Source organism: Oreochromis aureus, linkage group 12 (assembly GCF_013358895.1).
Source record: "Oreochromis aureus strain Israel breed Guangdong linkage group 12, ZZ_aureus, whole genome shotgun sequence".
Taxonomy (NCBI): domain Eukaryota; kingdom Metazoa; phylum Chordata; class Actinopteri; order Cichliformes; family Cichlidae; genus Oreochromis; species Oreochromis aureus.
The window spans coordinates 28,292,561-28,433,625 of record NC_052953.1 but is presented as its reverse complement, the minus strand read 5'-3'; the positions used below and the strand labels follow the sequence as shown (position 1 = coordinate 28,433,625).

Here is a 141,065-nt window from a genome sequence, read left to right as displayed (position 1 = left end):
GAGGACGGAGGAGGAGGAGGGGTTCTGGGATAAATATCCAAGGAAAATGCGAGGACCTCAAACGTAAACTTCATTATTTTTGGCGAAGTCCGCGCACAGATTGTTTCCCTCACCGGTAATTAAGTGGAATTATGCAGTGAGTTTTACTCTATCTGAGCCTGCATCGAAGGGTCTATTGGCAAAATCTGTTAACGTGGGTTTTTAATTAGGGCTTCGGCAGGTGGGCCTGTAACAAAAAGGTCAGCTTGTTAAGAAGTTGTTAAGGAGTTGGTGGTAAAATAAATCACACATGCAGCCTGCAGTCTGGCTTGTACAGGTAGGATGCAGGTTTTAGATCATATCTGTTAAACATTTCTCAATCTCCATATCGCTTTTATTATTTATTTTCTGAATTAATGTATTTTGCAATGAAGGTTTTGGTGACATTTTTAGTCAGACTGCTACATTAGCATTCCAAATGCTCTCTTTTGGTCTTATGATACATTTATGAGCAAGAAAAAGTGTAAAAATTAAGTAGGAGCTCAGTAGGAACTCTTTATTGGTAGTGATACTGAAATACATCATGCGTAAACAAAGGATGCTCTCAAGGCTTCATAATGGGACTTTGAGTCCGGGTCAAAGTCATCATTTCTAATGGGTCCCTCTGCCCCTGCACTTAATGAGCAGCGTAATTACCAGTAATGGACATTAATGAATATTTGAGCTCAAATCACAAATAGTTTGTGACAAAGAAATTGCTTAAACTAAAATAAAACGGATGCATGTAGCACTTCGCCATCAGTCACTGATTTAATTTCCAGTGTTAGATCGATAAGCTAACTGGAGGTGAAGGGCAGGGCATTAATCTACAGATACACACACTCACATACACAATCACGTTCTCTGGCATGGGCACATATGAAGCACTGAAGAAGTGGCAGTGACGGTAGCACAGCTTTTATCCTTCAGTGTGCTGTGCAGTCACCTCACAATCATCTGTGTGTTTAGAACCATCTGATGGTGCTTCCAAACTTTCATTTCTGAAATGTTTGTGTGTTCTTAAGCAGACGTGTGACACCGTGTGGTGCAAAACAGTAATATAAGCAGACGGCTCCCAAACGTGTACACGTGTAAAGCAGGGTTATACGTGGGGTTTGTTATCTGGGGAATGATTTGTGACAGCAGTGGTTCTATTTATTTGATTAGTGCAGCAGCACTGACCCAGTTTTGCAGTAATTTGAATTTAAAAGGATGGAAATAAACTTAAATCAAAAACTTTTGTGTGTATGCATTTTTTACACACCACTAATGTTCAGGCTTGGTGCTTTTTTTATGGGTTACCAACTTTTTCTGTTATCTACTTTTTATGCTCTTGGATTTACTTAAATGTATTTATCTTGAATATATATTGTGCATATTAAGAGCAAATATATCCTTTCAGCTTATATGAAGTCTGCTTCTTGGAGGCTTTAAACGTACTCTAACTGGTCACTGTATTAGTTACATCTTTTTTACTGTTACAATTTTTTACCTTCAGAACTGCTTTAAGTTTTCATGGCATAGATTCAATAAGGTGCTGCTTCTGAGATTTTCATCCATATTGCCATGACAGCATCACACAATTGCTGCAGATTTGTCAGCTGCACATACACGATGTGAATCTCCCGTTGCACCACATCTCAAACGTTCTCTACTGGATTGAGATCTGGTGACTATGGAGGCCATTTGAGTACAATGTTCAAAATACCAGTTTGAGATGATCTGAGCTTTGTGACATGTTGTCCTGCTAGAAGCAACCATCGGAAGATCGGCAAACTGTGGTCATAAAGGGATGGACACGGTCAGCAACAATACTCAGATAGGCTGTATGTTTTAACAATGCATATTTGGCACCAAAGTATGCCAGAAAAATATCCCAAACAGTATTACACCACCACTAGCAGCCAGAACAGTTGATATAAGGTAGGACGGATGCATGTTTTTATGTTGTTTATGCTTAATTCTGACCCTACCATCCAAATGTCACAGCAGAAATTCAGACATTTTGTGTGTTCAGAGATTCTCTTCTGCATCTGTTGGTTGTAACAAGTGGTTATTTGAGTTACTGTTGCCTTCCTATCAGCTCGAAGCAGTCATTCTCCTCTGACCTCAGTCATCAACGAGACATTTTCTCCCAGAGAACTGCCGCTCACTGGATATCTTCTCTTCTCAGACCATCCTCTGTAAACTCTAGGGATGGTTGTGAGGGAAAATCCCAACATATCAGCACTTTCTGGGAAACTCCAACCAGCCAACAGCCAGGCACCAACAGCCATCACAATCATCACCCCCACTCGGTTTGCAGTTAGCGGGTCATCCTCCCCATGTCTGCAATGCATCATGCTGTTGCCATTTGATTGGTTCATTAGATATCTGCATTAACAAGCAGTTGTTAGCTAACAAAGTGGCCAGTGAGTGTACAGTAAGTTTAAGATTAGTAAGTTTTGTCGGTGTGTGAATAAGAATGTGGAACTACGTCATCCCTTGAGACTGGCCATGAAAGTCTGCTAAAAGAAGCAGTAAGGACATGAAAAGAGTGATTCCCTGTCATCCATTTATTCACTTCTATACATTATAAAGACAAAATTAAAAGACACATTGATTTTTAATATCTATTTTATGGTGGATGGAAATGAAATGGAGAAGAGTAATATTAGCAATATAATATCGCAAGATCTCTCCCCATTGTTGGTGGCCCACTTTTGTGTTGAGTAATTTAAATCCAGAGTAAAACTGCACGTGTCTGAGGTGAAACGTACTGCACCGTTCTAGTCGGTCCATGAGGTCGATCCCCTTGGGGTCGCTTTTGTCCTCGTGCACAAACATCTCAAAAGTTTTTTCCACATATGGATGTATGGAATAAGAAGAAATTTTGATGTTTATGGTGGAAAAAGCTGTTATATCCTGTATTCCTATCCTTAAATTTTTAAAAAAAAATCACAGCATGTCCCTGCTGTACAATCATCCCAAGCTGGGTTCCTTTAAATCCCCTGTGGTCTGTGCATCACTTCTTATTTATGTTGTTGAACAAATCTAACATGACCCACTTTCACGTTTCATTCAGCTTTTTCTGGAATCTGCGAGAACTGGCATATGCAAGCAATAATTGAGTTTCACAGTACATTTATAGGCAACTTTTACACTGAAAAGAACGTGTCTACCTCAACTCCTTTAAGCCTTTCTCACTTGCATGTTTGCTTTGTGCTTATTCTTGCTTTCAAGCTGAAATCCATCTGCTTGCCAAACTGAGACGATCACGTGGGTTTCTCTGCTGCTTGATAATAGCACCTCAAGAGTCATCGGGAACAAGTTAACGCCATAAGAGACCAGAAGAATGGCTTTCTTTTGACTTTAAAAAGCACAGAGAGCTGGGCATAAACAACAAAAAGGTATATGCACTCACCTCACTTTGCAAATACCTCAGCCACCAAACTGCTTACTATGAAACTTTAATGACTGTCTGTGACTGACTGAACCCTGAATAATGGAGCAAGGGCGGAACTGCTTTTTTGCAGCATAATGAATCCCACTGAAACGGGATTTAGAAATGTATAGTAAAATAATTAGCACAAAGCAGATTCAAACAGATTTAATTTGCGCTGACCCTGACTTCTAAATTTTAAGTTTTAATTACCTCCTGAACATTAAAAAAACATCCTAGCAGCAAGTAAATATTTCTGAGAAAGAAGCCTGGTCCCAAAACATCTGCCACTCTACCCCCTGCTGCTCCTGTGACTCAAACAGCACGCTTGTTTCTGCCATTTAATCCACCAGAGAGAGCGTGTGCCGACTGATTGCTGTACACGAAGGCTGATTCCTCCAAAACCGATCCTCATCCTAACACAGCTCACTGGTCGCACCATCGTGCAGCCACTTTTCATTAACAGTTTTGAAGTTACGTGCTGATTTGAAGTTGGAAAGTCATTCATCTCACCTGGGTTTATACTCACTTTCACATCTTTCTCAAACCGAAACGTCAGCAGCTGCAACACTGATGCATTTAACGAGGGGGGGGGAAAGCAGGTTAAACAGCCGTTAAAATGCTTAAAACAAAACTCTTTGGCTTCTTTTCTCCAGGAAAAGATCATTAAAGCATCTCTCTATATTCTAAGTCTACCTTTTCAAACTCTGCTCTCATGCATAAGATAAACTTCTCCTTCTGCGAGGAGGCCTGTGAGGATCAGTTGGTAATGCATTATAGAGATGATGATAATGGGCTTGTGCATTCGAATCCTGAGTCAAACAACCATAATGTTCCAAATGAGCCTTTCCTTGCACCGCAAATATCAAGGTGCTGCTTTTAAAAATGGTTTATGTTGCTTTCATTTGTGTATTTCCTCATACATAATGCAGCGTACATAGAAAAGCTCTGCACACACGAGACAGCTGGGCAACAAGGATTCCCTATCATCAACAACCACGACAAAAAAAGCCGACAATGTAACGGTCCTACTTCCAACTGGGGACTGAAAAGACAACTTGAGTAGGCAACAGGCTTCGCTGTTTTATAAAGTATTGATATAAATATAAAAGAAAACAAAGGGCTGTGCTCTAGCTCACAAATGATTTGTGTTATTGTAGGTGATGCGACAAAGCAAATCCAGTCAGTGAGGAGAAACAGTGACTCTGTTCCTGTTTATCATCTTATCAGGGACCTGTAGAGGCCAGCTGAACAGCTGATCTCCCTACAACAGCAATTCTTCCTCATATACTTAATAATAGAGTAAAAGCAGGGTGACCATTTAAAACAAGATATTTCAGTAGAAGAAGGTTGGTATTTCGATATGTGGTCTATATTTGGCAATATGACTGGTATGAATGGTGGAGACGGGTTGCAAAGCAGCTTGCATACGTGGACAGGCTAAAGCAGTTTAAAAGCTATTCCAATTTTCTGGCTGGGTGTGCTGAAGGGCATCAGCTAAGCCATCACCAGATGTGCCCAGGCATCGAGATTAGCCGATCTGGCGGGATTGCAGCTGAGCTTTACTTTCAGGCATGCCTCAAATGACAATATACTCAATATCTGTATTTGTCAGGGTTGGCAGGACCAGATTCTATTTCGAGTATGTATTCTCTAAACAAATAAAAAAGATAAAATGAGAAAATGTCTGTAAATAATGAGCAGTTGAGGATCTCAGTCACTTAGATGTTTGTTTTTCCGCTGTGTAGTGTGTACCTTTTTCATTTTGTTCCCAATTGCGATAAAAGTGCTATATAGTTGTTTAAACCTTACGTGCAAATAAAATTTTAATGAACCTGCTGCTTTAGAGTGACTGAGAGTCATTTGTTTGCATGAGCAATGAGACGTTCTGGCCAACCTCCTCGTGCAACCGCTGAATACCTGGGCATCAAATTAATTTCAATGCAGTTTGAGATATAGCAGTAAAAAGCTGTCAAATACTAAAAGAAGGCCTGAAAAGTGCAACAGAAACTCAGTTTCTTTCTGCAGAGTTTCCCTCCTGTGGTTTTCAATATGTGCAGCAGCAGTCACGTAAAGGCAAATTAGCCATCAAGTTATCTCTGTGATGCATGTGACGCTGTAACAGAAGGTAACTACATTCAAACATCTACCCATCTTCTTCTGCTTATCCAGTTCCAGGTCTTGGGGGGGGTGGAATTCTTCCCATCTGTCATAGGACAAGTTATGAGGGGCGCACCCTGGACAGGTCGCCAGTCTGCAGAAGGGCACAAAATTACCATGAGAGGCAATTTCGAGAATATAAACATGGTTGATAATTTGTGGCCTAGTGAGAAGAGTAAAATGTCAGAGAAAGTTGACTGAGTGGGTGATTAAATCCATCCACCTGTGAGCACCAGATGTGCGTTATATTGACAACAATATGTGACTGCATGCAACTCGCTGTGCAGTCCACATGTGGCACAGTGCAGGCTCTTAACAAGTCAGTTCAGACACAAACGTATGCCCGTAAAGCCCAACTTTTCTTCATCTTCCACGCTGTAACATCCTGTTTATTAGCATCGTTTTGAAAAGGCGGGCTCGCATTTTTGATCTCTGAGAACGGGTTTGAAAATTGCCCAGAGGAGGATACGTCTGCTGTCACTGGCAGTTAAGAGATAGCGGTTGTCACATCTGATGACATCCACAATTATACTGTCAATACAGAAGATGGAGTCGGAGTGCATATGGAGTCATTTGCCATATACAAAGTGAGATCCGGCTGATAACCTGTTTGTGGAAGCTGACACCATCACTGACAAACAGCACAGCTCACACCCTAGCTGAAAGCAGGTTTCATTTTCTCTATAGTATTTATGTAGAAACTGGCACTTCTTCCACCTTAATGTTACAAATTGTCAAGCAAGCACTTTGCTCCCTAAACGACAAGTAATCTATGAGTTGAATAAATGCATTTAAATGACATTTAATTACAAAGACATAGATAGACATAATCAGCCCTCTCTTTAAAGAGCAGAAATACATTTCTCTTTAATGCGCTCCACAGGGATGGCAGGAAATATTGCTTTCCCAGTAATATTACGAATATGAATATGAATTCATCAGCTTGCTCTCGTTGCCCACAAGTGATCTGGTTGGTTACCGATCTCTCTCCAGTCTTTGCTGAACTGGTGAATTTGCAGGTCTCTGCAAGCCAGACGCTTCCCTCCGCGTGCACAAGGGGTTGCTGTTACCACACCTTACAACTCAAGACTCTCCGACTGCTGTGCATTTTCCACGCTGTTGTGTCCAATGAGGTGAGTGCGTGCTCTAAGCAGATTTAGCAGAGTATGAAAGATGAGCGTGAAACAACCACAAAATTAGAGGTACCCTCATCCCCTCCCACTTCCAGTATGTTTTGTTTCCCCTTTTGTTCCTCTGCCGTCTGTTGAGTGCACACTTCATAAAGGCCATTCATAATCCCGCTGTCTGGAACATTTCTAGCCAGCAAGAGGTGCTGACTGTTTATCTGCGTTAAAGTGTCAACATCACACTTCAGCTGTTAGAATAATTAGCATTTTTGACAAGCTACTGATCACCCGTTTTCTGTCACTACTTGGGGTTTTTTTTTTTCTGTTTTCCTGAATGAATGATTGCAAGTGCTGAATGAATGGTGAACGTGGATCACAGCCCCCCACCTCCACCACCAGCCCACAGTTTGTTGTTTTGATTACCCGCACCCGTCTCTTTGTCGTCTCTGTCATCATCATGTTCGGCACTCATCGGGACACCGGTGCAAGTGAACGAGGTGAAATCTTACTATAAATAAATACAAATAAAATACATAAAATAAAATAAATGCAAAGCTTGCTTTCAAAGCTAATTTTTAGAATTAATTTTAGGTAGCTTTTAATTCAACCCAGGTTTTTAAAAAAAAAAATACGAGCAATTAATAGATAAAAATACTAATACTTTGCTTTAATTAATTCATTAATTAATAGCTGGTTTAGGCATGCGTGGCTGGAGGTGAGCTTATATACTGTATGTGTGTTTGGAGACGCCTACGCCTCTGAGGGGAGAGAGAGAGGGGGGGAGAGAGAGCACAGAGTAGAGGATTGTGCATCAGTCTGTTGGCGCTCAAATGGGTAATTGCGCACACAGCCGACTGGACTATAGTGGCGACTCCAAGTACGACCCAGGTGTGAAGGCGTCCTATTTCTGAGCGGCATGCAGGGATCAGGGGGTTTGGACCGCTGCGGAAAACTTGCTTCTGCTGCTCAAGTCATGCTCAATGTGCAACTCTGAAGCCGCATAAACTGAGACTGAGAGCAGTTTAACGCGTCTCTTATCGTTCTTTCTTTTTTTTAACCCCCCCTAGAGGATTACTCCTTCCCTCGGTAACCATGGGTAAGTCATTATGTTCCTCACAATTTAGTGACACAGTTTCTCCCTCCTGAGGCTCCTCGTAGCCAAGACGACAGCAGTGATCATTTTTTAATGGCAGATTATTATTATTTCTGTTTAGTTCCTAAACTGAATTTTGCTTTTATTTATTTATTTATTTTTTCACCTAAGGATGAGGAGGGAGGATTTTCATTTTACATGTCTGTTCTTTTAAATGCTAATAATAATTGCTGTTATTTGCTTTTCTCTTTATGTGAATATGATCACATATGCATACCTTAAAAATAGCTGACGTCAGACTGTTATCAATTCTTCATGAAGCAGGTCTGGAGTCTGAGACATCAGACCTCAAGCTGCTCCTCTCTCCATGATCTCTTGTTTGAAGGATGAATTCATTACCTTTACTTATTTGAGCGTCCTTGAGCACGCATTTTCTTAAACCATGCCATCTCTTTGATTGCTTGTGCTCCACTCTACCCCCAACAGGTTCTGTGATGTTGGACTGGCGGTTATCATGTCTTCTTCTGCAGGCAGCTGTTTTGCTGCTGCTCAGCAAGGGGGAGAGGATGTGCCCCGTGAGTTGTCGCTGCGAAGGAAAGATTGTTTATTGCGAGTCGGGCATCTTCCACGACGTTCCAGAAAACATCACCACGGGATGCCAAGGTCTGTCTCTGCGTTACAACAACCTGCAGGTTCTGCTGCCGTACCACTTCGCTCATCTCGGTCAGCTTGTGTGGCTTTACTTGGACCACAACTCAATCAATGCCATAGATGCTTTAGCTTTCCACGGGGTGCGCAGGCTGAAGGAACTGATCCTGAGCTCAAACAAAATATCCCATCTGCACAACAACACATTCAGTGCCATACCAAACCTGAGAAATCTCGACTTATCCTATAATCAGCTGCAGTCTCTCCATCCCGGACATTTCTACGGGCTGCGCAAGCTACAGAATCTCCACTTCAGGTCCAATGGACTGAAACAGATCCTTGTTCGTACTTTTTTGGAATGCCGCAGCCTGGAGTTCCTCGACCTGGGTTATAACCGCTTGCGGAGCCTTACCCGCACCGCGTTTTTGGGGCTGTTCAAGTTGAGGGAGCTTCATTTAGAGCACAATCAATTTACCAGGATTAATTTCTTTATTTTCCCACGCCTCAGCAACCTCCAGGCTCTTTATTTGCAGTGGAATCGCATACGATTCATCAATCAAGGTGTGCCGTGGACTTGGCAGAAACTTCAGAAACTGGACCTCTCGGGGAATGAAATCCAAATCTTGGATCCCGCTGTTTTCCAGTGCATGCCAAACTTACAGATACTGAACCTCGAATCAAACAAGCTGAGTAGCGTGCCTGTGGAGGCTGTGGCAGCATGGACTTCGCTGACCACCATCAGCCTGGCAGGTAATGCCTGGGACTGCAGCCCCAGCATCTGCCCTCTCATGACATGGCTGAGAACCTTCAAAGACTCCAAAGACATCAGCATGATATGCAGCAGTCCCAAGTCTGTGCAGGGCGAAAGAGTGGTGGACGTAGTGAGAAACCACTCAGTATGCATAGACATGTTAAATGTGTTCTCGACCACTTTCATCATTAGGGGTTCAGCTGAAATTGTGAACATCACAGCTCCCCCGTCTCCCTCTGATGTTACAGACCTGGCTGCACAGACATCCACCGCTTCGCCTGTCCAGCCTGGCAGGACAGACAGAGAGACAACAGAGTCCACAACTGTGAGCTCTACAGCCCACAACTCCCCCGAAACCCCTACATCATTTATCCCTGAGCTACAGTTTGAACATATGGCTTTCCATAAAATCATTGCGGGCAGCGTAGCCCTGTTCTTGTCAGTGTCATTGATTCTGCTGGTTATTTATGTCTCGTGGAGGCGCTACCCCAACACCATGAGGCAGCTGCAGCAGCACTCAGTCAACCATAAGCGCAGAAAAAAGGCCCGCAAGCAGGAACAGGACCTTAACTCTCAGTTGCAAGAGTACTATCTGAGCTACCACTCAAACTCTGAGACAATGGACTCCTTGGTGAACGAGCCAAGGCCGTGCACGTGCACTATATCAGGATCAATCGAATGCGAGGTCTGAGCTGCCCACTAAAACACGAGATATAAAGTGCAATTGCTAAGCAGAGGTAGATAGGGTTTGTTTCCCCTCCGAAAAAAAAAAAGATTAAGTGGTTTTTATCTCTAATATGAGATGATAGATTCTGCAGCAGTGAATAAAATACTGGGGGGCATAGTACAATATAATTATATGCAGAGAAAAGAAGATTGGAATGGAGAGATATATTTGGAGAGCTAATTATCGCCCTGACTGACACAAGAACAGTGGCAGGGTCAGTCGGGTTAGCTGTGTCTGACCTTACAAAAAGACTGGATCTTTGCTAACGCGAAAGTCAGCTCCACAGAGAGACTGACCTTATTCTTAGTCAGAGTATATTGCCATAGAACATATGAGCCAACAAAGCCACTTTTTACTTGCAACTGTTTTTTTTTTTTTATTTATTACTATTATATAGCTTGTAAAGCATTTTGGATAAATGTCAGTATCTTTGAGTGTATGTGTGTATATGAGTGTGCTATGGGGATGAACTAATAGGACTGCACCTTATTCTCACAGATAGTTTTTGTCCAGTTAAATTATTTTTGCATTGGGCCCCACAGCAAAGCAGTAGCACTACCATAAAAATGGACGGGGGTGGGGGGCAATCACAGAGAACAATCTTGTCCTGAGATCATATGCATGAGGCCGTTCTCTTTACTTTAGATGCTTCTTTCTCCTGTAAAAGGATCTGTCCTGACTACAGAAAAAAAAGAGAAAAAATATGTGTGACATTTGATTTGTTGTGAGAAAAGCCACACAGATGAACCGTATTTAAATACCCATGAGTCTGAATCTCAGGACTGACGTTTTCCAAGCTGTACAAATCTGTCAGGTCCAACAGAAGGCCTTGTGTGTGTGTCAAGAAGTAACAATGTTGACTTTCAACATATTTTGTATTGATTACCGCTGTCATTGTATGGACTGTTTGTGTAAAGACGTAATAATGTGGATACTAGGAATTCTATGTGACTGTATAATTAAAAGAAACACTGACAACTGATGAAAAAAAAGAGAGAAGAAGATGTGTGTGTGATGAGAACGCTGACATCTGACGCGGCGCATGGCGAAAGAATATCTCTTGAAATCCATGCATTGTGATGTGGATGTTTCACATCTCATTGGATTTGCAGCTGCACGCGAGGGGGAGCTGACATATTTCCACGTGTCTCGTTTTCCTGCTGTCTTCTCTTACACCCTCTCCCGGCACTACAGTATTGATTGTATCTGGGTTACACACCTCAAACAGAGGGTAGGGGGGCCGTGTCAGTCCCTGGGACATAGCTGATCTTGTTAAAAAAAAAAAGAGGAGAGTAGTATTATACTCTCAGTTTTACTGTGGAAAGGTTTGCTTTAAGTGGAGCCCAAGTAGGCGATGCCATTCTTTGAGACAAAGAGACATTTTTGGTCCCTGAAACCAGAAAGAGATTAAGAATCTCTGCTTTATATAACCATGTATTCACTGTCAGTTTGAAAATACAGCTCTGGTGCAGTGAAAGGAAGGACAGAATAGAGGCAGGCTACTGAGGGACAGTGGGTGTTACAGGTCAAGGCAGTTATGCTATTATGAAGCTATGCTTTTTTTTCCCCATCTCCTCCTTTACGCATTCTCTTTGTGTGTGTGTGTGTGTGTGTGTGTGTGTGTGTGTGTGTGTGTGTGTGTGTGTGTGTGTGTGTGTGTGTGTGTGTGTGTGTGGTTTGTTTACTGTGATGACAGAAAAATGAACCCGTGCCAGGAGACATGCAAACGTTCACACGTTGAGCAAGACACACAGGCAGCACTAGTGTTAGCATATATGAGCAATAAAAAGGGGTTTTCATCCCAACGTGAGAGATTCAGCTGAAAAACGGCATCCTACAGTCTTTCCCTCGCAGCTGTCGCATTTTTTTGCTGTCTGCTTTTTTTTCTCTCCACCTGTTGTGTTTTGAAGTAAATGCACGCTTGAATCCCTCTTATTATCTGTCATTAGCCCGTTCGCACGTCTCGTGTGCTATACGTGGAAACTTTCTGACAGGTCAAAGGTTGTTTAGATGGGGATTTATGATCGCTCAAAATCCACTTTCCTTATCCTCCAGGCAGGCGTCGAGGCACGCTGCCAACAGAATTTATATCCATAAATCTGGTTTCTAGCCTGCATATATGATGAATTTCTTCTTGTGGGCCTGTGGGAAAATCTGCGAGGCCGTACAAAGAAAAAAAACGTAATATGAACAGGACAAACGATTTGTTGATCTAATTTTGGCAGCTATTGTAATTAGTGTTTGATTTGTCGTGTCGTGATTGATGAAAAGCAATTCCTTGTGTTTTGAAATGTTTTGGTGTTGTGCGGCTAAGAAAGGAATACTGATTAGAGAGCTGCGGCCTGCATCCTTCAGATCGCTATTGGAGGATATCTGTGCGGATGAACGATGCTAGGAATGCGCTGCATCGGCTTCAAGCAACAATGCACAAGTAGAATCACATTTCACTGGCGAAATCTGTAAAAAACTAAATCTTTACATACTAAAGTATCTCATACCTCTGTGAAGTTCAGCTCAGCAAGGCCAGAAATGCTCACTTGCTCGCCCCTCCCTGGTGGTCATGAAGTTTTGATTTACAGCAGTCACTGGGGATTTTTCCAAGGTAACGCATGTAGCTCTTTGCACAAGGTGTATGCTGGTTATTTAAAAGGTAAGCATGCTAATCCTAACGCAGCAGTGATGGTATTTTATCCCCTCAAACACATAATTTTCTTTTTATCTGGCTGCCTGATTTCTATTTTCGAGGGAGGTAATTTAAAGTAATCACTCAAAATTTGGGGAATAGCATATTAGCATTCGTGCCAAGAGTTAGATGAGAAAATTGATAACACTCCTGTGTTTGTCTGGTAAATATAAGGCAACAGCCAACAGCCAGTTAGCTCAACGTTGCATGAAGAATGAAAATGAGGAAACTAGCCTTGGTTTGTCCAAAGGTAACAATCGCCACCCAACGGCGTCTCTAAACCTCAGCAGTTAACATCCCATTTGTTTAATCCTTAAACAAGCCAAAGGATTAAGACTGTCATATGTAGTGGGTTATATCGCTGATGTAACTTCCTGGATCAGGTGGTGAGCCGACACCTTGTATAGATAAGGCTTCATCTCATTGTTTTTAGTTGTTGTTGTTTTTGTACATATCTAAGATACATGATGTGTGTTTTTACTGATAGTGGCTACATTATTAACCTGTTTACCGTTAGCTATATGGTGTAGAGGTTGCCGAACATATAAAAACTCCCTGGTTCAAGACCAGGAGGAAATACCAACCCAGCCTAAGAGAAGACACAGGCTAGTGTACTCCCAGTGCTGGTCCAAAGCCTAGATAAATGGGGTCATTGTGTCAGGAAGGGAATCCAGTGTAAAATTACAGTGCAGCCCTCCTGAGCCGGGCTCTGCCAGAGGTTTCTTCTTGGTAAAGGGATTTTTTTCCTTCCCACTGTTGCCAAGTGCTTGCTCATAGGGGGCCATCTCTGTATTACTGCAGGGTCTTTACCTTACAATACAAAGCATCATATGATGGCTGTGGTCGTGATTATGTTGTGCTATATAAACTGAAATGAACTGAAATTGAAAATGTGTGCTAAACCAAAGGTGTGGAATCATCTGCTGTGACGACCTCTTATAGGAAGTAAAGGAGTGTCTGAAAGTACTGATAGTAATATTTGCTGGTTTGTCGACTTTGTTTTCCTTTTGACAAAGCAGTGGGAGGTTTTTACGCTGGGCCCACAGTATTGCAGTAGCACTACCATAAAAATGGATGGGGGTGGGAGTGTGGGTGGGGGGGACAATCACAGAGAACAATCTTGTCCGGAGATCATGTGCTCTTTACTTTACTTTCTTTCTCTTGTAAAAGGATCCGTCCTGACTAAAGATTCCAGTATTTAAAAACAGGCTGGATCTTGATATTGAGGGTACAGACAGAAAAAAAGTGACATCTTTTAATCCAGCTCTCAGCAACCAAGTGAATTTCTCAATTAAATCAAAGACACGAAAAAACGACTACAAGCTATTTATATATGCAAATGACTGATAAATTCTTTCTCTTTTCCTTAAGCATATTTACCAGCTTTAATAGCATGGCTGGTTCTGCTTTCACCTTGTGTGTTTGTGTGTGTCGTGGTGATTGTCTAATGGGAACAACCACAAATGCATTTTGGATTTCTGCAGACATATTTTGTCAGCTAAATGCGGTTGTGAGACTTCAAATGTGTGTATTTGACTTCAAAATCAAGGTCAAGTCCGAAGATGAGCGCGATGAGACTCTTGGCTACTCATATAATAATGCAGTAATGACTGCTGAGTGCGCGCAGTTTAGAATATTAACATGTCAATGGGTGCCACAGCTGTAGGGTCCCATTGCAAAAGGGTCTTTCATTCAATATTGTGTTTTCTATTGCATTTGTGCCAGGCTTCCATCCAGTGGAAAGGATTTCTTCAAGGATGATTGAGTCATCCAAGTCTTTTATTGGACAAATGTGCTCAGCAGACAGGGAATTTCCTTTCTTTCTTTCTCCTTTAAAACAGGAGCATCACATCCACTCCTACATGCAATTTAGGACCAATGCTCAGGACCTTTAAGCTAGCATGTCGAGACTTTTACGCTAATATATTCAAATGATTACAATCAGTCAAAAATAGAGTCATTGAAGTATGAAAGGCTTCAAAGGCAGTTGTCACACTCTGGGGAGACAGAATTGCCCTGTCTCTAGTGTGCCACAACTGGATTTCTTTGTTACTTCACCTTTTGTGCACTGTATGTCACCTGTAAAATTCATTTCAATACTAATGCCTAACAGCTTTTGTCACATGTCCCAGTAGACCCTTTGAGCACAAAAAAAAATTCTCTCGCTGCTGCTTTTTATTTTTTATATGATCATGTGAAAGTGGTGATAGTCAGAGAGACCTTTCAGTGTTCAGTAAAAGCACGCTGTTTTTCGTTCAAACAAGACGACATTACTGAGCGAATTGCTGCAAAGAATTTTAAGATAACTTCAGAGAAAATGACTTTTTGCCATAATTTATTCCCTCACTTTCATCTTTCCGCTTCATCACTCAGTGGAAACTTAAACATATACTGGAAGTTTAAATGAAAAAAATCACAAAACTTTGATTTTCTCTGCCGTTTGTCCTGAAGCAGTAGGACGTAGAAACTTTTTTCATAGATATAGACACAGATATATTCATTGTGTGATCTTCTCTGGACAGTGTATGTAGACTAACGGCCTCTTTATTAACTACAGATTATAATTTTGTTCAGAATTATAAATATCTCATCAGTCAGTCACGTGGAAGCAACTCAACTCATTTAGGCATGTAGACATGGTCAGTACAACCTGCTGAAGTTCAATCTGAATGGGGAAGGAAGGTGATTTAAGTGACATTAAATGTGGGATGGTTCTTGTTGGTAGATGGGCTGGCTGAGTAATTTACAAACTGCTGATCTAACCGGATTTCCTTACACAACCATCTCTAGCATGGTCTAAAAAAGAGCAAATATCCAGTCAGTGGCAGTTGTCTGGGAGAAAATACCCTGTTGATGTTAGAGGTCAGAGAAGAATGGGCAGACTGCTTTAAGCTGATAGGAAGGCAACAGTAACTCAGACAGCCATTTGTTACAACCAGAGTCTGAAGAAGCAGAAGCCTATGCTGCACGCAGCTCAACAAAATCAGATGAAAGAAGACTGGAAAAATGATGCGATGGTGGTGTTTTGATTTCTGATGTTGCATTCAGATTGTGGGCTAACAATCTGGTGTAAACGACCTGAAAAAGTGGTTCCATCCTGCCTCGTATCAACAGCTCGGGCTGCTGGGGGATTATTTCCTGGAAGCCTCTTCGACCCAACTGGACATTGTTTAAGCATCGCAGCCTACCTGAGTATAAAGAATTAACCCAATACTAGCTAATGGTACCTAATAAAGTGACTGGTGAGTGTACTTGTATATGAGTAATGATCTGTGCTCCGAATCATTCCCATGTCTACTCATACATTAAGGTTCGCAATGAAACAGTTTGTCAGTACAGTAAAATCTTTCCAGCAGTGAGTTTTGATATTAGAGACGCTCAAAGTGAAAATGTTGTTCCAGGCACGAAGTATAGTGTGTTACGTTTTACGAGTTACTTTCTTATCCATGGAAAGTGATCCCAGAGCAGCTTTAGTTTACATAACATTAGGAAATCATTTCAGGCAGAAACCCAATTAACAGCCTGACCTTTATAGCTGCATTTCCACTTCTCTTTGACAACACGTCTGCTTCATTTAGAGTCTGAAGCAGTATTTATACATCTTGTAGCTGCATACTTAGAACTCAGATTCAATTATTTTGTATCTAACATGCTGTACATACAGACTGTATGATGTAACAGTAATATAGTGCATTCTTTTGAGGTGTCACCTCATTGTTTCACTGATTTATTTCCCCTGATTCTCCACCAGGTCTTCCTCCCACACCGGGGGAAATCAACCAAAAGCCAACAACAATTAAATGTATAAGATTTATAAGCACTGGGCCTAGTCATATTATTGTTTCCTGAGAAATACAACATCACCATGGAAACTCTAATAAAGAAGCCGTGGCCACAGAGGATTCATTTTGGGGCTAAAAAAAAATGTCATTTAGAATTGTGAAAGAAATTTTCACTTTCGGGTAGCCTTGCATGGGAGCACACACACACACACACACACACACACATACCGTACGCATCATTCAAACCCTCCTTTTTAAGACAGTGGTGATACGGCAGCTGCTTGTGTGACTGACAGACAAGCTGACTTAACAAAACTCAAACAAAAACAAAAAATGACAATCATAAATAAAATATGTGACATACATACACATCCTGTCCATCTTCCCTTCACTGTCATTGCTACTGTTACTGGAAAGGAGAGGAGCTGAAAGTAAATGCAGTCTGACTGGTTATGTGGAAGCAGGTTAGGTATTAAACTGTGAGAAAACAGGTCATATTCAAATTTCCAAGTTCACTGAATCCAGCATACTGAGTATGACAGCAGAGCTGCAAACAATGCCTGGCGGCTGTAAAATTTTGCTTCTAATAATTTTTTTTTTTTCTGTGCAGGAAGTAATTTTGGCCAGAGTCCCTGAAGAATTCCAAATACCAAATGCACATTTTCAGCAAATGCAGTGACTAATTAAGCTGACAGGTCTATGTACAAAGGCCAGCACCTAACTCTTTATTTATTATATATATTTTTTATGATAAAGTCCTATCCAGGGTGTACCCTGCCCTTCGCCCTATGGTAGCTGAGATAGGCTCCAGGCCCTCCAACACCCTGAATTGGATAAGGACAAGACAGCAGATGGATGGATGGATGATAAAGTAATCATAGTATAGAGTAGTACAGTACTGCCTTATCGTTGGCATAACCTCAGTATCATCAGTCTTCTCTTTTAGGGGGAAAAACATAATCAGAGTCATGTTTGTGCATGTTACAGACAGAACTAGGCTGAGCTTTATGACCTTTTGCATATGTACGGTGTAAGCTGTACCCCAGCGCTGTAGTACAGTGCAATTTAGTGTGGGGAACATTGTCTCATGAGGATAATCTAGAGCACAGAATGCTTAATACAGACGCAGGGATACGGAAAAGTGAGGCCTGACCTTCGGCCTACACCTATACACCTGTCGACTAAATTAGTCTCTGTGTTTGATGGAAAGGTTCGTATTTAGCTCTTACCCTCAAGCTCAGTGCCGTGGGCTTCTCTGCTGCTGCATGAATGATGGCAGCATTAGTGCAGCAGAGGCATACTACAGTGCCATGACACTTTAAAACATCCTAATAAAGATAAAAAAGTAGCTACCGAGCACATCTTTATCTCCACAGAGGCTTCACAGTGAAGGCTGTTAAAGGGAGGAAAGAAACAAGTTACATAGAAACGAATGGGCAGCGGATTGTCCTTATGAAGTTTGACTGCCTTTAACAACTTGAACTTTAAAGCTGCAGTAGGCAGAAATAACTCTCCCCACCTCCCCCTTTTATACTAGGCACCTCCCACCAGACCAGCTGAGGCTTCTATACAGCCCCCTTATTAAACCACTGGACCGCCACTAACCTATGTGGAGTTTTGTGCTGTCCTTACTACTTTATACACTCAACTAATTAGGTTTTAAAGGAGCTAAAGCCTGAGAACCAAACCCAGAAATAACTAGTTCTTCTGGTCAGGTCACTCTTAATAAAATGTTATGAAAGGTTATTATTATAAAACAGCAGCACTTTTGCACTTCACTCATGTGTAGCACAGACATATATGGTTAATTTATCTTGTTATTCTTAAGATTGTTTTGCCACTGTGTGTAGCCAGATGAAAAAACATCCTTTTTTATAAACTCTTAAATATATACACTTATATATGTTTTTAACTTGTTATTTTAAGAGAGACATTCAAGGGACATAGTACATGCACTGATTTCTAAGGTCAGTAATTTAAGATCTTAATTTTAATACAGGTTGGAACCGACTGGATTCCCATCTTCGTAGTGTAAATTTACCTAGATGCTGATGTTTTAACCTCAAATCACTACTGAGGAGTCAGCTGAACGGTAAGAACAAGATCCGGACTATCAACACCCACGCCCTGCACGTGGTCAGGTACCCTGCTGGGATAACAAGCTGGCCAAAGGAGGAGATAGAAGGTAACAGTGGTCCCAGTGGTAATCGGAGCACTAGATGCGTTGACTCCCAAGCTAGGCGAGTGGCTCCAGCAGACACCAAGAAAAACATCTGAGATCTCTGTCCAGAAGAGCGCAGTCCTAGGATCAGCTAAGATACTGTGCAGGACCCTCAAGCTCCCAGGCCTCTGGTAGAGGACCCGAGCTTGAAGGATAGACCACCCGCAGGGGCGAGTGGGGAATTTTTTTTTTTTTTTTAAATATATACTCTATATAATATAGAAATGATGAACAACACTCAAAATAATTCAATTTGAAAATAAAGTTTTATATAAAAGTTTTATATAAAAGTTCTGGCTGTCCTAACAGTCGTCAAAAGCGCCTTCAGCTTTCAGCTTCACCAGAATTAATTGTCATCTGTTAAGCTACAATGTCTCTGATATTTAAGGACTATATTTCTGATTCTTCATTCCATATTTAGTGGTGAGTCGAACAAAATTCCTTCGACCGGTAATAAAATATACTAAAGTCAAAAGAACTGGAATGTATAATAAATGTTTATTTGTTTTGTTTTTTAAATATAGAGATGTTACTAACTGCTGTATGTGTCAGGATGGGTTTCCAAAATGACTCTCAAATTAGAGTGTTTACTTTTGATCTAGTACTGCGTTAATTTGAGGTTTAACCATTTCATATTTGGTATCTGTGTCACTGTTCAAAGCTGACAAGCTATATACCTTGAAATATGTGCACAGCCCAGCTCTTAAGACTCTGGATAGTGTCTTCAGCGTAATCTTCTATGAGGTTTGAACATTTCCTGTTTGCTGTCTATGTGGGTCTTTTTTGGGGGGTGGGGGGGATTTTTATTCATTTATTTATTTATTGTGTACTGCATTTGAAGACCTCAAAGTGAGCTAATTTGCTAGGCAAACAATTCAAGTGTTTTGTGGTGAAAATCCTCGTGAGTGCTGGAAAGTGAACAAGAGGTTTGTGTGATACAAATAAAGGATCGTTTTTGGTGGGTATAAAAAGTATCTTTTTGTTTCAGTATGCAGTTTTGTTTGAATATGAAACTGTTATTAGCCTAGCCCAGGTCTTTCTTACTGAAGCTAGCAATAATGCTAATGTTAGCTGGCATGTTACGGCATTCTTTAGCTATCTGTCTCAGGCTGCCTGCTTGCTTTTGTAGCTATATATTAAATAAACAGTTATTAAATGCTAACTTAAATAACATATCTTCGTAGTGCACTTCCTGTTTCTTAATCAGTGGCTAAGAGCCTGGATTGGTCTCACTCTGTTTTAAGGTATCTAGTAGACATAAAATGTTCACGATATTAACTTTGTTGTATATACTGTTAGATATTTTCATGCTTATTGTATAAATCTACCTGTGTTTATTGTCTATAAGTAAGGTTAATTTGTGTGTGTGTAAAAGTGGAAATGCGCAGTATCATGACAGCCTTTTCATTGATTTCTCAGCTCTTATGGTGCATTTATGAATAGAGCACTTCTTTATGGCGCATCAGTTTAAGAGTTGATCTTTCTAGCTGAGGATGCTACAATTATAGATTTTTGTCCAATGAGACAAAAATAAGTTGCCTACCCCAGCTTTAAATCAACTGGAGTTCTTTACTCAGAGGTCCCTCCTTGTTTTCACTGCAGCAGATTCTTCTTCACTTGTTTATAAAGTGTCATTAAGTAATCTGTGGCAACTATCGACCTCTCTTGGCAGCCACAGAGCTGTGACAACATCAGCATCGGCCTGGCACAGCCCACATTGTGGCATAAATAATAAAGCCACATTTGCAGCAGAGCTTGTTGACTAATTAGAGCAAAGATCCATCAGCAGAAGTGGATGTGTATTACAATGTGTACAATAGAAAGAAGTGCCATCATAATCCTGCATTTTATGTGACATTTTTTTGGCTTATGAATCAAACCTCTGGGTTGTAAACAGCGTCTTCCAATTATCCATCTGTTAAGGTATTGCTGATTTTGGCCAAAAATACATCTCAGCCTTCCACAGAATGAAAATCGACTGTCATTGAACACAACAATAAGACTTTTTGTACTCTTCGCTTGTAGACAGCATATGTTTTGGCCAATATAGAGATTTGTTTTACATAATAAGCCAGGTAGCACACGAGTATGTCTGTTTAAATCAAGCTTTTATTTAAATTTAAGATTAAATTAGGAGCCAACCTCTGGGGCTTAAAAAGGAGTGCAAAAAACTGCAGTTTCTTTAATTGTCCCTTGAGGCTGGCTCCAAAATTAGAAAGTCCCCAAAGACTCCCATGTCATATTATCCACAATTAATGATCAAACTACCTGGTAGCAAAAAAAATGCAGTTTTTATTTCTAAAGCTAATTTCCTGTTTCACAACAAACAAGTAAAGACACGAATAAATGTGATTATCCCAGCTGGACATTTGTCAAAGCTGGGAAGGCGCCTAAAGAAAGCTCCAGCCGATCCAGGAGAGAAGGACAACTGCTGCCTAAGCGAAAACCCTTAGTAATCCCGTACGTGTCAGGAGTATTGGAACAGTTTAGACTAATTTTTTTCTAAATACCACGTCTCTGTGGCTTTTAAACCCCAAAACACGCTGTGCCAAAAACTGGTCCACCCCAAGCATCGGTAAACGGAGTAATGTAGTGTACGCTGTTAAGTGCCAGGAGGATTGCCATGATTTATACATCGGGGAAACCAAACAACTTCCGGCAAAGGGGATAGCACAACACTCATCAGGCCAGGAATCTGCAGTCTATTTACACCTACAGGCCAGTGGACACTCTTTCAATGATGAGGATGTACATATCCTGGACAGGGAGGACCGCTGGTTTGAGCGCGGAGTCAAGGAGGCCATTTATGTGAAAAGAGAAAGACCATCTCTGAATCAAGGAGGGGCCCTAAGGGTACATCTTTCACCATCTTACAACACTGTGATTGCAGACATTCCCCAACTCTCTGTGAATGGTCTTCATGGCCATTGATCAGTGGGTTTTGATCAGTGGTTGTTGATCAATGGTCATGAGAATTTGCATATTAATGATCAAGGAACTGACCGCACAGTCCATTGTTCATTCACTGGGCTGGTTTCAGTCATTGTGCAAATGTACTATTAGGTTGGGGAAACCTGCAGTCAGCTGAGACTGAAGAAGTCACTTGGATGAGTGACGAAACATTTCTCCCACTGAAAACGCTTCATCCAGATGAACAGAGTCAACTTTTTGGGGTTATGGCATAACGTTAGGGTATGTTGCAACTGGGCAGCTGTAGCTTGGAGTAAAATTCTAGTTCTTTTTTTTTAGAAAACTTATTTAGAACTGACAAACTGTGCGTCAGGTAATTGCACCCATTTAGTCTGTGGATTGATCCTGCTAACCAAGCTTGCTAGCATTGTTAGATAACATTCTGACCCAAATATGGTAACTTCAGGCTCCAAGAAAAGCAGCATGGCAGTTTCCAAAACACCAAAGCTGAAGCTTCAAAATGCAGAGTCCAGAAACAAATGGGTGGCCATTTTTTATCTTTTATAGCCTAAAACTTATAACTTAACCATTAACTTAGAATGAGGCTAATTAAATCCATGATGCCCACTAAGAAACACCTGAACTTGCCAACATATTCCCACATAGGCCCCTTCATATTTGTCGTTGTAGGATTAGATGTAAATTCTTTCTCACTGATTTTACATTTAGGTTTTCCTAAACTTCAAAATGTCGTCTTTACTTTAGCCTGGTTCACATTAGTGCTGCTCTTCCTACATGACACCCCCACACCACTACAGCTGACAACGTGAAATGACCCGCATCTAAGTGGCAGCCATGATAAGAACAGGCTGGCCCCTCTAAACACTAAGGAAAGGAGCCTGATTATGTCATTTCTTACTTTTTTACTCCTCAGCTGTAAAAGGCTGATGGGGTATTGTCGTCACCGTATCGGGCAGGTGCGCGGTTGGCGTGGACACCAAAGTTTGTGAATGCAATAAGTTGAGATGCAATGCAGGACTTAAATTCACACCATAGGTGGATCTACTAAAGATCTCAGATTAGTTCAAATCACGGTGATCTTGACCTCAAGAGGTCAAGTTCTCTGAAAATCTTGTGAATGTGATAACGTGAGAACAAGGCGACACAGGATTTTGAAATTGATACCATGGATGTCATATGAATTATTGCATTTCTCATCGTACGCTATAACTTGCTAATATGCTGATACATTTTGGACTTTCAACAATGAGTTATACGCACAGGGAAATCCTGCTGCATAATGTGCAAGTTGTGAAGCTACAAGCAACCCTGAAATGATCAAAGTCAGCAGGACTGTAGCTTAAGTCAGTTTGTACTGGTTATGTTCTTATATATTATAACCCTTTAGGATCATCACTAATTAACCTTACTTCAGTCCAAGCAGTAATCAAGGCAAGAATTAAATTCAGTGGGAGCAGAAAATCCGAATGAATATGAATGCAACCATTTTATTTTACATTCCAGCCACATGGTAAAAGAGCACGGGTCATTGAGTTCTCCCTAGCATCTTTTCTCTTATCTCAGGGATCTGATGTTTTCTATTAAGGTCAGAGAAAAGCATTTCACAGAAGACATGAGATGATGGGGTTGTTTTTTTTGGTTTGTTTTTTCACCATTTGTCCACAACCTGCATCTACATAGCACATTACCCACAAGTCTATGTTAATACATCCTCCAAATGCAGTCTCGATTGAAACCATAGGCGTGACAGTCCAATCAAACACTCCCAGTCATCATGCATCACAGGCATTGTTGTCACAGACCCACCCTCTTGGAGCTGATTTAAATTACCTGCTGCTGTTTTTAGATTCTCTCGGTAAGGGCAGAACATGCTTCAAATATTGATCTTTTTTGGTTCGGGTACATGTAAAAAGCTCCAGTCATCAGTTGACAACACAGATTTTGTTCTGGTCTGTTTCAAAATGTCACACACGCACAAAAAGAGATGTCACCGTATGTCATCCGTAGAGTACAATGACTTCTTTTCACTTCAGTAGTTTATTTGCATCCAGTCTGGTAGCAATAATGATCGGAAGTAATGCTTCTGCGTTTCTGCAGTCTAGTCTACAGCTCGTGATTGACATTGTGCTCCTGTGTCACAGAAGCGAACCTCTGCAGATCGCCACGTGTAGCGATTACTGCAGCTTCAACCGGTGAATTCATTAGCGGCTAGCTGATGAGAATATATTTTTGTTGGCCTCAGAGCCATGATTGCTCTTGAAATAATACAATTCTTCAGTGTTAAAGAATTTTTTTTGGTATGGTGCAATTATCATGATTTCCATTTTAATATCTTATGAAATATGTAAATATCTTTAATAAAATACATGACTGTAATATTCATGCACCCTATTCTCAGTGCAGTCAGCTTTGTGATGTTATGATAATTTATGTATCCATGTACAACGGGTGTTGTCATAGCAAATAGCTTTGCCTGGTTGACCAGGAGGAAGTTTTTAACATTTTAAACAGATTTTATTTATTTATTTATTTATTTATTTTAATCCATGCTTGGAAAAATGCATGCATGCATGCCGGAAGAGAAGTACACTGAGCTCACTTAGAGGTTGTAGCTGGAAATGTGTGTTTCACATGTCAGTGGCACTAAAAGAAGACTATAGTGTCTGTGAGTTTTGTGGAATTGTGGAAACATCTATATGACGTGTGCAGTGTGCATTTGAATTTCAAAACCAACATGCTACCGCCTAAAACACGCTCATGTAATAATCCACTGCAAGCAAACTAATCTGCATGTTTACAGAAGTGTCTTATTAATAATTAGAAGATGTTTAATAGATGTTTCTTGGCTGGTGATATTTCAATTTTAGCTCTTTGCATAAGCAAAGTGTAAAGCTGAGGTTAGCAGAGACTTTTTTTCATGAAGGCAAACAAAATATCTGACAAAATTCAATCTGCATCTGATGACGGACCAGATGAAAGGATCTGTACCCAATTTTATGGCAAATCATGTTGAGACATTTTACCCAAAAGCAGAAAAAAACAGGCACAAGAAGAAAAATCACAAAACTCGTTAACATTGATTCCCTATTTCCTGTAATTTATTCACTTGCTGTCTGACAAATTGACCAAGAGACACTGCTATACAGCCATGCCTGAAGCATAGCTAAAAAGGCCAAATAATTACCTTAATCTGCTTGGCACTGTCAATTTTCTATTAAATATTACTTCTTATTGAAAACTAATTTTTGCTGCAGATTCAGAGCTCTGTGCCAAGAAGATTGTGTATGTATGACTGACTCAAAATAAACCACAGCACCCATGTTTCACTGAAGGAACATGCCAGCCAGTGCAACAGTGTGACTCACTGATATCGTTAAAGAAAAACACATCATGCTTCAGAAAAAAACCACAGCTGGCACCTGTTCAAAACATCCTGAATGATTCATTTTTGGTCTTTGTAACAGATGCATTGACAGATGAAAAATATAGAATATCACATGACTGTTTAACCCTCTGTGAAAGAGCATGGCTCCAGTAATACAGATACATGAAGTAAGATAGCGTGGGTTGATTAGGAAGAAGATTTAATAAGTGGCACTTGTTACAGTTATACAGTTATTTAAAGCCCAGTTAAAGTGGGCTTTAAATAAGTTAAGTGGGGTTTCACAAAAATGAACCATTATACAGGAATTATACAGGTATTTTTGTACATGATTTCCCATTTTCAGAGCCTCAAAAGTAATTGGACAATTGACTGCTAATGTGACGGAGGACTGATGTAAGAGGATGAACTGTGAATTGTACCTTCAGCTACATGCTGAAAAATCAGACAGTGCTTCACCATCCAAATGGATAATGAGCCAAAAGCAACCCAAGAGTTACTAAAGCCAAAAACATAGGATATTCTTCAATGGCCAAGTCAGTCACCTGATCTCAGCCCAGTAGAGCGTGCTTTTCATTTAGTAAATACAAAACTTGAGGCAGAAAGACCCACAGACAAGCAGCAAATGATGGCTGGAGTAAAGGCCTAGAAGAGGATCTCAAGGGAGGAAACACAGCATTTGGCGATGTCCATGAATTCTGGACTTCAGGTAGTCACTGACTGCAAAGGATTTACATCTGAGTATTAAAAGCAATCCTTTCATTTAAAACAATGTTAGTTTTTCCGATTGCTTTCGAGCCTCTGAAACTGGGAGACGATGTATAAAGATGGCTTTAATTCCTAAACAGTTATTGCAAAATGAATGCTAAACTCCTTGAATTAAAACTGAAAGTCAGCACTTCAATCGCATCCTGACTGTTTGATTTAAATTCCACTGTGGTAGTATAGAGCCAAAATTAAAAATGTAAAAAAAAAACAACACATACTTATGAGCCGAAAGGTACCTAGGGTCCTAAAATATGTAACTTCTTGCTCAGATTAAAATTTGAGCATCGTTTATCAAGTCTATATTAGCAAAAGTTGAAGGAACAAAGATTTTTCAGTGGGATAAACACTGTGACATTCAACAGGACGTCTCTACAAGTCGATAACCTTATCACATCCTCTCAGCTCATTTTGTGCCGTGAATCATTAAAACGCTCATTAAAACTCTTGATGAGGACCGACCCATGCAAATGCGAGTGTACAGTACTTTATCACACCACCACAGTGGATACTGAACTTCATTGCAACAATGTTTATAGAGCCACATAATAAATAAGAGCTCGTATTCTTACCAGAACCTGCTTTATTTGAAGCAAGACACAGCCAGACTATTAATTGGGGTTCAGATGATAGTCTATAGTCTGATATTAATGACAAAGAGCACAGCTATTAGAAAGGGGGGATTTTTTGTGTGCGTATGTGTCTGCATATTTATCTTCGGGCATTGTTGTTGATTTTGTAACTTTGGAGAACAAGCTAACATCTTGAGAAACTTCTTGCCATATTTTTTTGTGTCTCTTATTGTTAGCCCGCATTGTTGTTTCTAATTTATCAGAACAGCACAGAGAAACTGCTCAGACCAGATGGTGCAGCCCACTTAATCTTTATCGAATTGTGTGCAATTCGGCATCTGTGTGTCTTAAAAAGCAATAGCTGGTGTCAAAACACTTTTTTTCTCTCCTTTCTCCCTTTTCTGCGGAAATGAGCTGCTCACTTCCAAGTGGGCAATCTCACTCATCACACTTTCATCTGGAAAGCCCTGTGGGGGAGTGTACATGTATGTGAGACAGTCCTGATCTTCACACAAGCGTAATGTGAGGTCATTCTGTAATGTCATTTCTTCTTAACAAGCTCGTTTATAGATCATCAGTTAGAGCCAGGGTTAGGCTTGGTTCAGATTAAGGGCCATGGCGGACAAATGGATAGGCTTCTGATCAATATTTTATAATAGCAACGGATGAAATCATTATGTGTAATGGCAAAGGTTACTTTCTGTGTAACAAACTAAACAAACACAGAATTATCACCGGACTCGGCTTCTCTCCAGGCTTCCATTGTTAGCATCTTTAAGGTCACTGCTTTCATTTTACAAAGTGCAACTTCACCGTTTTGGGTCATTCCCACCATAATTATCAAAACAGCCACAGCTACTCTGAAAACAGCTCCAAAAACCTGTACCTGCATCAGTCCAGGAGTTTTCAGACATTTAAAGCAGTTGTGTGGTTGCAGGCTAGATTTTCGCTATTAATAGCATTTATTTGTATAGGGATAAGATAACATGAACCACACCACACGCCACAGCTTTTATAGGCTAGACTCATTTGCAATGCCCATCCCTAGATGAGCTTTTAAAATGCATACAACTGAGCAGCACTTACACTAGCGCCAGTAGGATTCATGAGTTATACACTAAAACAAAAAAATGTATTCAGACAACTGTACAATGTGCAAACTGCAACCAGAAGACAGGAAACAGTAGATCATTCATGCTATCGTTAAAATCGGTTTTAGTTTAAAACAATCCAATTCAGGAAGCCAAACCCAACATCTGACTGGTAATAGACCAACATTTATATAGTCACATTTTAACTGCACATTCAGACAGTGCTTTATTCTTTATGTACCTCCTCACATACAGGACGAAGCAGGAGAACAACCATGCCGGTACAGAGAGGGTTCGAGCCAGGAACCTTCTTGTTGTGAGGTGGTTTTAATGAAGTCAGAGAACACATGCAGAGCTTAATGCGCTGATGTCTTGTGATAACCCAGTCGTAGTGGGTCCCACAAGCCAGTGTGCTCCTGGTGCTGGTCCCCAGCCTGGTTAAATGAGGAGGGTTGTGTCAGGAAGCATATCCAGTGTAAAATCATTAACAAATCAAATATGGAAATCATGAGGAATGTAGTTTCCATACTGGAATAGAATAGAATAGAATAGAATAGAATAGAATAGAATAGAATATCTCCTTTACTGTCATTGTACATGTACAATAAAATTGTGGAAATTGATTGCTATCCATAATGAACACTGACCACCTCTGGTAGCCAACATAGTACCAGTTCCCACTGGTACTGTGTACTACTGTATTCTCTAGAGTCTAGACAGAGGAAAGCAGACAAGGAGACTTGGTGGAATTGCAAAGTACGGGAAAGTTTTCAAAGGAAGAGGTCAGCAAAGAAAAGTGGGATAATCGGGTAGACGAAGAAAGTAGAAAGAAGTGCTGGGAGGCTAGGCATACAGCAAAGCCAGACGTGGCAAAGGCTAATGAAAGGGCTTATAGTGAGTTGTATGTTAGACTGGACACTAAAGAAGGAGAAATGGACCTGTATTGATTGGCTGCACAGAGAGATCGAGCTGGAAGGGATGTGCAGCAGATTAGGGTGATTAAGGGTAGAGATGGAAATGTACTAAAGAGTGAAGAGAGTTTGTTAAGTGGGATGTAGGAGTAGGTTGAGAACGGGTGATTGAGAAGCTGATGAATGATGAAAATGACAGCAAGAGGATCGTAGATGGAGAAAAGTTAGTGAATCAGGAAGTGCAGAGCTTAAGGAGGGAGTGAGGGCAGCTGGTTTGTTGGTTTGGATGGCATGCCTGTGACAGGGGTGAGGTAGGGGTGGGATCGGATCTGAGCCCTTTCGGACAGATTACACAGACAGATGAGGCCAGGCAGGATTGTCCGTGGACTGTAACGTTTGCAGACAGGATGCTGTGATCTGTAGTGAAAGTAGGGAGCAAGTAGAAGAGAGCCTCGAGAGGTGGAGGTATACATTGCTGAGAAGAGGAATGAAAGTCAGTGAAAGAGAGAGAGAGAAGTGGAAAGGTGAAGGAGTAAAAGTAGTGAAAATAGATGAGTTTAAATACCTGGGGCCGGCCAACGAAACAAAGCAACAGACGAGCTGAAGGAAAGAGAGTGGGCTAGAACGAGAGTCTGGGTGATTTGTGACAGAGTGAAAGGGAAGGTTTACAAGATGGTAGCACTAACAAGAAAACAGGTGGCAAAGTTGAAGATGTTTCAATTTTAACTGGCAGTGACCAGAAATGAGTACATCAGAGTAGACCGAGTTGGAGAGGCAAGACTGAGATGGTTTGAACATGTGCAGAGGAGTGATAGTGGATAAACTAAACTAACAATGCTGGACATGAAGCTGCCAAGCAGGGAAAAAAGAGGAAGACTACAGCGAAGATTCATGGATGGAATGAAAGAGGACACGCAGAGTGCTGGTGTGACAGAGGACGATGATAGCGATAGTGAGGAATTTGCATTTTGCTGGTGAGCATTAGATGACAGGATTATGGTAATACCTATTTCATGTCTGTGGTAAAGTAGGCAGGTAAGTAATTTCCTGTCTCATAAATATCAAACCAAAGCCAGCAGTCAGTTAGCTCAGCTTTGCACAGAGGCTGACACCTCAAAAAAAATCACCAATAAACACTTCATATCTTATTAAATCTGAAATCAAAGCGTAGGAGAAGAATTTGTGGATTTATGAGGGATTACTTTTGTTTTAGACTCTGAAGGCATGTAAGTTAATAGAGGGTGGCTGTCTGCTTAGGAGTTAGAGCAGGTCGTTCATTAATCACAGAGTTGGGCGTTTAATCTGCAGCTCCTCCTTTCCACATGTCAAAGTGTCCTTGGGCGAGAGACCAAACCCCAAATTGCTCCTGATGGTCAGGTCTTGCATGGTTCGTTGCCACTGATGGCATGTCTGTGTGTGGATGTGTAGGTGTGTGTGTTAAGCTGTTATTATGTCTAAGGCCAAACTTGTTTTAGATCAAGTCTAAGATCGAATTTGTAATACGGAAGGTTAAGTTGCACAGTAGCAGTTTGTAGATGATAACAGTGGATAGAGTGTCCTACCAAATTGTGAAATACATGCATGAGCGCTTGTGTAATCGTTGCATGAGTCTTGTGTTGTCTAAAGCACGCTTGTATTACTACCGAGCAACCGAACAAAGCCGGGTTCACTCGTTTGTAGCCGTGACAGGGAGCCCGGGCAAACAGCATCAAACGGATGCAAATTTTACTCCTCGAACTGTTAGTTGTTTGACAAAAAATTGCCATTGCAGTTATTTTCTCATTTTAAACATTTGCAGAATGTGTATATAAATCCATTCAAATGATATTCATTTCAGCAGAAAGCATTTTCTTTCCAAATGAATGCTTTTCTTTTCTTTATTTGACCCAGGGAAAGGATGCACGTGAAAGAAATTGAGCCCTGGCCCTATCTGCTGGGATGAGCCCAGGTCAGGTCAGTAAGGGATGATTTCATATGAATGCAGGCACACACACACACAGAGAGAGGGAGCCGGTAAGAGACGGACAGGGCTGGTGAAAACTTTATGGATTTTTTGACAGTCCACCGATGCAACGGTCCACTGGGATTTTCCAAGTATGCCTGGAGGCTACTACACCACTGACTGAAGATACAACGGCATAACGTCATTCTCAACAGCCTTCCTTTCAACACAGTTGTTATATGAGGCTGTTATTCGAGGAACATTTCCCTTAATTGGTCATTTTAGAGAAAAGGAAATTTCAGGATTAAAGTACATCATTATATCATAATTCCCCAGCGTGTGCGGGGAAAATGAGATATCACAGAAGCAAAGAGGGCAGAGACAGATCTGAAGTTCTTTATCAGAGAATTCAGTTTCCATCCTACTCCTGCAAGCGAGGCTTAGGGGACTCTGGTCTCTGTGGACTTTCTCTGTGTGCCAGACTTCACTGGGTTTAGCACAAGAAGCACAACTTATTGGATTATGGAGTCCAGCGTTTATGCTCATATTGCTAGAGGCTGTTAGTGTGTGTGTGTGTGTGTGCGCCATTGGTGTATGTGGGTGGGCAGCTTGTGAAGATAGAGATGGAACAGTAAATACACGATAAACTCCCGTTTACTTTCCCATTTTATAGGTGGGATTTCTTTATGGAGCCGTGCCTTTTCATGTTCACAGGTTAGCCGGTAAACAGGCCAGAGGGGGGCCGTACTGTAAATGAAGCGGGACTGTTCAGGCTTTTCTTGTTTCACGTGGATTTAACCGCACCTGCCTAATTTCATTCCTCGAGAAGTTTTGTGTCTGCCTGGACAGGATAAGGTTTTTGGCACTCGTCCTCAGTTAGATAGACTCTGGAGCTGCTGATAGAATGCTGCATAATTGTGCACATGCAGATTCGCAGTGGAAGTGATTTACTGGCACACTCTCTGTGTCTGTGGTGCCTGTAATTGCTGTAGCGTCGCATTGCATAAATGTTCTGTGTTTATGATGCCTGCTTGATAAATGAGACAATAATTTAATCTAATAAATAGATCTATATAATACTTTTGTTCTACTTGTAGAATGCCTTTTGTTTCATGGTTGATTCATCTTTTTTGTTTTCATGCTGTGCACTGTATCACTAGGTGATGCATAGTTAGAACTGCAGCCTTTTAGACTGCTATAAAAACTAGTTATATACCACAAGATTCCCAGTAAATCTCCAGTAAATCATCTATATGGTTAGTTACTGTAATGTGCATCACATTCTATGACAACACATTGAGTTATTGGATGTTTTGAAACTGCACTAATATCGTCTTAAGATATTAGCGACGCTGTGCTCATTCTTAAACACAGTTCCCACAGTGTGACTAGGGCACGGGCACATCAGAGTAAAACAATGTTGCTAAGGAACTGACCTATGTCTATCTAGTTATGAAGAGAGTTATGGTGCTTATTCCGTGTAGTAACCCTCCTCTGCTTTCACAGAGTTCAGCCTAGGTAGGGATTTTGTATCCTTAAGGCTGAAGTTAATCCTGATCTTATTCTTTTTCTCTTTTGCTCTAAACCACTTTCTGCTTTATATCCTCTATCAGTGTGTTATGACCTCGCTCACAGCTCCATAAGAGTTCAAATGGAGGGAAGACATAAGAAAAACACAACCAGAGGATGATGAGTGTAAGCAGCAACAAGTAAGGTATTCCATATAAGATTATGACACAGACAGCGTGGCTAAGCCATGATCGTAGTATCAAAATCTATCTAGATGTGATCTACATTTTAATACCATCTATCCCATTTCCTGAAATAGTTGGCAGTGGGAGTTGGTTTCAGGAAGTTGCCAGTAGTTGCTTGTGTGAAATTGATGTATATTTACTGCACGTATGGCAACAAGAAAGATGTGAATTCACTGACATGTTGCTAGCAGTTGTTAGTATGAAATTGATCACAAAGAAAGTGAGTGTTTGTGGGGAGTACAAGGTTTCCAAATGCCTTGCAGGTGAATGTTCTCTGTAAGTGGTTCAAGTCATTTTTTCAATGTTCACTATAGCTTGGATAGCCAATGACGAGTGTTTGCCTACAACTTCTGCAGCATCTTCCATGCAAAGTACTGTCAACTGCAGCAACCAAAGCAATCACAAAGAGGTTTTTGGTATATCCCCTGATAGATTTCACCCAGCAACAGCCACCAAACCCCAGCAATCACTCACCGACCTCTTGGGGATTATAGATTTTTCCCTGGTGACTGGAGGTTTCCAGAGAATTGCTAGCTGGTTTCTAGGCCTGTGTGACTGAGGCCTTAGGCAATGAAACCCATGGACCACAGAAAGATATGCACTACCACTGCACAGCCAGTACAGGTTGCAGAGGGCCATAACAAATGTAAGAGACATCAAAATAATGGTAATACTGTCTGCACCAGTTTCAAAATCATAAATATATGAGAATGAAAGCATAGCAGATAACTGATGGGATTTCATCCTGCTGTGTATAATGCCATTCAAGTACGCTCTGATGGTAGATATGCCCTTTCCTTAGTGAGTTACTTATTGAGAGGATGAATCACAGACGCTGGGAGGAATCCTTGCATTTCCCTTTTTATTATTTATTCGGCAGCATGGCACAAGGAAAGCATGCGGTGCTGGAGCAACAGGGAAAAAAAATTGCTTGGAGAGCGGGACTAATCATGCCAGTTTCACAGCATAACAAGACAACAGTTAGAATTGGATGACGACTGGAAACCCTTAAAAGCGATGCTAGCTCTGGTCCCATTACTGCACAGCCTAACAAACACCAACCGGGCTGTAGAGTGTATTTATGATCTGCAGGACATCTGCAAATACAGACTGATTGGTATAAAAGAAAAAGACCCCCCCCCCAAAAAATCAATTGCACTGTCAGAGTGGACATTTAATTGCTGAGTTTCAGGAGGTCATGAATAAAGTGTGTGGCCCAGATTGTGCTGGCCGTATTCCACTCACGTAGCTCTTTGAGGGGTTGAGTGACTGCTCCCCTCTGCCAGAAGCGCCATCCTTGTCCCAGTGGCGTTCCACCTTAAAAAGACGAATATGTGTGCCCAACTGGCTCCCTGACATTGACACACCGTGAGTCACGCTGCTGTGCTATTTCAGTATGGCTGCTGGCAAGCCCAGCCTTTCTGTAGCCTCTCCCCTCCCTGCTTTGGTCATTTGTTTGCCTCCCCTGCTATGCTGTTTTCTTGTAATTTGGACATCTGTCAAGGTGGTTTGTTTGCAACCCTGTGGTGTGATTAGGCTACCTGTGCCAAATCTGGTAAGAGAGATGTGGGTTGAAGCGAGCCTTGGCTCTAAAGACAGAGCCACAGCATGGCCGCTCCACATCTACCAAGTTTAGCGGGATAATTACAAAAGCACTGGGCGATCAAGATGCTGTGAAAGAGATGCAACAAGTCGAGAACATTCAGGTCAGTGATCACAAATGTATTCATCATGCTTGTCTACACGCTCTCCTGCAGTGTTAATGGTGGTCTTGTCAGTGTCCTAGTACTGTCTGTTCGGTCCCGCCTCGCCCTGTCACACAGCGTGCTCGACTCGGAGCTCCAGTGCCAGAACCTCCTCTTACACCAGGGGGAGGAAGTGGGGCAATTAACCACCTGCTGATAAAGCAGCCATACCGCACGGCCTCACACATACCCCGATATTTGGAGGATCACTCATGGACACATTCAAACCCAGACTTATGGGTGTGGTGTCACTCAGGCGCGCTGCGTGAAGCTCTAGCAGAAAGCTTGCAAACACACAGTGAGCACCAAATGAGAACAGGGTTGTGCTGATTTCAGATTTGCTTTCTGATCATGTTTCATACTGAGCGTTACTAATTTGTTCATCTCTTTAATGAACGTTATTGGCAGGATCACATTAACCCAGCACTTAAGTTTCCTAATGGTTAACGTCACGCTCCGCGCTCACATCATACTGTACGATGTCATTCAGTCAGTACTGAATGATTCCAACGGCACATCTCACTTCATTGAAAAGATGTTTTTTTTATTTTTACATCATTAGCCATAGAGATATATTGCATGTTAAAACAAATTAAATAAACCATAATGAGCCTCTTAAAGGGCACCCATTATCCTTTTTCCTTATTTTCTGTGATATATTTGTACTGTTACTGGTTCACGGTCATACACTGTATTGCCAAAAGTATTTGCTCATCTGCCTTCACACGAGTCTTGTTCTTAATCCTTTGGGTTTAATATGTCGTCGGCCCATTTTTTGCAGCTATAATAACTTCATCACTTCTGGGAAGGCTGTCCACAAGGTTTAGGAGTGTTTATGGGAATTTTTGACCATTCTTCCAGGTTAGACACTGATGTTGGATGAAATGTTCTAGCTCACAGTCTCCACTCTAATTCATCCCAAATCTGTTCTGTCAGGTTGAAATCAAGACTTTGTGCATGCCAGTCAAGTTCTTCCACATCGAGCTCGCTCATCCATGTCTTTATGGACTTTGCTTTGTGCACTGATGTGCAGTCATGTTTGAACAGGAAGAGGTTATCCTCAAACTGTTCCCACGAAGTTGGGAGCATAAAATTGTTCAAAATGTCCTGGTATGCTGAAGCTTTAGAGATCATTTTACTGGAACTAAGGGGCCGAGCCCACATCCTAAACAACCTGATTTCATAATCCCCCTCAACCGAACTTTACATTACGTTACATTTCGCACAATGCAGTCAGACAAGTGCAGTTCCCCTAGCAGCTTTTGAACCCAGACTTGTGAATGAGATTGCTAGACAGAGGAGTGTGAATCATCACTCCAGAGAAAACATCTACACTGCTCCAGAGTCCAGTGTCAGCCCGCTTTGCACCACTGCATCCAGTGCCATCTTTGGCCATGGAAACCTATTCCATGAAGCTCTATACACACTGTTCTTGAGCTTATCTGAAGTCCACATGAATTTGGATGTCTTTAGTGATTGACTCTGCAGAAACTTGAAAGTTATGCACCTCAGCACCCACTGACCCTGCACTGTGCCTACCACTTCATGCTCAGTGGCTGTCATTCCCTATGTGGAATATGCACTCCTGAGAACCAGCCTTATCATTTTTGTCCTCTGTAATGGACATTTGTTTCTGATCTTTTGACTTATCTGAGGTACCCTACTAATTCCTGATGTACTACATAGAGGACATCCTGGACTTTCCATTGATATCTCATGCATTTGGGTGGCCTCTTTTAGCTCCAAAGAGGCAGGAAATCACCAAAAAGTTCAATGGGAAAATTCTTTTTTTCCTCGGTGCTCAGGAGGATATAGTTGTTTTATGACTGAACTTGTTGCACAGGTGTCAAACCACACTGGAATTCCTTCGTCAGCTCCTGAGAGCGATCTTATAACATTTGGTTTCAGAAAGATTTTTTTGGTCTTAGACGTCACTGATGGTGGAAATTCCTAATATGGTGATCTCAGACTGTGAGCACAGGACTGTGTACCTGCTGGTCAAACTTTCTGTTTGCTAAGAGCAGCTAATCAGAAGTAAGATGGCTCAAACAGATGGGGAAGAAAGCTAAAATGGCATTTTTCAGATGGTGGATGAACTGAGGAGCTTCACTAAGCAACGGGATAAGAAAAATAGCACATTCATGAACTGTAAATCATAAAAGATACCACAGTTGAGCCAAAAAATAAAAGGAATTGATACTCTTCTGGCCTAAATCAAAATTTTCTACTCTGGTAAATCATTCATAGCTGATAAGCCATTACAACCTCACTAACAGCATGAACGGCAGTGGCAGCTGCCGCACTGCGCTTTGCTGCTCTGTCAAGTTAGTTGTCTTTTAGTCACAAATCAGCATGGATCTCACTATGTGCCCTGTGTGGCGAAGCAACAAAAACCAGTCAGTGTATGTTCGTGGGAGTGTCAGAAAGGCGTGTTACACAAGGGCTGGCAACATTTTTCTGGTCCATTCAGACTTAAACAAGTATCAAAACTTTCCTGTTACCTTGAAAATAAGCATACCACAAAGAACCTTACAGCACCAGCAGACTTATCATACCGTAGTGGTAGGAGCAGAGAGAATTTGCATTGTTATGAAATAACAGATGATAGATATGATAGATGGATGATAGATAAAACTGTGAAAAAAGCAAGGAAGTACATGTAGGTGTTCATTAAACTGTTGTCAGCTAACACACACACACAGAGGCTAGATACCTAAAACTAGCAACAGTTTCTTTTCATTACATTTGATTTCATATTTTTTGATTATCTTTTATTCAAACAAGAAAAAATAAAAACAAGTATGAAGGAGGCTTGGCGTGTTTCCAAGTCTAGGAGTGGCCAACAGATGCACTATGGACAGAGAGGGTGTGGCCATAGTTACTGCTCCTGAGTTTCACCTGAGGACAAAATAAGCCTGCTACACCTGTACTGTCACAGCCTCGAAGGACATACTTTTGTTGTGGATTGTGTCTTCACTTTAAGGTATGTCAGAGTTGTTTGTATATGTATTTCTTCCCTTTATAGCTTTTAGCGATCAACATCTGATTTGCTTGGTAGTTTGTACAGACAAACACAAAAAAATCAACTGTCAACATCGAGTTCTCAGGTGGATTTAAGTTTAAGATAAACAACTAAGTGAAAGAGATACAGACTGAGGGTGAGAGGTGGATGACGCCAGACAACTTTGCATTTTGATGCAAAAGACAGGCCTCTAGATTAAAACTCTAATTTTTTCTAATGGTACGTTTGCTCTCAGGTTGAAAATGGAGCCAGCGTTCACGAGCGTGAGGCTAAAGGTGGCTGTGCTGTTTCTGATAACAATTCAACTAAGAACAGGTGAGTGTGGGGTTTTTTTTTCTTTTTAATTACATCTAAGGAGTTTGCTTCAGTTTTCTCAGCATGTTGAGTCAGGGAACACAACGATCACCAGCAGAAGCGGCGTTTTCCAGGAATTCTGACCCTGAATTTGATCTGTGATCCTCACAGCAGATACAGTCGACTGTAACTCAGCTAATGACCATTTCTCGTACTCACTGAACCGTGCACATGTAATGGGGGTGGCTGAGAAGTACCCCGCATAGCATTCATACCTTAAGTTATTGTTGCTGAGGGTCAAACAGCTATGTGCATTTGCAAAGCGCGACCCTGAAGGATTTTATTGTCCCCAGAGGAGAAATTAGCCTCGGGCCCCCGTCCAAGCTGTCTGAATTAAATATAAGAGCAGCATAAAAACGCAAAGAAATTACATCAAATACGTCCAGAAAAACCCCTCAAACCTCAAAGTCCCCTTCATTATTCACATAATGCTTCCTAATTAGACCAAAAGTTCACCGCCTTCGTGTTAAGAGCCTCCACTGATTCTTTCGGCTCTATCGTCACTATTTGAGGAAAGCACCTGGGCGTGTGCATTTCCATTAACAGGAGGAATAAACAACATTAATGATGGCTGTATTCCAGCCATCATTTTATTTACGGTGAGCGACGTCCAGGGTTTGGCATTGCACGTGGCGATTCCTTTAAATCCATCTGTATTATGGATGTAAACACTTCTGCTTCTGCTTTTCCTGTTATGATTAGTCAAAAAAATTATTTCAGAGAAGAAGTAGGGGTGAGAGGAGGAAACACACACAAAACAAAAACAAAACAAAAACTGAAAAGGGCCATTGAATTAGCCAGTGAGGGAGGGCGCAGGGATGTGTATGTTTGCAGCTACTTGTACTGAGCTCAGTGACTGAACCTACTGGCAAGTTAGCTCAGTGGCCTCTTCACGTGGAAACCGCATCTTCTTTAGATCACAGTGTTTTGCCCTTGGGGGTGTTGGGAGTTGGGGAGGAGGGGGCCTTTCACGGTGTAAACATTTGACTGACTAATTTGGTCTTTTTCCACACTCACTTCGTCACATCTGCCATTGTGTACGCTTTCATAAATACCCCTGACATACTCTGCTTTGTTGTGGTGCCACTAAAGTGCATTCCGAGTGCTTTCAGAGGGTTATAGTAGATTTAATGATGAGCGATGTCAAAACAGAGGCTGATTTGATTTGAGCTCCATTTAGATATTTTCTGAAGGTTAGACACCCGAGCGAAGGGGGAGGGATGGCGAGAAGAGAGAGTCGAACATTATCGAGATAAATAACTCTGATCTGTTGAAATGTGTCGCCATGCTATCAGTGTTGACTCCAGCAACAGTTGAATAAAAATCCACGGCATTAAAGAGTGAGTCAGTAGGGAGTGTGTGTCAACTCAGAGACGACTCGTAACTGGCTCATGTGTTCAGCTTTCATCATTATTTGCCGATATATTTCAGACAATTAATAAGCCTCCAGAGTTTAATAAGTTAAATTTAATATGTAACCCCAACCCCAAAAAAAGAGAAACTTTTACTTTTATTCATGTCCAAGCCCTCAAAATCTTCAGTTTGACTTAAAAGGCCTATTAGTCTCACATCAGCACTTCTTCTCCTCCCTGAGATGGCACAGGAGCGCAGGCCCAGAGCTTGAATGCCATTAAGTGGGAGAAATATTAATACGTTTGAGAGCGAAATTCATTTTATTCTGTCTTCTTTCTGTCTCTTAACTTGGGTACACGATTGTAAGAATCCAATGGAGAAAGAAAGCGTTGTTCTAAGTTAGACGGAGCTTAATAGAATTTTTGGTTTCATCCCATGTTAACAGAGGCGATGCAGATAACATCCACGGGGCCGCAGACCATTCAGTATGCGACGGGAACGACTGTCAAACTGGAATGCACCTATACTCCAGCCACAGCAGACACAGGACCGCTGGATATTGAGTGGTCCAACGTCAGTCCGGACATGACACAGAAAGACAAAGTGGTATGTTGTATGTGTGATGACAGAGAGGAATTATAGAAAGAGAGAGGAAATATCAGAAAGATGACATAAATAATCACCTATTGTCTTTAGGCTCAGTTAGGTAACCTGATTCAAAAATAAGACATCACTCAGTGCAAATCTTGCCTCTCAGATCTTATCATATACAGGCGGCCAGACCTACTACCCGGACCCCAACCTCTCAAAAAGGCTCAGTTTCACAGGGAACCCCGACCAGGGAGACGCTTCGATCTCTATCACTGATGTGAGAGTCTCAGACACGGCCACATACCAGTGTAAAGTCAAGAAGATCCCAGGCATCGACATGAGAAAAATAACTCTGGTGGTGTTGGGTGAGAAGGAATTGCTTTTTTCTTTTCTTTTTTTTTTAACCGGTCTAACTTGTTTCATTTCTCAGCCGTCTACTTTTAAATGTGCTCATTCACATGGAATGCAAAGGCTCCTCCATTCTTTCTGTCTCAGTAGATTACCTCACTGCAGCCATACCCAGATGCTTCCGTGTTGAATCAGAGCATTGCACTAAAATAGTTTTTGTGCCATATGGGTTGTGTCTTTTTTCTTTTTTTCCACTAGTTCCCCCATCGATGCCAAAGTGTTGGGTTGAAGGTGGTGAGGAGAAAGGAAGCACAATCTCCCTCCGCTGCGTATCCCGTCAGGGATCCACTCCCATCAACTACGTGTGGACGAGAGAAAGCGGAGTTGCAATGGCATCCACTGCTACTCAAAGTAAGCAACTTAGCACCGGGATGCCTTTTTTCTAAGAATGCTCTTCTCTAAACACTAATGCTGCTGTGTTTATGTAGGTAATGTGCTTGTACTCAGTGCTGTCTTCTTTCATTAAGACCAACAGAGTGGGGAGCTTCTGATAAAGAACCATACAGACAGCAACACTGGAACTTATGTCTGCGAGGCAGCAAATGCTGTGGGCAAAGCACAGTGTAAATACGCACTGCGTGCATACAACCGTAAGTCTACAATGTCATCATCTTATTTTCATTTTAGCAGCTCTGAACACTCATATCCCGAAGGTACCTTTTTTTGACATGCTTTTATACCAAATCACATGTAATCCTCTTGTTGGATTTGGAATTCAAGCTGCACACGTTTGATTTCTAAGCACCACGTTGTCTCTTCCAGCTACCAATAAAGCAGGTGTGATAGCCGGCGCGGTGATAGGCGCTCTGCTGCTGCTGCTGCTCCTCCTGCTTCTCATCTGGCTCCTCTTCTGCTGCTGCCACAAGCGTCGCTACCAGAAGGAGGTCGCGAATGAAATAAGGTATTTTACGGCCGTTTGAGGCATCTGTCAAACGATCTCTGATCGGCGCAGCAGCTTAACCGAGAACCTGTGTGACTCTGCTTTCCCAGGGAGGACGTGCAGGCCCCAGAGAGCAGGCCCCCCAGCAGGAACTCCAGCATGCACTCCAGCCGGCACTCCAGCCTCCGCTCGGTGATGGGATACCGCACTCACCACGGCGTCATCTACAATTCCGTGAGGGGCAATCTGCCCACAGTCAACGAATCGGGTCCAGTCTTCACAAATGGAAGCAATGGGTCGACCACAGGAGGGGAGAAACCTGCTCATCTCACATATGACCCTAAATATGGATACGCCGTGTGACCGCAAGCCTCAAGCCTAACAGGCTCTTATTTTTATTTTTAGTGCTAAACTACACTTTATGATACAAAAGACTCAACACCTTTTAAATGATGTTCTGAGTTTGAAGTATATAAGGGCCAAGAGGTGCAATAATATATACATGTTTTTTTAAACCAGGGAACAATGGGAGTGTTTGCATAGCTACTGACTCATAAAATCCTACCCTCATGTGACGTATTCTATGTATCAGGTGACTTTCATGAAGCACTTTAGCACATCACTGCTATTGTAAAACAAACAAAAGAAGAACAGGTTTCCATAATCACAAATAAGATTTGCTTTCTTAGTTTTTTTTAATTTGTAAAACTATGTAAAATGTATATAGCAAAGCAATTATTTTTTATTATGGTGCTTTTTTTCCTTGTTATTTTTTCTATTTTGTACAGTTAAACGTTTTAATTGGCAAGTCAAGGCGAACAATAAATGTAAATGGCATTCGGGTGTTTGTGTTGTCGGTCCACATGGGTCACGTGTGTACAAATGTAACTTAATTAGAGAGATTAATGAATGAAGAGTCCATTAAAATAAATATCTAGTGCAAAGTTCTTGTTTGAAAACCCTCAAAACCATGGTGATTTAATATGCTCGGTGTGTTCTCACAGCTTTCACAGTTGGGGCTATTTTCAGGGGTGTAAGTGGCTCGATAATTGGGGACACTTTAGGATAGTTAGCTTTGCCTCTGACCCTCTTTATGTCTGTTTGCCTTCTGGGAAAAAAATAATAATTTGTAGAGCAAAACGAAGCAAAATTGCCTCGTTCATGTCGTGTGCATGGATGCATGTCTGATATTTTTGGGGAGGGGGTAGGAAGAAGGTAAACTAGCACTTAGTCTAACTTTGGAGGTACTGACCTGCAGCTGACACCTTCAGTAAGCAGAGTCAGCACTGTGCCTGCAGCCCCACCTCTCTTCAAAAGCGCCCCATCTCCTCCTGATCCCATCTTCAAAAGGTGCATATTGAATGAATAAGAGCTGCTGGTAGTGGTGTGGCTTGGTCAGTAATTTTGCTTCCAGTCCCCTTCAGGGCAAGGGGCACCCCAACCCACCACACAGCTACATCAACACACTCGCGTACACAGTGTTTGATGTGCCTCTGCTGTGCTTGACTTCGTCGTTTGTTTGCTTCCCAAGAAGACAAACACGTCCTCTGTGGGTCCGTGTTAATGTCTGTGACTTTCTGTTTGCTCTAACCAGTGTTTTTTCCCCCTTTCTTTCCCAGTAAATGCACATCCGTCAAGCTCTCTCATGTGCTCACACGTTAGCCTGTCCTTTGATCCGTGCATGAAGCAGGAAAACGGATACAATAATTAATTACAAATACTCTTCAGGAAGCCTTGTTGGAAAATCGCAGTCTTCCTTTGGAGGGCAGAAGTTTTAACAGGGCTGGCATAGTAATTATTTTTTTGTATTTTTATTTTCTTTTAGAAAAAAGAAAAGGCTCCCACTGCTTTCTGCTTTCAAAGAGCTTTTGTATGGAAAACTGCTTTTTAATGCTCTTGTGCAAAAAAAAGCAGAATCTGTCCTTGAAATTTGGCTTAAGGTGATTTTTTTTTTTTTTTTTTTTATAAAGAAAAGTGTGACTGCAGACTGGGAAAGCCATAGTGTGTGCTTATGAAATCAGCATCTTGCTTGTTTTGACTGGATAAATGGAGTAAACAAGAAATCTAAATAGAGTTGAACTATAATTTAAGTCAGCACCTCATTAAAAAGAAAGTTGGGGTGCTCCACAGCACAAGCTAAAGTGATAAGGCGCTGCATGAGCACGGCTTGTGAAGGTGACTTCAAGGTGATTTGCTGTTCTTATCGGGTAAATGGGCGCGTGGGCGGTTTGGTGTTTGTAAATATGTGGCGGACAGCAGGAATAAGTATTTGCATGCGGCGCGTGTTGGATTGTGGTTTGTGGATTGGCTGAGCTGCTGTGCTGCACTGACAGACGTACAGTAAAGTCATTGGATATCAATATCACTGCTCAAAAAAAATGGAAGGACTTTTTAATCAGAGTGCAGCCTGAAGTCAATTAAACTTGTGGGATATTGATCTGGTCAGTTAAGTAGCAGAGGGGGTTGTTAATCAGTTTCCGCTTTGTTGTTCATGAAATGAAACAAGAGGTGCAGGAGAGGGGCAACAATGAGACAACACCCAAAACAGGAATGCTTTACAGGTGGATGCCACTGACATGTTTTCCTACTCGTCTTTTCTGACTGTTTTTTCACTAGTTTTGAATTTGAAGTCAGTGTCATTATTGGTAGCATGAGGTGCCAAGGTTTGCTGTGTCTCCCAGCACAGTCTCAAGAGAATGGAGGAGATTCTTTGAGACAGCCAGTTACTCTAGGAGAGCTGAACAGGGTCATAGAAGGTTCTCACCCCATCAGGAGGACTGGTATCTGCTCCTTTGTGAAGGAGGAATAGGATCGGCACCGCCAGAGCTACAAAATGGCCTCCAGCAGGCCGCTAGTGTGAATGTCTCAGACCAAACAACCTGCAGCTCAATTGGACTTTACCATAGAGTCACAGAATTGGCAGGTCCACCACTGGCACGAGGTGAGAGTAGGTTCACCCTGAGTACTTGTGACAGATGTGAAAAAGTCTGGATAAGCCATGGAGAATGTTATGCTGCCTGTAACATCATTCAGTATCATTAGTTTAGTGGTGGTTCAGTAATGGTTTGGGAAGGCATATCCATCAGGGACACACAGACCTCTACAAGCTTGGCAACACCGCCCTAACTCCCTTTAGGTATCAGGATTAAATCCTGCAGTGGGTCCTGAGTTCCTCCTTGTGCGAAACTACACCTGGCTTCATGTTTAAGAACTGATACCACTGAATGGACGTAAATCCAACAGAGCACCTCTGGGACATTATGTTTTGGTCCATCCGATGCTGCCAGGTTGCAGCTCAGACTGTCCAGAAGCTCATTGATTCCCATTGAGATCTGATATGTTTTCAAATTGTCCCTTTATTTATTTATTTATTTATTTGATCTGTGTATAATGAGCACATATCCTGTCCACCTTATGTCAATGCAAACCAGCTGTCGCCACTACCTGTGGTCAGAGATGATGCAAATCGTACCCAACGTGAACATATAAATCCCCGTGAAAAGAAAACTTAGATCCAAGACTTTCACCTTGCGTGTGCATCCTGCAGACAACTCCAGGCAAGGATTAATGCTCGGATAAACAAAACAAAACAAAGGATCCCTCAGCTGCTGCCAAAGCTATTGAGCCAGACGGTATTGTCACAACTAACAGCCAAAGGGAACGTAGGCAGAAACCTTCAGTTGGATTCACGGTGATAAAAAAGCAACATCTGACCCAGGTGAGCTTCGCTAGTGTAGGAATTTCCTACACTAATTACTCTAACCTTCTTACCTCACTTGTTCGCTTTGCATGTGACCACCTTAAATTTCAGAATTCGCATAAAATTCGAACCGTGACCAAAGATTTTAATTGGGCATATTTGTATCTGTTTAATGAATTTCAAATGCTAAATGTGTGAATCTTTTCCTCGGGCCCTTCTGACAAGCTGTGACTGATTCAATTCTGTGACAGAAATGAAGAATCATCTGATTTTGGAGTGTGTGTATAATTTATTATTCCCCCCACCCCACCCCCCTTTCTTGTCATCTCTTTGAACGCAGCAAAAACAAAGCACTTCAGAAGCCCACACAGACTGCTGAGTGTTGCACAGAGATTTAAAGACTACGGTATCCTCGTTAAAGTTTACGGCACAGAAGAGTTTGGGGTGAAGGTTATTATGATTGGTTTAAATAAATTGGCCCTCTGGGTAATGACGGGTGTGCTGGGCATCACCACTGTCTTTTTTAATTCCTATATCTCTCTGATGAGTGTCTTGAACTACAAGGAGAAAAAGCAGTGGACGCCTTGTGAAACTATCACCATGGCTCTGTCGGTAGCCAGTATTGCTCACCAGATGACTTGCTACTTCTGGATGACCATGGATGAGGTGGACAGTGACTGCCAGATTGCCCAGATAGGCTACGCTATCCTGCTGGTGCTTACCTTCAGCTTCAAGTTCACCATCATGTGGAACAGCAGCTTTCTCACTTTCTACTACAGCACCAAGCTGGTTCACGAACCCAACCACTGCTACACACACGCTCAAGATGTCATCGTCAAGCACGTGACCGTAGCTGTGATTCTCATCCCTCTGTTTGGTTTTGGCACCTGTTTGCCAATGCTCGTGTTGTTTAACGCTGGCAACGCAGCTAGCAGCGCTGCTGGAAACGCAGTTGGCAACATCACCTACAAAGCAAATGGAGACTGTGGACTTGTATTTTCTGACACCACCTCTGTGAAGGTTTATCAAGTCATGTACTTGCTCCTCTCTGATGTATTTCCAGGGGTGGTCATGGTGAAATGCTGCATCTCCATCTCTGTTCACCTGGCCATCCATCTCCAGCACATGAAAGCTAGCACCAATGGAACCCACCCTCCAAAGCTGGGCACTCAGATAAGGGTCATCGAGATGGCCCTTGGTCTAGTGGCCAACTTCCTCGTCCTGCTCGTGGTCGACCTGTATGTCAACTACAAAATTGTGGCACACCAAGAGAGCACCCTCTCTCTCACAATGTTTTTCACATCGCTCTACACGACCGTTGCTGCCGTGGTGCTCATCTACGGCAAGAGGACTCTTTGGAAAACGCTGATACATGATTTTAACTTCTGGCTGAGTGAATAACTGTGTTTGTCTTGTCTGAAGGTGCCCGAACAAAAGACTCAAGCCAGCCTTCCTTCAAAAGTTAAAAACTGGGGGGGAAAGAAAAAGCCAATTTGCTTTCTGCTGGAGGTCTTTGTGCTGAAATCAATTGGTCATTGTCTGAACTTATTAAAAAACTTTGAAGTATTCTTTTATCTTTTGTGCTAGCAATTTCAGTAATGACTACTGTCCTGCTGCATCACCATTAATTACAGTTTCTTGCATCAGAATGGGATTTTAGCTGTGCTGGCCACTTAGAGCTCTGCAAGTGAACGCACACCGGGGCCAGATAACCAGCTGACCAGGACAGTACCTATGAATGTTAATATTTCAGTAGTACAAATAATAAGTCAGGCCTGTAAAACAGATCCCAAAGCATGCGTGCGTAGATATGATGTAACTCAGGGCCCATCTGAAAACGTTAAAAAATACATGTGACTGTGGTGAGAGTACAGAGCATATTAATAAAACAGGAACGTATGCAGAACCTGGCTTTAAGAGTTTTTACCCCCTCACTCAGGTTGCAGATACAGTGGCTTGCAAAAGTATTCGGCCCCCTTGAACTTTTCCACATTTTTTCACATTACAGCCACAAACATGAATCAGTTTCATTGGAATTCCACGTGACAGACCAATACAAAGTGGTGTACACGTGAGAAGTGGAACGAAAATCATACATGATTCCAAACATTTTTTACAAACAAATAACTGCAAAGTGGGGTGTGCGTAATTATTCAGCCCCCTGAGTCAAGACTTTGTAGAACCACCTTTTGCTGCAATTACAGCTGCCAGTCTTTTAGGGTATGTCTCTACCAGCTTTGCACATCTAGAGACTGAAATCCTTGCCCATTCTTCTTTGCAAAACAGCTCCAGCTCAGTCAGATTAGATGGACAGCGTTTGTGAACAGTAGTTTTCAGATCTTGCCACAGATTCTCGATTGGATTTAGATCTGGACTTTGACTGGACCATTCTAACACATGGATATGTTTTGTTTTAAACCATTCCATTGTTGCCCTGGCTTTATGTTTAGGGTTGTTGTCCTGCTGGAAGGTGAACCTCCGCCCCAGTCTCAAGTCTTTTGCAGACTCCAAGAGGTTTTCTTCCAAGATTGCCCTGTATTTGGCTCCATCCATCTTCCCATCAACTCTGACCAGCTTCCCTGTCCCTGCTGAAGAGAACCACCCCCAGAGCATGATGCTGCCACCACCATGTTTGACAGTGGGGATGGTGTGTTCAGAGTGATGTGCAGTGTTAGTTTTCTGCCACACATAGCGTTTTGCATTTTGGCCAAAAAGTTCCATTTTGGTCTCATCTGACCAGAGCACCTTCTTCCACATCTTTGCTGTGTCCCCCACATGGCTTGTGGCAAACTGCAAACAGGACTTCTTATGGTTTTCTGTTAACAATGGCTTTCTTCTTGCCACTCTTCCCTAAAGGCCAACTTTGTGCAGTGCACGACTAATAGTTGTCCTATGGACAGATTCCCCCACCTGAGCTGTAGATCTCTGCAGGTCGTCCAGAGTCACCATGGGCCTCTTGGCTGCATTTCTGATCAGCGCTCTCCTTGTTCGGCCTGTGAGTTTAGGTGGATGGCCTTGTCTTGGTAGGTTTACAGTTGTGCCATACTCCTTCCATTTCTGAATGATGGCTTGAACAGTGCTCCGTGGGATGTTCAAGGCTTGGGGAATCTTTTTGTAGCCTAAGCCTGCTTTAAATTTCTCAATAACTTTATCCCTGACATGTCTGGTGTGTTCTTTGGACTTCATGGTGTTGTTGCTCCCAATATTCTCTTAGACAACCTCTGAGGCCGTCACAGAGCAGCTGTAATTGTACTGACATTAGATTACACACAGGTGCACTCTGTTTAGTTATTAACACTCGCCAGGCAATGGCTATGGGCAACTAACTGCACTCAGACCAAAGGGGGCTGAATAATTACGCACACCCCACTTTGCAGGTATTTATTTGTAAAAAAATGTTTGGAATCATGTATGATTTTCGTTCCACTTCTCACGTGTACACCACTTTGTGTTGGTCTTTCATGTGGAATTCCATTAAAATTGATTCATGTTTGTGGCTGTAATGTGACAAAATGTGGGAAAGTTCAAGGGGGCCGAATACTTTTGCAAGCCACTGTAGTTTAAGCTGCACACAGGGACTGGAGTAACCTGCACGTTAGCTGGAAGGATGCCAGGCCAAATCCCCACACCATATGAGGGAAAAAACACAAACCCGATGAAGAGAGGCCCCCCCCAACATCCTCCTTTTTAGTATATGTGTTCGCTGGCCCTCGACAGAATCGTGTATACCTGCACTCGACAGCTCCCAGGTGTGACTTTATGTAGCTGTTGCTGAGAGTGTGGACATGAAGCCGGTGTTCCTGAAAAGTGCACTCATGCCCAGCAAACCTACTCTGAGTAAATAGAGGGGCTTTTTTTATAAAAAGAAAAAAAAGAAAAAAATGCAGCAGACCTCCTTGCAATGCTACATTAGTTCACACCCTCTGGCACCACCTAGTGAGGTTCAAAGCAGAGATACAATAGTGCAGCTAATCCCACTACACACACAGGCTCGGGATCCCTCCAGCTGTTAAACGGACAAAGTAAGAAAGGGCGTATTATCCTTTGATGCAGGGGAGTTAAGTCGTACCAAGGCCTCCGCTTCCACTCCTGTCGTCTTCCCCTCTCCCTGTTGGAGGGAGCTGGATTCAACATAACAGGGGCAAGTTAGGTTAAAGATGAGGCCAAGAACAGCTCTGTACAATAAAAGGAACCAAAAAATAAAAGGGCTAATATGGCTACAAATGGCCATTTCTTCAGTGCTTAACTGAAAGAAATGGCTACAGTTGTAGCTGCTCAAACTGGACCCAGTCTTAACAACCATATACACATATAGCTTTTAGACTTGTAAATCTGTTTTAATGATCACTTTTGGACTTTTTCCTTCGACAGTTAAAAAAAATAAATAAATAAATACTGGTGATTTTTAAAACTACACTGCATTTAGTGGAAGATAAAAAAAGATGTAAATAACAACTTAAGAGCAAAAGGCAATAAACGGAATAATTATCATTTTAAATGAGTGAAATTATAACAAACAGGGGTGGCATGGTGGTGCAGTGGCTAGCACAGAAGGTGCTGGGTTCGAATCCAGGCTGGGACCTTTCCATATGGAGTTTACATGATCCGTCTGTGGGTTCTCTGCAGGTACTCAATCTGCAGTCCAAACATATGCATGGGGTTGAGTTAACTGGTGATTTCTAAATTGGCCGCAAGTGTGAATGTGTGTTCGCCCTGCAACAGATCGATGACCTGATCCAGGGTGTACCCTGTGTCCTGCCCTGTGGATAGGCTCCAGCAACCCCAAATCAGATGGATGGATGAAAAATAAATATTCCATCTGGAACTTGAAAAGAAGAGGGTTTCGCTGTGAGATGGTTATATGTTGTCTACAAACTAAGTATGTCTTATGTTGTATTCACAGCTTGTTTTTGTTCACCCCAAGTGACCAAAAAAATCCTGCAGGTTGAAAAATAAAATAAATTATTGAATTTTATATCGAATTTTCTACCGCAAAATTAATTTATAATGACTTGTAAATATTCTGAAAAGCAGCCGCCAGAGCTTCCGCAGTAAGATCTAAATAAAATACAGTGGACTGGACTAAAAGAATTAAAGTAGCAGAAATATCTAAGAGAGGTAACTCAGAATTGTACTTTAGTACTTTGTTATGTCTGATAAATGAAGTGTAAGAGTTTGCAACTGTGTTCTGGAAAAAAATGTTTCAAACTTCGACTGAGTGCTGTCTCAAGGAAATGGAAATTGTGTGAGTGACCTCAGACTGTGGAATGACTCAGACACTCAGACGTGCCACTGGATTGTAAGTCAGGTGAGAGGAGACTGGAAAGACGTCTGCAACAGAAAGGAACAATGCTGCTGTGATTTCTGCCCTTGGAATTGTTACAGCATTAAGCCGTAAACCTGTTACATTATAAGGTTGTTTCCATGGAGATGTTCCCGAGTATCCAGCTAAAGTTGGCAGTTATTACGCTGCTTCCTTTGCATGAGTGAACATCCCTTCAAATGTCCACTGCCCATGAGACTTGAAGGGAGAAAGATACCCCCGCACCTCACTATCCAACAGGAAGGAAGAGGCCATTAACAATACAGATTAGCAACACCAGCACCATCACACAACTCCTAGAAGAATTGCGTAAAGTCCTCCCTGCTTTCACACATAAATCCTCTCCAGCCTATGCACCAGTGAGCTAAAGCAAAGTATCGTTTACCTACACCAACTCTAATTGTGTTTGAAATGCATAGGTCACCACTTCTGTGTCTAGTTTGTTGATGTTTTGAGCTTGAGTGGGTAATTTTTTTCACGCCATCAACAGCATCCCGATAACTGTCTGTGTGAGTGCTGTGTTTCCACCGAGGGTACAGAGGGTAATCTGTATTCTGTATGGAGGCAAGATTGCGGCTAAAAGATGAAGACAGCTTTTTTTTTTTTTTCCAAATAATCATTGTCATCAAAAAAAGAGAAAAATAGGGAGTCTGCAGGCATTTCAGAAACCGCTTTATTTCTGTTAAGTCAACAACAGCTTGTTCATAAAAAAGATCATCATATATCTCTTGAGGCATTGTTTGTATAAAACGTCTTTGATGTACGTTAAGGAATTTCCACTGTACAAAAGAAGTTAATCCCTTGTAAAAACAATGTAAATTTAATAAAACACTGGCAAATTAACTAGAGATTCAACTCTATCATTCTTAAAGCACTTTTACATGCAGAGATTTTGCACATACCGTTTCTTTTAGAACATTTTGACAGCGCACAGGAAAAAAGCATATATTGAAATCATACTAAAAATTACACTGCATTCAAAATAAACCACGTCTGTACACACTGGGTGTGCAAAACTAAGGAAATACTCAATTAAAAAAAATAGCAATAATTTACTTGAAAATTAATTGATAAAAAAGAAAATCTACCCACAACTGAAATATCAAACTAAAGTGAACTTCAGAGGTATTTATGCTTGTAGCACATAGCGTTTAGGGTTCTTTAAAGGACCAGTTAGAAAGTTTGGAAAATTTGCCCATTTACTCTCTTGACAAGAGAAAGAGACTACCTACAACCTATAACCTACAGTTAGCTTAGCATTAGGACTGGAAAGACCTACAGACTGGAAACAATTCAGATCTCATGATTTCCTCTGGGATTAATAAAATATTCTGATTTGTTCACAAAAGAGGGAAACGTTGTGTTTTACATGTGGCAGAATGAGTATCTCTTGGCCAATAGCAGTAACTTTCTGGTCTTATTTCTGACTGCCACACAATGTCATCTTTAAACAAAAGTTTCTTATAGTTTTGTGATTTGATTTATTAACTGAGCTTTACAGATGACAGGTGTATTTTTGTGCCTTCTATGTCTAATGCTAAGCTAAGCTAACCTTTTGGCTTTAATTCAAGCAACAACCTGGAAGTGCAAAAACACAGATCACCTGAAGCTGGCTCCAAAAGTGAGCCAGTGCACATAGACTCTTGTGTAAAAATACCCAGAGATGAAGTGAATGTTTACAGCCGGGTACAATACTTGTTTTGGGAGTTAAGGGCACGGTTGCTTTGAGATTTGCCGACTAGCCTGACTGATTCATTGGTAGGTCGACATTATCAGCAAATACTATCTATTTGTATCAGGATATAAATAAGGCAATGAATTAACATTTAAAAAAGCGGACATGGCAGAAACACCCTTCAGTCACACTGTGAGTGTTAATGTTGCATAGTTTGTTCACTAGAGTGTACTTCCCTATTGGCAGCAGCCATTTGAACTGTTACAAAAATGAAACCAGCTGATCCGAGAAGAGTTGGCCGAAACTGAAACAAACAAATCTGTTTATGTCAGCTGATCTATTAGAATATAAGATCACCAAATGTTGCTATCAGTCTATATCTGCTGGGCTCCAGTGCAGACATGGACCTGGTGTTGCTGTTTTTTTTTTTTTTACTGGAATTTCCTGGAATATTTTCATCTTACCCATGGACGCAGCTTAGCTGATAACTTAGCACTACACTCAGTGGCCTAAATATGGTCACTTCCTGTTCCAGAAATGCAAGCTGTCATGAGTTTAGCCATAAAGCTAAATTGGAGGCTTCAAAAAATACAAAAATCACAAACCAATCAGTGATGCCATTCATCTTTTATACACAGTCTGTGCTCCAAGTACACACCGAGGTACAAGAGTGGCATCTATGATCTTGTCTCCTAACCAGTGGAAATAAGCAGATTTTCCAAAACGTCCTTTCACTGAACCTCACCATCAACATGATGTAGTTTAGTTTGGATGCATGGGTTACAGTATTCAGTTCATCATCAGCATCAAAACAAACACATAATCTGCAGCACATTCAATAATGCCATCCAGTGTTTCTGAAACATTGTGGTTTAGACACCATCAACAAACAATAACTACATTCTGTACATTGTATTCCCTGCTCTCAATCAAGTTTGATATGAATCTAATGCAGCTTTTTACTGTTCAAATATGGAATGCTGGTAAACAGCTAGAGGGGAAATGAGTCATCCAGTGTCACTCTATAAGCACACACACTGTTCAGCCACAACATTAAAACCACCAGCTCTGAGTAGGTTCCCCTCATGACGCTCTGACTCAGGCCACTGACAGGGGACCACGCAGAATGTCTTGTGCTGTCTGGCGCTGGGACATCAGGAGCAGATCCTTTGTCCCCTGTGGGTTTTGGTGCATTTTGTGGATGCCTCATAGGACTGAAGTCTGGGAAGTTTGGAGGCCAGGTCAATGCTTCGGGCCGTTTTGGATGCTTTGAAGTAGGTCCTGAGCAGTGTAGGAAAAGAGCCCATTGCTACCAGCTGCTTTTCCCATGGGTAGCTGTGCTTGGTCTGCAGCAGCTTTAGTTGGTGTTTCTGGTTAAATTAACATCCACACGAAAGACCAAACTTCCCAGCAGGATGCTGGATTATAATGAGATGATCAGTGTTCGTTTCTCCTGCTTGTGGTTTAAATGTTGTGGCTGACTAGTCTACAAATAAAATATAACATTACAACACTGATCATTCCTTGTTCACCACATTCGCTTTGTGTTAAGAAAAAAAGTGTCTTTTCTAAAAAGAATTAAAACCTGTACCTGAAAATCATATATCCATTTTTTGCACATTAGTACCCTTATGACAGTCTTGTGACAGTAATCCCACACCTAAACTTCCTCGCAGCTTAACAACAAAATTAAAAGGAACTATAATCGACTTGCATCAGAAATATGCTTCCCATTGAAAAACTGATGGTCCTGCAATCTGTACCTTGCTGTGGGGTTTCCACTCTGCCACAAATGAAGCTGTGTTTTTAAAATCACAGCCAAATCAGAGAATTAGGGGGGTAATAATCTTACTGGGGGGGGTGCTCATAAGACGGGAACATTGACTTCCGTGCCTTTGGAGGCGGTGGAGGAGGCTTGCTCTCAATTTTCATCGGGAGCGGAGGCGAAAACTTCGGGGAAAGAGAGAAAAGAGCTCGTGTTAGGACTTCAAATAAAAATAAAAACTGAATATTTTAGCGTTTACATGACATTAAATATGTATTTGTAGAGGGGGGTGTTATTTTCTCTGAGCAGACGTACCTCTGTAGAAAACCTGGAGTTGTCAATCTCATGCGGGTGTTTCTTTGGTGGCATGGGTGGAGGAGTCCCTGGGGTGTCAATGGTACTGACATCATTGTCAGCGAGAAGTGATGAATAACCTACGACAGGAGAGAGGAAATAAAAGCTTTTCAGGCCACATGCATCAGTGAATATGAGGTGTATGTGTGACCTGATTAGGGCTTCAGACCAGAATGTGCTTACACAACGGAGCCCTCCTGTTTCTGCGTGTGTAAGGCATAACTTTAAGAGAAAATAAAACGATGACATGCAGTGTTTGACTTTTTTTGGAGGGGAGGGGGGTAACATACTGGAGCTGCGCGGTGTTTGCGGTGTGTGTGGAGAGGCAGGTAGAGGGCTGAGCGGGTTAGACAGGCTGAGCTGAGATGAAACACCCTGAAACAGGGAGAGGGTAAGCCGGCGGTCTCCCAGCTGTAAACTCTTGGGCCTCTGCTGCTTCTCTGGAGGAGTCTGGAATGAAAGTGGAAAACACAACAATGCAAAACCATTTAAGCACAACGGGACTGCTCCCGATTCACAGCTAAAACACTTAACACAATAACAACACGGCCTTTTTAAGTACCTCGTTTAGTGCACGTTACAGGGGAATAAGAATAACAGAAGAAATATGAAGTGTATAAATAGTTCTTGGGCATAAGGCCTTACCTCATCTCCATCTGACTGCCTCTCAAGGAGGTTCTGGGATTTGCTCACACTCCACTCCTTTCTGTTCTTTCTAGCAATCCTATTGTCTTCATCCGAGCGGGACAGAACAGACGCCCTGCGATCGCTGGGACGGGACAACAAGGAACTGTTTGTGAATGAAGCAGATATACAATCAGATGCACAGACAGTGCACTTTTTTTTCCAAATAAGGAAAACAAAATTCATTTTAAAAGTAAGCAATGTCTAGACAGGATGGAAAGGTAGATAAAATAAACAGCGCATGGATGCTGGGACTGACTCTTGGGAGGAAAGGCAGGAGGGCCCGTCTGAGGAAGCAGAGCCGCTGGAGAGGCCCGAGGAGGCATTGGAGACGGTTGAGATAGTGGACATGCGACGCAGGGTGGAGGGCAGGATGTAGGGCATCACCACCGAGCCCACGCGACTCTTTTTCTGCTCGGTGAGAGAGCAGGGCTGGGACACACAAATGGGATTAAGCGTCATTGGGGGGAGGAGAGGAGATCTTGGCAGGGGAGGAGCACAATGACAGGCAAAACACGGGTCGCAATAGATTGGCTAAAGGAAGATTTATGGTCCTGCACTAATATAATGTACACTCTGCTTTGAATGAGAGCCGTTTGATAGGAAGGCAAGAGGGCCAATAGCTTAAGTTGGCACCCTCTTACATTAAATTGAGTTTTTGAGCTGGCAACGCACCAAAGTTATGACGCCATATTGCTTCTCCACTTTCTCCCGAAGGTCTTGGAAGCAAGTGACCAGGCGGTTGTGCAAGGGTTTCAGCTGCTCCGTTGTCTTCTCCTCGTGGACGCGAATTCCGTCTGCCAAGAGAGGGATCTGGAGGGGGGAGAGGAGCACTTAAGTGTTACAGAACGCTGCTGTCATGGATACCGTGTCAGTGCCAATGACAAGCGAAGGATTTACCTGCAGGGCGATGAGGCGTTTAAGTTCCTCAATGCATTCACGGTCCTCCGGGTGCGCTTGGATGTAGGCGTTTGTGAAGAAAGCCTGCAGAGAATGGCACCAGAATGAAAATTGGGCAACTTGGGGTTTTTTTTTGTTTTATTTCTTGTTGTTGTGTTGTTAAAGCATTGTCACTTAAAATACAGCTGCTAGCTACAATGAATATAGCTCCAAAGAGTGGCAAAGAGGCCACAGTGGTATACTTATGAATACAATCTTGTAGCTCATAACAAGCAACAGGCCAGCCAGAAGTTTTGAGTGGGGGAGAAAAAAAGGATTTAGAAATTATAATTCACCATTATTGTTTGGAGTTGAATTAATTATGTTTTATTAGAGGGCTTTGGCAGTAGTTGGTCGATTGAATGCTTTATATTCTGGCTCAAAAAAAAATAAGTTAAGAGCTGTGCAAGCGACGTGAAACCAATTCAGCAAACAATGCAGTCTGCAATGAGAAGCAGTGAGACACTGTTCTACTGTAGTTTAATGGACGTAAAGGGTGGCTTCTAGTGTGCACTGTACATATTCAATTTGAAAAAGAAAAAAAGTAGCCTTTTTCCCCATTTGTACAATTTGCGTTTCTGTTGTCACAGTAAATGAACAATTCATACAGCCTGCCAGACACTTTTCCGAAGCTGGGAACATGTGCACATGCAGTATTTGTACACCACCACCTACACCAGAGATACAAAATACACAGGTGGATTCAAAAGATCATTTTTGTTATGAAGTTCTGTTTCCTGTCATCTGGGTCGTGCATGACTTTGTTGTTCTTTGTTCGTTTTTTGTTCCCACGGTGAAAATCTTAAAGAGTTCTTATGTGACTAAAGCCACAATGACAAAGCTTATTTCCATCTACTGACTTCTCATTTGTTGATGTGATATCTGGAATGCTCAAAAACACACAGAAATAATTACCCTTTCATGCAGAGATGAGCCTAACAATGAGAAGTATTGTAACAAGGTGAAATGCATCACAATCCATGTTTTCTCAGAGGACAGTATGTTCTCTGTGATGCACTTTTCCATGAGCACTGCTGTTCCTTTAATTCAATCATCAGATTAGAGTTGAATCTGTCCGTTACTTTAGTTAATGACCATATAACTGCATTCACAGTACTGCACGAGCTGTTCTTTGCGATCCATGCCAAAAGTTACTATCCCTATACACACTAGCTACACTGGTATAATTAAAACAATACATCTAACAAAAAAAAGACTGTGTGTTGAGGACGTCTTTGTTGGGAATCAGTATTTCACCGTGAAGCGTTTTATCTGCTTGTTGTACAGAAGCCATTTTTGTTTGCTTTGACAACTTCCACAAAGCTTCCACCCTAATAAGATGACCCAATTACATAAAAATAAAAATCCCTTTTAAATTATTTGTCTGTAAAAAAAAAAAAAAAGCAATCTGAAGAGAAAATGTCATATTAAATTTAAAAATAAAAGACCTTTTCATAGTTGGAGAAGCCACCCATGACTGCGGGGTCAACTATGCCATTGAGCATCATGGACAGTGGGTTGACGGACAGTGAGCGATCACATGCTTGCTGTTGCACAAGGTTACTCAGCTTTTCGTTGGTTTTCTCCATGGTTTCTACGGCGTTTTTCAAAGGACTGATTTCCTCCTGTGCATTAAAAAGACACACATTAAAAATAAAGTGTATTTTAGGACAAATTTTAGCGAACCAAACAATGCGACGCAAGCAAACACAGAGTGTGAGCGTCAAGGCTTAGTCCAGTGTTCTTACCATTGAGACAGATTTGACTTCAAACCATTTGAGAATCCCTGGGAAGCGATAGGCCGTAATGTATGTTGTTCTCTCGATCCACATGGTCTATAGGGGAGAATAAATAACAATAAAATATAAAGGCTGACGTTTTCATGTCTTTATCAATCTTTGAGGTGCGGCATGTGCATACACAGTGTTTTTTTCCACCTCCTTTTAATTTATGAGTGTATGCTTACATATGAGTCATTGCTTTAAAGTAAATTTAAAAAGTCCTAACCGCAAATTCATTGTCTGGGTCCTTTTCACCTTTCCTGAAGGGCCTGGAATACTGGAATTGGTCCACTTCATTGGTTCTGTAATAGCTGGAAAAGAACAGGGAAGGACAGCGTTGAGTTAGCGCTTTGCCCAGGGAACCATAAATCCCAAGATAGCCACGGGAAAATAAATCAGCCTTTAAGTGTTCTGTTACGCACTTTAATATCTGCTCTGGAACCCCCTTGTCTTTAAACTGCTTCGGCAAAGTGAGAACAGGCTTGACAGTAAAGCACTGGATGTCTGAAGTTCAGCTAAGGATAAGACGAGGGACAATGTGAAAAAGCAGAGACAACAAAAACAAGTCAAACTCAGTACGGTTTTACGATTTGCCTTAATTGGCATTTTTTGACGGCCATTTTTTAAGGTTGTACTCCTGAGCTAAGAAAAGAACTCTCACAGTGCCAGTGCTAACACACTCTGTTAGCATGCTAACATGTGCTAACTAGCCATGGACCAAAGCTAAAGCTAAAGCTTTAATGAAGGTATCAGACATAAACATTGGTTCTTGCATCTGCATTGGTCTGTGAATCTTCAGCTAGACCTGCTTTGATCTTTTGGGGGATTTTGGGTTGTTTTTTTTGTTACAGAAATACAGAATAGATACAGTGAGGCAAAAAATTGTTTGCACAATCACTCTCTTAAACAAGCTTTCGTAAAACAGTAAAATAGTTCTTCTTTTCTTTGGATTTTTCTGCCTTTTGTTCTCTGTCAAGATGATCCCACACTGCTTCACTAATATTGGGATATTGAGGCCGGGATTCTGACGAGGCCAATCCATTAAGATTTTTGCACTTACTTAATTGATAGTTTGTTTTAGATCATTTCCATGCTACAAAATGAAGCCGTTCCCGTTCTGATTAAACTTTTCTGCATTCATAATTTCATCAATGTTAACTAGATCCTCAACACCAAGGGCTGAAATCTAGCCCCACAATAATGGTTCATCCCTTGAGTTAGGTGGCATTTTTTAAGCTTAAATAATTCATAGGTTAAGTAGCTTAACTAGCATTCCTCTGAAAATGGTCAGATACAAGAACTGGACTGAAAATGGGTGAAAAAGCAGCCAATTTCCAAAGAAAAAACTTTGAAAGACATCTATAAGGCCTGCAGAACTATGGCTGAAGACCACTTTAAAGAAAAGAAAAGAAAAGAAAAAAGAAAGAGAAAGAAAAAAAGAAATCACAAGGAAGTCTGGCTTCTTGGAAGCAAAATATGAAGAAATAAGGGGTGGGTCACAATACTCCATGTCCAAAAATGCTGACATATGAATTAAAAGCATTTTCTTATCATTAAAGGATACACTGTCCCGGGGAGTTGCTAATGTTTCCTTCAGGGGGTGCTGTGCTGGTCATCCGCACGGCGTTTGGAAACCGAGAGAGCAGCTTTAAGCTGAAGTCCTCGAGCCACTCATACTCTTTGCCTCTGTAGATGAACATTTTATTCTGCAGCAGAAAGTGTAATTGTGTAACACATCAAATGAAAGTCAATAAGCAGCAAGAATTATGATCAACCTCATTTTCCAGGATATACGAGAGGTGTGCACGTCTGATGCTGTATTCGTGCTGACATTCTCTTGTGTCATCAGAAAGCCAATAACCTTTATCGGCATTATTGCACATTGCCCCGAGACATTTTTCAAAAAGCCAGCTCACTGCATAAGCAACGGGTACATAAGGGTTTTTCCTAAGTCTCTATTTATTGAGAGAGGTGTTCATTTTCTTACCCTGAGGAAGGACGGGAATCCAAGGCCATAATATCCAACAGCAAAATACTCTGGCTGCGGCCGCATCGCATGCATTATTTTCTCATAGAACTCGGCTTGTTTTTTCTGTAACACAAGCCAAACAAGATTGTAAATACAGTTCAAAGACAGTATTTTGAAATTAAACTAACAGCGGTTACAAAAATAAAACCATTTATAACAGCATTGAAAAAAAAACCCCACAGCAACAAAACTTTCATTATCTTTTACCTAATTTCGAGAAAAGACTTCTGAAGCACAAATATACAAAATGACTAACACTGAGAGACTTTATAACTAGATTGCGCATAATCAAATTAAACTCCACACTATCAGCAGACGCTGTCGGAGTGAAAATGAGCTGAGCAAAAGGTTACCGCACACACTCTCTTCTCCCCTTCCCAGAGAACCGGCTGCAGCCTCGAACAAGCTGGCACATAATTCTTGTCATCACGCTCATTTAAATTAGTATTAATGAGGCCATAAACAATGAGAGTCTGCACTTTATATCAGTTGTTTTCCCTATCTGTTTATGAAGGTGACTTTCTCTGAGGTTTCAGTAATCACAGTGCTTTATTTGCAGTACTCAATTCTAAAGCATCTCTCTTCTTACCAGTAGCTGGCTCAGCTCCATGAAGTCGAACATGTGGCTCTCGTGCATCTTGGCCAGCTGTTTGCCCATCTCAATGGCCTTTTCCCACATCTGAGAAGACACATGCACCACTCGGTCATAAGAGGGACTACTGTAAACATAACACAAGGTATACTTCGCCATCTGGTTCCCCCTGCTGTTCTCGGTAAAAACCCCTACCTCACAGCTTCGGGGGATAACGGTTGATGCTTCATGCGCCAACCACTGAGAAGCCTAAACGCTGTCACAACTCAAGAGTCTTGTGGCTGGGTCTGTGTTTTTGTTGCCTTTGCAACTTCCCGAGAAGTTTGCCAATGTTGACTTACAGAACAGACCTTCTCTGGAGTGGTTTAAGCCTTATGCTAAGACAACAGCTCACATGTAGAGCAGCTAATAATCACCTTGCCCTTGTCCAAGTAACATATAATCTCCTGGAAGAGCCTCTCTTTCAGCTCCTGCTGGGTCCACACATGCTCCCCGTCTCCCCGAGGTATCAGATGAGCTGCGCAAGGTTTGTCGGACCACTGCGTTAAAGCAAATAACCATAAATAAGCATTCAGTTCACCATTTAGAAGCACACTTGAGAAAGATTAAACAGCTCAGACTTTAAAAAAGATCTCTCTGTCAAACAAAAAAAACGCTTTGATGTGTCAGAGACCTCCAGTAATTCGGCATGCAGCAGCAGAGTATAGGCCGCCTCTGTGTAGTTCTCACAGTCCAGGTGCAAATCTCGCAGCTTGTACAAGTACCTGTTACAAGAGCACAGCGGTTAGACACAGCTAGCCTATTAGCCTGCAAACCAATAGCTTTACGTCTCAATCTGACTCACCGAATGTAAATGTCCTCCCTCTTCTTCTCTTTGTAGAAATTCTGCAGGAAGGAAAAAAAAGAGGAAAAATTTGATGCTTTTACTTTAAACATTTTCTTTCAAGCTATTTGCACAGGTGATTGCTTTATATTGCAAATAGCGTTACACCTTTGGTTAATATAGGCAGAGGGCATACCAGCACATTGACGGTGCAGCTCATGCGGTGCTCGGGACTCTCATCGTGTGTGATGGTGCGGTACGCCAGTAGATTCTCCAGCAGGCTGCTCAGCAGTAGAGCCAGCTCTTCTCCTGACTGGGACAGGTATCTGTGGCGTCTGCAGTGCTCCAATAATCTACACATACCCAACAAAACAAAACTCATTTATAGACCACTCTTCAGTAGTAAAGGTAAATTTCTAGTTCATCAGTTTGCTAAAGCCCGACTGTCTTCCTGACCAACACAATAAAATTTGCTTTATTATTCCTGAATGGTACACTCTGTCCCTGAGAGACATCTCTTTATTAGACACTGCTTACAATTCTAACAGACTACCTCGCTCTTCTGGCTCCTTGAGAGCCGAATCAAAATACAATCAGAAAGGCCTTTGTATTATTTTTTGAAGCAATCCTATGTGAATCCCCTTTTGAGAAAGAATCAGTGTTTTTCATCAGTGCGGTGTACTCCTTAAACAGATTCGGGTAAAAGAAATCTTTGCCGTTTGATCTGCTCCTCTGGCTTACGTTTTCTCCAGCAGGACTTTGTACTGCTCATCCCCTCGGCCTCCCTCTACCTCTTGATCCAATTTCGTTATCAATTCATTTTCAAACTGCAAAGATGAGAAGAGAATTAAAAAAAATAAATAAAGTAACCCAGGCCACCATCACACAAGCATCACAAATGTCATATTTAGCCAGGAGCAGCTTTCGCAGAATTCAAACAAAAACCACCAAAGTGGTGAACTTCTGAGGCAGATTTTCACCGTTTCAAACGTGTGTCCAGGGCTGAAGTTGTGCTCGCACTGCATCATATCGAAGAAGATGGGGATGGTGGCTTTCCTCAGTTCGGGCTCAGGCACTAGTGTGACCTCCAGAATGGGTCCGACCATAGCTGGGATGAACTTCATTTTGTGGGGGCCTGAGGGACAACGAACATGATCACACAGAAATATCAGTGTTATTTGAGGAGGCAATAAACAGCATCTTCATTCTCAACAAAGAGAGGACAAATCTAATAATGTGGCAAACAAAACAACAACAAAATATGAAGCCGGACAATAAAAAATATTGTCTTGTTATTCCCCTTGCATTACTTGCAGGCAATGAATACACAGTTCCACAAACTCTGTGATAACAAAAGCATTACCAGATGGTCCAGCACACTCACCGAGATTATACCACATATCTCTGATCTTAAATCCAATAGTCTTCCTCATGTCTCCGTATCTGCAGCAAAATTCAATCAAAGCGTTGTTAAAATATGCTCTAAAACCACAACAAAAGTGGCATAAGAGGTGTGCAAACAGGAAATGATGACAAAATGCAGTCATTTGCACATCATTTAAATCTTATATTTAACTGAAGATTGTACGAGGAAAACAAAAAATAGAACAAATAATTATCAGACCACATCCTACCTCATAGTACCATATCACCCCAATAGAGCGGCTTACTCTCTTCCTAGAGTATTTAAAAGTAAAATAGGAGGCAGAGCCTTCAGCTTCCAGTTTGGATTCGGGAGATGGACATCCTCTCTAATTTTAAGATGAGATTTAATACCTTTTCTTTTGGTAAGCATATACAGTAGTTAGGGCTTAATCAGGTGACCCTTAAAGCCCGCCCCCTTAGTTACCCTCCTGAGGTGCTGGGGATTCCCATGATGCACTCAGTGTTTCTTCACTCACCTTTTTACACTCTCTGTGTGTTTATACACCACTCAGCATTTAATTATCAGTTATTAATTATCTGTAGACACAGTGTGTCTAATGTCTCGACTCCCTCACTTCAACAACAACAACCGGTTGTGGCAGATGGCTGCTCCTCCCTAAGCCTGGTTCTGCAGGAGGTTTCTTCCTGTTAAAGGGAAGTTTTTCCTTCCCACTGTCGCCAAGTGCTTACTCATAAAGGGTCATCTGATTGCTGGGCCTGTATTACCGTAGGGTCTGTACAATGTAAAGCACCTTTAGGTGACTGTTGCTGTTATTTGGCGCTATATCAATAAAACTGAATCAAAAACTCTCTTGTTCTTTAAGTTTGAGAAGCTGGCAGATAAGGACCTGCAAGGTATCTGTCGAACTCGTGTAGGTACTCTGGCTTCCCACTAAAACCAGTTTGTTTAAATGGAGTGGTACATACTGTTGAATTTCCAGGTCACCCTTTATTTCTTAGAACTTGAGAGTTTCAGAAGAACATTAGATTTAGATTTTTTTGGCCCATTTTAGCACTATAATTTGACCCGCAGAGCCTGATTCTCCGCCCGAACCACTAACCAAATTTACCACTTCTTTAATCAGTGCAACAGCGGACGTAATAGGAACGGGGTTTTCAAATGATTAATCAGTCTTTTAATGTGATAAACTTGAGTTCGGTAGCACAATGTGCCACAGGAGAACAGAAGTAATGGTTGCTAATGAGGCCCAATGTATGCCTTTGTAGATACTCCATTAAAAAATTCATAAATGATTTATGATGAATTATTCCATTAATCATTATTTGCCATTTACAAGATTTCCAATCAATTTCAGGTTACATTAGAAGAAAACATATGTGCTTTCAAAAATAAGGACTTTTCAAAACATAAGTGATGCCAGTCTTTTTTTTTCCCTGTATTGCGTATTAAAAATAAAAATGAAAACATGTTAATTCTTCAGCATTTAATATGCTTTTCTTCCATATTTAGCCAATTATAAAACGCACTCTGTTTTTGTTTACATTCTACACAACGCACAATCTGTTTGTTATTTTTAATAACCTGTCTGATGAAAACTAAATGGTCTCACTTGTTCAGTATCTTGTTTCGTTTTTCTTGAGAGAAGGACTCCAGCTGCAGCGTCTTGTGAGTGAGAAACGCCACGGTCAAATGAAAGTAGTTATTCCACAGCTGCGAGGGGAAGCAGGGTTTTCAAATATTAATACCATAATTAACCGATTTCGAGTTTGTGTTTAATAAAGAATGTAACCTCTACTGAAGCAGGAGGAGGACGAGACTAACCTGGAGTTCAAAATGTGCCTGGTCCAGGAAAAACTTGTTAAGGACATCCGAGTACTGGTTAATGGCCCTGAGGAAGACTCCCATCTGCACCAGGTTCATGACCATCCAGTCAGCGGGGAAGACATTTCCCATGAGGTCTTTAAACATGATGAATGTCTCCATGAGGAAGTCCTTGGGTCAAAAGTACAATGAAATCATTACTGCATGGGTTTGCTCTCCAGCCCTTTAAAGAAATATAATTAAAAAAAACCCAAAAATTCACAGCGCTGCAACTACACGTCAGTCACGCATAATGGTCCCACGGCTTAATTAAGGCCCACGGACATCCTCATCATGCGTGCTTAATCCACTGCATGAAATGTCTAGAATCAATATTCTCTTAAGGAGCAGTAAGTGGCCTGGGTGGTTTAAAGCCTGTTATTGATGAGATGCTTCAGGACAAGCTGTAGCCAAGAGGGGAGGAACCAAGACACTTACAATGATATCCTGTCTCGTCTTGAAGGTGCTGATGTAGTGGGAGTAATGCATGTCGTCCATTTGTTTGAGGATCGCCGTCATGCAGGCGAGATAGTGACCCTGCCACAAGAGAGACACAGTCAAATGTCTTTCAAGGTAAGAAAAAAAAAAAAGACACTTTCAGCATATATTTTACATATTCAGCTACATATATATAGCAATTGTTGATGTCAGTGCCATTAATATTAAAATCAATGCTGACAATGTGGTTGTCAAGGACACATTTCAGCTGTAATATGAGCACGTCTTACAATGAGAGGAGATGATCGGTCCATGCTGATGACAGTGCGATTAACCCTGCGAAGAAGCCTCTCCATTATCAGCTGAACGTGCCCCCTGGTTGGACCCTGCGCAGACAGAACAGCTTCAGGCACCGTTACCAGCGACGCAGACGTGCTGTCACAGACTGACAGAATCCCTTTTTGTTAAACTGTTAACAGCGGCGCTTTCATTATTTTTGAAATACTCAGCTTTGACAGTGCCGTCCCCGCTATAACACAGTGGAGATGAATGAAATTCCCTTTGCGGTGCCCGCAGTATTTAATTTTAAAATAGACACACACACACACACACACACACAAAATATAATAACTCAATCAATTAGTGGATTGACTCATAAGATCTATGGGTTCCAGTTGTCAAGCATTTCTCTATCAGAAACTGGATATGTCCAGATTTTAGTCATATTAGAGTAAAAACTCAAGAGGAAAAAAAAATTGTGGTCGTCCATTTTTTTCCCCGCGTTTCTGACCAACAAGTAGTTCTGGCAACTAACTGCTCTTCAGGTGGTTGAGAGTGCAACAACCTCAACCTCCGTGTGACCTCTGGTTGCCTGGTGGAATCTGTCTCCAAACCATCGCGGCCTGATTCGTGCTGACTGCAATCACTCTCAGACAAACTGGCGAAGGCTTGTGAATAATAGCAGACTGCTGCCAGCACGTTGCAGCTAATCACAGTCATTCGGTGCCAATGAGCTCAGAGTTGGAACTCAACTCAACTGGTTGCCATCGGGTTGTATTCTGGTTATAATCCTTTATAAAAGAGAGGCTGCCAAGCGCCTACGTCATTTTGCTGTCCTGCAGCAACTATGTCCCTGTTTGTGGGGGAATGTCTGAATTCCTGTTATAAATCCACGTGGTTAGTGGCTGGATTATGAATATGAATGGTTAATGTACATTTTGTATACATGTAGAAGGCTCCAGATTTGCGATTTTTACCAGATTGCATGAAAGTTGCAAACTGAATTAATCAGGATTAATTTATGCTTTTTGGCAATGGCAAGAAAACTTAGAAGCACTTCAAAAATAAAAACAAATGTGTAGAGCCTATAAGAGACTGCCAGGTCTAAGGTTTTTAGCGTCTTACTGGATTCAGCTCTAAATTTACTGACACCACGTCGTCAGCTTGGCTACATTTGTGACCACAAAGCTGAGTGTAAACTCAGCAGCAGTTTGCATATCACCAAGCTACACACGAAGCCGGCTCTCTCATCTAAACAGTAAAAAGATACCGCAGTGGGATTTGTTGAATTTATTGCTTTCTACTTTATTACTCTGTCATGCTTGTGCTGAATCATCCTTTGACATAGCTCTATTTTTGGAACTCGTGAATATGGGCAGGTCGCTGGTCTGTTGTGGTCTGCTGTTTTTCTTTAGGTATAAAATAACAAGGATGAAATTATTTTATGTGCAGCAAATATTTTTCATGTTTATTAAGGTTAGAAGGTAGACTTCACACTAGTAAATGTAGGTTTGTGGATTATCCAGACAACCTATGTGGGAAGTGATGCGACTGCCATTTTTCTTCTAGCTGGAGCATCAAAGAAGGAAATTCCATTCATCTCCGGTATAATAGGGTGGAGGGGGGGGAGGAAAAAAGTCACTAGAGAGCAATATTTCAAAACCTAGGCAAGTAAAAGTCAAACTGGGATAACTAGATGTTCCACTTAACCATCCATCCATCCATTTTGAACAGCTTATCTTGGATAAGCACAACAGTGGCAGCAGGGTAAGCAGAGCAGCCAAGACATTCCTATCCTTAACTACATCCTCCAGCTTCTCCAGAGGATCGCAGATTCCTCCAGGTCAGATGAGATCTATAATCCCTCCAGCATGCTATGGGTCTGCCTAAGGCCTTTTTCCCCAGTTAAAAGTACAAAGATAAAATCTAAAAATAGGCTCAATTCACCCCAACTGGCTCCTTGTGATGGTAAAGAGCAGCAGTTTTTCTTTGTGGTCCCCATGGATACCTAAGCTCTTTACCCGCTCTCTGTGGATAAATTGAATTTTGGCAGCTCGTATCGACCACCTCATTTCTGACGAGATAATTCCTACGGTAATTTGGACATGAAGTAGTAATTGCCTCACCACGTCTTTGCGGTCCAGGTTGTCCAGCACTGTGCTGAGCAGCTGGACGCAGGCCTCGTAGTCTGGTTTAGTCGAGTGGTCGTCCAGCTGCCCACTCAGCTGATCGGTAACAAGCGGCAGAAGCACATCTCGACACTCTGAGGGAACACGGCGCATTTCCCGTTAATGGATTTAACCTAATAAACTTGTACGCAAGTGTAAAAGTTGTTTTTCCTCTTTCATCTCGTACGAAATGTCATCACGGGCTTTTTTTTTTGAGCCTCAAGGACTCCTACCTGGCTGCCTGAAAAGGTCACTCTCCACCATTTTACACATGCAACCAAGCTTCTGACGCACGAGCTGAGAGTCGGGAATGCTCTCGATGAACTTCGCGAGGAGAACGCTGAAAGAAAAAGAGGCAAAAGAGCAGCTGTGACAATTTTAATGCTATTCACATTTCACATCCAGTAATTATAGTCACAGAGGACTAATGAGCCGCACACACGACGGGTTGATTTTACAGCGGCAAGAATTGAGGAAAAACGCCTCCTTTGCTCAGAAGTAAATATGACAATTTGCACGTAGACAGGCAATTATCATTTCCCGCTGTGCAAACTCTCTGGAGAGTTACCTGAGCTCCACAGGATCAAACACAGTCTGGATGTCATTAATGATGCTGGGGAGGTATTTCAATATAGCCCCCTGAAAAAAAAGCAAAGAATCAGGTCTCATCAGGCTGAAGACTGGAGACGATTTTTATTCTCTAGTCAAACAAGCTTTTAAACTGAGCTTTTTCCTCACCTCACCGAGCCCGCCAGCAAAGAGCTCACATTATTTTGCAGTTAATTTGTACAGCTTCCTCCATAACTTGTGTACAACAGTGTAACACATTTTTCACAGCTGGATTGCTGCAGTTATTGAACAGCAGCAGCGGAAAAATAGAGACCAAAAACCAAAATAATATCTTCATAAAGTCTGACCAGCTGCATTTTAGTTCCATTGTAAAGCTAGACAAATGGCTTTTTGGTTTAAAAAAATAAATAAATACAATTATAAAGTGCTTCCACGTGATATATTTAGTTCCTAAACACACAAACACCTTCAGTGTACCTTTATCTTTACTCCCTCATCCAGCGGTCTGTCCATGAGAGAGTTGAAAGAGAGGAAGAGGGTGCGGATGGAGTTGAAGAAAGCGTCTCCGTCCTCGCTGTTCCCATAGAACCTGCGGAAAAAACACCACCATTAAAACACAAGAAGCCACCCTCGGAATGATGGAAATGCTGAGGGGATTCTTGTGTTGCAGTGCTTCTCGTACCTGAGATAGAGGACTCGGGACTGTACAATAAACCTGAACAGGTACTTGAGAGCTTTGAGTGCGGCATAGAGTCTCTCAGTCAGGCCGGGCTCTTCAGCATGGCCCACATAGTAGTTAAGCACCCCGGTTAGCTTCCTGAGAAAGTGAATCAGTTAGACATTAAGGTCTAAGGGGGTAATTACGGTGTGGGAGGAGAAGAAGAGCTGAAAGAATTAAGAATAAACAGCACAAGCTATTAAAAGTATAAATATAGAATGGGGACTCACACGTAAGCCAAGGTGGCGCTGAAGTGCTTGTTGATGTAGGTTTCCAAGACGGGGTTAAAGTGCTGGAATTTGATGTCGCCAATAAGAGTAATTATAAATACCTGGATAAAAGCAAAAAGAACAAGGAGGAAATAAAACTAAAGCCTGTGCAGATTTAAACAGTTCATAAAGGTTATCATTTTATGTAAATGAAAAGTTGTTCACTCCTCTAACGTTATAGAAAGGCTGTATCAAGTAGGCGCTAATGCAAACAGAGCATCGCACAGTCACTACTTCACACCAAGTGCCAGGTTTTGGTAAAAAATTACTAGTTCAAACAATCGGAAAAACATCAAGAGGCAAATGTGCTCAAAGCTGCTATGAATGGCCACATTTCAAAAAGTCTGCCATCACAGAAAAGAGGGAGGCATGATATGATTTAAATATAGAGACGACAACACACATTTTCATACAGTGTGTCCTAGAAGGCTTTCACAGCGTTCCACTTAGCTGTTTGCACGAGAAGTGCCAGATTCAGTTATGTTACAAACGGAAGAAAACAGAGAGACGAGAAAGTTTTAACCCCAATTACTCTGTCACCATCGCCTGGGTGTGAAAGTCAGATTGCTGCTTTCAGGAGTCACAGTAATAATAAACAGTGGGACCTTGCTTTGCCAATCTAGGCATCAAAAAAAAAGAAAAGGTGCGTGTGTGTGTTTGCGGGGGTAGGGATCAATCATCTCGCAAGCAGTTCTGATGGACATGGACTACGCTGGGGCATTATACGTGTTCAAAAGCCAAAAACACCGGGTGGCTTTTAAGAAGCAGGCACAGGAACTGCATTTATCATCAAGGCTGGTGATCGCAGCAACTTTCACCCAATTTTTGTAAATTTCAGAATGAATTTAAATTTGGGGAGAAAAAAAAAGTAAACTTGTAAAATCAGTTCAGTTTTATTATTATGACTGATTTTTCTTCCCTGTGAACTGATTCAGGCTGAGGGAACGCAAACTGAAACTCAACAGTAGGAATTAACACATACTGACACTGGCTGCTGTTCCATGCAAACTTTTTTTTTTTCCCCTAATTCTGATTGGGCATTTCAGGCGTGTGATTCTGCGATTCCACATAAATGAAAAAACAAAGTGACAAGAATGTCGACTGTCTCTGACGTGGTTTGATCAGCTGACTAAAGATGGACACATATACTGTACAGTTTGTTCACTGCAGCAACAACGGTGCCTGTCATTGGGTAGCCAGAGGACATTGACAGGAAGATCTCAGCAAGCCACTAATCAGGTTAAATCATTTACATTTGATTTGTGTTTAATCTGATGGGATTATGAAAAGGTTTATTTCACACCTCTGCGATTAAGCAATAGGTTGATCCCAATTATGGAGTGTTTTTTAATTGTGTTTGTGCTTTTAAACCGATGAGAATCCTAATATTAGGCTATATGCGATTGTAGCTCCTGTGACTAACCAAGGCATTAAACACCGGAGTGTCAAAGGTGTCCTTTTCTGAGGTTTCCATCATGATGTTGAACAGGGCATCGAGAGTGTCCTGGAGAAACTGTGGATTAAACAAAAACCTGTTACAACAGTGCCATTAAACACAGTTCTCTAAAACACTCTAGACAATTTATTTAATGTAACACATTTTTGTGCATACTTTAACTATCTCGCTTCCTTCCACCTCCATGAGTCTTTGCAAAATCTGGTCAAGATCCTCAGTGTTAGACCTCCAGTTCAACAGGCCGAGTAGATCCACTAAAGGAGAAAGGGGAGAAAACAAATGAACAAACAAAAAAATTGCAAGAGCAACGTCTCCTCTGTTACCACATCACTTAATGTAATGCACATTAAAAGGCAGAAATTTCAGCATTAATTGAATCAGAAATGCATCAGACAGCATCAACACATCAGCGAAATATTAGCAACACGGATCACTCTCATTCATTTCAAAGCAATCAGCGGGGAGGTCAAATGACAGTATGCTTAGCTATCCATCAACAAAGCTGTTTCATTTCTTAAAACACCACTTGTGACAGGACATCTTTTCATTATGACAGGCTGGAAGGGTGGCAGAAAAAATAAGAGATGAGCCAGATGGTACCATTCTGAGTGAGTTTAGTGGAGCAGGTGAGTGTGGCAAGCTGGAAGCTGTCCTTAGTCACAGGAATGACTCCTGAATGGTGGAACTGCTTTCCCGTTTGCTTCTCCTTCTCCTCCACTTCCGCCCAGGTTGCTGGCAAGGTGAGATAAACCTTTGCATCCTCTGTTTTTTTCACGTCAACCTAAGAAAAGTCAGAAACTAGGGAATGAATCATGTGGTTTCACTGATCAATGGAAATCTAATTTCATATTTATTGACTCTGGAGAGATTCATGCATAATCCATCTACCCACTGTCAGCTATTCAAGACAGGCTTTTTGCATAATTAGATAAAAGCAATAAACATTCTCTTGCTTATCTTAAAGCTCAATGAATTACCTTTAACACGGCATAAATATATGAAAAGCATCCTGTCCTATACATCATACCGCAACAATACCTTGTAGACGATAAGATCGTGTCTGCCATCTCTCAGCGTGGTTCCGTCTCCTCTCATAAGCCGAACGAAGGCCATGCCAAAGGGCTTCTCTGACTTGTCCCTAGCTGAAGGGCACACAGGAGCATAAGACGGGAACTCATCCAAGAACACTCACACTAGCTGTGTTTAACATGGTGGCAGCATTACACGTGGGTGTTTGTCATACAAATAAGGCACAGTCACTCACAGTCCTGGGAGGATCTGTGTCTAAACATCACCCTCAAGTGGCAGCGGCACACGTCTTCAATGGGAATTGTCACCTTGCAAGGACAAAGAAAAAAAGGTACTGGAATTAGGAAATGTGCTAATACAGGATTATACATATGGAACAAATGCGGGTGGGAGATTTACATATAGCACATTCAACCAATGCAGTCCCTACAGATTATTGTATAAATTGAGCCACAGCAAATCCATTTTGAAAAGAAATCTCATTAGATAACATGACGGCACAGAGCTGCTCGTGTGGGTGCTTGCTGTGAGCTTACCTTCACCGTTTCATTCCAACAAGGCTGCTTCACCTGGTAGTAAATGACAGACTTGTACTCTGTTATGCCATCGTAACCAGCTCCAGGGAATATGGCTTTCTAAAGACATTAAAGGAAGAGATTAGTTTACATGACAGGAACATCTTCAATGTTCTTTCTGCTGTTTTCAATTGTCTCTGACTTTCTTCTTTTTTGGTTAAAGTACAGCCAAGCACATAAAATTGCTACATGTAATCAATACAGAGTTACCAAACTTCAGTTATCAGTTAGATAATGATCCAGCAATACGGATGGTCTCCCGCCAAAGGATTTTAAGAAACGATTTGGCTTTAATAATTTGGTAGATCCCTCCTTCTCTTCATCCACTGCTGCTTATCTGAGTTTGGGTCATAGTCGAAGCCCCATCTTCCCTCACCCAAGCCACCTCTTTCAGCTCATCTCAAGGGACACCGAGTTGTTTCCAATCCAGCTGAGAGATATAATTTCTCTGTTGAGTCCTAGCTCTGCCCTAGGGCCTCCTCCTAGTAGGACTTGTCCAAAACTAGGAGGTTTCCAAGAGGCATCCTAATCAGATGCCTGATCCACCTCAACTGGCTCCTTTCAATGTTAAGGAGCAGCAGCTCTACTCCAAGTCCCTCTCAAATGACTGAACTCTAACCCTATTGCTTCAGGGAGAACCCTACCACCCTTTGAAGCAAACTCATTTATCTGCAACCTCATTCTTTCGGTCACTACCCAGAGCTCATGACCAGAGGTGAGGGTAGGAACTTAGATTGGCCAATAAATTGTCTGCTTAGCTTTAACAACAGATTAATACAGTGTCCGCTTCACTGAGGACGTGGTGCCAATCCGTCTGTCAATCTCATGCTACACTCTCCCATCACTTTTGGACAAGACACCAAGACACTCGAATCCTCCATTTGAGGAAGTCTGGGAGTGAACACGCCACCATCTTTTGACTCTTTTGACTAAGGCCATGACCTCAGACTTTGGAGGTGTTGATTCTCATTCCCACCACCACTATACACATCATCGTCTGCAAAAAGCAAAGATGAAATCCTGAGGCCACCAAAAAGGAGACCCTCCACTACCGAGCTATGCCTAGAAATTCCATCTATAAAAATTATGAACGGAATCGGTGACAAAAGTCAGCACCCACAGGAAACGAGTCAGACTTGCTGCACGAAATACAGATCAGTTGCACTGCGATCAAATTAGCCCTACATTTCATATATTATCCCTCTCCTCACCCCCAACCAGTCGTGACATATGGCTGGCCTTCCCTGAGCCTGGTTCTCCCTGAAGTTTCTTTCAGTTAAAAGGGAGTTTTTCCTTCCCACTGTTGCCAAAGTGCTTCCACATAGGGGGTCGTGTGAATGTTAGGCCTTCTCTGTATTATTGTAGGGTCTTTACCTTAGACTATTAAGCTCTGTGGCACAACTGTGTTTGTGATTTGATGCTATATAAATAAAACTGAATTGAATATATTTAAGTAGTAGCTTGAAATTTATATTTTGGCTGCTCCAACGCCACAACCATATGCAGGCAGATTTTTACACCAGATGCTCGTCTTGAAGCAACTCTGAAGGGGTTTGTGTATCCAGCTGGAGTCAAACCAGCAGCCTTTCAATTGCAAAGCGAATGTGTAAACTACCACACTATAGAGCTACACAAATAGGTTCATTTAAAAACATTGACTAGAGTAAAGAGCCTTTTCCCAACAGTAAAATAAAAATGAACAAACAGCTGATTAAGCTAAAGACTAAAGATGAGAAACAAATTATTTAACTGTAAAACAGGATTGTCTGCAGCAGGAATAGCTGCTACTTATGAAGTTATCATGCATATCATTGCATTGGAAAGACAACTCTCACTCTGGAGACCCTCACATGGAAGCTGCAGGTATGTATTAAACCAATGGAAAGAATTCTGCAAATAGCTGGAAGCAACGAAGCAAGCTTCAACTCCAAATGATGTTTTACAAAATCCACATTAGGCCATATTTATTGGTGAATCTCATCAATAATCTCTAACAGAGAGGTATGGGGCAACTTGAGCAAGTGAACTGTGCTTTGGGCTTTCCAGTTTTTATAGACTAGTGTTTACTAAATAGAAACAAAACAGAACTTCTGATTGTTGATTGTTGTAGAACACTTTTCTATCTTTAGGGCTGTCCAGAACCATGGTTACATGTATATTGTCACAATTATATGACTTATAAAAAGATGCCATTCAGTAAGCTGGATTAAGCTCAATTTAAATTACTTTTTTTTTTTTTTCAATAAAAGATTTTTATTTTTATTTTTTTAATTTCATTCACTGGTCTATTTTACCTCCATGGGATTGCCTTCATCATCGTGCACACTCAGTATGACCTCTACATTTTTGGGGGTCTTCTTTTTACCACGGTCAAACTCTCCTTGTAGCAAGGTTACATAAATATCATTCCTCACGTTTCCTGGACAAGGGATAAAAGACGATCAGAAGGTTGTGTTGAGAAATTACAAAAAAAGTTCGTCACAGCTTTGTGAGCAATTAAAATGAGCATGACCATGGTAAGAATTGCCCATCAACAAAGGCTTTAATTCACCAGGGAGGATGATTTCTGGAAAGCCCATTTTCCTGACGATAGCTGTGCTGCGGTCCACAAAGTGGGGGTAGTCCTTCCTGACTTGGGTAAGGTCCCCTGGGAGAAGCTTCATGGTCACAAACAGCCCTGCCAGCAAACATGTAAAGAAATTCAATGAGGCAGACTGCAGAAGCGTACACCTTGCAGACCCCTCACACATCAATTATTTTCCTCAAAGCAAAAAAAAGTCAATTTTGAGCAACCCTCTAAAATCACAGGGGAACACACTGTCTGTGAGCACTTCATTTTACCCTGGCCTTTGTGATTGACCTCCCGCGTGGCAATGACTTTGTTGAAGACAGCTGTGAGGGGCTCGTTCTCTCCTATGACTCGAGAAGGGATGCGCGGAGACATGATGAGCTGCCTCTGACGGATGTAGGTTTCCATAGCTATCCTGAGAGGGAAAATATAGAGGTGACAATACAATAAAAGTAAAAAATAAAAAAATAATCAACTGCCAGCATCTTTGACAGGTGACAAACAAATGGACGGAAGAGCTGCGAAGGCACTGTGAGGCTTTCTGGAGTTTTTGACAACACGCAGCATCTCTCCCACAACCCTGCTGCTCTGCTCGAGCGACTACAGCAGAGTAAAGTTGCTTAGAATACTAGCACTACTCTAACCTTTCATAAGACAAACACCAATGTGTATACTTTAAAATATAGATTATAGATTCCCAAAAAAAGAATTGATCAGTTTTGATCTTTAAAGTACTTTAAAGCACTTGACCACATTTTTAGTTTACAGTTGCACCTCTATGGAAGTACTCAGTGAGGTTAGCCGAACGTCTTTGTATCAGAGTTACTGAAAACAGAATCACACAGTGCCGACGCTGTAATTACACAGAAGGGAGTGATCACAAAACTCTATTGTAGTGGTTTAGTAACAAGGAACAAGAAAAGGAGAAATGTGTCAGATAAGGTTTCACTATGTCAGGTTTCTGTGTGCTGCAAAAGCATATGTCACATTAAATCGATGAAATGTTGTGTTTTTACTCTTCTACGATGTTGGATTAGCTTTCAGTTCTCCAACACCATGCTACTGCTAGTCTGCTCTACCTGTGACTGGAGGTTAACACTGCAGATCAGGGTGTTAATCAAGGGCCAAAATAGGCCCAGCAAAAGGTCCCAGCTGGCCCACTGGATGGCTTTTTAAGGTGTAAAATTAGCAGAGAAAGAAAATCAATGGGTTTTTTTGTTTTTTTTGGAGGGGTTACTTTATTTTGCACCACAAAGCATGGTGTTACAGGCTGTTAAGGACGAGTCGCATCACGAGAGCTGTTGTCCAAACCATTAATTTAATCTGAGACAGAGGTCTGAATCATCATCACTTTTACAGCCTTCTTACCGACAAAGACATCACCCAAGGCTTTTACATAATGACATCAGACTAAGACGGTTAAGCCGACACACTGTGCTGACAGCAAACTGAATGTAGAAAAACTGAAACATATTGTTGTAACTGCGTGTTTCTTGCGGCATCTCATGCTGTTTTGTAAATGGAAAGTTTATTAAATATGAACGTTTCTATATCTATGAACGTTAAGGTGAGGGTTTTTTTTTTTTTTTTTTTATACACTAGGTTATTAATTAGTTATTCTATTTCACCACACCAGCTCAGATTAAACTGGGCGATGCGTGTCCCAAGATGTAAGGTGAACTCTAGAGTTGCTACAGACAGCTTGCCAAAACTGGTGATCTCGATCAGTTCCATCTCACAGCCTTTCACCACGTTCAGCGCTCAGGAGAAAAATGTAACAGTGTCTCGTTGTAGTTATTTATTTATTTATTTTTAATCTTGTGTTCAATTAAAAATGTACTTACCCTGGTCTATTTATATTTACCTAATTGTTCGTACAGTGCCAAAACATTTACTCTGTTAATGAAATGAAAAAAAAAATCATTAACCTGTCATGGCTGGAAAGCTTAAAACGCTCAGCGGTGCAATCTTTCCTTTGTATATGTCCAAACAAAACCTAATATTTATCTGAAGGCTTGCATATTTCCTGTCAGATACAAAGCACATAGGGCCAAAGTCTTTCAAGGTAAGAAGGATGCCATGAATTGAAAATTTAAATCAATATTTTTTTGGTCTCTACCTTCTCAAAAAAACAGAGTGATCTGTTCTAGAGTGAAAAGAAAAGAAAAACTGAGGTTAAAACTTGGTAAAATTTGTACAGAAGCCAGAAATGAGTCGAGATATTTTTGGGTCTCTTCCATCTACGATCCCTGTGAACATATGACTGTCATTGTTTATCTCCCACCTCCCCCTCCGGTTTGTAGGTGCCCTAAAAACATGATCTTGAAGCATCTCTTTCATTTAGAATTGCAAAAAGTGTTTTGTCCTTGAAATACAGTGTAGGAAAAGTCGAACTGCAGCCTTGGAAAAAAGAAAAAAAAAGCAAACGTAATGGAACACAGTTGGCAGTAAGTATAACTCGAGAGCTATTCATGTTCTTATGAATTATTTGTGCTCAATTGAGTTGCGTTACAAAACAAGACCGAGCCTGTAAACAGCAGAAATATGACAACATTAGAGGACTCACTGCTGAAAGGGGATGAAATGCTGTTTGTCCTCGTCATCTATTTTGCCGTGGGCAATGTCTGTTATGTCCATCACTGCAATGACAAACACATTGACACATTCACAGTAAGGCTGCAGACTGAAAAAGACGAGCTAATTAACTAGATTTAACAGCGTTTTCTAGTAAATGCCAAAACGACAGCAAAATGGGAATCACCTTTTTTCTGTTTTATTTTTTAAAGAGCTCTGAAAGTTAATTTACTTATAAGTCTGGAAAGTGTATTTTCCACATCTGAAAAAGAAGCCGAGCCAGGTGTTGGATCCCGCTCACCTGTTGCCTGGCGCAGCAGAAAGCCAGCTTAGTAAGATATATTGAGCGGTCTTGATCTTGCCTTTGAATTGTTCATTTCACCCGGATCTTTTCCTAGAATGCTTTTTTTTAACGCTTTTTTTTCCTGGCTAAGAATAATATGACTTCTGAGTTGAATGTTCATTCTGACTCCGGTTTCAGTCCATTTGCTGGAACACCAGAGGAAAACCATTTCCCATCAAATCCACTAATCATCTGGCCGAAAACAAAAAGACAGTTGCTAAACCAATTTTCCTCCGACTGCCTTGCCAAGGCAGAGTGAAGGCATTTTCTAGGTCAGGAAGCAGGTGTTCCCATTTCGTTTCGACACATGGATCTTTCATTTCTCCACCTCAACAAAACTATTCATGCATCTGTACCACCAGAGAGGGCTTGCTTTTTCTTTTTTTTCCTTCTTAAATTGAACTTTTATACTGCTCGTACAAATATTAGGACATAAAAAGCCCCTCACCGGCCACACCAAACGGTCTCCTGAGTCCGCCTGTTTGTTTCTTGCCCTCTTTCAGCTCCATGCTGCCCACTCTGATGATCTGACACACCAGGAAGAGTCGCTGCCTCATCAAGTCAGTGCTGCTCAGGTCCTGGACACAGAGGACACACAAAAGATTATTTATTATGGCACTGCGAGAGATAAGGTGCATTAGGCACAAAAGGCAGTGACTCTACTTGCCAGTCATTGTGTACATACACAGGGCTGGAGCTGAGGACCAGATGGAAAATATTTCCATGATAAAGGAGTGGAGTAAAAGCTTTAAACACATCGCCTTCCCAGCATGTTTATATGCTTATTTTTCTGAGGGTTTTTACTTTTCAATCCACTTGTGTGCTTTGCTATAATCTTAAACTGTGCACCTTGATTAATGTGGCTTTATCACACTCCAAACCACTAGCTCCTGATGGCACACATGGAGTTAACACACTGACTTGATTACAGACACCGCTTATTAACTTAAACAGAAGCAACATATTGGAGGCAAATGCATTCAAATTTTCAATGATGTGCTGTGAGTGAGTCATTCAGTGAAACTTTTAGTAAATTAGGAGCAATCCAGGCGCTAATTGTCTTCTTTGTCACGGATTTCAGGCAGCGCTTGGATTGTTTAAATCTGAAAGAGAGGGAACGCACTGTGGTGGGTAGGGATTCGGTTACCGTGAATAGCGCTGGCAGGTTGTTGAGTTTTTCAATTTCTTTAGGCATCCCCATACTGTCCCAGCGCACCAGGAAGTTCTCACTGCAAGAATTCAAATAAAAGTCACAGTTAGGGACGGCGTTATCTGAAACCAAAGCCAGTAATGTAAAAGCAGCATTATTTTATGTCTCACCCAATAAAATCCAAAAGTTTCCAGAAAAAAAATTTCAAGTGTCTGCATATTTTAAATGCCATAATTATAAGAGCCTAGATATCCCTGTAGGCCTTGCCAAACATAGGAGGATGCAGCCATCCTAAAAGAATCATCACCAGCCGGTCATTATTGGTATTTCTGTCAGGACCATTTTAGTCAAAACAAGACTGATTCCATCTGCAGTAAATTATATTTGGCGGTACGGCCCTGTTCTGGGACCTCCCCGAGAGCACACATCCCTGCATTTCCATGCACAAATAGGGAAAAATGCAGGTTGGACAGCAGCGAGACGCCCCCACAGAACAGAGCATCCCACACCCATAACAATGCACATGACATCAAAGCTGCATCTACACAGGAAGTGATTCGCAGCAATGTGGTGACCATGGAAAGCCAATGTCATTCAGGGTGGCTTTAAGCAATGCTGTCAACACGAAACAGGTGGGTCATCTCCGTGGCAAGCAAGTGAAGTGAATACTTCACTTGCAGAATACTGAAGAGTGATGCATGACGGGCTACATTTAAGGACTACCTAGGCAACTGGAATTTCAACTAGCAACCAACTATGAAGTTCAATGCGATGCTTAACATTCGAATCACTCCATGTGTGGCTGCAGCTTCAGTGAGACAAAGCACGAGTAGCATGAAACGATGGAGGTGGGTTGTAAAGCAGCTTGCAGAGACAGCGATAAGAGTTTGCAGGCCAGCAGCTTAAACAGCAAACTACGAATAATATCTGCCAGCAGGACCCACACAAGGTGAGGCTGAGCCATCAGCTGACGTGGTGAGGCACTGAGGTCAGCTGGTCGGCCTGGGATTTCTCGCCAAGTCTGACTTCTTTCGGATTTAGCCCTGCCAGATCTAAAGCTATTTGTTGCAGTTGAAATGTTCCAGCAACAAGATCTCAACGTCTGAGAGTAAAGTGAAAAACAGTGTCATTTCCACTCGTTGCGTTTTATGTGGCGGGTCAGATATGAGCATCGGCAGTATGACTGTTTCAAGATTTTGCACCATTAATTTGTCTACTTTAGTAAACATTCAGTTAGCAAAATGTTTACTTTTTAAAGGTTGCTTTAATCACTTCCATTATTTATGCGGGTATAACGTCTAACAGCAAATACAGACAGTAGTTTTCTACACCAGCAAGCAGATGAATGCCTAACAACGATCAGCCTTGAGTGCTAATTTAAAGCAGAGCTGTGCTGAGTTATTTGACGATAATGCACAACCTCCAGCCATTATTACATTTGTTTTCCCCACTGCATTACATAAATAATTGCAATTCCTAATTTTTCACTTTAGCAGTTGTAGTATTGCGAGCCATTAATACTTCTTTAAAAGTTTTCTGATCAATTATATGAACATTGTGAACATTTCTACAGACTTTTAGAGGCACAGACGAGCGCAAACTATCAAACGGCAAACTTGTTTAGTTGTCGAGTTAAGAGTAAAAAACATAACAAGCTAACCTGATGAATTCAGACTGATCCGGGTCATACAGAGACATTAGCAGCTCGGCATCTTCTCCAATGTTACACACAAAGTTTTTCAAGTTCATGAGCAAGCTGTAGGTGTGCACCGTACTGAAAAGGGTCTGACGCCTCATTTCCAGGTTCTGTAGCCGTGTCTGCATGAAAACAAGGCCAGAAACAGTGAGCGGACAACAACATTAAATGAAACTGACAGCCGGTGATAGTATCAACAAATCGGAACTGTGCCTTCTCCTCTTGTATCCTGTCATCAACGCTGCGGGAGGCGGTCTCATGGGCCCGGAACAGGCTAACCGTACTAGTCCTGTCAGGATCCAGCATGTTTCCCGCTTCATCCCGCACCACCAGGTCCAGACCCAGAATCCTGAGCAAGCCAGAGGATCAAAACAGCATCAAATAAGTTTACAGAAGCAATTTTAAAAGGCTCACCCATACAACCCTTTCCTGAGGAGATTTCACAACAATAATAGTTCCTGAAAAAAAGAAAAGAAAAAAAAAGCAGGATTCATACCGGTTTCCATAATCAATCTTTGCTGTGACTTTCTTTTTGAGCTCTACAAGGTCATCCTTGGGCAGCGTTCCTGACACTATCTGAGATCGATATTCGATGAGGCTGTAGGCCATCTGCTGCACAGTCCTGAACAAAGTTGTCTTGTTCACCTGCCAGATAAACAGGCTTTATTATAAATAATACCTTCCTTCAGAGGAATGAAGAGCAATGCAACTTTATAACAAAAGTGTGTCAAAGGGGTGAAAAACAGAGGTGCACGGAACTGTGTGTACTAAAGTCAAAGTGGCAGATAAAAGAAAAAAAAAGTCTCCACATACCACATACAGCTTCTGCCATATCTGGGCCCATTCCCTCAGAGTAGCTCCAAGCTCTTGTACCAGGGGTAAATCGGCCGGAATAATTATTTCCTGCTGGCTACCAGCCACAAAAAGAGAATAGAAAGACATTGGAAAAGTGGCTCATCACTCACAGATCATGTCATATAATTTGGATAGATTCAAGTGCTTTTCTATACATGATAAATAGGTGGATGGTTTCCTTACACAGCCAAGAAAAGCATTACTGAGTCCTCACTTATGATAATTGTAAGTGCACTGCTATGTCGCTGGCAAATCACAAGGCTGGACAGCAAACCAAAAGCAGAGTGGATTATCATCAAAATGATCTGTTTACTGATATGTGATCTCACCCTATTCCCTCAACTGTAGCCTCCTTTAAGTGGATGTAGGAAGCAGGAAAAATGCCCTGAAGAAAAAGAAAAAATTCATAGTGATCAGTATATTTACACGCACACATACACACCAAGACAATGATACTGTGATAATATAGCACTATTGCCCATACCTTCTGTGATTTCCTGCGTAGAGTGTAGCCCCTATACCAGCCTGAGAAGACATAAATTACCCAACAAAAATGTTACACTGAGGGGATAGAGCGAGATAGGAGTGATGTCAGGTGGACAATGTAATAGACTCATTTACATTACTATGCATAACACACTGAGCGCCAGTTAGTTCAACATCTCGTTTAAGTTCCTGTGTCAGCTTGCTTTAGATTAGGGGAAAGAGGGATGTGTCGGGGCCTGCTGTGTGCTTATACTTGCTCACCTTCAAATTTCTCAAGTATGTGCACCGTGTCCCCCACTTGTAGACACAGCTCCTGTTCACCACTGGCATCATAATTGTAGATCACTGAAGGACAAAGCAGGACTGTCTCATAATGTGAATCTTACACACACACACACACACAACAAAAACTGTTAACCAAAAAAATATTAAATAAAAAGGTTCGGGCAGACAGATTGATTGACGAGTTTTGTTCCTCCTCAAGGTCCGCTGGATTACTGCAAAAACCCCAAATCCCTTTTCAATCACTTATTGCACAGAGGAGCAAGTCTGTTTTAAAAGAAGTTCTGGATCAGAGGTTTGCAGTTTCTCACTGGAAAAAAGAAACCAATTCAACCTCCTTGTCACAGAGCACGCACGCGCAGCAGAGAGGATCTTGATCTTTGATTTATTCCTCATCTTATTGCGTTTTCTAAAAGCAGGCAGTGTGTTTGTGCAGCACGCCTGTGTGACTCAAACCTCCAAAGCGTTTGTGCTATTTTTAATTGAATTGGATGCCTTCGGGCTGTGATTAACGTTCCAGTAAATAGACCGCGCCGGAGCAGGTAGTTGCAGTGTCAAACGTGAGGAGTACCGCTAAAAAAGCAATGGCATCAGACTCTCCCTATATCCGATAACATGCCTGCTGTGACCTTTGGTCGGCAGTTTCACTTGCAGCCTGTGTTTCTGCCAAGTGACTCACCTGTAAGCGCTGCCCCTCCCTGCGCTCATTTTTAACCTTGCAGCTTTCCTGGAGGCAGCTCCTATCTTTTCCTTTTTAGCCGTTTACCAGGACAGACATTGGAGGGGTTAATACAAGAAAATGCTTGTGCGTAAAAACATATGTACACTCACTCATATACACACACATGCGCGCGCGGATAAAACTGCAAAACAGAAACCTTGGCAAACACTACTGTAGCAAAGGTCTTATTCACGACTTGAGGGAGCTGCAATAGCGCGCAGCCACTCATTCTCACAGTAAGATGGAGGAACTATGAGCAGAGCTCTGCCCTGACTTGCATGGTGATAATGCTTGTTGCTGGAGGCCAGATTTCACTGCACGCTCCAACTGGCTCAGCTTATCACACCTCAGTCTGAATACCAAAACTTGACAAATCACTGAATGTGACTGCTTTTCCTTCTCTTTGACTTCCTCCTCATCGGCAGATTTGTCTAGTTTTCCATAAAACACATTTTTGCTTGAGACTTTGTTTGCATTTCTGGAATATCATGCTGGCTTTTGGCGGCTGTTTTGTTAGGAGCACCTGGACAGGTGTGAGTTTCTTCCTTGTGTCAACAAAAAAGACAGCTAGTGGAACCTAACAATAGTTAAATTTTTCCTGCTTTTGAACATGAACATGAACAGAAGCGACAGATGTTGTTTTCCAATCCCAAATCTAAAAAAAAAAGAAAATGATGGTGTGCAAAATGTAAATAATAACAGATTGCAATGTTTTGTAGAGCTCAGAAACCCAATTTTATTTACAACAGAACAAAGTATCAAATGTTTAAAGTGAGAAAATGTATCACTGTAAGAAAAGTTGGGATGCAGAAACAAAAGGATAGAGATGTAAGTTGAAGAAAGTTGCTAAAACTGCAGTTAATGAGGTTAATGGGAAACCGGTCAGTCAGACTAATGTTCCTCAATGTAAAATTGTAAAGACTTTGAATACTTCATCATCTACAGTACACAATATCATCAAAAGACTCAGAGAATCTGGAGAAATCTCTGTGCGCAAGGACAATGGAAGTTAGTATTGCATGCCCATGCTCTTTGGGCCCTCAGGCAGCACTGCATTAAAAACAGACATGATTCTGTCATGCAAATCACTGCACAGGCTCAGGAATACTTCCAGAAGTGGCATTGACAAATGCAGGGTAAAGCTCTTTCGTGCAAAGAAGAAGCTGTATGTGAACATGATCCAGAAACACTGCTGTCTACTCTGAGCCAAGTTCATTTAAAATGGACAAACTGGAAATCTGTGGTGAGACTAATCCAAATTTGAAATTCTTCTTGGAACGCATGAACACCATGTCCTCCCGACTAAAAGAAGAGAGGGGTGGTCTGTTGCTCGGTACAAAAGCCTGTATCTCTGACGGTCTGGGCTTCCATTAGTGTCTATGGAATTGGAAGCTTTGATTATGTCTTTTGAGCCAAGGGCTTCCATTTTTCAGCAGGACAATGCAAAAACCACATACTGCATCTATTACAATAGCATGACTTAATAATAGAAGAATCCGGTTGCTGAACTGGCCTGTCTGTCGCCGAAACCTTTCACCAACTGAAAACATTTGGCCCATCATGAAATGAGAAATGGGGGACTGCCGAGCAGCTATAATCCTGTCAGACAAGAACGGGACAACATTCCTCTCCCAAAAGTCCAATAAATGGTCTCCTCAGTGCCCAGATATTTACAGACTGTTGTTAATAGAAGAGGGGACGCTATACAGGGGTAAACATGGCCCTGACCCAACTTTTTTGAGACATGTTGCTGTCATCAAATTTAAATTTAACTTATTTGTTTTTCCTGAAATGGTAGATTTTCTCATTTTAAACAACCAATGTGGTTTCTATGTTCGATTGCAAATAAAATGTGTGTTTATGAGATCTGCAAATCATTGCATTCATTTTTCATTTACAGTTTACACAGTCTGAACTTTTTTGGAATCGTCTTTGTATTTAAAAAGAAGTTACAGGCATACTGTGAATCACCAGGAAATTAATTATATATGCAGCCAGAATATGTGCACTGAAGAAAATGACATCTGCCTCTAGTCAAGCCAAGAGTGACAATGGGCCATTCACCAACTTGACACAGTGTCCGGGCCTGGCAAGAGCCACACTGTCTAAAGCAAAAGCATCAGTCTGGGCTCTGGCAGCAAAACTAATCTGTGCTACTCTGAGGCACCCTGTCTTCCTCTTAAACTTCAAATGCTGAGCCTGTAGCTACTGTTGTAAAGTCCAATAAAGCTCTATCGGCACAAGTTCAAGTTAATGAGCATGCTAATGTTAAATCAGAGTCAGCCTGATTCCCCCTAAATGATTTACCATAGAGGTGCATTAGCCAACAATTAAAGAACACCCCAGTCGAAGAGTTTGGGCAGCCGCTGGCAGCTCATCAAAGTTAACACAATACAATGAGAATCTATTGTTCTTACTGCTGACTGGGCATGAAAGGACCATTGCATGACCAAGATTTAAAAAAAAAAACATAGCATTAAAAGCAAAAAAAACAGCTTTAAATGATGAAAGAATCAATTTCTGAAAGAAATCCTTGAAAATGTTACTATACAAATCCTCTGCATTCAATGTAGAAAAGCCTTCAGTGCAGTAAAAGAAAAATATAACATAAAGTCCATAATGGGATAGAAATACTAAATGCCACAATACACGGGGTTTGATGTACAAGCAGCATATTCATTTATACAAAATCAAATCACTTTTCAGATGCAACTACTAAAATATTATTATTTCCTCCTATAAACTACCACTCAGTGATGTATCACATCCAGTATCTCTTGTGGCATACAAATGTCATACACTACCAAAAGCAGGGACAGGTTCAGTTAGTATCTCTCCAAAAAGCCATTAGATAAGTAAGTCTATTAAGGTTTGCTTTTGAGCCAATTCTCCCCCGGCAGCATTTCTCAAAAGGTAAAGGCCTCACAAGAAAAGCCTCGAGCCTCCCATCTCCTTGTCTAGACAGCCAGAAATGATCTGCAGCTCTTAAAACTGTGCTCCAGCTAATAAGTCCTTTTATGTTATCCATAAATCAGAAAGTTAATTCTCAAGTTCAAAGCAAAAAGTGCAAAAAAGGATAAAATTAGAGCAGCTTGGGTTCATCTTTTTATTTGGGTAGGGGGAAAAAAACAGAAAAAGAAAATTAAAACAACCTTAGAAGTATAGACTTCTTTCATCAGGCTGTAAAAGAAGAAGAAGATTCATCTGCTATTACGTTTTAAAAGTAAACAGGTATTGGTTAAGTCTGTCCGAAGTGAGAACGAGGGCAGCACTTATGTCCAAATCACCGGCTGCAGTTAGGTTTGACATGGCAAAATTGGCAAACTGGGGGATGTAATGACTGTGATGCATTTACGCTGCAAAGCCAGTGCATTTTGTTAATAACAACCTCCACCCCCAACCCCGCCCGCCCCAGGCAAGCAGAGAGAACAAAAGTAAGCGGTTCATCATTTTAAAGAAAATGCTAAATGCTATTTATTGCCTAATTTCATCAAGTGGAAGTTGTGGTGGCTGGAATGGCAGTTCTCTGAAGAAAACTTTGGGTAATAACAGGAGGTAGAAGTGTTGCTTGTAAGCAACTGTAAGGCAGATATTATAATTATGACTCAATTATCACACAAGCCGCTTATTGTTACTCAGAAATGTTTATTGTTACTTCACTGGAACTGTCTCGACTTCCCTGCACTAAAGGGTGTTCAGCTTCAATGTGTATGTATGTGAACAAGCATGACTGTGACACGGCTATTTTCACAGTCATTGTGGGCCAACAAACTGCTTACACAAGAGTGATTTGGACACCTGATGCATCCAGGGCACATAAAATGATAGTGTACCCCCCAGTTTATCGGGAGACATCACCGGTTCTAATGAAACCAACTTTCACATTGTGCTTTTAAGAATTTTTAGATGGTCTATTACATTTTCTTGAAGAGTGTAAGCCCTTCTCAGACACACATTATTATTCAAAGCGATATTTTTAGGCCTCTTCAAACATTTCTGAAGGGGCCCTTTTAATGAGTACCGCCAGTGAGTAAGTGTTGTTATCAAATAATACTGTGAGCCTCGCAATGGACAGTTCTTAAAAAGGATAAGGTTCGATTCAGCACAGCCAGAAAATTCATGTTCTTATTTCAGACGACTAGTGGGAGAGGTCTGCCTTGACAAGGGTGGAGGCGCACTGATGCAGCAGTTTTGTTCTCCCTGTAGTGGTTCCTCTGTATGTATGCACGGCTAACAGGAGGTACATCAGAATTTCATTGTGCAACATTGTGCAGAGGCAATAAAGGCATGCTATTCTACATCTAAAGGAGCTTTGTGTAGACTGGCAACCAATCTACCTCCGAGCAGAGATGAGCTACAGCTTCAGAAGTCGAAGAAACTTCTTTTATGCTGCACACTAGAATAGTGAATTTACCAGCTAGTGCTGATAAGACTTTGTTGGATTTCATGGAAAATTCCATTATCAACATATCTGCCTATATTCTTTAACTATACACAGAGTAGGGGTGGGAAACACCAGATACCCTCACAATACTTCACTCAAGATACAATATTATTGGGATTTTTACCTTTTTTTAAACATTTTAACAGAGTATGGCAATGACATATGCAAAGTAACAACAGCAAATTAAGCCCTCACAGTTAAACTTAACTTTATCTTATTGGATGAAGTCATCTCACCTGTCTTTTTATTGTTGTAAAATGAGTCAAACATGCCAACACTGTCACTAAAACCTGCCATAAATGTTGCCATGAGCTAGACGTAAAGAGGCTGCTGTCCTATTTTCATTTGTGTGACTGAGCCATTAGCGTGCTTTGAAGTAGACAGTTGCTCTTTAAGTGTGTTATAATTTTTCACTTCAGTCAATTTAGTGTACGGCAGCTCCACTAACATTCTCTCAGGGTGGTGGTGCATTAGATGAGCCCTCTTGTTTGTAGTTTTTCATGAGTATTTCCGTTTACTTTATAAAATATAGATATTTCGTGTTTCTGTATCGATAAAATGTGCAAACTATCACAGTAGTATGCTGTACTGAAGACACAGCATTTATACTGAAACAGGAAGAAAAAAATTATAATAGGGTCATTGTAACAACAGGGTCACTTCAAAAACTGGTCACAATTTACAATAAAAGGCACGCACCAGCTGCGATGTGTCATTAGCATAAAAACAATGAAGTCAACGCTGCTCTACTGGATAAACTGTGTGAACACCATTCATAAAATACCCCAAGCATCTTCTCCTGCATTATATTTCCTTGTCAGCGCACATAATACACAGTATACACACCGACAGTGGCATATCTGCAGCAGGCCAATATTAGCCGGGAATTTAAATTTATCGGTCGTTCTCTATTCCGTACCTCCAGGTTTTTTTCTTCTTCCTCAGACGTGAAGTCCCGACTGATGCTGACTCAACTGACATCACCTGAGGTAATTTACCGGATTTTCCAGAGCTCCCTCTGGAGCCACACATGTGTCATCACTCCCCAAGACCTGGTGATTTCAATGCTTTTGAGCCTCCAGGGCAGCGTTTCTCTTCTGGATATAAAAATTAAGAAGCTATCCTATTTTGACAGTGTCACAAATTCACCATTACAGCTCGTGATATCTTAAGCTCCTTATTATTCACATTTCCCCATTAACTAGCGTGATATAACTGATATGATCAGAACCCTTACAATCTCTTCTTTCATCCAAAAAAGTGTAGTTCCCCGTATTTGAGCACAGCCTTGGTTAACTAATCGGATTAAAAATGTAAGCCCTTGTACGGGGGTCCGATGGCATTTTAAGGATTACGTACAGCATTAGTGACTCCTGCCTTGTTTCTGGGGCAAGAAAAATAATGTCAGGAGAATGGCACCATCTACACAATCAATCAGAGATACGGTTTTGAAAACCACACTGGGATCTAAAAGGATTAACATTTAAAAATATATATACATATATATATATATATATATATATATATATTCCTTGACATCAGCTGCTGAAACAAGGTCACATGCAAACCAAAAGGCTGAGAGTTTGTGCGCAGAGAAACACATGCGCGCCTTAAAATTGTGGCTTATAAATATTTTTAGTCACAACAGCAAACCGAGCACAGAACATTTTATTTAAAGCCAAAATAAAGTCATGGGCGGGGGATCCAGGTTAGAGAACACAGCCAAGGTATTTCAGTCCTAAGCTGTGATTCATCCAGAGAAGAAGAAAAAAAAGACACCAGATATATTCACTCTCATGTGTGTGGTACACCAGGAAGCAATATTGGTAAGTGTCTGTAGCTTAAAGCAAAAGATCCAGCAGTGACTCAGGGAAGAAACCGATGACCAGACAACCTGTGTAGGCTATAAAATCTTTACAGTAAACATCAAAGGGATTCCTAACAGAGACGAAAGTTGTGCTGATTTGCCTTGAGGGCATGGATAACTGGTTCCTGATAGCATTAGCATACATGTATGCATGCAAGGTAAACTGCAAGCTCACAAACACCCCCACCACACACACACACACACACACACACACACAGGTGGAAGGGCCACACCTTAGTTCAACACACTTAAGTGTAAAATACAGTCATGAGGACCACAAACATATGCTACGTGGTCATGGTCCACTGCATTGACACATTAAAGTCTTATGTAAATGTAGCCAAATGCCACTTGTCTACAAAGTTCCTCTCTTGCCTATGCAAATAACATTCCTCCACTATCTCACATGAGGCATGCAGTCACAGCAGCGGATCCCATGTGGGGGCCCAACAGGAGTCCTTGAAGGAAAGGACCTTTCAGCAAAATGACGATTCATTCAAGTTCACCTTAACTTCAGCACAGCTTCAGCTCGGCGGGATTATAAACTCAAGAATGGCTGATACGTTCACTGAACTCCCGGTTCTTTCCCCATTTCTCCTCGCACATTGTAGTGACTGAACTGTAAATAATTTCTCACTTAAAAACAAACTGCACAGAGGGACAAACGGGAGAACAAGCCCCCACAGGGAAGCTTGTGAAACCCAGTTGGGCAACAGTGTTGTAACAATCACTCCGGGTCACAAACAACAACAGCAACAAAGTCGCCAGTAGCTTGAGTTTCCCAACTTCCCGACTCCTGTTCCTCTTGAAGTTGGTGGAGTTTCTGGGAGTTGACGCGGAGAGTTTTTCACTAGCAAAAGAAAATAATAAAGAGGGTGGGTGGGCACGTAGTTAAATACAAACACTTACCCACTCCGTACTTCTCTTTTTTAGTAGGAATCCAGCGGGTCATAGCTGAGGGGGAAGACGTGAAGTTGGGTGGATAAATAAATAACTATATACACTTGCTAACCGAGGGCGGTGCACTCCTGCTCGTCCCGAGGTCTACAGTTCCGCCATCATAACTTGTTCACGGGGAGGGGAGAGGAGGGCAGAACACGGCCGAGAGAGGAGAGAGCGGGATAGGCGTGAACCACTCACTTGACGAGCTAACCCCCAACCCCCAGCACGACACAACGCAGCGCAGTCCCACAATACACCGCAGGGACTTATTTCATCAAGGGGAGCTAGTTGTCCCAGGCAACCTTAGTCCCTGCAGCTATTTTGCTCTCGCCATCAGTCAATCGATAACTTTAACAGTTCCTCATAAATCCTCAAATGAGCTTCAAATTGAATTCGGGGAAATTCGAGAAGACTGAACTATCTCTCGCTTTGCTCCAGTGACTCCCGATAGTGTCGGTTTCAGGAGGCCAGCCCTCAGAAGTTGACAATCTTACAGGGGAATAATTAATTGAAGACAGAGTTATAAATCACTGATGAGCAATAAATAAATGATAGCCAGGTTATTGTTTTTTTAATTCAAAATGAGATTGAACTACAGAGTCCCTGCTGCAGCTGGTGGTGCTCAGCACTGTGTGATACTGCAAATTTTGGTACCACTATCGGTATACCAATACCGAGAGTGATACTTATACCTTAAAGGCAGCTTACATAAGGGAGATCAGTGTGTCACGACTTATCATCCAATTCCAAATTCTTCACATTTTAACAATTTTAATGATTACACTTTGATTTTTACTTTCCACAACAATTAGCACAACAAAACACACCTTAAAAATGTTCATTTATTTTTGAAACTGGGTTTTTTGGAGACGTGGAATATAAATGAGCCTGTCTCTAAGAACTTAGGGCCAAGTTCTGTTGTTTAAATGTGTTATAGGCTATAGATGTTTTAATAGTATATTTAGCATATTGTTTTCATTTTCAAAAACAAAAATTATTTATCACAATCCTGTGGGCTGCATACTGACTTTGGGACAGAAACAAAATATCGATCCTGTCATGCTAGTATCAATACCAATATCAGCGTTGGTATCAATACTACTGATATTTGGATTGTTCGGCCCATCTCTAGTTATGCTCTCATAGTGAAGAATATATCTGATTTAACTGTGGCCCATTCCATGCAAGCCACAAAATTAGGAGAAGCCTATGGAGGCAATGCCAGAAAACACAACTGCTGATTTGTCCATCAGTGAGATGAGACTTCACCCTTTCCCCTCCCTTTGCCTTCCCATCCCCTCCCCACTGAAGTAATTTACAGCTGTTGGCTCTGAGATCTGGTAGCCCATTCAGCCTTTTGTTTGCCCGTCATGTGTGTTTATTTTTCTGCTGCCACTGGTCAACCAAATGGTGCCGTCAGTAATGTTCAGCCGCGGTGCTTTTGTTGTACCAGGACAATTTCCATTATTCTGTCCCCCATCTATTGTGATGTGTCTCTTTTTTGAACACAGCTTGTAATGAATTATTACTAATGCAGAGCAGTCTGATTAGAAGCTGTTATTTAAAAAGGGGGGGGGGGGGCTATTAAACATATGGGAACCACAAAATAGCACTTTATAAGCCTATAGACAAAACTGTAATTAATTAAAGCCGGAAAGCATTTCTGCTCTTAGTTGATAGGATTTTGAGTGACTGTGCATGTTTTCTTTCTGCTGTAAGTTTAACCAGTTTTACAGAGCTAAACGATTTAGGTACACTGACTGAGGCCATCCAAAATACTGGGGACCAGGGATGTATTTTGTAACTGAATTTCCAAGGTTATGACTTGAGCCGTTACACATGATTATTGTGACCTATTTCTGGCTGAGCCGTAGGTGCTCGCTGAGTGTTTGAGTTCATTGTAGGAGGGTGTTCGCATCTGCTCGTGCCCTTTTTGCCTCAGATTCTTCTTATGCTTTGGGCAAAATCTCTCATATGAAATGTAAAGAGTTGCTTTTGGAAAGTTATAAAGAAAACAATCAAGCTTGCAAAAAGGAATGCAACAGTGCCATCACCTGACTGCTGTCTGCTATTGCAGTACTATAGATAAGCCTCATTCTTGAGTCACATTTATGGTCTGCCATGGTATTTTTTTAACATCTTCTTCTGCTCTTCCTCCATAAGGAGAAGTCATGAAATTTAGATGGGTGTCTGTGTGCACTGGTGTGTTAGTGTGTGCGTTTGAAAGAGAGAGAGCGCGAGAGGCCGAGTGACAAGCTGACTGAACGCCAGAGTTCACCTGAAGTTTAATGCTCCATAAGCAATAGAAGGAGACAGGCTGCATCCTTACTAGAAACCCCTTTTGCCCTCATTGTCTCATTTAGATCAGGTCAGGCAGACACCTGCACTACTCTTTGACTAGGTGCAGCATTTTGGTAATAAAGCCTCCTTTTTCTGGAAATAAAACAGTTTATAATCCAGCCGTGTGCACATGTGTGAAGTAAATGGAAACAGGTTGCACAAGCAGCTCAGAGCCACAACAGCTGGGACGTAAGCACTGTTTGTTCTCAGCTTCCTACATGAAAGCAAAGAAGTGGTCCTGGTGATGAGGATGTGCTGCTGATATGGTAGATAAAAAAAAAATCAAAGCTAGCAGTAACATTTTTGTCTTTATTGCGGGATACACTATCTGTTTACATTGCCTCAGGCTTTCTCAGTGTGTCGCCGGACAGATGAATGAGCATCTAGTATGACAGACAGCTGAAATAATAATAAATAAGCTCTCAATCCAGCGTCCACCTTGCTACTTTCTGCTGCATTTGATGAGTTTTTTCCTGCAGGGACAAGCTTGAACGCATATGCCCGTGTGTGTGTATATGTGTGCGCGTTTTGTTTTTTGCAGCATGCACAAAGATGAAGTACAATGGGCATCCATATGTATGAAGTGTTATAAAGCTTGACCTGAGTTGACTTTTCCTCAGCGTCGGGAATTACTAAACTCAGTGAATTCTGATTTTCTAGTATAATGTGAGGAAAGCTTGAGGCCTCAGAGACTTCTAAGTGGAAGGGATCTGAGCGCAGAGTCGCACTGCCCCCTCTGAGGGAGGGTTTCAGTTCCTGAAACACAAGTCGACAAAAAAGGCCCAATGGATTTATAGGTCCACAGCCAAACCACAAGACACCAAAGGCAAATTGGGGTTGGGCATCCACCTGGCTGTCAGGCTGCAGATACAGGTAATTGCTCAGTCCAGCAGCTTTTTGAGGATAGGTCAGTGCCCTGCCAGTGCATGACAACTCTACATCCTGGGGCACAGGCTCCTGTTGACTTTTGTTGTTGTTCTCATGTCCAAAAATTCTCTGTTGTTTTTTTTTCTGAGTCATTTTTAGTTTCGAAAAAAAAAAAGCTTCTGTTTCTCGTGTTTGCTGCATGCTGTTGAAGCCTGCTGACGTGTCACCACATTTACTGTGCAAAGATCCTAATTAGATAAACAGTGTTATTTTCACAGGACGGTAAATGTGGCCCTCACACGACTTAAGGAAATATACAGTGTCAATATATGTGATCACACCCTCCACTTTCTCAGGTATAGTCTAAGCAAGCTTTAGCACATTTGTATCCACATGCCTAACATCTCATTTTCAGGTCGTGATGCAAGAGAAGGGATGCACCCTGAGGCTCTCCCATTTGTCTCCATCTGACTCACTGAAGCATTCTTTGTAGCGCTGAAAGTGGGTGCGTGAGGCCATCTGAAAATTGAAGCTAAGCTGTATGTACACACGAGAATCTATTTATAGAACTGGAGTTTGCAACCTCTTTAAATGAAATGGTCTCTGCCTGCTGCCTTCCAGGCCAGCGTGAGGGCTCTTTTGACACAGGCTTTTTAATTAGACGATTCTCTCAGATCAGCAGAGGGAGCTGCAACTCTTATCCAGATTTCCGTGTTTAACATCCATCCAAAAAAAAAAAAAGACAGACTGCAGTGCCACCACAATCACTGTCTGGACCAGAGCCTGGGAGGACTGCACATGCCCGCCCACCCACAATTTAAAACCCATAATCTGGACGACAAGTGCTGCTTTCAAGGTGAAAACACCATCTTTCCAAAGACATGGAAAGCATTCATTCCTGCAGAGTTCATGCTCATGTTTTCTTATGCACGTACACCAGAGTGTATCAAAGTGCAGCCTTATTGTTTTAAAAAACAACTTAATTAATAATCCCATAAAAGACCACAAAAGATTAATAATGCTGGGATTCTGCTTTGTAGATTAGTGCTGTGCCAGACTGCAAGTTTTGGTCGTATCAGTCACCCTAGTATCGATCTGATACCAATATCGGCATTGATATTGAAACTATCGATACTTTCACGATATTTGTATCAATCTACAAACCACTATTATTCCTGAGATTTTTACCCTTTGGAAATTATAATGATAAATAGTGATCATAACAGAAGGTCAATACTCAATTTTTAATGTTGACTGTGTCAGATGAGCGCGAGTGTTTACTCGGGAGTGGATGTATATCTACTGGCTAATAATTTCTTTCTAAATCTGACAACATCATCGCTGCCATACAAACATGTGTGAACTGTTCACAAAGTTGAATCAGTTAATTTCATCTACATCATAAAACAAGAGTTAAGCACAGAAACTTTTACACTTACTGTACAATCCTGACACTTTTTTACCTAACCTGTTTTGCAGGAAGCTTGGTTTTTGTCAATATCTCCTGCTGCACCTCCAGCTCTTTGTTTTTTCTCTCTGTCTCTCTCTTTTTTTCATCAAAGGGATGTAACTCTTGGAGGTCTCCGGTGGGCCCCGGTGATAGGCCTCCCTGCCTCTAACATAGTGTTATGCCCAGAAGAGGAAGAGAGTCATAAGATTTATACACCAGTCCGTTCACGGCCCAAATGTGACAGATGAAACACGAGCTGAAAGTCAGTATCTGAGAGATGAAATGTGATAAAAATAATACAGCCTTGCTTTGATATGCTGCATTTACAGGGGATCTGTGCCCCACTGTGCCCTGAGCTGCTTCACACAAGCTGTAGGCACACACATGCACAAAATCTTGCGAGGCTCCCTAGCTGTATGGAAAGCAAGTGGGAGAATAGCTATACATCCTACTGGTGGTTTACTATTTCTGTTCCGAGGAGCCTCACCCTTTTCGGCATTCTATCTGCAATGTGGTTTGTGTGTTATAATCCACCCAGTGGTATGTAATTAGTGGTCTTTTAATCCAGTAAGAAAACATTTGCTGTATTGCCCTCTCTGAGTGGTGAAAGGTGTGTGTAACACAAAGCCAAATTCACTCTAAAGTGGAATTTCTAATAATTAAATGGAGTGCTCCTCTGGACCGACTCTACTGTGGCAACCAAGAGCAACAGAACGAGGAGGATGGGGGGTTGTGTAGCTCCGAGTGAGGTAAAGTGAGGACATGGGGGATGGCGAGAGAGTGGCAAAAGATACTGCACAGTGTTTAGGGCATTGCCTTTATACATGCGACACTGAGTAGGAAATCTGCTGAATGAATTAAAAGGGCCATTATGTGCTTAAAATTATATGATGCAGCACTTCAAACCACTTGTGTGTCCCATTTAGACACGAAGAAAGAGAGGGTGTATGCATCTGTGTGTGTGTGTGTGTGTGTGTGTGTGTGTGTGTGTGTGTGTGTGTGTGTGTGTGTGTGTGTGTGTGTGTGTGTGTGTGTTTGGGGTTTACTTAAGTGATAAGAGCTGCATCTCTGCAAATGCCTAAAGGAAGCCCTGAAATCCTCCACCTATTTGCTGGATAAAGACAGTCTGTCCTCTGTCAAGGTTTTAGTGCAGCAAGCTATTCCAATGCCCCCACCCCCCGAGTCCACCCTCAATCTGTCTGTCTTCCTCCCTAATGAAATAATGAAATTGCTCTCTCTTTTTCCTCCGCTCCTCGCTCTTCTGCATGAGCTGACACTTTGCCAGATTCTTTGGTGCAGCAGACTAGCTGAGTCATAAAGGTTTCAGGGCGCCCTGATTTATGGACAGTGATGTGGATGAGGGTGAGGCAGCAGGAAAAAAACACCGGTGTCAGCTCACTGATCACACAGAGACGGGACAGCGGACGACCTGCTGACTTAAAAAGCCTAAAACGCCAGCGTAACTCAATTCGTTAACACCAGCCTTTGGTTTCACAAGTTATTGGAAATCTAAGGAGACTTTATTGGCTTTGTCATGTTGAAAAGCTAAAAGATTAATGCTTGCCCGATACACTGAAAATTTATTGTATCGTGTGTTGTTTTTCATGCATTTTAATTATGGACTGGTGTGTTTTTTTCTCTCTTTTTTTTGCTGAATAAGACCTAAGATGATCCAGACTTGCTGACCGTGCTGGTTTGCTGCAGCCCTCCTCCTCTCAGTCAATTGTGAGCTGATTTATCGTGGTGAACAGAAGCAAGGCCCTCTGGCTGCCATTTCCGTACTTTTCCATTAACCTCCATTAACATTCTAGTGCAACAGTAGCATTTTGCTTTAAGACTCTGAACGAAAGAAGAAGAAGCTCAGGGGCTAATTAGGAAGTAAAAAATTCCATCCTGGCATGTGCAAGTGAGTCGCAGGGCTTGGACGCTGAATATGATTTTCTTTTTATGCATTTTATTTATGCTAAATGTTACTCGATTTGACACACCATTGCAAATGCTTGGAAAAATTAAAATCCAGGAGATAGCTTCTGGTTAAGAAGGCTTCAAGGCTTTATTGGAGTTTAATGCAGCACATGATGGACTTGAAGGCTATTGCACATACAAGGCAGTTACATAAGCATATTTTGGTTAAGGTAAAGCACCAGCAAACATTTCTTCACAAAGCAGAATTCCTACCGCTGACAAATCCTTTCTTTGTAAATGTTTTTTTTTTTTTTTTTTGCAGAATCTTTTGCAGAGTGTACCTGTGCATACATGCTTTCAGGCACTCGTGTCGACCACACAGAGGTGAAGGTCACCAGCACTTTTTTAAGAGATTTTCATTTGGTTTGAATGAGACATCAGAGCAAATAGGAGCACCAGAGGATTTGGAACATCCTTTTAGCTACAGGCTAGCACTTTGTTTTTAAAATGAGTAAAGTTAGACTTTTTTATCTGTTGTTTTCCCATTTTTCTCCTCAGCCTCCTCTTCTTTTCCAGTTTCGTCCTCCTTCTCACCCTCTTCATCGCCCTTTGTTTCTTTCTGATCGGCATCTTCCTCCTCTTGAGGCTGGCCGTCCTCTCCTCCTTCCCCCTCGTCTTCTTTTTCTCCATCCTCTGCCTCAGCCTCTTCGCGATGAAAATGAGGTGAAGAAAGATAAAAGGTCACATTAGTTTCCCACACACAGGGACACGCACAGGGGTATACATAGAAATTTACCACACTAACCTTCTGCATCTGCCTCTTCCTCCTTCTCTTCTTCGTCTCCTTCCTTCTCTGCTGTCTCCTCCTCCTCTTCTTCCCCCCCTTCCTCCTGCTCTGCCTCTTCTTCCTCCTTTTCTTCTTCAGCTTTCTCTTCCTCTTCCACCTGCTCTTCTTCCTCCTCTTCGGGAGGGCTAGCCTCTGCCTGCTGTGCTTGGCTCGCAGATATTGTCTCCTCTGTGGGCAGCGATGTAGTATACAGGCGGGAGCTCAGCAGGTATGGAGCTGCAGAGCTCAGCTGAGAATGCATGGAGATCTGCGTTCTTGCATAGGACGGAGCAGAAAACATGGCTTGGGAGTACCCAGTGACAGAAATCGGTCCTGCCACATTCAAACGATTCTCTTCTCCCTCAAGGAGCTTCCTGATAGGATAAAGCACACATTACAAGAAGATGAGATGCCTAATTGCCAATTTTATTGTGTATTCCACAATTACCCATCCAGTATATAAGACAGTGGGACACTATGTATAAGGCACTTACCTGTATGCAGCAATTTCGATATCCAGTGCCATCTTCACATTCAGAAGGTCCTGGTAATCTTTCAAGTAGCGAGCCATGTCATTTTTGTTTGCCCTCAGCTCTTCTTCCAGTTCACATATTGTATCCTGTACAAAGAGAAATGTTATATGTACATAAGTTAAATATCTGCTCTGTGACTCCTCTGAGTAACAGAAAATAACAAAGGATCACTTCTTCTTCTTTTTTTATCACAAGAAAGAAACAGAGGTCACTGCACTTCCTTTGTTTCTGTGCCTCACCTGCAGTGCAGCAATCTCAGCACTCTGTTTCTCCTCCACTTCCTGTAGTTGGTTTTCCAGAGCTTGGTTCATCTGGCGGCAGGCATCAATCTCCAGCATTTTGGCTTTAAGCAACCGGCGGTACTCTCCAGCTTCATCTTTGGCACTGCGTGCAGTCTCCGTGGTGCGAGTGGCGCCCACTGTCATGACATTCATCTTGTTGCAGAACCATTCTTCGGCCGACTGCAGGTTGCGCTGTGCCAGCTTCTCGTACTGCACTCGGATGTCACGGAGGGCAGCAGACAGGTCCGGTTTGGCAACCTCCATCTCCACTGACACCTCTGCGCTGTACTGGATTTGGGCCTGCAGCTCCGCAATCTCACTCTCACAGAGGCGCTTCAGGAAGGCCAGCTCCTCCAGCAGGGTCTCGACTCGTTTCTCAAGCTCGGCCTGGCCCAGTGTGGCTTCATCTGCTCCCTTCCTGGCATCCATGAGCCTGCCCTCGGCCTCCTCTCTGCCAAGCACTTCCTCCTCATACCGTTTCTGCAGGTTCCTCAGCACATCCTCCATCTGATCCCTATGGTCCTGGGCTGCTTGCTTTTCATGGCGGGCCTCTTCCACAGCTACACGGAGCTGGCGGATCTCATGCTCATACAGGGCCCGAATGTTGGATGGTTCCGTCTGCCTTTGCCTAAGCAGCAGGAGTTCAGTCTCCAGCAACTTGTTCTGCTGCTCAAGTTCATGGACCCTCTCAATGAAGCTTGCGAAGCGGTCATTCAGGTCTTGCAGCTGAGCCTTCTCCTGGGTCCTTACTGCTTTGAACTCAGAGCTGACTTGGGCTGCTTGGTCAAGGCGTAGCTCAGGAGTAGCTGCAAACACAGGAGCAGAAAGAAGGGTGGAGTAGCTGGAAGTAGCTCGGGTGTATGCTGGATAACTTCTGCGTGAAGATGCATAGGAAGGTACTGGGGCAGAGTGGGTGGAGTAGGCAGACCTAGCTACTCCTCCTCCACCAGCCCCATATCCTCCGCTGCGCACAACTCCCCGCTTCTTGTAAGCATAAGAAAAGTAAGGGTCAAAGCCGGCGGAAGCCATGACTAGTGAGACGGGCTGCTCTGTGTCTGTGAATGTTGCCGGGCCGACTGCACAGTGAATCTGCATCACTCTGACTTTTATAGGGCCAGTAATGACTGTGACGTAAGCGTTTTTTTTCTTCTTTGCAGGCATGCTGACAGAAAGAATTGATAATAGTGCCAGCCAGCCGGTCTCAGCCAAGGAAGAGATGGGGTGGGTGAGGATGAGTGTAGGGATGGAGGAGGCGGGGGAGAAGCAACGACAGAGCAACAAGGGACTGCAACAGACAGGGTCAGTGAGGACAAAGATGATATACTGTTACACCTAGAAGCTGCAGTTTTCTTGCAGTTCTTCATCAGAAACCCTAACAAAGACCTCATCTTTCTATCACATATCTGTGCAAACTACAGAATAAAGGGAAAACCATCTTTTAGCCACTGCTTTGCATAATTTTATACAATTTGTCAGCAATGTCTGACAAGGTATCAGTGAAATTTCTATTATGATCCAACTATCACAGCAAACCATTGCTAAGGTAATCAGCTCAGCATCTTGGGGTGCTGAAAAAAGGGTGAAAAAAACCAAACTGGATCTTATCATGATTATAGATAAAAGTTTGCCCTCTAGTGGTTGACTGTTTCCCATGCATGTCACAATGTTGATCATGTTGATTTTCCAGAGCTTCATTTAGACCCTGATCCACGCCGTGGAAAAAACACGAGTCACTCGAATGGTTCTTAGTACGTGAGGAAAGTTTCCATGATGGAAACAGGGCTATAAATATTTAAGACTGGGAGCACTAATCTATAACAAATGTTCTTGTTTACACCTTGTCATCTCCTGATTTAGCCAATATGAACTGTATATTTGGTGAATAAATAAATATATGATAAATTAATTCAATAATATGCAAGATAATACTCATGGGCTGTATGTGGTTGGTGCTACATTCAAAATGAAGCTATATTTTTCATAAAACAACATGTCTCATTTTCAACATTTTATATATTATGCACACGTGCTGCTTATGCTGCAGCACCCACGCTTTCCAGGAAACAGGGTTGCATATTTATCTTGTAAATATGGGGAATTGGATTCTCAAGAACATATGCACGTCCATCCATGGGCAGTCAGCTTTATAGTGCACAGGCCGAACTACAGTCTAAAGACGTACTTGGAAAAAAATATGAGATGGCTATGCACTTTACTACAAACTTTGCGTGTATTTCTGTTAGTTTTGCAGTTTACATACAGTTTTGGAGTGTCACAAATCAAGAAAAAAATCAAGTTAATAAATTTTGCCATTATTAGTGCATAATTGATAAGTCAGTAATGTTTCAGGAGAAACACAACATTTTGTTTGGACATTTTGCTCGTGTAGTGTATGTATGATTGTACACGGTTGTTTGAAGATTTAATAGCTTGGACTTGATGAGAACAAGTAAACATACAAGCAAACATGTATAAGGCTACTGATTTTTCTGCCCAAAGGATTTGTTGCAATAGGCTGTTCCCAAATCCCTCAGTTTTATTTTTACCAAATCTGTGCACTTGCTTACCCATCTAACTGTGGACCATGACACTAGTACACACTACGAATGGACCTCTGCATAAACTTGACATACTACGGGTAGCCTAGCTTCCGATGAAGTTATTTTAACTTTGGTCAAGAGGGGATAAGCATATCTCTGCATATTAAAAGTTCATGCTCGTTTTTAGGAAGCTGGCACAGGTATTGTAACGAGCCACTCATGCATATCGTGCTGTTTAAATGGCCTGCTGCCCCATTGAGGCTTTGAGACCGCAGAGGGGCTTTTTAATGGGCTACTTGCTGAGAAAAAAGTCTATTCAATTAGTATGAAATTACCCATTTCTTCCCATTTTAATTAACCACTAAAATATACGAATGACACTATTATAAAGATATAATGTTATTTCGCGGAGCATCGTCATTTGGAAAACAAAGATATAACCAATAACAAGTGTACATCCCTCTGACCGACCTGATTTTGCCCCAACCTTTAATTTGCAATTTTATATATAGAGGTTCCTGATTGGTCGCCGATGTAGTTTAAAATAACACTATGCAAGAGTACGCATTTGGCAGGTTGGGTTTCTGTTGCACAAATTAGGATAATATACAATATTCTATTTAATTCCAACAATTGGGCTACCTTTGTGTATTCCTTAGATAGCGTGTAGCTTTGTAATAAATGCTCTTTCAGTCGGCGTGCTCTTTTCCTTGTATTGGCCTCAGAATATCCGACACTTCAAATGCCATGTCGCGCTGCCCTTTCGGCAGGCGTACGCCGGTGTAGTAATAAAGCAAACCCAGACGGTGTCGCCCAATATCATACAGTATCGTTGGTCCTAAGATTACGCCCACTGGGTATTGACCAATCAGTGACCACGTTACTGATTGGCGGGCAGCAAATGTCATCCAGTGACGCAAACATTCTCGGGTCTCATCCATGTTTGACAACAACAAAGGATGATGAATAGGTTAAGTTTCTAAATTGCTTCGTGCTTCGTAGCCGCGGAGTTTTCAGGGTTTGTTACGTTGCTCGAGTACCTGAAACTTTACAGGTGCAGTTTAATTGAGAATGAATGGTAAGTCGCTGAGCTCTGGAAGTGACGGTCGCCCGGCGGAGCACAAGCTACAGTTAGCTCACAAACGTCCCTGCTAATTTCGGCTAGCTGGAGAAACTGTGAGCTACGTTTAGCATCTACTCTTCAGAGTTCTGTATATTATTTGCTAGGAGCGAAATATCGTTTACAGAGAGCTAAGTTAACCACATTTGGTTTTGAATGGCGTGTCGGTAATGTAAGCTAGTCAGTCCCAAGTGGTCGTAATCTCCTCTTTAAAGAGCAATTACGTGGCGTGATAGAAACGCCGGCTCGCATTGCTTTTCTGTGTTGTAGGTTGTGTACGCCCAAATCTCTCACATACATTCAAATGAATAGATAACAGTAAATAAAAAAGACACAGAGGACATACTAAATGGCTTTGCAGTGTAATTTTTGTTTTGTCTTGCATTCATCGACGTCTCTTTCCTGTGTATCCAGTTAAAATCTGCGAACCGTGAAGGCAGAAGATCTGCTTTTCAAATATTAAAATGGTAAGATCTTGAATCACAGCGTCAGCTACATCCTCATTGTAACTACGCACACTCCCTTGCCTAAGACAGATTACTGCATGGTAAAGCGTTTTCTCTCTGCCCTTTTACACAGATTCGCATAGCAGCACTAAATGCTGCTTCGACAGCTGCAGACGAGTCTCAAGACCCCCTGAGAAACAGCAAGAGTCAGACAAAAGAGGCTCAAGTAGGCTACATACTATATGCTGATGAATAAGCAATATTAGTTCTATCTGCTGATGCAGTCATTCATCTCTGTACATCCCATTAAGTCAGTTGTATTCCCCCGTTTGTTTCTGTCTATAGGAAGCAGAGGCATTCGCTTTATATCACAAAGCTTTGGATCTGCAGAAACATGATAAATTTGAGGAGTCCGCCAAGGCCTACCATGAGCTTCTCAAAACTCCACTGCTCAAAGAGGTAAACACACCAACAAAAACCTTTAATATGGTTGCACAGAACATCCTGTTCATCCATCCATTCTCTTACACTTTTCAGGGTTGTGGGGGTGGGTGGGCTATCCCAGCTGTCCCAGGGCGAGAGTCAGGGTAAACCCTGAACAGGTCAGCAGTCTATCGCAGGGCTAACACATAGAGACAGACCCTGGCAGGAAGCCAGAGTACCGGGAGATAACCCACGAAAACACGGGGAAACATGCGAACGCAACACGGCTTTGCCCCAATCAGATGGTGGATTCGTAATTAGGACCTTCTAGCTGTGAGGCAACAGTGCTTACCACTAAAGCTGCTGTTCTAACATTAGCGCGTTACCTATGGAGGTAATTTATTGTTTTCTATAAATCCACCATCCAGTCAACAGTGCGCCGGTATTCTCATCACTGACAGCCATCTCACCCGAGATCCTTGTCTGCTCCCATTCTGTCAGTCTCCATGACTGATTGAGTGTGGTGAAACCGGCATCAGTGGATGAGTGCACGCACAGAGGTCCATCGCTTGGTCAAGGATGACCACGGGAGACATAAAGAATGAAGCAGACGCTGCCTCACTTGCTCCGAGGGCTCTCTACGCTGTGATGTTTCCTCTCTTTAAAGAGCTGGAGAAAATCAGTTTATCAGCAGCGCAGACCTTGAGAACAGCTTTTATAAAGGCAGAGAAGGAGACCCTGAACCTTACCCAGGATGGTGTTATCAAAATATTGGAAAAGAAAAACTTAAAAATTAACTATTAAGAGGCTCTGCTTCGCATGGCTGCAGATGATATGGAGGAGTTGATAATTGACAGGAAAGTGCCAAAATTCCAGGAGCTGAACGAAAGGGCTCAAGCTCTGAAACTCATCCTAATACCCGATGAGCTCATCCCGCATCCCATGTTTGTAAATTGCAATGAGACCAATGCAGTGCATTTAAAATTCAAACTGAAACACCACACGTAGCCAGCTTGGAGGCTCGTTTGATCACGAGGACTAAAGTGATGATCTGTGATATTTAAAGTTTCACACATTGTTGCAGATTTTCTTCCATTTGTGTTTCTCAGGACATACATTTTCATACTTTGTGTCATTATGAAAATATCATGTTAACCATTTTCTGTATAAAATTCAGTTTCACTACTTGAAACTTAAAACTGGCCATGTTGATTTGGTCATGTTGACATTATTTACCTTGCTTGATCTTATCAAGACCACACAGGGTTTGGTGTTGAATCTGATGTATCCTTTTAATATTTCAGGCCATGCCCTCTGATGATCAGAGAGTGGGCCTCAAGCACCCCGGACTGATGCTGAAATATTCAACTTTTAAAAATCTGGCTAGTATGGCTGCATTACGGGATGACCTGGAGACCGCTATGGAGTTTTACTTAGAGGTAATGTGCCACTTTAACTTGAATAAGTTCAATGAACGAATGAATAACGCTGGCAGGTGTTCATACTATATATTCTGCTCTGCTCTGTTCTCAGGCCGTTATGTTGGATTCCACTGATGTGAACATGTGGTACAAAATTGGTCAGGTGGCTGTGCGACTGGTGCGCATTCCTCTGGCTCGTCATGCATTCGAGGAAGGATTGCACTGTAACCCTGACCACTGGCCCTGCCTGGACAACCTCATAACTATACTCTACACACTCAGTGACTACAGCTGTATGTAACATGTCATCATAAGCTTTTCATGGTCAGGTTAAGAGCTCATGTATGGGGAAAAAAAAAGTAACTATCATCTCTCTATGTATTTCCAGGCTGTTTGTACTTCATTTCCAAAGCCCTAGAGAAGGACCATTGTTACACCAAAGGTCTGGTGTTGAAGGAAAAAATATTTGAGGAACAGCCTTGTCTGAAGAGGGATACGATGCAGATGTTCATGAAATGGTAAAGGCAACTTTCTTTTAAGTTCTTAAACTGTTTATTAGTTGCACCATACTTTTCCATGACTGACAAACTTGTCTCTGTCTTATTTTTTTGTACTTTTCTCAGTGATATTTCTATTCACTATGTGGAAGTGGAAGAAGAGGAACGCAAATCCATTATGGAAGAGGCGCTGGAGATAAGGAGGCGCAGGCAGGCTCTCTCTCTTTCTGAGCCAAAACCTGACCTTGTCCTCATTCAGCCCATCCACAGCTTCTCGTGAGTGCTCTGCTGTTGTTGCTGTCTGCGTCATTTCATTACACAGTCAGCATTTAATCATAGATTATTTGTTTTAATGAGGACAGATTATTGTTAATTATTACCATGCTTTGCTTTACATGAGCAGAAAATGCTGAATCACCGGACCAAAATTTTTTTGCTATGCTTGGTTGACATCTAAGTAAGCACCACAACCATATCTTCTGTATTTATTGCAGATGGAAACATCTGGGTGAAAGTCTCCTTGCAATGTACAGACATCAGACCACGTGTGAGCCACCACGCCCAAGTCTTGGCCGCAGAATTGACTTGTCAGAGTACCGTGACCCAAACGTCCTCCAGAACATCCCCCAGCCAAGCAGCCCTGTCAGTATGGGCCAGACCACAGTGCTAAGCAGCAGCCCCAGTTCATCCCTGCCTCCAGTGGTCTTCACTGAGCCAGCAGTGATGGCTCAATCTGGTACTCAACCTCAAATTGCCACCAGTCAGTCCACTGTAGAGGTCAACACCTTTGTTCCACCTGTTGGTCAGTGCTGTTTGTCTTGCCTCCCACTGTGATTATTTGTATCAATTAAAAGTATTATTGTTGTTGTTATTGTAGCCATTTAAATGTTCTCAAAATCTTCACAGCTACAGCAATGGAAGTGTCGCTCACAGATAAGGTGAAGAAAGCGCCGAAACGGAAACGCGTGGTAGAAGATAGCGGGGAAACAGCAAAGCGGCGCTCTGCACGTGTTCGAAACACTAAATGCAAGAAGGAGGAGAAGATTGATTTTCAGGAACTGCTTTTTAAATACCTACCTTCTAGGTAGCTGTTTTATACTGAACCTTATGTAGAATGCATAAATCTTACAGCTCAATTATAGTTTTGTTGATGTAAAAGTATTTTGCTGGTTTCTCTTAGGCTAAAGAAATTTGATCCTGATAATGACGATGAGAGCCTTAGTAATCTCGAGACACAGTGTGATGGCAAGGATGACATACAGCCTCTGCATGGGAGTTGCTTGCCTGTGGACTCAGTTGAATACATGAAGTCTGGTATGTAGTGCATCCTAAATGTGTATTCACAATATCATGTCTCGTTTTGGTGTTTCCGTCATATTAACACACTGTCCACGCCTTCCTCCAGAACAACAAGATGTCCACAACTTTCTTCTTGATAATATGGCCAATGGTGGTATACTGGACCTGATGATGCGCTATCTGAAAGCAGTGGGTCAGAAGTTCATGGAGGAGTGGCCTCGGGGCTTGACTGCTGTGGTCCTGGAGGTCTATCAGACCTGGAGGAAGCACAGCAACGGTCTTCCTAATCCTCTCCTTCGGGACTGCAGCAACCAGCACATCCGGGTAAATGAAAGTTGGTTAATTTCATGGTTGCTTGAATGTCTTTTATCATACTGGGATGTTTATAGCTTAACATTAATTTACTTTAAGCCCTTTAAGGCTTTTCTCTAAGGATCTAGTTTTGTTTTGCTTTTTTTTTTTTTTTTTGTGTGTGTAAACGTATGCAGGGGATGTTGACGATGAGCTTGGCTTGTATGGAACTGCAGTTGGAGCAATGGTTACACAGCAAAGGGAAGGCTGGTAAGTCTGAGTGAGCTTCATAATTTTTCTCATATCCTAGTAGATTTTGAAAAGATCAGTTTGGACAAACCACTACTGAGCAAAGCATTCAAGAGAATGTGAGAAATGTGTTGCCATTTATCTAGCATTTAAAATTTGGCTAAATGATCTAAAAGGTGTTGGAGTCACTGTTGGAGTTGAACATATTTGTTTTACATTGGAACTTCATTGTTTATTTTTGGCTTGCATTCATATTTTAATTCCTTATCCAGTTACTCCTAGAAGAAGCAGCAGTGGCTCCGGAAACAATACCACTGACTCAGAATTTCCTGGGCAGCACTTCCAGGGTGATTTATTACTTCTTGCTCTCGGTGCATCCCAAAGAGATCTGTTTGAGGATGACTGGCTGGATGTCATGGTGCGAGTATACTGGCTAAAGGCACGATTCCTGGCCCTGCAGGTAAAGTTTATGTCTATTTATATTTTACTTGATTATTATTGAGTCATTTTTTTTTGCTCAGTCACAGTGTATTTCTTGTTTTGACAGGGGGACATGGAATTGGCTCTGGAGAGCTATGATGTCTGTGTAGGCCTTTTGCAGAGCAAATCAAAGAGCCCAGATGGGAAACAGTACACAATCAACCTGCCTAACCTTCGTGTAGATGCAGCAATCTCTGTAGAGGAGGTTTGTGTGCTGGCCAGTATATATATTTTCGCTTTTATCAATATAATCCCCATTTCTCTCTTATGGGGTTTATCAGAATCAAAATACTTAATTATGAAATATATAAATGTATGTATATATGGCGTATGTAAAAGAGAGAGGTACATTTTTAAGCTTATTTTGTAGATGTTTTGACTGTGTTTTTGGGGGGGGGGTTCTCTATTCCCACATGCAGATTGACAAAAGGCTAAAGAGTCTGGAGCGCTGTCAATCTTTGGAAGAGATCCAGCGCCTCTTTGAGTCATCAGACTTCGACTCGGTGGTGCGTCTGCTGCAGCCCACCCTTAATTATGGGAGCAGGAGCAAATCTCTGGAGTTTGTCAGCTCAACACCTGAGCGTCCCACCCAGTTGACGTTACTGCAGGTTAGACAAACTACAGCGATATCCGTGGAATCGCTAACCGATTTGAAATGCGTAATTATTTCTAACCCTGTGTCCTAGAACTCACTATTGAAGCTGCAGGACTACCAGCAGTGTTTGGAGTGCAGCGAGCTGGCCTTGAATGAAGCCCTCCAGCAGCTCAACTCTGCTCCAAGCAGCTCTCCACCTAGCAAGGAGGAGTGGGTTAGCACCATTGTGAAGCTGCTAGACGGCATCGAGGTCTGCTTCAATAAAGAGGCGGAGCTTCTGAGCAATGTCCCCCACTTCTCTAGTATGGCTCGACTGGCAAACAACCTAATCCAGGTTCAAAGAGAGTTTCTGTTCGCCTTAAGTAATGCTTTAATTCACGCAACAGTAAGATACGGATACACTTAATTTTTAGATTGCTAATTTATTGTGTTGTCGGTTTGCGTTTCAGCTGATTGATCTTAGCATGACCATTTCTGATGATCCCAAGGAGCCCTTTTTCTTCTCAGTCCTGCCTTGGATTATCCTGTATCGCATTATCAAGCACGAAGAGGCTGCCTTTGACTGTATGCTTCGACAGCATATGTCTGTAGGGGATGATGAAGGTTTGTTGACTTCTTGCTTTCATGCTGTTTAGTTTTCCTTCAGTGTACTGTATATGCCATGTCAGTTGTTACACTGAGTGACACTGTCAAGTCTTCATTTTTAGATGACTCAGACACCCCCATGCTGCCCTCCTCCCTGATGCTTCTGAACACAGCCCACGAGTATCTTGGCCGCCGGTCCTTGTGCTGCAGCTCAGACGGCGCCCTTCTCAAATTTTTTGTAAGTTTGTTAACTGCTCTCTGCAAATGCTACATCCACACCAAAAAAAACAAAGTAATGTACAGCCTACGTGTCGATTTTTAAAAAGATATGAAAATGTTTTTAAATATTTGTTTTTGTTGGTTTAGGTGCGAGTTTTGGAAAAAGAGTTTGCAGCCTCTACTAGCAGTGACTCTCACCCCTACAAGGAGGAGTTGGAAATGGCCCTGGAACAGTGCTTTTTCTGTTTATATGCCTACCCCAGTAAGAAGAGCAAGGCCCGCTACCTTGAAGATCATTCATCTCCACAGGTTATACAGATACTTAAAACACTCTGCTTGATTTAATGTGTTATAGTTTGTTGTTTGATCTACAAGCGGCTCTGCCAAGCAGAAGTTAATTAATTTAATGACATAGTCCAAAAGTCAATATCTGAAGAACAGGCAGAATTGCTGAGGGGTAACTTAAGGTCGGACTATTTTGTGTGATTTCCCAGCGGTATTGACAAACCTGCATAAATAGTGAGTTGTTTAGCTGAGGGCTGATGACTCAGACAGGCCCTCACGACACACAGAAAAAGTCTGCTATATCCATTAATGTTGTTTTGCTGGTGAGGAATACACTTCTGATGTCACTGAAATAAATTGCGCCAGTGAAAAAGCGTTAATTGCACTGATTCAGTGTGTGAGAAAAATGCAAACACATTTAGATTAACGACTTACCGACAGAATTGTGGTTTGTGGGCTTTTAGACTTTTACCGTAATTTAGTGAAATTGTCTTTGAGTAACTCACGAGATAATGAAATATTTAGTATATAACAGCGTGCCTCCTTTATTGCTTTGTCACTATAGGAGATGCTTGACAGAGTTCTTTGTAAATAGTTACATTTGATTTAAAATTAAGAGTCAAAGGGAGTGAAAAAGGTAAACTTGTGTTATATTATAACTCACAGCAGCAGGAGGTTTGTGTGTAAAGTACCCAATCTCTTGTATTTTTGTAGTACTTGCGTTTAGCCACCAGGTGGGGGTCATTCCCACAGTTGTATGTCAGTGCTTTTCAGTGGCTGGAGTCCTAACTGTACAGTGTAACTAATAAAAGAGTAGTCTTCTTGGGACCTTTTAGCAGTAATTTGCTGTAGCCATGTATGTTACACAGGTATTAATTTCCCGTAATATTACTCTGCTTTAAGGTTGAGCTTCTGTGGAGCGATGCCCTCTTCATGTTTCGGTATTTCAAACCAAAGTCGCTGCCTGAGTTTGACAGCTATAAGACGAGCACAGTGTCTGCAGAATTGGCCAATTTGCTGAGGAGGTTTGCAAGCATCGCCCCCCCAAGTGACACTCCCGTCCTCACAATGGATGAAGTGGCAGCCTACATTGAGGACATGACAGAAAAGGTCAGTTTGCGGGGCCACTGTGAAAAAGTGAGAAGCAGCAGTGACTCGGACGTTATAAACAGGGTCTTTCTTGCTGTAATATATTTTTTAAAAGCCTTGATGTCAGTAACAATCTCGTTTAATTAAGATATTTTTGTTTCTCTCTTTAAGGCTCCGTGCCTTCCAGAGGGCAGTGCTCCTGCACCTCCGATCATCAATGAGATCTACTACCTTGTGGCGGACTATCATTTTAAGAACAAGGAGCAATCCAAAGCCATCAAGTTCTATATGCATGACATATGCGTTTGTCCTAACAGGTAGCTCATTGCACACAGTAATCCCTTTTTTGTTCTTAGTGTTTTAAAGTTAAGGTTTACTTTAATTTTTGTTTGAAAAAGCACAAAAGTGGATGTGCAGAGGAATTGTTTGTATCTGTTTGTTTTTATAAAATATAACATAGTGTACTTTTAAGTGCAGTGAGAATACTGAAGTGTTTTTCCTTGTGTTGCTTTAGGTTTGACTCTTGGGCAGGTATGGCTTTAGCGAGGGCCAGCCGTATCCAAGACAAGCTCAACTCCAACGAGCTGAAAAGCGATGTTCCCATATGGAAGCACTCCCAGGCAGTGCTTAACTGCTTTAAGAGGGCCCTGGAGATCGACAGCTCCAATCTGTCATTGTGGATAGAGTACGGTACCATGTCATATGCGCTGCATTCGTTTGCTTCGCGGCAGCTCAAACAGTGGCGCAGTGAGCTTCCCCCCGAGGTGGTTAAACAGGTGAGGCGCTCTGACATGTAACTCACCTGTGTTTCCTGTCATTTTTGTTTTAAACGTTCACCTTTTTTTTTCTTTTTTTTTTTTTTTTTTTAGACATAAACTCACCGATCGCATTGGGCCACTTCTTGCTTGTTCCATACTGGCAGTCTTTATAGAGTCAATTAATCTAGCCCCTTGAGCTACAATATTCATGATGTTGCCATCGTGTGTGTGTGTGTATGTGTGTCTGTGATGTTTCAGATGGAAGAAAGGAGAGACTCCATGTTGGAGACGGCCTTTCAGTGTTTTCAGGGCGCCTCCCGTTGTGAGGGTGACAGTGACGAAGAAGAGTGGCTGATTCACTACATGCTGGGGAAGATAGCAGAGAAACGTAGACAGCCTCCGGCGGGATATCTGCAGCTTTATAAAAAGGTGAAGTGGTTTGGTGACAAAGAGCTAGACCAGTGGTTCTCCCATTTTCAAAAAAATGTTAAAATACAAATCGCTAACGTTCAATACGATCCATCAACGTTCCATCAGAAAATCTTACCATCATATTTTCCCCTGGTTTTGCCCCACCAGGGTCGCTTACCCCACAGTTTGAGTATCACAGGGCTAGACACATTGTTTAAATGATCCTACGTAGGCTGTGTGTTAGGAACTCTTTAAATAATTGGTGTTTAATAATAAACATTGGTATTGAGGTGTGGCTTGGCTGGAACTTGTTGTCTACACAACATTAAATGTATTCCTTTCAGTTTCATTAGATATTAGTTAAGTAATAAAATAAAAACCATAAGGACTGTTCCAGTCATTGTAATAAACCTTTGATTACCGATGTATTCTTCTTTTTTTTCTCTTCTCTCTGGTGTTGTTTCATAATCCACCTACAGAAGCAAAGATCGCTGCCCTTCCGCTCCCGCAAGATGTTTCCTTCTTTTCTTTTTCTTGTCTCTTTCTCCCCTTTGGCAGAACACTAAATGGAGTTAGTCATAACTGTGTTGTTCTGATTAGATTGTTGGAAGCACATGAACTGTATGAACCGTGATTTCAGCAGGCATTTTTTAACGCGTTTAGGAGTTAATTTAATTTGGCAGATGATTGTCAGGTTGGTGACTCTCACCTTTTCTGTGTTTATAGGCAGCAAACTACCTGCACGAAGAAGCTGCCAGGTATCCCCGTAAAATCCATTACCATAATCCTCCTGACCTGGCCATGGAAGCCCTGGAGGTATGCTATCTGTGACATGTGGCTCCCAATATTTTCTAGTTGTGTTACATCAGTGCAGTGTTATGTAAGATTACTGCCTGGAAACATTCACGTTTTAAAGACATTCTTTGCATATATTAAACTTCTTCTAGCTGCATTTCCGTTTGAGTGCCACCATCCTGAAACTACTGGAGGCTGATGAGCCAGATCTGGAACACGAGCTCTTGTTTAACTTACTGGTTGAAGCAGCTACAGGACCATTTGCGAGGGGAGAAGAGAAAAGTATGCCAAGCATGCCAAGGGCCCATGAGAAGTAAGTTATAAAAAATACAACACAAGAAGTATGATATAAAAGTCAAATTTAAAAAAATCATGCAGAAGAACTTATTCTTGTTTTTGATTCATTTCAGGGAGAAACCGCCCTCTATGATGGATGAAGACTTTAACTGTCCCTCAGTCTGTATAGGGAATGTCCTTAGCTCATCCATTCCATCAGTTGCCACCCCAGGTCTGACATCACCTCCTTATGTGGCCACGCCGTTTGACCACGATTACGCCAAACGCAAAACACTCCGAAGGCAACAGTGGCAGCAGCAGCGGCATGAGGAGCGGCAGGCTGATGGTACAGTCCCAGTCCTAGACACTGTCTCAGGGGTTGGGCTCTTTGGAGCTCTTTCTGCGCTGGGACAGGACGCCCACTGGGGAGTGTTCCGATTGCTAATCACCATGCTTAATGGCTTTGGTTTCAGTTACAATGATTCCCGTGCACTGGGTGATTGGGATGTGGTGAAATGGGCAATATGGCTACTGATTATTTGACTAATTTGCAACAGCAGTGTGGAAAGAAACTGATTTCAAGGTTGAGTATGACAGAGCATTAAGGCCTGTGGGTTTATATATCTGTGTGTGTGTGTGTGTGTGTGTGTGTGTGTGTGTGTGTGTGTGTGTGTGTGTGTGTGTGTGTGTGTGTGTGTGTGTGTGTGTGTGTGTGTGTGTGTGTGTGTGTGTGTGTGTGTGTGTGTGTGTGTGTGTGTGTGTGTGTGTGTGTGTAGGTATATTGGTGGCATATCCTTCACTTGTAGCTCTTTATTGCTGGCCCCATGTTCTTTCCTAACCATCACTTTGCCCCTCCTAATATGTAATAGTTGTTGTTGTTGTTGTTGTTGTTGTGTTGCAACTTCCTCAGTCTTGTAACATCCAGCATTTGTTCTGTTGCTGATATTGGGGGTTGCATATATGAGCTGCTGTTTATCACACCAGGAAAAGCTGAAAATTCTCAGTGATCTTGATTTTTATTAAGACTTGTGGCTAGTACTTTTCCAAAGTCTGCTCCTAAGCATAACCAGTTAGTTTACTTTTAATTAACTGGTAGATTCTTGAATTTAAGGCCCTTTAAATATTTATGCATGCCTTACACAGCTCAGAGGTGAAAGGTTAGATTTGTCCAGTTGGATGATGTATTTGAGGTTTAGCTTTCTGTAATTTAGTGCATTTAGTATTAAAAAAATAAATGGAAGTCTTCTCAAGTTCAGTATTTACACACAAGGTTTCATTTTAGTTTGGTCTGCAGGTAGCAAAACTTGATGGTGTTTGGATTTTATTATGCAGATAAAAATCTAGTTTCACATGTTCAGAACGTTCGATGTGCTCGACATGTCAGCTCTGATAAACAGAATTGTTTTTGTGAAATGTGATTTTTCTCATGAAGCTGGAAATGAAAGTAGAAAATTTGAATTCTTAAAAAGAATAAATTTGATAGTTCTGTGTAGTAATGTGCTAATAGCACAATATTGCTTTCAGCAATGTAAATATACTACCACGTGTACAGTTAACATTATAAGAGACCTTACTGACTCATGCAAACTAACCATCTGTTATGTTAGCTCTTGCGATGTGTATTGTAAGCCTAACTGCCTTTCTTTTAAATTAAGGGAAGACACTCTAAGTATGCAAGATGGGCTGTTTTTTGGTTGGTTTTTTTTTATTCCAGTGGTTGTTGCATACTTACACAATGACTGTGCTGCAGAGCTGATTTTAATTTCCTGAACTCTAAAGGCCGAGTGCTGTTTGGACCAAAGAGCCTTGGACATTGTTTCCATGTGACAAGAACTGTGACATCTGTCCACCCACCCCATGTATCATATTGAGCTTGAATGTGCAAATAACGCAGCCATATTGCCCATGTTGCCAGTTTTGTCACCCTTTCCAGATTCCTTCCTACCTACCTACCTACCTACCTGCCTGCTACCTCTTTGCCTGCTTGCTTTTACCACCTGCTTTGCCATTTATATGCATGTAGTTCTAATGGGGTGAATGCCTTCACAACTGGACAAAGTCCGTCCTTTTATCACAATCCACTAAATTGTCTGGTGTATCATATGGTCACATTTTTATGTGGGCTCAGTGTGGGGGGTAATTTTGCAGAAAGTCAAACTTCTGGGAGAGATTTCAAAACCTTGCGTGAGTCATGTTTGCTATTTACCACTAATTGGATCTAATTTCTAATTATGGCCAATTAGTGTGAAAATGTCAAGTCAGAAAGAATGTGGCTGCCCTATTATTGGCACTCAAAACTGAGACTGAAGCCAGAAAATGCCCCACTATGCACATTGCTGCTTGCAGGTGTCCAATTTCTCTGTCTTGAGTCCTGCTTAAAGTGCATCAGCGTGGTAAAACCGCAGGACCAGATTCAGACATGCATTTATGAAATCGTTATGTTCATTATCGACTCTTCGACACTTATCGAAGAATACTTCCTGAACTACTCCCATGATTTTATTTAATTTTTTAGATTCTAATAGTAAAATGGGAGAAAAGTTGTTCTTGGTTTGATTCATATTGCAGATTCTGGACTTAATTTCTAACCTGCAGATTTTCTTATAGAAAGAAATGTGTGTCTGAATCAGGTTCTACACTTTCAAGGGGAGTGGCATTAAATTTGCATTCAGTTGTCTAGAAGCATAAATGACTGATTTTTCTCTTTCTTTTTTTTAATAATCTTTTCTATAAATTAAGAGGTGCAATATTTGCTTGATTATATTTTAAAACCAGCTCCCCGTATCTTCAACAGCCTCACCAGAGTTTGACCATGATTACTGCCTGCCCAGGTCTTCAATATGGCTGGCTTCCCTGAATGGTACTGCTCTTCAAACCCACCAAACCTTTTAAGAGGCTATATTTTGAATCTAGAGTGAAGTGCTTTCTTGTAGGAAGCGCTGAATGCACAGCTGTCAGTTTACACAAATTTTACAGTACCATAGTAACTTGGCTGTTGACTCATGACTGAATCTTTTGAAAAGCCCTTTGTGTGCATTATTCTCTGAAATAGCTAAAGCTTGTTGCCCTCTTGATTCTTATTTACAGTTCTCAGCCCAGGATGATTTTTCCTGAGCCTGCAGAATGTAATTAGGAAGAATTGTAGCATTTAAAAACAAAAAAAACCTGTTTTACTTACAAAAACAGACCATCTCTCTTTGTGCGATGCACTAATAAGAATTTCTGGCTCATGAGTTGTTTTTTTTCCTAAATATGTACAATACCCCCCCTCCTCCCCCACATTACAACAGGAAATGTTTGTCACATTACCACCAATTCCAAAAAGGCATCCACAGCATGCTGTTACATATAACGAATTATTATGAAAGTTTACACTGTACAGTATTTTCACTTGATCTTTATGAAAGATCACTTCACCAGAATTACCTTTTTGTACACAAAAACTCACAAATATGTATAATTCTCCATTTTTATCCCAAATACTGTAGTTATCTGTCTGCGGCCATGCAACTGGCAGCATAACCCTTGTTTTCTTTCTTTCTTTTTTTTTCTTTCCTCCCCTCTCTTTGTTTGTTTCGCCAGAACGCAGTCAGGACAGTGAGGTTGTCTTGCTTTCTGACTCCAACTCCACTCAGGATGCCTTCACAGACCCTGCTAGCTCACAAGACAGCAGCCACAAAATCGCCTCTGGGAAAGCGAGCTCATCTTCATCAGAGAGTACAACCCCGGTAAAGGATGGCCAGGCAGCATCTGAGGACACAGGTAATCAGAGATTAAATGAGCCTTTTATGGCTTCAGGCACATGTTGGCACGTAAAGTAGCATTTTGAAGATTTTTATTCAATTAAATGTTCGTGTAGTTAAGGTTCCCAAATGAGGGATCAAAAACACAAACTTAGTGTTTGACATGAAAGAAATTTTATTTGAAAGTTATTGTTTTCTACTGCCATTGTTTAAATAGATCCTAACATCACTTAAAAATGACATCTTCCCTTCTCTCAGTTAGAGCCAACAGCCTGTGGGCTGATTTCAGTGAGAAAGAGTTGAATTTGCTATAAAATTCAGCCAGAATCCAAAGGATGCAACACTTATACCCCTGAACATTGTAGAGTTCCCAAAATGCTCTGCTCTTCCACCTCACTCATTTCACCTCAGATAAAGCAGGAAGTGAAGGGGTGGGACTTTTTAGGTCAAAGCCTATTGGTTATATGCTTTTGACATTGCAAGTGGGGGAAATTCTTTCTGGCTTGTGAAGGTTTTAGATTATGTAGGTGTTTCTGGGTAGTAAGAATTTTGATATTTTCCCCTTCAAGTTCATAAACATGTCAGAAACTACAACATGGATACTTAGCTGCTGCATTTGTTGAATTTCCATAATCTCAGCTGAGAGGTAAACAAATGCTGACAAACTGCAGGACTGTGAATGTCTTTAAACAATGAAAGCTTGTTGTTTTGAGACTCATAATAAAGAAAAATGCAAATTATTGTCCAGTTTATTTATTAAAACAGTCAAAGTTTAGCTTCCTGCCCAAAGAATTGTGTAACCCAAGCATTAAAACCACATTTATTTCTATCAACATTAACTTAACCAAATGCCCCAGAACTGAAATCTTTGAGACTTTTGTGCTGAATTCAGGTTCTAAAGTTTTTTATTTTGTGCTGTTTCTTAGCCTCACGTGGTGAGCACACTGGCATCCAGACAGAAGAGAAAGTTATCCAGGAAGAAGTCGAAGGAGTGGTGGTGGTGGTGTCTGAGGGTTCAGCTCCCAAAGTCTCTTCGGACCCCTGTTCTAACCTGATGCCTGTGCCAGTCACCCCTCCAAAGCCAGCATCTTCTCAGCAGGCCACTCCCCAGACCCCGGCCAGTGAGGGTAAGAAGAAGCCCGAGCCCCCCGCTGAGGTGATAGAAGTGCCCAAAGCCCTGCCTCCAGATCGTCCTGATCAGAAACGAATGCTGGTGGAGATGTGTGTCCGGGCTCTGTTTCTCTGTCTGGGGCGCTTCCCTCAGCACTACAAGAGTCTCTACCGCCTGGCCTTCTTCTATGCAAACAGCAAGACCCATCAGGTCAGTCCAGCCCTGTTAACTGATGGCCAAGCCACAAGCCTGTTCTTGCATTGATGGTGTGTTCAGTGTATTCAGTTCCATAAGTATTTGTAGAGTGGGTTTTGCTTTTTTAACTATGCACCAAAATACAGGTCCCACTGGCAGCCACACATTCCCTCTCTATATCACTTTCTCCAACAGTTTTGACAGATATTGTCATGTGATTTCAATCGTGAGCCCTTCCGTTCCTTCTCCTTGGGAGATATTCTTTTCTTCTGCTCATTCTGTTCCTACAATCTAGTCTCATCTGTCAAAATAATATTATTCCAGTCTAATCTGGCTGTTAATTTTTTGATCTTTAACAGTGATTTACAACTTGAGGTTAACCTTGTGATATTTACATTCATAAAAGCATCCTTTTGACTGTTCAGTATTATTCTACTACCTTTTCAACAATGTGCCTGACTTGGTCTTGCAACAGCCGTCTTCTCCAAGAAGAGAATTCTGCCTTAGTTGTCATTATATCTTTGATGGTCTTCCAGGCTCTACTAAGCCTTCCATATCACTGATAGGGTTGTTTTGTTTTTTTCATTTGGATGGCTGCCTTCACCTGAATAGACACCATGTTTTAACATGTTCTCGTGAAAATCAGTGAATGCAACTTCAGCGGTTTAAGCCAACACCATGAAATGCCAATAAAACATACCACGTTTGAAAGTGAAGCTGCTTTGTCCAGTAAGGCTGTGGGAAAACATGGGACTCATGAAAAAATGTCACAGACAAAACAGCTGTAATTAAAGTTGACGCTAAAATGAAATTTAAAAAAATGATGTTACTCTCCATTTACTTATGTATTTAGCCGTATTTCTATAGTAATTATACCAGAGCTGTGATTTCCATTTCTTTGGTTTTCTTGTGGGACTGTGAGCTCTGCAGTGATACATGAGCTGCTGAAACAGCTTGTGTTGGCTATGAGGCTTTGTGGGCAGAGGTGTGTGTGGGTGGTGCGCAGTGCTCTCTCAGCCAGTTTGGCACAAGGAGACTGCAATGAGCTTTACTTGAGATGGCAACCTTCTGTTACCACTTTAGTTTTTGTTTTCTTAAATAAATACAGTCTTTCCCCAAACTGAATAAAGGTAAATTGGGTGTGGTATAGTGTTAGGTGTTTTATGTTTTATAATATCCTCATTTGACCTCGGTAGTCTAAACAAACACTGAAATCAAGTTCACTAAAGGAAATTTCCATTGGAGTCAATTCAGTGTACAATAACTTTTGATTGAGGCTTACCTAGTTAGTATTGGGCTCAAGGAAACTGTTGGTAAGGTTTCCTAGAGGTTTAACATGGAGGAAAGCAAATGCACCCCAGCCCTGAGTGGATGACAGTCACTTGATGCTGTTGCCACAGGTTGCTTAGACACCTTCACAACGTGACACACTGAGTATTAAAAGCCTCTCTTCCATTGACATTGGCTGGTCATTTTTATTCTCACATTTCAAACCTGGAAAGAGGGGAAGCCTGTTAATTTTATGCTATGGGCAGTGGGATTGTGACAGGTAGCATGAAGTGGTGTTGGTTTGCAATCTTGTTTTCAATAGTACACTGGTATATGCATTAATTTGTGAGTCATCTCGATATAAAAAGATGTTTACATTGCAAATGTTTTTCATGCGTTGTGTGTTCATATATCAATCTGTTTTTATACTTTTAATTATGAGAAAATAAAAAGGTGAATAAAAGGATATATATAAAAACAGATAAATGCTGTACATTCAAATGTATGTTGTTGCTTTTTTTTCCCACACAGAACCTACAGTGGGCCAGAGATGTGTTGCTAGGAAGCAGTGTCCCATGGCAACAGCTGAAGCACATGCCAGCACAAGGACTTTTCTGTGAAAGAAACAAGACAAACCTGTTCAATGTAAGCCAGAGTTCAGTGTACACACACACACACACACACACACACACACACACACACACACACACACACACACACACACACACACACACACACACACACACACACAAAAACATTTCCTCCTTTAATATGTCATTAAGCCACCACATGTTTAACGTGTTTTTGAACAGCCTTTTCATCACTCGAATTATTGCCAACCACCAAGCATAACTTAAAATATTTTACGTGACTCATGGCTATCAGGGCCAATATTGCATATATAATGGGGTTGGGTTATAACTATGACGGAATTAATTTAGTGAATATTCCACATTATAATCTAATAAATATAATATAGAATTTTAAACAATACACAAAATTTACAGACTAATTATCTTTTACAGTATTTACAAATGAAAATTAAAAACTTCAGTGCTGTAATCTGTTTTTAATCAGAGAATTACAAAACAGACTTCTGCAAGATGCTCTTCAGACTGTAGCACCTGTGTGTAGCTGTAGATTATATACAAACAATGGCCATATCTACCACTACTACTCCATTTTGAAGGCTTGGCATTTAGTTGTTGTCTTTTGCTGAATGTGAGCATGTTTTATAAGAGGGTTATTATTATGCCATTAAAACAAGCAGCAGCCTGTGGAACTGAAAACACAGAAGTGTAAAAAACTGCAGTTCTTGTTGTGGCCACGTAAGACTTGCTCCAAAAAATGAGTCGATCCCACTCATCAACTAAACAGCATTAAAAAGCATATTTTACAGCCGGGTACAAAAAGAAAAATGGTTTCTGTCGCTATGGGTACTTTCCCCTTTGATATCCACTGTATGTTTTTACTGTTTACTTTTATTTTTTAATTAATTAAAGCATTTGGATTTTGCTAAGGCTTTAGGTTTGGGATATCATCTCAACATGATTAATCAATCACTAATTTTTTTGTGGTATTGGTGTCTTTTAGATTGTTATCTGACAATTATGGCTTATTGTATGGATTTGCAGAGCAAACTTCTAGTATATTATGTATTTTATAGTATTCTGTGTTCAGGCATGAAAATCTTTAGAAACGGATGGGTGACGTGATGGCAAACAGCTAGCTTCTTTAAACACATTTCAGTACAAATAAAGGCCGAACAAGCACGTGACCAACACACTGATGGCCATTTCACAAGGACAGTAGCTGTAGCAGAAGGCACACACTTCTTTGTCGACTATTTTACTCTTTTATTTTATTAGTCCTTTACATTAGACCATGAACTGATAAAGAAAGGGTTTGTGAGCATTTTGTTTATTTGTTGTTTGTCTTACAACCGCCACCGTAGCTGGGATTATGAGCAAGAAAACAGAACTCGCCTGCCTGCATTCTGCAGTCTACTGAAGTCTAGCAGTGAGATTTTAAACACTGTAACTTTATAAGGTTCTTTTAGTACATGCTTAAGTAATTATTCCAAAAGCAAAATTAATATATGGGATAGGCTTAGGTTGCCATGCGACTGCGTTGACACTGAAGTCAAATCTTCAATGTGCAGGCGCAGAATCGTGTCACATAAGAGATCCCAAATTACTTGCATGCGTACCCAGGTGGTTGTTGTCTCATCTGTAGTTTAGCCTCAGCATAAGAACGTAAGAACATTTATTGACATGAAGTGTTCAGATCATTTGGGACTCGGTGATCTGTGCAGCTTGCTGTGAATGATTGGCCTTCCATAGTTAGGTTTACACACACGAATCAATTGGATTCACAAAAATCAGCCCTATATATGGATCACTAAAGACAAGCACTTCTATAATCTGAGTCACACAGTGGGCCATCGCTGCATTATCTGCCTCTCAGAATTACAAGACCTCTGTTGCGTACCAGAGGAGGAGATTACTGTCTGAATCTGTCATCTGTTCTGCATGTCAGTCTGTTTACCTCTTTTCACTTGAAGCACATATTATGCCTTCTCAGCATGTGCAGAAAAAAAGGTTACTTTTTGATTTGCTCTTTGTGTGATTTGTCAAAGCGTAAAGACTCTCACTAACATGCCAGATAATACAAGCAGAATGTCACGTCATGTCAGCACCTTGTATCATTCAGTTGTCAGGCACGTTTTAGCAGTGAACCTTATTTTGGACATAATTGATTATGTGGGCCGTAGTGTCAAATGTCGGCTACAGAACGCTTCTGTTACCCGACTGTGAAAACGATGAGGGCCAGGTCTGAGCTGGAGGAAAGCTTTGCTGCTCTCTGGCTCCCACTGGGTTGTTTCAGAGCCCCTTCTGTAGGCAAACCTGCCACCCTAGCATACCAACTGTTGGAGCTTTACTGTTCACTTTGAACCAAGCACTCTGTATCTGCCATAAGACAATCTAAACCTTTCTAAATATGAATGAGAAATGCCTGTTTTCCCTTAGTCTTTAAGTTAAGGGCACACAGATTAGCTGGCTTGAAGTGGATTTGAACCCCTCAGGAAAACTGTAACTTTAGGTGAGTAATTTTCAGCAGACAGTCAACAGCTGCATTTGAGACAAACTAGTGACTCAGTGTGACTTTTTCTTAAATATACTCTGTATGTTCAAGTCACGGCTTCATCTGCAGCACGTCTAATGTGCTAGTGTGATTACATCAAACATGTGGCATGATGCGTGGCGCCGCTTGATGTCAAAGAGGCTTGACTCTCAGCTGAGTACACACCTCATTGAGCCTGTTGGTGAATACTAAGTTCCCTAATGTAGGTCATGATGCCCTACTTTTCCCTCTCGCATTGGCAGGGTTACATTAACTGCACAAAGTAACCTACATACTGCTGTAAAGAAATGATCCAGATGAAGTTATGCTGCATAATTTATCAGTGTGGTTGTCAGCAAAAGTGAACCAGTATAAGGTGGGATGTGATTATGACATTAAAGTAATTGTGATAGAAAGAAAAGAAGAAGCAAAACACATTAATAAAGCACATCCATCTGCAGAAAGAAGCATACATAAGAAGCATAAATGTCTGTCTAGACAGATTCTTTTATTTATTTATTTATGTATTTATTTATTTATTTATTCTACCGTTTTTAAACCTGCAGTCTGAGAGAAGACTGCAGGTTTACTTGTGGTTCCTAGGGTATTTAAAAGTAGAATGGGAGGCAGAGCGTTGAGCTTTCAGGCCCCTCTTCAGTTCCCAGTTTGGATTCGGGAGATGAACACCCTACTTCTAAGATGAGGCTTAAAGCTTCCCTTTTTTTAAAGCTTACAGTTAGAGCTGGATCAGGGGACCCCGAATCCTCCCTTAGTTATGCTGCAATATGCCTAGACTGATGGGGGATTCCCATGATGCACTAACTCACCTCACCTCTGTGTTTATACACCACTCTGCATTTAATTATTAATTATTCATCTCTGGCCCTCTTACTCTTCTCCTCAGCAGTACCAGGCTCAGGGAGTGGAGGTTTCTTCCTGTTAAAAGGAAGTTTTTCCTTCCCACTGTCGCCAAGTGCTTGCTCAGAGAATGTTGTTTGATTATTGGGGTTTTCCCTGTATTACTGTTGAGTCTTTACCTTACAATACAAAAAGCCTTGGGGCGACTGGTGTTACTGGCGCTGGATAAATTAAATTAAACTAATTCTTAAAATGTTTGGATTTTCAGATGCAGGGAATAGATGTAAAAATGCAAAGTTTGGTTTTACAGGAGCAACACTTACACTTTGTATGGACTAAGTCCCGTGTCAGTTTTATTGGGTTTGAAAATATTATTAGCCCAAACCCATTGCTTGGAAGATTCATTCAAACAAGGCTTGAGTATAACATACTATATGTTTTTGTTGAATAATGATAAAACTTGGTAGCAGATATCAATATATAATTTAGCATTACATTACTGATGTGTGTATTGTGACACTTCATACAAAGCAGAAATGTTTTCTCTTTAGTCTGCAATTTATTATTTATGACCCAAGTGATGTCACATGTTTATAATCCAGTGAGCATGTTATAAACCCAGACCGAGCTGCCACCAAAGAAGCATTAGTAAATGGATTCAGTATATCTTAAGTCTGTATAGTTAAACTATACAGATAATGTGATGTAACATCAACATCACACACTGATTTTGTGAATCTCCAAATCACCTTGTTTTGTTTCAGTGTCGTCATTACAGGCATGTAGTGGGATTATTGTAGCCATTATTTCCACAGTGGTTTACAGAGTGAGAAAACTGAGTTGTAATGATATTTCTTGTGATGCTGTTGTAACAGCAGGAGGCTTTAGCTACAAGACTACTGTTGAGTAGTCGTGAGGAGTCCCTGACTATTCACTCAGGCACAGTTACCACCTCCTTCCTTCCCCCGCCACACACACACGCACTCATCTTACTTGCATATTCTTCCACCCACTCGCGTAGCTCCAGAGAAAATGGGCGTCCTTGTTGCTATATTTCAGACAGACGTAACTCTGCTCCTGTCATGTTTTGAAATGATACCTTTTTTTTGTGCGTGAGTGTCGGGTGAGCATTCACGTTTAATTCAACCACTTGAATCTAACTTTGCTTATAGGTGAGCTTTGGTGTCTTGTTATATTATAGGGTAACACAGGCTTCTGGGGAGCAGTTAGACTTGCATTACTTGCCTCAGTTGATGTATGACTCAAACATTTGTGTGTTCAGCTGTGCAGCGTGCTGTAGGTGGAGCCTCACTTAGGAGAACCTTGTTGTGTTTTTTTTTTTCTGCCTCTCTTAGAGGAGGCGTGTTGGCCCAATGAATTCATTTTGTACAAGTTGATATTTGGATTTGCATGTTGGAGGGTTAACTCTGACTGCAAGTCTGTTTTTCATTGCCTTCTCCTGCTCTGTAATTGAGTGAGCTCGATATTTTTCAGCACTTCTTTTTACACTCACAACAGGAAGCGGGAAAAACAAGGTGTGTTTCCTTAGTATGTTTTTGGTGGCCAGCTGGAGAGAGACGACCAGAGTTAAAGGAGAGGAAAACAAGAAGGTGAGGGCTGCTGTTGCTGTGTTGGTGGCTGACTGAGGAAATGTGTGTACGCAACACAATCTGTTCAGGCAGCACCGTTCTTCACACTGTTTTCTGTGGCTTATTGCGGGGGGAGGGCTTTACTTACACAAACCTTGAGGGACTTTTTTTTTCTGCTAGTTTTGCCTTTCCTTTCTCACTATTGGTTTGTCATCCTCTTGATGCATCACACTACACAGATGAGGTAGCACTGAATTCATTTTTCAGCCAGTTTATGTTCTCTTGTTCTTTTCCTGTTGCTCTGTCTTCAGGCTGATCACGCTCTACCCCTCCCCCTGGCTCTTTTTCACTCTACTCAACTCCTCACTCTGTTGCTCTGCTTCCTCATTACTCTCTCTCTCTCTCTCTCTGGCACTCCCCTGTTTGTGTGTATTGTGTGGGTGTGCACTAATGGGCGGGAGTTTCTCCACCAGCCTCCAATTGGCTGGCGTAGACCTACGAGGATTGGATGTATGCTGTGTAGAGTGAGAGAGAGAGTGAGAGAAGGGGAGGGGGGGTGGAGAACTCCAGCAGGCTGGGGTCAGGGGGAAAGCGGAGATGGAGTGCGTGGGTGTTTTTGTTTTGAGATGGCAGGGTTTGAAATCAGGAGAAGAACGAGTCAGCTCTACTGTCAGTGGCGTACTGAGCTTATAGGCCGTGACTCCGGCACCGTCTCTCCTCTTGCCATTCTCTTTCTCTTTTCCTGTTCTGCCATGTGCAGCTGTGCTTCCCTCTTCTCCTCTTCTGCAGCTCGTGCTGCCCTAGCACCCAAATGCAGCCCACCCCTGGCTCTGAGAGCGTGAGCCTCTTTCAGGGTGGAGGCGCTGCCGGGGCTGCTGGTGCCGCCACCGCCAGCAGGAAACTGTCCAAAAGAATACTAACACAGGCGTCGTGGAGTAGCTTTCTTTGGTGATGGTGAGTTGCCTCCTCTCGTTCCTTCTGACTTTTTTTTTTTTTTCCAAAATCGAGCACAAATTTGTGTTTATAGTAGCTGTACCTTGGAGTAGAGCTGTTTTTAAATCTGTGGTGTTTCTGTTAGATTGCACAGAACTGTAAAGGACACTCCTGGAGTATTTTATTCTTTAGATTCTTCAGATTTCTGCATGTCAGGACTAATGCGGAGAAGAATTTAGGAAGATATAAAATTACACCAACATCCTGCCAAATGCTCATGGCTTTAGCAGGAGACCAGCCATCTTGGATCCCCCCCACCCCTCGAAATCGTACCATCTAAAGTTGTAGTTGGTTATAGTGAAACTGTAGTTGATGGAACATGGGATAGTGACTATTGGTTGCTTTAAAACATAGCAATGCTTAATTTGTGCAACTTTCCTGCCTTTTTACATTTTTTATTTTTTATTTTTTAACGGGGCCCGTGCCTTTCCTTGTCCATGGCATGTTTAGACATGAGAAGATGAAGCAGATAAGACAGCCAGTTTTTTCATTTGGCTTTCAAACAAAGAATTCCCCAGTTCAGTTTAACTGTAAAGTCCAAAAGCCCAAAAGGCTTATTTTTGCTTTTTTTTTTTTTTTTTTTGCTTTTGCTTTTCAACCAGCTTATTATTTAATTGTAAAAACACATCTAAAGTATGAGTTTGTCTGCTGTGCCTCTTACCCCTTGCCTGATTCTTACGTGATCTACTGGCCACGTCTGTGCTTAAGCTCCAGATATCAAGCAGTGTTCATATTTTCTGCAGCAAAAAGGGGAAAAAAAGATGCTTAAAATTATTGCCGTTAAAGTCTTACAAATCTGCTTTAGATGCTGTGCTGCTTCATAATCTGTGTAAACCCATGGCTCTGCTTCCCCTAAACAGATTTGCTGAGGTTGGATGCTACTGTAAAGAACAACTCTTCTCCATTTAGAAATGTTGGACGCTTTTCATAATCTGTGCATTGAAAGGTTAAAAACCTTCCCAAGCCCGGCCTGATTGCGTCGCATGACATCGTTTTTTTTTAGTTGAGTTATCATCACGGAAGTTGCTTAAAAAACAGTCCAAAAATATGGCTATGTACAACAAAAATACTAACAGAAATTAGGAATGCTTTAAAACAATATGTATCAGGTTTTCTGGGATTCATTTGCGTTTCATTTATATTTCCAGGTTAAAAGGCTGTAGGTCCATCTTCAAGCATGGACTTTGTTTTGATAGGTTTATCTTTCCTGCTTTGTTCCTCTCCGGTGGATTTGAAAATGTCATCTGACAATCTGGAGCGGTCTGTTAGGAGGAACGCCATGCTCCCCATGCCTCCAGCAGCTGATAGAGCCATCTCATTTGTTTTTGTTCCATCCTGATATGGTCATCTTTATTTGTCTCTCTCGCTCTCTCTCTCTCTCTCTCACACACACATCCACACACACACTCTGAGTCTGTAACTGTACTATGTGCCATGTGCTTTGCGACTGAAGCCTGTGTGCTGCCTAGGCCACCATCTGCACTCGCATCAGTAGCTTCAGAGTGCAGATCCTCTCCTCAGTTTACCTGCTGAGTGGACATGTGCTCACTGAAAAGGTGGACTTCTCCATTTAAAAAAAAAAAAAAGAAGAAGAAGAAGGAGGGGGGAGGAAAAAAGAGGACAGTGTTTGTTGGCAGCTAGTCTGTTGGTCTGTTTCATTGCTTGGACAGAACTGAGCACTAATGAGACTGCCCATCATGTGCACCCAGAGAGAAAGCCCCCCTCTCCCTTAATACCTCCTACATGGCAAGCTAGACCGCTAGATCTCTCCTGCAGCCTTTCCATCCCCTCATTAGGGCTTTCTTCTTTGAAAGCCATGTGTTTCAGTCACATTAATTTTTCTTGCTTTCCCCACTACCTTCTTTCCTTTCAGCTTTTCCACGTGTCCCCGTTAATTGTTTCCGTTGTGTCATGCACTCCACATGCCTCTGAGAACTTAGAATAGCAGCAGAGAGCATTTATAAAAACACAAACTTTCAGAATTTTACAAATTGGACCGTTGGGATATTGAGCGGTAACTTTCGTTTGAGCTGCTGGAGATCATTTGGCTTCACTGGGAAATTTGAAATACTCTTGGGTAACTGCACTGTCTCCTCTTTTGAATGTTCCTACTCCAACTGCTAGCAACAATGATGAGTAAAATAGTCAAAACTTAACTGTGCATTTTCCTTTGTTTTCTCCTTGCCTTGTTCAGGGCATCTGGCGTATTCCAGTAGATGAGATTGATCGCCCGGGTAGTTTTGCATCTCATATGAACCGATCCATTGTCCTCTTGCTGGAGGTGCTGTCTCAGCTTAAGGATCACGATACTCTGCTGAAAGTCTCTTTCATGCTGCAGAGAACCCCTGACCAGGGAAAGTAAGCACCACGTTCTGTGTGATGATGTTAATTCTGTCATGTGTCTTTTATTCGTTCCATGACATCTCTATTCCTTCTTTCTGAAGGAAGTATTTACGGGATGTTGATCGCCAGGTTTTGGCCAAGAGAGCATTTTTCCTAACTGTAAAAGTCCTGGAAGACAATCTGAACAGTCTCACTGGGGTAAGACTACTACAGCCCACTGTATACATGCACGGCCGAGAGCCGCTCAGTATTTTACACATCTGGCATGCACCCACTTCATGTTTTGACAGGTTCTGTTCTTTTTCAGGTGTCTGAGCAGCTTCAGAAAGCGCCTGCGCCCTCCATGGGGGAGATGACCACAACAGACACATCCAACAAGCCCAGTTCAGATGACAGCAAACACGCCGTGCCTAAGAAGCCTGGACTCACAGAGGGTGCCTGTGCTACTGATCCAGGTCCAAGAGAAGCCTCCCAGGCGCAACTCACCCCAGCGCCAGTACCGTCAATAGATAAAGGGAGTAAGATTCAGGAGGGCTACCCTGGGAAGGCAGAGACTCCTGGGAATGAGGGGCATAAAGCAGGGCCTGCAGAACCCATGGACCTGGACATCTGCCACTGGAGAAAACCCTCTAATGCCACAGATTCTCAGGGCACCCAAACACAGGCTGAGACCTCAGTGAGTGGCACTGAGCCTCAGCAGAAAGTGACTGACATCAGCCGGACACCAGAGCTCTCTCTGGAGGAGCTAAGTATCAGTTCCAGACAGCAGCAGCTTCAAGCCTCAGCACCCAAAATCACCCTGGCAGCGAGCGGGACTGATCAGGGGTTACTACGAAAGCCGAACAGGAAGAGGAAACTTCTAGAGGATGTAGAGTCTGGAAAAACCCTCCTGCTTGATGCCTACAGAGTGTGGCAACAAGGCCAGAAAGTCATGACCTACGACCTGGGGCGCATTGAAAAGATAATGTCAGAGACTTATATGCTCATAAAACAGGTAAACCTCTTGCAGATGTGCCACACCACATGTCTTCACTGTGCACATATAGGTAACGTTATTGTCGCAATAACTGCACTGCATTTTTTTCAATGGTATTTTGCAAAGTCATACATTCTTAATGAGAATCCTCCTAAAATAATTTGGACTCGGGAAACCCCTTTTCTAACTGAATTAGTAACAGTACTCCTACTGACAATCAGGGACTTTCCCACTTTGAGTTTTCGAGCTCTGCAGCAAATACAGCTCAAGGTGCGGTTGTTTTTACTCTGAGTAACCCAAATTCAACCCCTGTGTCTCCCGTCCTTTTGCTGTTATTTCTAAAATAGATTGCTGCCTCTAAATGTAGTTGTTTGGTATTTTTAAATAGGAATAGCCATATTTTCTCTCTTTTGCTCGCTCTCTCTGTCTCTCTCATGCTATATATATCTATCTCTAAAGCATGCAAAAACCACAGTGGCTCAGTCACTGCTGATTTAAAGATACAGTGAAATTTATCACTGCATTTCACTTTATTAATTCCTGTGATTGGCCTCTTAACTTTTCACATTGATATATATTGTATTCAGGTTCTGCACTGAAAAGCAAATTGTTTTCTCATGTCAGCCCCGGCTAGTTTTTGCCTTCAAAGTATAATTGATAGTGAAAGATTGTTTTTACACTGCCAGCACAACTGATGCAAAGTGTGCTGTGACAAAGTGCATACACAGAAACCAAAACTTTGTAGGATATTTCTAGAAACAGAAGGCTTCTTTTAATGAATTATGTTAAGATAGTTAAAATAGAATAGCCATGTAGTTCCCATTGGAAAAATATAAACTTTGAAAATATAGCAAGAATGAGATAAGAAATTGAATGGAGTGGTTTGCATCGTTTGGTTGGTTTTTCTGGGCGCTTCGCTTTGCAGCCAAGATTCTTTTTCCTGTGCTCTTTAAGACACAGCTTAGAGAATAATTTTCTCAGAGCCGTACCTAAAAGCCAGAGCCAACATGTTTCCTGTCACCAAATCATGCAATTAATAAGCCTGGACATTTTCCAAAGCCATCTTGTAGTTCTGTACCTACTTACACAAACTGCAAAGGCTTTGTTTTCTCTTTTCTTTTTTTTCCCCCAGAACACACCTGCACACAGTTATATTTTAAATCTGTACCTTTTGATTTTTTTCATTTTTGTTTATTTCAGCAGTGCTGCATATCACACTGAAGACATTTTTCATTCTCTAACCTCTCTGCTGAGGTGTTAAAACAAAAACCCACTAAGTGTATGTAGACTGAGCATTTCCTGCCATCAAAGTATTTCAGCTTGATGAGTACAGAATAATGGTTGCTCATTGTTACCTCAAAAAGGATCCTCAAATGCGCATCATCATGTGAACATTGCGTTGGTTCAGAATTTGTTCAAATGACAGCTCTCGATTGTTTGCAAACTCTGTCTGTTAATGAGGGCATTGCAGTTCTCTAGAAAGTGGTGTTGGTCCTCCATAACTGTCAGTCAGATACTTTTGGGGCATTTTTATTTTGTTTTGGTTTTTTTGCATTAATAAGATTAACCTTGTTGTAAATGAGATCTAACTGCAGGATATTAATAGTTTTATTTCAGAGTATTTGTTGAAATTTCCCTTTTTTAAAAGAATGGTAAACATAAGGGATTTTTGAGAAGTTCTAACTGGCAAATAAGCATGCACACACATGCATCCTTGTGTGTTTGTGGGGAGGAAGTTCAACAAGTAAAGAGTTTGCAGAGAGCTAGAGATGAAAGCAGAGGGCTGTCCTCTGTGACATGTTGAAGCTTGACTCAGTCTCTTTCTACAATAAGCAGTTTGAAAACTCGATTGAGGATGCTGTAAATTCCCTCCCTTTGGGGGTCCCTGAATTGCTGCAGACAGCGAACGTCGCTGTAAACATGCTCACGCAGCTGTTAAAGCTGCCACAGACAAAAATTCGATAGAGGAAAAATAAAGTCCCCCTAAATATTTGTCCTCTCACAGGCCTTACGCCCACTCCTCTGGGTGGAAGTTGTCTGCTTAACTCATACAGACAACTATGTCTCGCAGTCACAGAGGAACTTTAACATTTGCCTATAAACTGGAAAACATTTGGACAACAAAGACCTGTGATTGGCTAAATTCTCCAATCGGGGCTTAATTTTCTAAAACCTGAAAACAGTCAGTGGTAGATTCTAGATCTTTCTCCGAGTACTTGAGTTACAATATGCTGAAAGGTTATTATCAAATTTGTGTCCCCGAAGATGCCAAAACCTGGCTGCCTACTCCAGCTTCGAGTGTGCGGTGTTGTTCTCTAGCTAAGCTTGCCAACTCCCACACATCCACCAGCTGAACTACGCCTTTCTTTACTTGTGCTAATGATCAGATGCGAAAGCTGAGGAGAGAAAAAATCGTGCTGGCTCAGAATCGGATTAAGTTGTTGTCGGTTTGGCGTTGCTGTATGAGGATTAATTAACACGGTATGTTTCTCAGGACAGGTCACTTCAGAAATCTGATGAATTTGTGGTGCTATAATCATTGCTGTGTTTATACTGCAAGGAAACGTATGTGAAAAAGTTGACATTGTGGAATCTGATTAGTAGATACACTGCGTTCCTCTGCCCTAAAATCCTTATTCTGCCTTTTCTCCTGTCTCAGGTTGATGAGGATGTAGCTCTGGACCAGGCTGTGAAGTTCTGTCAGATACAGTTGGCCACTTCTGCCCAAAGACAGGTAAACCTTTGTAACTCAGCATGTTCATCTGCTACACCCACACCTTCACATTTTCTCTCATCCTTGTGGTGTAGCTCACTGTAGCACGTGCTTAACTATGGTCTATTCCTTCATTATTAAAGATGATGCACAAAAAAAATCCTGGGATGTGTGTTGCATAGTGAAACACAAATTTTAAGGTTTTCTTTCAAAACAAATTAACAGGACGCCAGAAATGTCTGATAAACTACAATCGTCTAGCTCGCCCACCTGGCGAATCCAGCAAGTTCAATTCTAGTGTTACATGTCTGCTGATTTAGCTCATAATAGCACTTCTTATAATATATGTTCTGTGTTATGTGTGGGGTTAAGCATGCAGCATCTGTAGTAAAATGTGCTAAAGTGATGACTAACTTGGTAATTCCCAGACTTCAAGTCTAACCTGCTCCTGCCTGCCAGTGCTAAATATAGCCCAAAGCGTGGTGTGAATGCTCCCTGTTGTCCCTTCAGCCTCACTCAGTCGCTGCCAAACTTGTCATCGTTTTCAGCGTGGCACTGATATTCAGGTTGTTTATTTGCACAGGCAATATGCATATGATGTCTTTCATTTTTTAAGGTAAAGTGATAGAAACGAGTAAATACTTAAAGTGTCTGTGTAATCGCAGACAATCAGCTAGTGCCTAAGCACGTTATCTCAATTTTGTCTCCAGTACACGCATTCCTCATTGAATCATTACTTGCTCTGCCTCACTCTGGATCAGTGTCTCCCCCCCCTTCCTCTCATCCCTCCTCCTGCCCACACAGTCATCAAGGGTCTCTCTGCCCACATCCTGTTGTCACGGTGATGTTCCCTGAACTTCAGGCTCATGTGTACCACAGTTGTAAGCAAAATAAATCCGTGTTTTTTTTCCCCAGTTCAGCGATCGCACCATCTTATTTTCTGCATGATTCCTTTTGTTCATCTTGGTCTTTTCATTCGTTTGTCTACTTTCCACGCGAGGCTTGACTCATAGATGATTGCAGAGCTGCAAGACACCATGTGTAAAAACTACAGTTGTTAATTAGTAGCAGTAAATTATATTTTTGTTTTTATCTACATGTATTTAATTTCACAGTATTTTGTTTAGCTTCTTAAACAATTATAACAATTTTAACGTAAAGAAGTGAATTCCTTATTTAACTTATACTGGGCCTTTGTGCAGCCACCTCAGTTCACCATCTGTCTTTAACTAGGGATCCTCTCCCTTTAAGACCAATGTCCTTTTAAGACATTTTTTTTCTGATTTGCTGTACTTCATAAACAGCATGCCACAGAAATTCAATCTCACTGACATCACACAGAGCCAGGAGTAGAAAAAACTCTGTAAAGAGACTTTAGCTCACTTCAGGGACTGTATGCTGACTTTACCGGATGTTTGTAAATGTGGTGTCTTACGTTATTACAGTTTAGAATAATTTAGAATAATTTAAATGTGAGAAAATTGAAATAATGTATAAATAATGCCATTATTAAGGTTGCAGAAGCCTAAACCCAGATGCATCCACACTCAAAAAGAATTAAAATTTGACCACTTTATTTCATCATGATCATTTATATTGGATGACTAATACTTAACAGCTCATACATGGATTCTTAACAAGACACAGTCATGCCGCCTGGCTGCCGGAGCCAAAGGAAAATCACCAGCATTGTAATTTATTTTTTTTAACCACCTTCTCAGTGTTTTTTTCCATATAAGCTAATACAGACGTATTGCCTTTACTATGTGCATAGTCATCTGCCCAAAGGCCCATTGTGAGCCAGGAAAATCACTGAATTACTCTGATAGGTGGTCTGTATGCACTGGTGAGTGTCCTTGCATGCCCAGGATGTGAAAAACGGAGGGTGCTTTTCTACATCAAAGCTCATTCTGTAGTCTTATCTAACTGCTGTTAATGTGTAATTATTGTGGCACCATCGCCTGTTGCGGTTTGCATTTGCTTACATTTGTATGTGGTGGGTAATGTAGATCGTAGCTTGAGGAAATGATTTTTTTTTTTTCCCTGCTGCTTGCAGATTCACACATTTCCTTCAAGCCCCCACAAATAGAGGGGGAGGGAGAGGGAGAGAGTCCTTTGAGTGCTGAGCTGGAAAATCAGCTGTGTTGTCCTCTGTCTTGTTTTCACTGGAGGAGTCCTTACAATTTGCTGTCACCTGGTGAATGTGAACTGAGGGGCTATACAAAAGCCCAGTATAAGTTAAATAAGGATAACACTGAATTGGTGGAGGTATTTTATTAGAAAAGACTCCTGTATTTGAGCTGGAACAACATTATGGGTTTACTTCAGTAAATATGTTTTGTTTGCTTCACAGTGAAATGCCAGTATTGCTTCATTTTTGGAGGCCAGTTTAATGGAAAAAGTTTGTTTCCGCTGTGTCGGAAAGATCTGCCGCGGCTCTAATCTGATCGAAAGCCCGATCTGTGATGGCAGAGAACAGTCTTTCAGTTCATTGTTGGACCTCGACCACACGGGAACGCTCAACCCTGAATACTGGCTTCATGCTGCAATCTAGTTTTTCTAAGCACACAGTCCAGCTGACTTGTTGGTGTCTCTATTGGGGATGTTTAATTCATGAGATATGAATCATCAAAGCCGGCTACGGAGCTACTGCTTGCTTACTCGAAGCTACTGTGCTGCTCTGCGTTGGGCTGGAGGATCTTTTGCTCTCCAAGCCTTAGGAAGGCTACTCTGCTTGTTTAATTTTGCCTGTTCTCTGCTGTTTGAATCCCACGGGAAGCTTCACTGCACGCAGCTGTGAAGCCGAGCGCAATTTGGCTTCATCTCCCTGCAGACACCCAGGGAGAACTGGGACGAGAGCTCTGTTATTGCCAAATTTTCTTGAGCTAACGTACTATATCTGTCAAAGGCCACTTGTCATGACAGAATATACACTATGACCCTAGATGTCTTAACAGAGCTGTAGCAGATGCAGTTTAGCTTTCACAGATTCTTTTGCAAGTATGAAGTCATATTTGCCTCTTTTTCATCCCTGCATAATTAATGCTGTACATGTCCATGTAGCCTTCTAGTCAATATGAAATGAATTCATTCCTGAATTTCTCACTTTTTGGCTCGGTTTGCACAATAGACCGAGCATCTTGTGTGTCTTGTGCTTAGAAAAGCTGTTTTTCATCCAACTTTTTATCCATTTAGATGTAAAAACTACAGGAGAAGGTGCATTTATTCCTTTTAACTGTGCTCCTCTGTGTTGCCATGACAGCGGCTGTGGGAGCAGGGCGGCTGTTGTCATAGGTTGTTTGTGCAGCTCTTGTGTTTATAAGTGGTCCTCAAAAGGACATCCACCAAAGTGGCTCAGATCTGAGCTCACCATAACCCAACACACAGTCCAGCGGGCAAGTGCTGCGAGCCCGTGAAACCCCGAGGAGCGGCACCGAAACTCTGTAAAGGATTCATTACTTGTTGTGTGAAAGAGGCAAAACTAGCACGGCTGATGTGTGTTTGAAAAGTGCAGATATATCGACTCTGCTTCTCTGAGTCTCGCAGCAGATCTGTCTAGGGGGAGGAGGATGTACAGTACTCAGAAGTCTGCCGGAGCAGGGGGTGGTTAGCCAAGGTCAGTCACACCTCCTCATGAACGTTGCTTTGTCTTCTTTTTGTTTTTTTCTGTCTTCAGCAGGCTTCGAGCGATGCCCCGACCACACCTAAGTACACAAAGGAGCAACGAGACCTCTTCTTCCCCGCCTCCCTACCGACGCCCGTCCTGGTCAGCCACTCCACCTGCCACCCGCTGTCCACCCAGGACAGCCAAACCAAGGTGGTGTACGAGCCCCTGAGCAAGCTGCCCAGACCTCAGACCTCAGGCTTCCACGATCAGCCACAGCACAGGAGAGGAGCCAGCCACTCTGCTGCAGCCATGGCCTTCCTGCCACAGACAGGTACAGAGGCCTCCTCCCACACACATCAAATGTTGCGACGTCCTCTGATTCTGCAGGCAAAAATTGATGCAGTTTTTCCATTAAATTCTGCTGCTTTAAGTGGAGCTCCAGTTTCTAATGATGCTACAGTGCCTGTGTCCATGTGACCAGCAGGGGGCGCCTGTGGGTTTCAGCAGCTCAGTTACATAACAGCAAGCTCTGGCCTGGTTATGTTTTGCCTTTTGGGTTTTGTCAGTCCACCAACAAGAGTTTGAGAAATTCACATCCTCCAGATTGTGACTCTGTGTGCCTACGTGAGCTCCTCAAAGGCTTTGGCTTAATCACCGCAGATCTCATAATGAATATTCAGCTTATCTTGTGTTTGATATCAAAACATGTCATTCTTTCCTCTTTAGGTTTTTAGGATGAGTAGAACTGACATTTCTAAAGGCTGAGAGCTTGAATCTGTAGTATGCAAATTCAATGTGTGAACCTTTTCTTTGTGGTCAGTAGATTTAGCATCAGTTAGTTAGAATAATCAGTTGACAACATTTGATGACTGTCATGATGTTGTTGAGGAAGTTTAAAAAAAAAATTGTTTTCTTTTTTCTTTTGCCTTTCTTACCTGTTTCCACTCTTGAGACACAGAAAGGTAGTTTAAACAAACCTTTTATTTTCAAGGGGCAAGCTCCCTCAGGGTTTTTACACAGGGAGAATAACAGATATGGATGCTGCGAGTTGGCACTCATTCACAGTTTTCAGAAAATGAATATACATAGGGATGTTTAAGTTGCATTGACAGACATGAATGAAACATTTTATCATTCATTAGCTGGTAACCAGGCGGTAGTGAAGGACAGGCTGCCAGTCAGTCACAGGACAGACTATTATTCACACTCACATTCACACCTGCAGGCAGCTTAGAACCAGTGAATCTTTCATGTGTGTCTGTGTACAGAGGATAAAACACATGTGGGCAAACCAACTCACAGTAGGAGTTATATTTTCTTAACCATGTACGCAATAAGGGAAATAAAAAAAGACAAAGGCAACTTGCAGGTTTAGTAGTTTTTTTGGGGGTTTTTTTATGTTTGACTAATAAAGCTGAATTAAGTCTCAGCGCTCAGAATACCGGGTATTACGCTTCTACCACCATCGCAGATTTCAGATCAGGGTTCTTTGTGTGTGTCCTCTCTCTGTCATACCTGGCATTTTAATGAACATTGCTTCCCATCATCGTCCAACCATTTGCAGCAGACGGCTGCCCCTCCCTGAGCCTGCTTCTACAGGAGGTCTCTTCCTGTTCTTCCCCACAGCCCCCCCCCCCCAGAAGGGATTGTGGGAGTTCTCACACTAATATTGCAGAGTGGGGTTTTTTGTTATTTGTTTTGGTTTTTTTGGTCTTACAATATAAGGCAACTTCAGGCGACCATTGCTGGGAACTGGCAGCTTCCCAACATGTCAATATTTATCTTGGTTTTTGGTCCATTTCATCACTTTTACAGCTAAACAGAACTTCATATGGACTCATTAGTGGTCATGTGAGAATTAGAAATTGTCCTTGAAGTACAAATATCTCTTGCTGTGACACACTGGTGGCATTATTGAATTGCATTCATCATTCATTTAGCGAGAGCGTAACCAGGAGCTGCATATTATGAAGTTGTATAGCTTCATTTCCATTTCCTAAACTTGCATGACCTTTGAAGTCGGTGAAAACACATGCAAAAGTGTGTTTGCATGTGCGTGCAAACACACACGGGTCGGTATGAAGCAGCACTGCACTGATGTGTGTTATGTAACGGTTTCCTAGGCAACATTACGGGTGAAGACTGAAAACGTATTAGATAATTTTTGTTTTCAGATTTGTGTCCGTGTCTGAGCTGCAGGGGGAATTTTTGCAGTTAGTGTTAGCAGCAGTGTTCCTGCACTCATTACAAATGCTTGTCTAATGAATGAGGCTGTGAGGTCCCAATCAAAGGGAAACTTGTTACTGTCAATTGTCTGCTAATAAATGCCAAATATAAGAAGATTTATTACAAAATAATCCCCTCATTCATCGGCGACCTGTAAACAATCAGTCGCTTGTGAGTGTTCCTGATGACTTTCATGGGACCTCCAGTCAAAAACACATTTCTGTGTGTGTGTGTGTGTGTGTGTGTGTGTGTGTGCAGCCTCTAATCGTGATAAAGAAGGAAAGCAGAGAGGAAGTGAAATGGTACACAACGCAACTTTGGTTTCCAATGCTTTTGATTTATTCTGAAAAGAAATGTTTCTTCTCAGTGTCCAGTTGATTTGCTATAAAAGCTGACATTTTACAATTTGCTGCAATATTTATTTTTTTTATACACTGATTTATTTGTTTTGATTTATAAATTTAAAGCACAGTTTTTGGGCGGTTGCAAAGTATTTTGTTGGGTCGAATCAATCCCTAACATGTTATTTGTTGCCCGCAGAGGAGCGGGAGGAGCCTGCAGAGGGACTTTTGTACCGACAGCAGGAGTCGCACCTTTGCCAGCAGATGAAACTCGCCACTGTGTCCCAGCAGGGGCAGGAATCAGCAGCAGGCTGGTTTCAGGAGGAAACTGCCACATGTAGCACAACACAACCTTGCCCAGGTCATTACCTAAGAATCAAAGTGTCTTACAAAAACATGCGTAGATTGAATTCAACAGATAATGCGCATAACAGCACCGTTAGTGACTGTGCACGCCTTCTTTTTTTCTTCTTCCACGCTCTTTCTCTCAGACCAGCAGCAGTATGCCAGCAATGACCAGTCGAAGCTTCCAGACCCCAGCCGAATCCGCTCCAGAGTCCCGCCCAACATGCCAAAGCTTTTCATCCCTTCCACCGTTACCAAGTTCCCGCCAGAAATCACAGTAACGCCTCCGACCCCCACGCTTCTCTCCCCCAAAGGCAGCATCTCAGAGGAAACCAAACAGAGACTTAAGGTAAGCACTCTGAATTACCACGCACACGGCTCTCTGTGGTCCCAGCACTCAACAGTGACCCCTGCTGTCTGCTCCTGTACAGAACGTCATCCTGTCGTCCCAGTCCGCAGCCACAGTCAAAAAGGACACTCTGACCCAGCCGGCACTGGAGGTGCAGGAGACATCCAGCCAGGAGTCGTCTCTAGAGAGCGAGTCGGACGAGGAGGACGACTACATGGACATCTGAGCCTCGGAAGGCCTCTGAACTCATGACACATCCAGGCCTGACTTTGCCAAACTCCACTTCCCCCAATTCTTAAAAGCAACAACAAAAACACCAGGATGTTCATACCTCTGCAGCTGTCTGTGTTGATGCTCTTGTCCCCTCACGTGCATTGCAAAAAAAACAAAATCCCTGCACTCCCACTGCAGTATTCTCATCGGCCGTCATGTCGCAGTGTTGCTCTGGTGATGATGTATATGACAGACAATGATGGCTTTCGTCTCACAGCATGTCTGTAATGTGCCATTTATGCATATCACTCTTTAGCTTTTTGAGCTCTCCTGTGCCCAACTTGGGGGGAAAAGAAAAAAAAATCAGCCTTTAAAGCGAGCCAGTCCCGTGTTTATGCATCTTCTCGTATGTTGTGTGCTAACTGTATCGCCAAGCTGCAGCTTTCCAGTCGTCTCAAGAGCCCACCGAGCTGAGGCGCCTCGGTCTGGATGGGCGCTCAGCAGCATGCACCTGCTGTCCTCCACTCTGATAGTTTACTTGGGCATGAGACGTTCATCTCCAGGACACAATGCATCGCTACACGAAATATTTCAAAGGACACAAGAACAATCGGCTGCGTTTGATGTTCGCCCGTGGAGCCAACGAGCCACGCGGCCTCATGACATGTAGCAGGTTGAAAATGTTTACACTTAACATTCGGGATGTTTTTCAGTTTGCACTTAACTTTGCGCTATTTTTGTACTCACTGTATTCCTTGTACTATTTTTTTCTTTCTTTTCTTTCTTTCATTTGCATTTGTAGCTAAGAGGAACAGTTCTTACCAGGATGGACCTCCCTGTCACCAGCACTGATCTGTAATCATATGGGAAGGGGTTATTGGAAATTAGCTTTTTTTTTTCTTTTTTTTTTTGTACGCATCACAATCCAAGTATCTTTCCGACATGTTTTGGCTTTAAGCGGTTGACTCTTAAGCTCGAGAAGCGCTTTTCGTGATCTTTCCCGATCTTTGACGCGTCCCGAGGAGGACTCTCTAATCCCGATGCCTTTCCATTGAAACCATTTTGGTAAATTTGTCACAATCTAGCTTAACTCAGAGGAAGACAACAGAATGTTTTTTAAAGATTGTTTTGTTTTCTATACAAGATGTTAAAGAAAGCTATTTACTGATTATGTTTCTTGAAAGTTGTCTAAAATGTAATTTTTAAAAGAAAGCCTACAAGCGAATAATTGTAAACTATCACCCTTGAGAAAAAAAGAAAAGTTTTGTATTTTATTTCACGATTATTTTTTGGTGTAAGATAGTTTTTCTATTGTTCTGCCGAGCTTCTGGGAATGTATCACGGCTAAAGAGGGCGAGCAGGTCGAAGGCTTGAGCTCGAGCTTCGCCCGGCTCCCCTCTGGTGCAGGCTGCTGAAGTGGAACTGTTCTCTGTGTCTGGACTGAATGCATTATAGATGTCAAACCAAAAATATATTTGAGAAACACATGATCTGCACTGTGTGTGTGCTGTTTGTTATCAGCTGCAATGCGTGCATCAAATTACATGGTTTGTTTGGGGAAACCAGCTGTAACTTATAAGAGCCGTGGATGCAGACTGATATGGTGCAGATGGAGATCCTCATCAAACAGCGTGTAAGTCCTTACATGCTGTTGCTTGACTTCACTTGATTGCTGAAAAAGTTGTGACGTCACAAATGTTGGGATGCTGTGTAAAATCTAAATAAAAGCAGAATGGAATAATTAGCAAATTAATTAAAAATAATAATTTTTCTGTAATTTCCAGCACCCTGAGGGGAAACGGTAGCATGTTGACCGCTCTGTTGCATCACCCGTTCTTTTGTTCTTTTAACACTGCTGACATATTTTCCAACTTTTGCATCATAATGTTTCAGGCTTCAGAGCGTCCTTTGTTCTATCTTTAATTTCTTAAGGCACCAAATGTTTTCACTGGCTGACTGGTCTACTCTGCAGACAGCCCAGTTTAGCACTCAAGCATGCTGCTGTGACATGTGCAGACTGTGCTTTGGCGTTGGCTTGCTGATATAAACGATGATTTCCCTGAAAGCAGTCTGCATAATAGAATGTGTCACTCCTAATCCTGTAAATATTAATGGTGCCTTCTCAAACCTGCTGCTTACGTTCATGTTTTACCCACATGAACTCTGAGCGGTGAACTCCTCCCCACGTTTACCTCTGATAGACTCAGCCTGTCTTATGTTCTTTTTATACCCAATCATCTTACTAATTAACCTTATTCATTCTGAGATGCTTTTTTAGGTGATTTCTCAGTGTTAACTCTTGATGTGGTTTCTTTATAATATAAACAGTTTTAATTTCCTTTTTTATCATTTGCCTTTTACACAGCGCCCCAACATTTTTTGAAACTCTGTACATTAGTTTTATTTCCAAGTATAAACACTCATCGTCCACTCTCTTACCTACACCTTGCTAGTACTGGGTTGGACCTTCATTGCACAGATTCAACAAGGTGCTGGAATCCTTCCTCAGATTTTGGTTCATATTAACATCCCAGATGTTTTCTGTCTAATTGATATTTAGTGTCGGTGGAGACCATTGGAGATGGAGAGATGATCTGAGCTTTGTGACATGGTGTGCTATCCTGTTAGATGATGGGTACACTGTGGTCATAAAGGGATGGATATGGTCAGCAGCAATAGAATGTGGGGTGTCAGTTGGTACATAAGGTTCAAAACTGTGCTAACAAAATTTCCTCCACATCATCACGCCACCAGCAGCAGCAGCCTGAGTCACTGACACAAGGCAGGATGGATCCATGCTTTCATGTTGTTTACACCACATTTTGACCCTGCGCACTTAAGCTGCAGCAGATATTCAGACTCGTAAGAGCAGGCAGCGTTTTTCCAGCCTTCTGTCGCCCGGTTTCAATGAGCCCCAGCGAACTGTAGCCTCAGTTTTCTGTTCTTAGCTGACAGGAGTGGCACCTGTTGCACTCCTGTGCTGCTGTAGCACATCTGCTTCAAGGTTTAACATGCATTCAGAGATGCTCTTCTACCTTCAGTGTAACAAGTGGTTATTTGAGTTGCTGATGCCTCACTGCTCACACATTCTCCTCTGACCTCTGATATCATCAAGGCATTTTTCTCCCTGAGAACTGACGATTCTCTGTAAACTCTACAGATGATTGGGTGTGAAAATCCCAGCAGATTTTCTGACAACAACAACCATGCCACATTCAAAGTCACTTAAATCACCTTTCATCCTCATCCTGATGCTCAGTTTGAACTTCAGCGAATCATCTTCACCACGTCTGCTGCTATGTGATTAGCTGATTAGATATTGGTGCGAGCAAGCTGCTGTACCTAAGGAAATGGCCTATGAGTGTCCTTTCATAATACATTTACAATAGAGTGAATAACCATTTATTATTCATGTCAGACAAAGTAACACATTTAGCAAATTGTATTGTAACAAAGTCACGTTTAAGCAATCTGACAGCTATGACTGCAGTTTGAGGCCGTTGCTCTAATGCTGAGTCACTCTGTTTAGTCAGAGGAAAGCAGCATAAAAGCATTAAGGCACCTTACAAACATCTCTCATTGGACAGTATAGTCTAAGAAACTTAGACATATTAGACAGTATAAATATCCCACACTTAAAGAAAACACACTCAAACCTTTGGGGGGCACACACACTGTGACTTGGATTTCCCATTATTTCCCATTGTCTGCATTTTATTTTCTGTTGTGATCAAGTAACTTAAAACCAAAAACTCCGACAACTCATTTCAGAACAACTGAAACTGAGTTCTTTTCATCTGGTACAAAGTCACACATCTGCCTGAAGGAGATTCACAACTTGGGCACCGTGCACCTCCTACGACTCGACTCTGGCAAAGATGAATTTCTCCTCTTTCAGTCCTGCTGCCAGTGGAGCTGCAGAGCTTCTGAACTCCTGCAGCCAGCTGACCACACTGACTGCGGTCAAAGGGCTTGTGCACAGTGGTGTGAAATCTCCGACACGAGGGAAGCCATTAGTCTTCATTAGCAACTTCCAGGAGTTTCTTATGAAGTGCTGTGAAGTTGTCATTTGCCCTCTTTGCCAGGCAAGCTAGATGTGACATTTGTTTTCTTATGTGGTGGACCAAATGTGAGCTCACCCGGCCCCTAGTTTGTGTAGATGAGATCACGACCACTCTGCATTTAGGACAGGGATGTCAAAGGGGGCATGGAAAGATCCTCTCTCCCATTTTTCCTCAACTTTTTTCTTAAAGTGACCAATCATAACACGGCACCTCCAACGATCTAAAGTAAATTGATCGTTCCTCTCATTCGTCGTGTTAGTTGCCGGTGCTGTCTCTACAAACCACTCAATGTGGCTGATTTAGCATCAAAAGGACTACGCTGCATGGCTAATGTGAGCAAAAGGTGTGAGA

The 141,065-nt window shown here is 41.8% G+C and overlaps 6 protein-coding genes and 1 long non-coding RNA gene across 18 annotated transcripts; 5 read left to right on the top strand and 2 right to left on the bottom strand.

The window, feature by feature from the left end:
- Window positions 1–7,574: 7,574 nt before the first annotated feature.
- Window positions 7,575–10,909, top strand: lrrtm4l2 (leucine rich repeat transmembrane neuronal 4 like 2). Its single transcript, XM_031731267.2, has 2 exons — window positions 7,575–7,822; window positions 8,306–10,909. Exons 1-2 carry the CDS (start codon window positions 7,819–7,821, stop codon window positions 9,907–9,909), a joined length of 1,608 nt encoding a protein of 535 aa, XP_031587127.1. The 5' UTR covers window positions 7,575–7,818; the 3' UTR covers window positions 9,910–10,909.
- Window positions 10,910–19,464: 8,555 nt separating this feature from the next.
- LOC120442951 lies at window positions 19,465–30,400 on the top strand. The gene is made up of 3 exons (XR_005615002.1): window positions 19,465–19,589; window positions 30,174–30,236; window positions 30,344–30,400. It is a non-coding gene; the product is annotated as an uncharacterized LOC120442951 (long non-coding RNA).
- A 1,446-nt stretch (window positions 30,401–31,846) lies between these two features.
- On the top strand, window positions 31,847–41,276 carry vsig8b (V-set and immunoglobulin domain containing 8b). Of its 3 annotated transcripts, none has more exons than XM_039620307.1 (8): window positions 31,847–31,939; window positions 36,982–37,061; window positions 38,899–39,059; window positions 39,211–39,409; window positions 39,651–39,803; window positions 39,920–40,042; window positions 40,215–40,353; window positions 40,443–41,276. In XM_039620307.1, exons 2-8 carry the CDS (start codon window positions 36,989–36,991, stop codon window positions 40,693–40,695), a joined length of 1,101 nt encoding a protein of 366 aa, XP_039476241.1. In that variant the 5' UTR covers window positions 31,847–31,939; window positions 36,982–36,988; the 3' UTR covers window positions 40,696–41,276. The 3 variants fall into 3 exon arrangements, with proteins under 3 accessions (XP_039476241.1, XP_031587152.2, XP_031587153.2); XM_031731292.2 differs by lacking the exon at window positions 31,847–31,939 and adding an exon at window positions 36,188–36,707; XM_031731293.2 differs by lacking the exon at window positions 31,847–31,939 and adding an exon at window positions 36,731–36,882.
- A 3,212-nt stretch (window positions 41,277–44,488) lies between these two features.
- LOC116313549 lies at window positions 44,489–45,433 on the top strand. The gene has a single exon (XM_031731291.1). The coding sequence runs from the start codon at window positions 44,489–44,491 to the stop codon at window positions 45,431–45,433; it is 945 nt and encodes a 314-aa protein (XP_031587151.1).
- Window positions 45,434–50,010: 4,577 nt separating this feature from the next.
- dock5 (dedicator of cytokinesis 5) lies at window positions 50,011–88,927 on the bottom strand. Of its 3 annotated transcripts, none has more exons than XM_031731269.2 (51): window positions 88,643–88,927; window positions 80,681–80,764; window positions 80,418–80,458; window positions 80,263–80,318; window positions 79,892–79,988; window positions 79,575–79,723; window positions 79,292–79,427; window positions 79,043–79,200; window positions 77,380–77,461; window positions 76,681–76,810; window positions 75,882–75,954; window positions 73,588–73,730; window positions 73,298–73,423; window positions 73,041–73,165; window positions 70,708–70,806; window positions 70,407–70,479; window positions 70,181–70,284; window positions 69,743–69,923; window positions 69,299–69,396; window positions 69,110–69,199; window positions 67,648–67,748; window positions 67,382–67,516; window positions 67,177–67,288; window positions 66,698–66,768; window positions 66,363–66,469; window positions 66,088–66,224; window positions 63,973–64,068; window positions 63,683–63,781; window positions 63,206–63,376; window positions 62,994–63,094; window positions 61,382–61,440; window positions 60,978–61,132; window positions 60,739–60,824; window positions 60,194–60,350; window positions 60,019–60,059; window positions 59,848–59,938; window positions 59,591–59,713; window positions 59,172–59,261; window positions 58,541–58,645; window positions 58,118–58,259; window positions 56,976–57,057; window positions 56,780–56,864; window positions 56,521–56,607; window positions 56,221–56,397; window positions 54,734–54,817; window positions 54,509–54,646; window positions 54,093–54,265; window positions 53,795–53,939; window positions 53,440–53,599; window positions 53,111–53,229; window positions 50,011–52,980 (listed from the first exon to the last, which is right to left on the bottom strand). In XM_031731269.2, the coding sequence occupies exons 1-51, from the start codon at window positions 88,683–88,685 to the stop codon at window positions 52,879–52,881; spliced, it is 5,619 nt and encodes a 1,872-aa protein (XP_031587129.1). In that variant the 5' UTR covers window positions 88,686–88,927; the 3' UTR covers window positions 50,011–52,878. The 3 variants fall into 3 exon arrangements, with proteins under 3 accessions (XP_031587129.1, XP_039476642.1, XP_039476643.1); XM_039620708.1 differs by having other exon boundaries at window positions 53,795–53,918; XM_039620709.1 differs by lacking the exons at window positions 80,681–80,764; window positions 88,643–88,927 and having other exon boundaries at window positions 79,892–79,984.
- Window positions 88,928–95,382: 6,455 nt separating this feature from the next.
- On the bottom strand, window positions 95,383–102,041 carry neflb (neurofilament, light polypeptide b). Of its 2 annotated transcripts, none has more exons than XM_039620710.1 (5): window positions 101,877–102,041; window positions 96,836–98,162; window positions 96,558–96,682; window positions 96,043–96,437; window positions 95,383–95,942 (listed from the first exon to the last, which is right to left on the bottom strand). In XM_039620710.1, exons 1-5 carry the CDS (start codon window positions 101,912–101,914, stop codon window positions 95,755–95,757), a joined length of 2,073 nt encoding a protein of 690 aa, XP_039476644.1. In that variant the 5' UTR covers window positions 101,915–102,041; the 3' UTR covers window positions 95,383–95,754. The 2 variants fall into 2 exon arrangements, with proteins under 2 accessions (XP_039476644.1, XP_039476645.1); XM_039620711.1 differs by lacking the exon at window positions 101,877–102,041 and adding an exon at window positions 100,060–100,158.
- Window positions 100,323–138,140, top strand: cabin1 (calcineurin binding protein 1). 7 transcript variants are annotated; one of them, XM_039620705.1, is made up of 39 exons: window positions 100,323–100,387; window positions 100,952–101,004; window positions 101,117–101,209; window positions 101,329–101,442; window positions 102,711–102,845; window positions 102,940–103,120; window positions 103,216–103,345; window positions 103,451–103,600; window positions 103,819–104,126; window positions 104,231–104,408; window positions 104,505–104,638; window positions 104,730–104,947; window positions 105,112–105,184; window positions 105,436–105,623; window positions 105,711–105,848; window positions 106,063–106,251; window positions 106,330–106,572; window positions 106,688–106,841; window positions 106,946–107,061; window positions 107,190–107,351; window positions 108,231–108,437; window positions 108,588–108,733; window positions 108,931–109,192; window positions 109,433–109,603; window positions 110,312–110,401; window positions 110,533–110,693; window positions 110,791–111,002; window positions 113,451–113,516; window positions 114,239–114,418; window positions 115,326–115,720; window positions 117,506–117,619; window positions 125,732–125,895; window positions 125,982–126,078; window positions 126,188–126,874; window positions 129,516–129,590; window positions 133,246–133,507; window positions 135,943–136,104; window positions 136,235–136,437; window positions 136,520–138,140. In XM_039620705.1, exons 2-39 carry the CDS (start codon window positions 101,002–101,004, stop codon window positions 136,661–136,663), a joined length of 6,705 nt encoding a protein of 2,234 aa, XP_039476639.1. In that variant the 5' UTR covers window positions 100,323–100,387; window positions 100,952–101,001; the 3' UTR covers window positions 136,664–138,140. The 7 variants fall into 7 exon arrangements, with proteins under 7 accessions (XP_039476639.1, XP_039476638.1, XP_039476640.1 ...); XM_039620704.1 differs by having other exon boundaries at window positions 100,336–100,593; XM_039620706.1 differs by having other exon boundaries at window positions 100,342–100,495; window positions 110,791–110,888.
- Window positions 138,141–141,065: the final 2,925 nt, after the last annotated feature.

Coding starts and splice junctions, on each gene's coding strand:
- vsig8b (XM_039620307.1), top strand. CDS start 36,989: ATGGAGCCAGCGTTCACGAGCGTGAGGCTAAAGGTGGCTGTGCTGTTT. Junction 39,804..39,919: donor GGCATCCACTGCTACTCAAA/GTAAGCAACTTA, acceptor TCTTTCATTAAG/ACCAACAGAGTGGGGAGCTT. Junction 40,043..40,214: donor CGCACTGCGTGCATACAACC/GTAAGTCTACAA, acceptor TGTCTCTTCCAG/CTACCAATAAAGCAGGTGTG.
- LOC116313549 (XM_031731291.1), top strand. CDS start 44,489: ATGATTGGTTTAAATAAATTGGCCCTCTGGGTAATGACGGGTGTGCTG.
- dock5 (XM_031731269.2), bottom strand. CDS start 88,685: ATGACCCGCTGGATTCCTACTAAAAAAGAGAAGTACGGAGTGG. Junction 79,201..79,291: donor ACAGGATACAAGAGGAGAAG/GCACAGTTCCGA, acceptor GTTTTCATGCAG/ACACGGCTACAGAACCTGGA. Junction 77,462..79,042: donor GATCAGTCTGAATTCATCAG/GTTAGCTTGTTA, acceptor GAATTCTTGCAG/TGAGAACTTCCTGGTGCGCT.
- cabin1 (XM_039620705.1), top strand. Junction 103,346..103,450: donor ATGCAGATGTTCATGAAATG/GTAAAGGCAACT, acceptor TACTTTTCTCAG/TGATATTTCTATTCACTATG. Junction 107,352..108,230: donor AAGATCATTCATCTCCACAG/GTTATACAGATA, acceptor CTCTGCTTTAAG/GTTGAGCTTCTGTGGAGCGA.
- neflb (XM_039620710.1), bottom strand. CDS start 101,914: ATGGAGACTGACAGAATGGGAGCAGACAAGGATCTCGG. Junction 96,683..96,835: donor CTGAGATTGCTGCACTGCAG/GTGAGGCACAGA, acceptor CTCTTTGTACAG/GATACAATATGTGAACTGGA. Junction 96,438..96,557: donor ATCGAAATTGCTGCATACAG/GTAAGTGCCTTA, acceptor TTATCCTATCAG/GAAGCTCCTTGAGGGAGAAG.